The 144,179-nt window shown below is 43.7% G+C and overlaps 4 protein-coding genes, 1 long non-coding RNA gene and 3 pseudogenes across 10 annotated transcripts; 2 read left to right on the top strand and 6 right to left on the bottom strand.

Moving 5' to 3' along the window:
• Positions 1-9,750: 9,750 nt before the first annotated feature.
• LOC136509900 (protein TOPLESS-RELATED PROTEIN 2-like) lies at positions 9,751-16,261 on the bottom strand. The gene is made up of 9 exons (XM_066504490.1): positions 15,998-16,261; positions 13,645-13,767; positions 13,329-13,439; positions 13,061-13,243; positions 12,774-12,902; positions 12,165-12,260; positions 10,459-10,644; positions 10,091-10,263; positions 9,751-9,995 (listed from the first exon to the last, which is right to left on the bottom strand). The coding sequence occupies exons 1-9, from the start codon at positions 16,037-16,039 to the stop codon at positions 9,806-9,808; spliced, it is 1,233 nt and encodes a 410-aa protein (XP_066360587.1). The 5' UTR covers positions 16,040-16,261; the 3' UTR covers positions 9,751-9,805.
• A 5,371-nt stretch (positions 16,262-21,632) lies between these two features.
• Positions 21,633-30,001, bottom strand: LOC136509899 (putative disease resistance protein At1g50180; annotated as a pseudogene).
• A 2,598-nt stretch (positions 30,002-32,599) lies between these two features.
• On the bottom strand, positions 32,600-34,164 carry LOC136510108 (uncharacterized). 4 transcript variants are annotated; one of them, XR_010772611.1, is made up of 3 exons: positions 33,963-34,164; positions 33,498-33,588; positions 32,600-32,793 (listed from the first exon to the last, which is right to left on the bottom strand). It is a non-coding gene; the product is annotated as an uncharacterized lncRNA (long non-coding RNA). The 4 variants fall into 4 exon arrangements; XR_010772612.1 differs by lacking the exon at positions 33,963-34,164 and adding an exon at positions 33,724-33,769 and having other exon boundaries at positions 33,498-33,617; XR_010772613.1 differs by lacking the exon at positions 33,963-34,164 and adding an exon at positions 33,724-33,761.
• Positions 34,165-35,826: 1,662 nt separating this feature from the next.
• Positions 35,827-36,908, top strand: LOC136511534 (4-coumarate--CoA ligase-like 7). The gene is made up of 3 exons (XM_066505574.1): positions 35,827-36,037; positions 36,412-36,557; positions 36,649-36,908. The coding sequence occupies exons 1-3, from the start codon at positions 36,031-36,033 to the stop codon at positions 36,718-36,720; spliced, it is 225 nt and encodes a 74-aa protein (XP_066361671.1). The 5' UTR covers positions 35,827-36,030; the 3' UTR covers positions 36,721-36,908.
• A 20,370-nt stretch (positions 36,909-57,278) lies between these two features.
• On the top strand, positions 57,279-59,301 carry LOC136510159 (kinesin-like protein KIN-13A; annotated as a pseudogene).
• A 188-nt stretch (positions 59,302-59,489) lies between these two features.
• On the bottom strand, positions 59,490-62,125 carry LOC136510158 (secreted RxLR effector protein 161-like). The gene is made up of 2 exons (XM_066504713.1): positions 61,673-62,125; positions 59,490-59,627 (listed from the first exon to the last, which is right to left on the bottom strand). The coding sequence occupies exons 1-2, from the start codon at positions 62,123-62,125 to the stop codon at positions 59,490-59,492; spliced, it is 591 nt and encodes a 196-aa protein (XP_066360810.1).
• Positions 62,126-66,479: 4,354 nt separating this feature from the next.
• LOC136510157 (protein TOPLESS-RELATED PROTEIN 2-like) lies at positions 66,480-95,567 on the bottom strand (annotated as a pseudogene).
• A 3,122-nt stretch (positions 95,568-98,689) lies between these two features.
• LOC136513701 (uncharacterized) lies at positions 98,690-126,812 on the bottom strand. Of its 3 annotated transcripts, none has more exons than XM_066507658.1 (21): positions 126,658-126,812; positions 126,345-126,574; positions 125,383-126,257; positions 122,953-124,990; positions 121,748-121,870; positions 121,432-121,542; positions 121,163-121,345; positions 120,876-121,004; positions 120,267-120,362; positions 111,896-111,946; positions 104,369-104,554; positions 104,001-104,173; positions 103,665-103,908; positions 102,852-102,974; positions 102,536-102,646; positions 102,267-102,449; positions 101,980-102,108; positions 101,370-101,465; positions 99,655-99,840; positions 99,287-99,459; positions 98,690-99,195 (listed from the first exon to the last, which is right to left on the bottom strand). In XM_066507658.1, the coding sequence occupies exons 3-21, from the start codon at positions 126,225-126,227 to the stop codon at positions 98,985-98,987; spliced, it is 5,391 nt and encodes a 1,796-aa protein (XP_066363755.1). In that variant the 5' UTR covers positions 126,228-126,257; positions 126,345-126,574; positions 126,658-126,812; the 3' UTR covers positions 98,690-98,984. The 3 variants fall into 3 exon arrangements, with proteins under 3 accessions (XP_066363755.1, XP_066363756.1, XP_066363757.1); XM_066507659.1 differs by having other exon boundaries at positions 126,345-126,465; positions 126,658-126,810; XM_066507660.1 differs by lacking the exon at positions 111,896-111,946.
• Positions 126,813-144,179: the final 17,367 nt, after the last annotated feature.

Raw genomic sequence — 144,179 nt, 5'->3', positions numbered from 1 at the left:
GGGCCAAAATTTTATATTATTTTTTTAAGCATCTTAACGTCCTCAAGTGAAAAAACTCAAAACTACAAAGTTGTAGATCTCATTGAGAGCTACAACTTTGGTATAAAAAGTATTTTCATTTAACTCCATACAAATAATATATTAGTGCTCTAATGCGGCAAGCACTAGTAGGCGATTATTATGGTGCTGAAATTTTATATTATTTTTTCGAGCATCTTACTGTCCTCAAATGAAAAAAAATTAAAACTATAAAGTTGTAGATCTCATCGAGCTCTACAATTTACATATAAAAATTATCTTCATCTGACATCGTATTGAAGGGTTTTCTATTTTTTGAAATTTGAGTCTCGTCACGCGACAAAACAATATTGTGGCGGAAACCAGTCGAGGACCAAATTTGTCAAGTTTTGATAGTTGGAGGGTGTTTCTTAACCGGTTTCATAGTTGAAGGTTAAAAATCGAACTTCGGCGTGAGTTGAGGGTTGGAAAGTGTACTTTACCCTAATTTTAGCTATTTTTTTTAGATAATGGATTCAATAACCTAGCCTCTATATGCATGAAGGATATACACAACCAAAAGGATACAAGAGCACCTAGTCTCATGTCTCAACAAAGAGGAGAACACACAACACAAAAGGAAAAAAGAAACTATGACCTCGACGCATCCCTGCTCCACGATATCCTATCCTGAAACGGCCATATTCGGCGAGTGGAAGTTGTCAAATCGCCGCCGCCCCTAGTGTGTCATCGCTGCGAACCTCCACTAGTGCCATCTTTATACGCTTCAAGTGAGGTGACACCACAAGTCGCCCACCTAGGGACGCGACGCGCGAAGCCTAGAGGACGCCCGCGCCGTCTAGGACTCTCGGTCCGCACAACAGGTCACCGGTAGCCTAACCCTAGCCCCCCAAGATCCCCGGTTGTCTTCTCATGGGGTGATCTAACAGCGGCGCGTCGCCTGAGGCCCGCTCGCTCGCCCGCCTAGAGGCCGTCCACGCCGTCTGGGACTCTTGGTCCCCACAGCAAGTCGCACGGTGGCCTAACCCTAGCACCCAGAGCCCCCGCTTCTCATGGGTGATCTCCTGGCTGCGCACCGCATGAGGCCTGCTCGAACGCCTGCCTAAGACGCCCGCGGCCCCGGTCACCCGGCCGCCTGAGTAATTACCTCTTGTATCAAACAGGTTCTAACTTGTTAACTTGTACGTTAGCAATCAGTTACATCTAGTATTTTATTTGGTCGTTAGAGCAATCAATCAATTTACTTGTGGTCCAGTGATGATAAACATGTCACCTGTGTTAGGTATGATGAATCTCGTTTTTATTAGTACTCATCAATCAAATGCTACTCCCTAAATACTATCTGATTGCAGCGTGCCGTTCACGGAGCTCCAGTGGCCCTCTCTCCCCTCCCGGGGGCCCACACTCTGGTTTTTGTCATCGAGGAGCCTGTGCGTCGTACTCTCTCCGTCCCTACATGTCTGTCATTTTCGTTTCCCGAGAAACAACTTTGACTAAATATATATTAAAAAATATTAATATTTATGATATATAATTAGTATCATTGATAGATATTTGAATCTTGTTTTTTAATAAATTTATTTAGAGATAGAAATGTTGCACGTATTTTCTATAAATCGAGTTAAAGTTATTGACACGCAAATCGTGGCGACTAATATTTAGGGACCGGGAGAGTAGTACTGGGATACAAAGTGGCTTTGGGCCATGTTTAGTTGCCCCAAATTTCAGAATTTGGCACTATGCAAAAAGAAGATTCCCCGTCACATCAAACTTACGGTACATGCATGGAGTACTATATGTTAACGAAATAAAAAACTAATTGCACAGTTTGGTTATACTTTACGAGACGAAGGTTTTGAGCCTAATTAGTCAACGATTGGACAATTATTACCAAATAAAAACAAAATGCTACAGTAGCTACAGTGCCGACCCGAATCCGGCGGCGCCGATTCGGTGGCCGAACTAAACGCGGCCTTGAAGAAAGCTGTCATGATAAAAGCACACCTACTAGGCATGCACATGGCGTGTGCAGCACCACCTCGCACGCTTCACCTCCGATCCATGACCAGGCAAAAACCCACCCACTGTCCCAGCAAGGAAGCGACCCCCTCATTTCCCCTAAATTACCTCCTACTAGTCCATCAACCCATGCTCCCGCACTGGTTAACTTTAGATAAGCAATAGAAAACCCTATTTAATATATGTTAACTAATAAAAAATTCTTCATATAACTAACTTTTATTTGAATTCGGAGTTAGAGTTGACATTCGTAGGGATCATCGTGGCATAACTAATGATGTAACATTAATTTGATTCCAATGCTTGGCGTTTCCTTTTCCCTTTTTTTGTCCCAGTATAGCTGACTCCGTGCAGTATATGGACATGTTGGATGTCCCTCTTTAGGAATGAATAAAAATATTACAATGTTAGTTTATCTGTGGACCTGCAAATAAAAGTTAATAACATAACTGAGACTTGAATATTGAGATCGGTACCTTCAATTGTTTTCATAAATTGTAGTCTTTGTTTGATTTGTCTGATGAAATTTTTGAGGTTAATGTGGAAGTCCATATCATAGATGTTTGGTTTGTCATTTGTTGGTTTTTGATCTTTTACTCGTGAATAGATGTATCGACATAATTAAGTCATTGCTCTGATCTCCTTGACATATCGCCGTTACATCTTTCAAATTATTTGATATGTATTTATTGCGCTGTTGCAAAAGAGATGGTAATATAATTATGTTTCCATCCTGATCAGAGGTTGTGCCACTTCTTTTGTAATCTTCAGAGGAGGAGCATTGGTAGATTACCTTGTTGATCTTGGCAGCATCATTGTAGTTTCTTCTTTTCAAGGTCATGTGTGACAGCGTTGTGCGTTGATACATCGTTCAAGCCTTGATGGTGTTTGCTTGTAGACCATATATATAAGAGACTTTGTGGATCCAATGTTCTAAACTTTAGTTGGCTAAAGTTAATGACTAAAACTTTTTACCACTTAGCTCACTTGTGTAGTTTAATGTTTTTTCAGATCGGCTAAGCTTTAGACAACACTTTAGACCTCCTATTTGGAGTCTCAAGTTTATTTGCTAAACTTTGGACCATAGGATCCAAAGTTCCACACAGGGCCTTATTCTGATTTGATTCCACCATCGTCAGATAGATTTGTTGCCAGATTGTTTGGCCAATGTGCCACCCTATAATGAATAATAATTATAGGGTATGCACTGCTCTGTGGAGAAACTGCAAGTACCACCCTATAATAATGAATAATAATTATGTATAGAGCACCATTCAAGTGTAGTGTTTTTTTTGGAAAAGTAAGTGTAGTGTTGTTGAGTCTTCATCATTCAACACTACTACAGGAATGAATTTGCGCAGCGTGGCCAAAACACGCTCCGTGGCGGGCACCTTTTTTGCCCGCCACGGTTAACCGGTGGCCGGCCAGCGAGGCCGGCCACCGGGGCGCCCGCTGCGGGAAATTGGTTTACCGCGGCGGGCCACCTTACTTGCCCGCCGCAGAAAATCGTTATTTACCGCGGCGGGCGGTATGAATAGCCCGCCGCGGTTAATACGGTTTACCATAGCGGGCGCTTTAAACTGCCCGCCGCGGTAAAGACTTGATTTACCGAGGCGGGCGTTTTATGTTGCCCGCCGCGGTAAAGCCTGTACATATACAGCCCTCGGACCCTCCTTCTTCTCCACGGGTCTTCCTCTCTCAAAACTCATGGGGGGAGGCTTTGCCCTAAAATTTGAGGAAACTTTTGATTTGAGTTGAAGGGCTTGGATTTGAGGGAGGAGGACATCATAAGAGGTTCATAAAGGCTCTCCCTCTCTCCTTCCATCCTCTCTCTTTATTTCCATCACCTAGAGTTCTATTTAGATCTAGATCTAGATCTAGATCAATTTTAATGGAAAAAATGATGTTATGTATTTCTTTAACTTTAGATTCATCATAGATGCATGCTTCATCTTTCACATCGTCATTTCCTCTCTTTTTCATGATTTTGGACGTAAAAATCATCAATTTCTCCTAATTCTTCTTTATTTAATGTTGATTGTGATGGATAATGTTCGCAGATACGATGGATAGATCGGAATGGATGTACCGGATCGATAGAGTGAATGATCCGCGGTACCTCTTTGAATTAAGGAAGTTTATTGCGGCTGGTAAAGCTCACCGTGAGAGACTGAAGCGGATGACAACCATATGTCCATGTTCTCGTTGCAAGAACCTGAAAGCCCACCGAGACAGCGAGGTGCAAACTCATTTGATCATGTATGGTTTCATCGAGGGCTACACAGTCTGGACATTTCACGGCGAAAGAGTTGGTGCGAGTGGCGCTGCATCTGGAGTTACCTCTTCGACGCCGATGACGACAGCACCACCGGTGAATAAAGATCCTTCCGCAGCAGCTGCGCCAGCCGACAGTGACAACAGTTGTCGTGATTACATCACGGTGGATGATGTAATGCAAGACATGGCCGACGAAGCCGGCGACGGTGTTGATGGTCAGGATACTGTGAGCCAACCCGAGGATGTGCAGCTTGTTGAAGATCTAGTCAAACACTTCGATGAAGACGACGTTGTGTTGGGTTGCCCAAAGTGGTTGGAGAATTTCAGAGAGTTGAAACAGGCAGCAGTTGATCCTCTCTATAAGGACGGCGGCGATTGTCCAGTTTTTTTTTACGACAAGGTGTAGTTTGTTGATTGTTCACCATTCAAGTGACGTTTGCAACGAGTATTTTATTTGGTCATTGGGTGTTGATTTTTTTTTGGTCGGATGGTGATAAACGCGCGGTAGATATAACCATTGTTTTCATAACTCGTCAAATGATACTAGTATGTACTAAACATGATCTGATTGCAATCAGCCATAAGGCTGCCCCCTTCCCACTTTCGGTGGGCCGTGGGGCTCACACTCTAATTTTTTTTATCAGTAACGCCCAAAACCCACACACTCTACACTCACACCACACGCACACACGTGTGTGCGTCCGTACACACACAGAGAGAAGAGAACACCTCCAGTGTGCGGAAAACGCGTACGCGTGCGTGGAAATTCTGAAAAATTTATAGAAAAAGATGCAATCACTAGGTTTTGAGTAGCGTTTCACTGGACAACCCTACCACTGAACTACGGGCCATTTGGGCCACGCTCTGATTTTTTGCTGCTATTAGACTGGTGCGTTCAGTAGGCGTAGGAGCACCAGGATAGATAGTGACTCGTGATAAAGCAGTCCTCACTGGACTCGCCACGCTAGGCCGTACCACAGAGCACATGGGGCCATGGCCCATGGTCCATGGTGGACAGCCTTTTTTTTGGACGAATTGATGATGTGCCGCAAATGTGGTGGTGGATTGGGTTCTCATGGAGAGCTCGTAGCAGCGGCGGCATTGAGCTGTGTTGTGCAGCCAGCGTGCACCACCTTAGACTCCAATCTTCTTGTTTGGACCTTGGCTATGGTTAGTTATAACATTCAGTTAAAGACTTAAAAAAATACAAAATTCTAGCTTTCTTTTATTTTTGTGCGTGTTTTTTGGCTAAAAGGTTAGCCTAACTATTAACTCTTCTGCTTTTCTTTTTTGAATTAAACGGTATAACACAAACACTCACAACGCATGCACGCACATCCACAACGCACGCACAGTAGCCTGGAGCACCCTCAGTTCCCTCAGCAGACGCAGCTCCTTCACAAACTGCATTGTACCATCTTGACCTAAACAACGTATCCGCAACTCTTGCAATGGTGTCAGCTTACCGATCAAACCAGCCGGCACTCTTCTTACAAAATCAGCTCGTAGGCAAACAAGTTGCGTCAGAAGTCCCACCTCCTCTGGCAGCTCCTTTATTTCGCTGTACTGCAAATCCAGTGTTTGCAGAAACCTCAGGTATCTTACCTCCCCAGGCAGCTCAGTGATAAGGATACCCACTACTCTGAGGTACCTCAAGTGAAGTAAACTCCCAAGATGATTCTCCGACACATCTTTGATGCAGTCTTTGTTGAAAACAGAACATCCTACCATTTCTACTACACGTAAAAATGGTAGGCGTGGACATAATGCACAAAAATCACACTCACTGGCAAAGACGGATCTCACTTTCTCCACAGCGATATTAGCCAGCTGACCAACGTTGTGTTCTTCAAAACAATAATATAGGGCTAACCTACGAGAAATGCCCCCCTGAAGTTTCTGTCGCTCACCACCATTCAATACAGTGACAAAATTTTCTTCACTGGACAATTGATGTATCAAATCAATCTCCATATCATGAACCGAGTAGGCTGCGCCTCCTCCAAATATCGGCCGACGCCGCCTCCAACTATCGGCTGCGCCTCGCCCATCGCCGTGGCGCCGCCTCCTCCTCAGTGATTTCCTGAGGACGTGGGCCTCGAGGGCGTCCACCGCACTAGAGCTTGCCTCCCTCCCTCTCCGCCGATTGGATCAAGCTGCGATGACTCTCCCTTCACGCTGCCGCCTCCCTCCTCTGCCCCGGACCAGGCGGAGATGTGACTGGGATCTGCGATGGAGGACAAGGCCATCACGAACCAACCTCATCTCATCCTCGTGATGATCCCCCTCCGCTTCTGCAGATGACTTCATGGAGTACATCAATGCCGGAGATCTCTACTCCCTCCTCAGGAACCTCGGCTGCCTCGACGAGGACATGGCTAGGACATACATTGCTGAGCTTTGTTGCCGATGGGATTTAACTTTATCCTGTTCATAGTGACATCATTTTGCTGCAATGACTGAAAACATCAAGGATCCATTGCTTTCTTTCTGAATTGTGATGGCCATATAAAAGTAATCGGTACCCATTGCTTTCTTACAGCTTTCTCTATTCACACTAAGGATTTGTACCGCTGAACTCATGCCTCTCCTAGACTGCTCTTGTTCCCCAATGTTATACATTTTCTTAGGCTAGGCTTATCACTTACTTTCCTACATATAAAAATGTTTATTCATGGATCACTAGCCTGTTCAATTTGATTGGAATAGAACAATTGAGTTTTTTTTCTTCTATACAACATTGGGCAGCTCAATCTAGAATAGAACTATTTCATAGGCAAGTATCAGGTCAGTGCACATAATCTGTAACTTGCAAGCATTACAGATCAGTAGGCCACCAACTTTTACAGTGGTATTTAGCTTCTAAAATATTTATCCTTTCATTCATTAGTCGATATATACTTGTTGCGCGTTCCTTGAAATTTTTTCATCCTGTTAGTGATTGAAGATATAGTCTGAGTCCTATATTTGAGGTAGTTATCTTTTAGCATATCCTTCACCTAATTCTTCCCATATGATGTTGAAGGATCTGAGTCATGTTTGGAAGACAACCCTCCTTCGCAAAATTCAATCACTGTAATGCAATGTTCTTTTTCTGGAAAAAAACATGTCTGACAACAAATCTACAATACTGGAATATGCCTGAACTATGACATGCTGGTTTTAGGGGTTGCCTCTGGTTAACAACAATCCTCCAGTAGTATGATGGCAGCTCCCATTGGGTGCAGTGCATTTAGAGATATAACCAGCACCGGCAAGTTTTTTTTTCTACTTTTTTATTAACCAGAAGTAGTTTCTTTTGGTTGCTATTTCCTTTAATTAATGCTGAGCCTTGGATTATATTCAGTATGATGCTACAACGTCTCATACCATGCGGGTCTTTTTCCTTCTAAACTATAATTTTTAGTTTACAGTCAACAACATGTAGAGATCAAGAATGCTTACCTGGGTGAGTTGAAATCATCCTAGGTGCCTGCTGAATGTTTGGATGCAGAGTTTCAGAACTCTGAACTTTCTTAGCTACTCTCGGACACCTTCCCCTTCAAGTTAAATAAACCATTTTATATTGAGCATTGACAAATGAGTACCATTAGAGTAGGTAGTAGGTAGGTAGACTGCATCGAAGATGATCGCAAAGTCTCTTTTGCTGAGGTTCAGCGGTGTCTGCAGACATTATTCTTTATTGGCAAAGTCTGTTTGAAAGAGAGTTGGGTGGACTTAATCTTTCTTAGAGAGACTTTGAATTTGTTACATGTCTGATCGACAAATGAGGTGACATCTATATTTTGCACAATTGTAGTTATGAAGTCTATTACCAAAGTTGAATCACAATTTCTCTGAGAAAATGACTGATCCTTCAGTTTAGTGTATGTAACTGTTTAGGAAATCTGGGCTTTAAGCATAACTAGACATTTTCCTTTGTCTCATTCTTGTATCCCTGGGCTTGAATTGATGCGCTTGACCTTTGCAGGTAAGCCGGTCAAAGGAATGCCCTGAAGCTAAAGATACTCACAAATGGGCATCCATCATGTTGCTCAGCGTGCTGGATCTGGATGGCCATGGGCAACGGGGATAGTGACCACCAGCCGTTCGTGTGTACTGCTTGGTGTGCTGAATGGCCATGGGCATGGGAGTGGCGAGGCAATGGCGCCTTTGGATGCTAGGCCACAAGGGTGCCATGCTGAACTGCATGCATATATAGATGTGTGACGAGGACAGGGCATGCCCTGGATGTGTGCAATGATGAGGAGGCATTGAGGCAAGTCGATGTGCTATCATGACTTGGTGAACTTATCTGAAAATTGTCTTGAAGTAGAAGACAGCTTTGACTTTTGATGCAGTAGACACAATAACACTGCTAGAAGCCTAGAATGGTTTTTCAAATATTGTAATTTATTGATCATCATACTTTAGTAGCCGTAGCACTTGCATGTGTTGTGTTTCGTTTCACCATATTTACATGAAGTCTACATTTGGAAAAATAATAATAGGCAGCGCTTGATTCACCCTTTTTTGCAGAAGCAGTTTTATGTGTTTTGTTTCTTTCACTCGAGGTCTGCGCGCAGTTGGCTTTGTAAAAAATTTGAATAGCGTGCATGTTCTGGTGCAGACAAGCTATGCATAGTCTTCTTACACCCCATGGAGTCTGATGTCCCTGCCAAGCGTGAAAATGGCTATGCAACACAATTGACATGTTGATTAATATACAAGAGATTTTTTCGAGGACATCTTATCTGCATATGTTATGTTTATTTTCCTTTGCAAATGGATCTAGGTCAAATAAAAAATTTGATGGGATGGATTAATTAGAAATTAAATATAAACAGTTTCTTTTTATTGATGATGATTTGACTTCTGCGTTAGACAGTGTATGCCATTATCGCGGTTTGTTTTGCCCATAGCAACGCACGGGCATGATCCTAGTAACAAAAAATATTTTGTCACTCTCATTTCCCTCTGTATTTTTTCTTTACCTGAATGCTTTTCTCATAATTATTTTAGTAAGTCATGATATGCAAACTAACTCGTTACAAGTGGAGTTAGTCTGCATATCGTCACGATATCCAAGGACAATTTTCTCCACTAGCAACGAGTTTTTACAATGCATGTCGAAATCTCACATCATTCACAAAACGAGAGTATTGCAATTGCAATTCAACCTAAGCCAACTTGACTGGAGAATTGGGTAGGCTGATACTCAGCATTGTCCCAAGGTTGTTGTATATAATAAGATAAGAAAATACAATGCCCACTATCTAATTATGTTTTTTGAAAAAAAGAAGAAGAGAGATGGGGAGGGAAATGTCTCACCCACTAGCAACATGCATATTTATTACAAAATAAGGAAGTCCTCAACGACATGAAAACACTAGTCTTACATATATAGATCTTGAGGAGATCTGACGATGGATGGTGTACACATAACTGGATGGGTGCATAAAAACTCAGTTCCACTTGACTGAATACGTATCTAGCGGCCAAGCCAAAATATTTAACTGAGTCTACTACTGCTGACATCACGGGATGGACGTTGTTCTGAGGTGACGTCGCTCCCCACTTGTACGTCGTGTGTATCCAACGGCTCCAGCACAAGAACTGCACCATCGCTCATGCCCACTGCAATCTGGTTTGGCTTCCACGGATGCGTAGCGACAACTGTGGGATAGACAGTTTCACCATCCCTGAGAACAAGAGAGGTAACAGAAACAAGACTTTGGTTACCAGAATTGAAACTACCACTCACAAAAAAAAAGGAACTGCTTGAAACTCCACATACCTGGATATTGAAGATGGTATGTAGGCAGAGGGTGCTATCCTGCACTTTAACGTAAGAGATTCTGCATCGAGTATTCCAATTGCACCATCACGAAATCCAGCATAGACCAACAAACAACCAAGTGAGTATATCGCACTTGAAATTGGGGAAGGGGGTGCATCTCTTGGGAACCACTGCATTGTCAAGTTATGGAAGGTTAAATATCAGTGTGTAATGTGCTTATTATAATGCATCAATACGATTAGGAGCATTCTACAAGCATGATGTAAATCATGTAATATGTTAGTACTCCGACTCAATAGACAAGACTGCATATGATTACTAAGAGATGCAAATATATTGTTATGAAAATGCTGTGAATGACTTACCGAGCACAAGCATTCCAATTGCCAATCATAGATCGCCAACTGACTCTCATGAACTACTAAAAGATGCGTTCCATCATAGTGAAACTGCACCACTGTATCATCGACTAAAGCACCGGAACCATTAGATGGATGTTTGATGTATCTTGATTTCTTCTTCTCCCAACCATCAATGCTCCAAACACATAGCTGCAAATTTCATTTCATTGCAAAAAACAAGAAAAGAATGATTCAGAAAGAAACAATACTGTATTTTTAGATATTTATACCTTTTAGAAAGTGGAGTGTATTTATAGATCTTTATATATTTTAGAAAATGGACTAATGGATGGTATGAAATCTGACTAACATAATGTCGGGGGAGCATACCCCGGTTACCCCACAACGTGGCTTACACTGGAGGAAAGCGCACTTCGTGGCCCACTAGGCCACGGCCCATCATCCGCGTAGCACCTCGACCACTCGCTCCACCCGATCACGCACTCGGGTCGGGATACGAGGCACGACCTCGACCACCCCGGGCCTAGGCTGACCGTGAACGGATAAGACCAGGGGAGGTTGGCGCATTCAATGCGCCTGCCACAACGAGATGTGCACGGACAGCACACCCACTTAGACCAAAAGGACGACGACCACCCAACGGACCGTGGGGCCTTAGGATGCATCGACCACCCTTCGGACCTCAGGGTCTTGGGGTGAGGCATCACCCCTCGGACTGCTCCCCCACCAATTCAAAAGGCCACTCCGTGGCCAGGCAATGTCAGGATATGGCACGGGACCGCTCAAACACTATATGACTCGACCGGCAGGTGTACGACCACGCTCGCCACATAGCACGGGTCTCACGTCCAGGGACTTGACTCCTCGGAACCGGACAAACAAGTTGACCCCCGACCACCCGTGTGTGGGATGAAGCCTCGCCGCCCCCTTCATGATCAGGAGGGTGGCCGGTCAGCAGAGGACGACAGCCATAGACTCAAACAAGCGCACGACGCCCTCCAGGGGCAGTAGGCGCAAGGACGAAGGCCACAACTCGCACTATGCGCCCATGTCCCATAGGACTACAAGAGGACAGCCACGACCCGCACTATGCCGCTATGGCGCACCGTACCAACCATGACCCGCACTGTGCCGCTATGGCGCACCATACCTCGACGTGGAGAACAGGAACCCGTGACGACATCCGAGCATGCAACAGAAGCTGGGACAAGATGCAGAGGGCCCACTGACCGGGCTTGCCGACCGTCGCCCTCCCCTCGAGCTCTCGACCACTAGGGTCGTGGGAACCCTTTCCTTTCAATTGTCACTCGGCCCCCGGAAGCATAAGAGAACCAGGCCGCCTTCATTCTAGCGGACGGAAAAAAGGAAACACTCTCTATGGCTCTGGAGGGATCGATCTATTCTCTCGAGTCCTCTCACTTCTGAACCCACGCTTACGAGCACCCCCATTGTAAGCCAACTGAGCACTTGAACCGAGAAACACGAACTCGAACCCCTCTGAGACTGTAGGGCTCCGGCCTGAAACAGTATAATCTCCCCATGTCTTGAGTGCTTCCATCGATTCCTAGAGCCGCGCGGCACTAAATTTACTGGTCGGTTCACAAAACACCGACACATAACATTTGACTGTATTTAATTCAGCATCCCTTAAATTTATAAGCAAAAACATTATCGCTAGTCCTAATTTTGATAGATATTAGAATTCACACCTGAGCATCAGCACCTGAAGATACAAGCACCTCCATTGATTGCGAAAATGCTAGTCCGGTTATCTTTTTGTGATGACCCGTGAGCACAATTTTAACCTGTGCAATTCGATTAAGATAAGTTGATATTTTGGCATGTCGATGTTAAATATAAGCTAAACGGTAATTAATACACTAAGCATAATGTTCCACATAGGAAGAATCCATTATCATTAAAAATTCTCAAATTTTTAAATGTCGAGCTAACAACATATGTATGGTTTATGAAGGTTTTTTGGGTCATATACCACGAGGTACTTACTACTCTTCATATTGTTGACGGGAGCTACCACAAAGTTGCTATGTAATATGTGTACCTTGTGGTATCTGCTCAAAGCCCGCAAAAAGTACATAATTTGTTATGTCAAAAAGATCATATGTAAAACAACATTTATAATCTCATGATCCTAATACATAAGTAAAACATGAGGGGATATATAGTCTGAAACGAGAGCACATTATTTTACAATGGGTACATTACTGCATTTCCAGTGAGAACCATATATAATGAGTTTTGCCAATACTCTGAGATTCATGGAAACAGGGGATGATAGATTCATGTTTAATACTCACTTTGTCTATACTGACATTGTAGATTTGGATTGAAGAGTCCTCCCTTCCAATAGCTATGATGTTATTGTCTAACGGGTTGAATGCAAGGAAAGTTGCAGCAGGTGGAGGTGCCATGAAAGTAGTCATGACCTATATATGAGAGATTGCACAAGATCAGTGAAGCCAAAGAAAGGCCATGGTGGAACTACAAAATAAAAATTATTTTACGGAAGTTGTCATGCATGATTTGTAAGAGATCAATCATGGAATTAACTACTTATTGTTATAGACAACTGAAGAAGACATACCTTGAATGTCATCATGTTGAACAATGAGACTTTGCCACCAGAAGCAGAAATTAGATAGCTATCATTTTTGGATAGTGCAGTGCAGGCTGTTGCTTCTTTAGGGTCATTGCCATCAATGGTGTCGTTTGTCATTGGAATGCCATTTTCCGGTTGCCATAGTACAGGTGGAACAGATTTGGATGACTAACGAAAAGTAATGATGGATGGTTTTTAGAAAACAACAACACAACTATAGTGTTGAAATCTTAAGCTAGTGGTCCTATCTAACCTTGCCACGTGGATTCTTGTCCCTGTGCCCCCATTTCCACAGCTTATGAACAGCATTGGAGCTGAGAGCCAAAAGTGCCAGCCCATTATCTGTGTACAACAAGCGCATAACCTACAAAGAAAACAAATAAAACACAATGCTTATATATCATAATTATATACTGCTCTGAATATGACCATAACAGTCTTAAATTCTACCGAATTGTTCGGTGTGTGCTATGTCATGAAAATCATAAGCACACGAACAGATACTGATGTGTGATATTCCTTGCATTAATTTAAATGGAAAATGTACATGCAAACGTTGCTGAACATACTTTGCTTGAAGATGCGGTCGGATCTGGCATACGCTGTATTTGAATTTGTCCTGAGCCAACGATGTCCGCCAACTTCCAGGCCTTAATTATTAACTCAGGAGCTCTTCTAATTTCCATTAAAGCCTACATTTGTTCGATACAGTTTGGAAATAAATATATTGAATTGCAACAAAAATGGAAAAAAGTTGTTACACACTCAGCTGGCCACTCATGAGTTCCCTGTCGTCATACGAACACAATATAGACATGGGCCCTATACACATTCCAAAACTGGCTCCTTTTCCTTACATTTTTACGGTCCTTCGGTTTCAGTAATTAGGCATCACACTTCATATTGTTAATTTGTGGCTCAAGCCACGAAACGCGACTGACCAGTGTGTGTAATTGATAATCTAGACTATCTTTTTTTTTGTCTTTTCGGCATTTTGTTAAACATTTCGGGCTATTTTTTTATGAAATGTAACTGTTCATATTTGGTTAGAGCTCTTGCTTACTGGGGGTAATGGCGTCCACAAAGCGGAGGAAAATCAATAAAGAAGGAAGCTTATTACCTACTTTACCACACTACGTAAAACATGGTTTGTACGGGCGGCTTAAGACCATTTGTAGGGGCGGTTTGGCCAGCCGTCCCTACGCAAGGGTCTCTACAAATCATGTATTTGTAGGGGCGGTTCACAGACCGCCCCTACAAATCGATTTGCAGGGGCGGTTGGATACTGAGCCGCCCCTACAAATCAATTTCCAGAAATCACGAAAAAAAGAGCAAAAAAAATAGCAATTTTTTTTAATCCGAGGAGGTCCCCACCGGCAGCCACACACCCAATCTATGGTTGCAGCATTTTTTTACAATTTTTTTCACGATTTTTGCACACTTTGCGTTGGCCGGGATTCGAACCCGCGACATCTCCCTCGCACGCCATCTCCTCTACCACTACACCTCACGTTCACTTGTGTCTACAATCTATTTTGGTTCCTCACATATTATACAAAATAGAGCATAAATTGATTGTTAGGCCCTAAACTAATTCAAATGAAAAAGTTGTCAACTACAAAGTTTTATAACTTTTCGAGATCTACAACTTTTATTTTGATAGTTTCTCCGTCCAAGGTCACTTAAAAAATTTGAATTTCAAATTTGAGAAATTCGAACGTAGTTTTCTATGACAAGATGATTTCAAATGAGAAAGTTATCAACTACAAAGTTTCATAACTTTTTAAGATCTATAACTTTCATTTTTACTGTTTATCCATCCGATGTCGTTTAAAAAATTAAAATTTCAAATTTTTGGAAATTCAAACGTAGTTTTCCTTGACAAGATGATTTCAAATCAAAAAGTTATCAACTACAAAGTTTTATAGCTTTTCGAGATCTACAACTTTTATTTTGGTTGTTTCTCCATCCAAGATCGTTTACAAAATTTGAATTTTAGTGCTTAATTTTTAATACTCGGCGTCTATTTGTAGGGGCATTTCAATATTGAGCCGCCCCTACAAATCCATTTGTAAGGACGGCTCATTTGGCAACCATTGAGCCGCCCCTACAAAGAAAGGGAGGCGTTGCCACAAATTGTTTTCGTAGTTGTGCCACTGTGGATGTAGAAAGAATGGTGGGTAGTAGTAACACCCATTACGGTTAAGTTCCATTATCTAAACAGTAGTAGTAGCTTAAGACCTTGCAATAGCCATTAGAAAATTATATCTGTGGGCCATGGCGACAGGCATGCACAGCCACACTACAATACATGCATAAAGCGAGAATAAGATAAACGGAATTTTTTTATTTTTTTCATGGACCTGCCCTTGTTACATGCTTTTGGTATATATATACACATTGTGAGATTTATGGTAAATTGGTAACTATTTCAGTCCACCCTTACTTACTACTCCATCTATTCTAGATTATAAGACGTTTTACCTTTTCCAGATATATTGATTTTGCCGTGCACTTAGATATACACTATATCTAGATACATATCTAAAATAATGTATTAGAAAAAGATAAAACATGTTATAATTTGGAGACCAAGGGAGTAGTACTTATTATTTAGATAATATACATGTCCATAATACTGTGCAGGAGAACCCGATTGAGCTAGGACTAATAATAATTAAAAGAAGAGAAACTAGCAGCTAGCTAGATTGAGTTCCTAGTTCGTGAGGTACTGTAGTAGTAGGGGGTCGTACCTACCTTTAGTCCTCTACTACTACTTGAACCTGAGATAAACATTTTGTTGTGACCATTATACAGATAGAAAGACAGGATAGATAGGAAGCTAGCAATAGTAAATCAGAGCCAGTAGCATTTGAATTTTGAAAGCAAGTTCAGTGTGCATGCATGATCAGTTCATCATACCTCTTGGTAGCGTGACTTCATATATTCTTCCATTACCCTCATGATTCGAAGGGTGGGATGTTTTGGATAGACTGCGGCCGCGTGCTCCAACGCAGCCTCCGCTTCATCCACATCCTCCCAAGTACGGGCACCTTCACAGTTCACTTCGGCTTTGACTCGCTGCAGCGAACTTGTTCCGAGGTTCTGGAAGCCAAGCAGCTTGTCAAAACCAAGATGCAGGTTCTCGTCTTTTAGGGACCGCACATGGACACCAAACTCAAGGGATTCAAGTACTTGCTGCCGCGCAGATCAAACCAGATAGATGCACCATCTATCTTTAAGAATCTCAACCTGCGAAAGTAGCCAACACCTTCATCAGTACGAATCTTTATGCTAACTACTGACTTGGACTTTTTGAACACAGTATGAGGCAACTGAGCTCTGGCAACTTGGCAAGGGTTTCCTTGTCCTAGCGCATGTTTAGTTGAAGTTTGGAATTTGGGCTACTGTAGCACTTTTGTTTTTATTTGGCAATTAGTGTTCAATCATGGACTAATTAGGCTCAAAACGTTCGTCTCGCAATTTCCAACCAAACTGTGTAATTAGTTTTTTTTCGTCTACATTTAATGCTCCATGCATATATCGCAAGATTCGATGTGATGCGTACTGTAGCATTTTTTAGGAATTTGGATGGGAACTGAACACGGGCCTAGTCTTCCACAACTACCACTTGCACATCCAGATAGCATAGGTTTGGAGCAAGCGACGAGTTAATCCACGCCGGCAGTGCAGAAAACACAAAGCTGTGCATCGCTGCTCACCCAGCCCTTATTTGGAGAGTAGTATACCAAAATTTCACCTCGCTGATCCTAACATGATGAATAGAAGCCTGGAGCACCCTCAGTTCCCTCAGCAGACCCAGCTCCTTCACAAACTGCATTGTAGCATCTTCACCTCGAGAACACCGTATACACAGTTCTTGCAATGACGTCAGCTTACCGATCAAACCTGCCGGCACTCTTGTTTCCCGAGTGGCTCGTAGTCATAGGCAAACAAGTTGCGTCAGAAGTCCCACCTCCTCTGGTAGCTCCTTTACCCCACTCTTCCGTAAATCCAGTGTTTGCAGAAACCTCAGCTCAGTGATAAGGATACTCCCTACTCTGAGGTACCTCAAGTGAAGTAAACTCCCAAGATGATCCAACACATCTTTGCCGCAGTCTATGGAAACAGAACATCCTACCATCTCTACTACACGTAAAAATGGGATTTAACTTTATCCTGTTCATAGTGACATCATTTTGCTGCAATGACTGAAAACATCAAGGATCCATTGCTTTCTTTCTGAATTGTGATGGCCATATAAAGGTAATCGGTACCCATTGCTTTCTTACAGCTTTCTCTATTCACACTAAGGATTTGTACCGCTGAACTCATGCCTCTCCTAGACTGGTCTTGTTCCCCAATGTTATACATTTTCTTAGGCTAGGCTTATCACTTACTTTCCTACATATAAAAATGTTTATTCATGGATCACTAGCCTGTTCAATTTGATTGGAATAGAATAATTAAGTTTTTTTTTCTATAGAACATTGGGAGCTCAATCTAGAATAGAACTATTTCATAGGCAAGTATCAGGTCAGTGCACATAATCTGTAACTTGCAAGCATTATAGATCAGTAGGCCACCAACTTTTACAGTGGTATTTAGCTTCTAAAATATTTATCCTTTCGTTCATTAGTCGATATATACTTGTTGTGCGTTTTTATTTTGTCGTGCCTTTATGTTTATACGATTCTCATTTGGTCATTTGGAACTTTCCTTGAAATTTTTTTCATCTGTTAGTGATTGAAGATATAGTCTGAGTCCTATATTTGAGGTAGTTATCTTTTAGCATATCCTTCACCTAATTCTTCCCATATGATGTTGAAGGTTCTGAGTCATGTTTGGAAGACAACCCTCCTTCGCAATATTCAATCACTGTAATGCAATGTTCTTTTTCTGGAAAAAACATGTCTGACCACAAATCTACAATAGTGGAATATGCCTGAACTATGACATGTTGGTTTTAGGGGTTGCCTCTGGTTAACAACAATCCTCCAGTAGTATGATGGCAGCTCCCATTGGGTGCACTGCATTTAGAGATATAACCAGCACCGGCAAGTTTCTTTTTTCTACTTTTTTATTAACCAGAAGTAGTTTCTTTTGGTTGCTATTTCCTTTAATTAATGCTGAGCCTTGGATTATATTCAGTATGATGCTACAACGTCTCATACCATGCGGGTCTTTTTCCTTCTAAACTATAATTTTTAGTTTACAGTCAACAACAAGTAGAGATCAAGAATGCTTACCTGGGTGAGTTCAAATCATCCTAGGTGCAGTGCCTGCAGAATGTTTGGATGCAGAGTTTCAGAACTCTGAACTTTCTTAGCTACTGTCGGACACCTTCCCCTTCAAGTTAAATAAACCATTTTATATTGAGCATTGACAAATGAGTACCATTAGTGTAGGTAGTAGGTAGGTAGACTGCATTGAAGATGATCGCAAAGTCTCTTTTGCTGATGTTCAGCGGTGTGTGCAGACATTATTCTTTATTGGCAAAGTCTGTTTGAAAGAGAGTTGGGTGGACTTAATCTTTCTTAGAGAGACTTTGAATTTGTTACATGTCTGATCGACAAATGAGGTGACATCTATATTTTGGACAATTGTAGTTATGAAGTCTATTACCAAAGCTGAATCACAGTTTCTCTGAGAAAATGACTGATCCTTCAGTTTAGTGTATGTAATTGTTTAGGAAATCTAAGCTTTAAGCATAACTAGACATTTTCCTTTGTCTCATTCTTGTATCCCTGGGCTTGAATTGATGCGCTTGACCTTTGCAGGTAAGCCGGTCAAAGGAATGCCCTGAAGCTAAAGATACGCACAAATGGGCATCCATCATGTTGCTCAGCGTGCTGGATCTGGATGGCCATGGGCAACGGGGATAGTGACCACCAGCCGGTGGTGTGTACTGCTTGGTGTGCTAGATGGCCATGGGCATGGGAGTGGCGAGGCAATGGCGCCTTTGGATGCTAGGCCACAAGGGTGCCATGCTGAACTGCATGCATATATAGATGTGTGACGAGGACAGGGCATGCCCTGGATGTGTGCAATGATGAGGAGGCATTGAGGCAAGTCGATGTGCTATCACGACTTGGTGAACTTCTCTGAAAATTGTCTTGAAGCAGAAGACAGCTTTGACTTTTGATGTAGTAGACACAATAACACTGCTAGAAGCCTAGAATGGTTTTTCAGATATTGTAATTTATTGATCATCATACTTTAGTAGCAGTAGCACTTACATGTGTTGTGTTTCATTTCACCATATTTACATGAAGTCTACATTTGGAAAAATAATAATAGGCAGCGCTTGATTCACCCTTTTTTGCAGAAGCACTTTTATGTGTTTTGTTTCTTTCACTCGAGGTCTGGGCATTAGGAGTCTGATGTTCCTGCGCATTTGGAGTCTAATGTCCCTGCCAAGCGTGAAAATGGCTATGCAAGACAATTGACATGTTGATTAATATACAAGAGATTTTTTCGAGGACGTCTTATCCGCATATGTTATGTTTATTTTCCTTTGCAAATGGATCTAGGTCAAAAAAAAATTGATGGGATGGATTAATCAGAAATGAAATATAAACAGTTTCCTTTTATTGATGATGATTTGACTTCTGCGTTAGATAGTGCATGCCATTATCGCTGTTTGTTTTGCCCGTAGCAACGCACGGGCACGATCCTAGTAACAAAAAATATTTTGTCACTCTCATTTCCCTCTGTATTTTTTTTCTTTACCTGAATGCTTTTCTTATAATTATTTTAGTAAGTCATGATATGCAAACTAACTCATTATAAGTGGATTTAGTCTGCATATCGTCACGATATCCAAGGACAATTTTCTCCACTAGTAACGAGTTTTTACAATGCTTGTCGAAATCTCACATCATTCACAAAACGAGAGTATTGCAGTTGCAATTCAACCTAAGCCAACTTGACTGGAGAATTGGATAGGCTGATACTCAGCATTGTCCCAAGGTCGTTGTATATAACAAGATAAGAAAATACAATGCCCGCTATCCAATTATGTTTTTTTGAAAAAAAGAAGAAGAGAGTTGGGGAGGGAAATGTCTCACCCACTAGCAACGTGCATATTTATTAAAAAATAAGGAAGTCCTCAACGACATGAAAACACTAGTCTTAGATATATAAATCTTGAGGAGATCTGACGATGGATGGTGTACACATAACTGGATGGGTGCATAAAAAATCAGCTCCACTTGACTGAATATGTATCTAGCGGCCAAGCCAAAATATTTAACTGAGTCTGCTACTGCTGACATCACGGGATGGACGTTGTTCTGAGGCAACGTCGCTCCCCACTTGTACATCGTCTGTATCCAACGGCTCCAGCACAAGAACTGCACCATCGCTCATGCCCACTGCAATCTGGTTTGGCTTCCACGGATGCGTAGCGACAACTGTGGGATAGACAGTTTCACCATACCTGGGAACAAGAGAGGTAACACAAATAAGACGTTGGTTACCAGAATTGAAACTACCACTCACAAAAAAAAGGAACTGCTTGAAACTCCACATACCTGGATCACTACTGAATTCAGGTTCTTTGCCGAGTGCCTGAGGCACTCGGCAAAGGCCAAATTGCACTCGGCAAAGCCTTTGTCGAGTGCGGCACTCGGCAAAGAACACACGGCAAAAATTTGATCGGCAAAGCCCTCTTTGCCGAGTGCCCCGGGGACACTCGGCAAAGAAAAGCGACCGTCATGGCGCCGGTCCCGTTGACGGTCACTTTGCCGAGTGCCAACCCTGCAGGCACTCGGCAAAGATTTTTTTAATTTTTTTTTTAAATTTCTTTGCCGAGTACCAACCCGTGAGGCGCTCGACAAAGATTTTTTATTTTTTTTAAAAAATTTCTTTGCCGAGTGCCAACCCGTGAGGCACTCGGCAAAGAGCTTTTATTTTTTTTTTTTGAAAATTTTCTTTGCCGAGTGCCAACCCGCCAGGCACTCGGCAAAGATTTTTTATTTTTTTTAAAAAAAATTCTTTGCCGAGCGCCAACCCGGAAGGCACTTGGCAAAGAGCTTTTTTTTTGAAAATTTTCTTTGCCGAGTACCAACCCGCCAGGCACTCGGCAAAGATTTTTTATTTTTTTTTAAATTCTTTGCCGAGTGCCAACCCGGAAGGCACTCGGCAAAGAGCTTTTTTTTTTTGAAAATTTTCTTTGCCGAGTGCCAACCCGCCAGTCACTCTGCAAAGTTTAAATTTTTTTTTATTTCTTTGCCGAGTGTTATAGTCACAACACTCGGCAAAGCTGGAAAATCTGTTTTCTGGTCGCCCATTTTGCTAGCTTTGCCGAGTGATGTGACCATTGCACTCGGCAAAGGGGTCCTTTGCCGAGTGCAACACTCGGCAAAGTGATCCAAAACGGCAATTTTTTTTTTTTTTTTGCATTCCATCATGACAAATACATTCATACAAACATATATCACATATATATCTCATCCATCACATATATATCTCATCCATCGCATATATATCTCATCCATCACATATATATCTCATCCATCCACACATCCATCCGCCCATATCACAGCCATCACAATATATAATAATAAGTGCTCAAGTCCATCCAAATAAGTCCACAAGTCCATCAAAGTCCACAAGTGCATCACAAGTATATCACAAGTCCATCACCAAGTGAACAACAAATGTAAAAAATACAACATGCACTCATCTCGGCCACTGCGACTGTGGTGAAGGCCCAGATGCATCATTCGTAGGTGCATGAGGTGGATTATTCGAACCACCGTCATATGGAGACTACACAAAGGAGAAAAGATTGCATGTGAGACAAGATTATTTTGATAGCTAATCTAGGACGATAGAGGCCATACAAGCAAAGCACAAGCGAAAGTAAAAAACTTTGATACTCACAGGAGTAGCTGCAGCTGCAGGACGCGGAGGCGGAGGTGGAACCAACAGCCTAGTGTACACATAACTAGATGGGTGCATAAAAAATCAGTTCCACTTGACTGAATATGTATCTAGCGGCCAGGCCAAAATATTTAACTGAGTCTGCTACTGCTGACATCACGGGATGGATGTTGTTCTTAGGTGACGTCGCTCCCCACTTGTACGTCCTCTGTATCCAATGGCTCCAGCACAAGAACTGCACCATCGCTCATGCCCACTGCAATCTGGTTTGGCTTCCACGGATGTGTAGCGACAGCTGTGGGATAGACAGTTTCACCATCCCTGGGAACAAGAGAGGTAACAGAAACAAGACGTTGGTTACCAGAATTAAAACTACCACTCACAAAAAAAAATAGGAACCGCTTGAAACTCCACATACCTGGATATTGAAGATGGTATGTAGGCAGAGGGTGCTATCCTGCACTTTAACGTAAGAGATTCTGCATCGAATATTCCAATTGCACCATCACGAAATCCAGCATAGACCAACAAACAACCAAGTGAGTATACCGCACTTGAAATTGGGGAAGGGGGTGCATCTCTTGGGAACCACTGTATTGTCAAGTTATGGAAGGTTAAATATCAGTGTGTAACGTGCTTATTATAATGCATCGATACGATTAGGAGCATTCTACAAGCATGATGTAAATCATGTAATATGTTAGTACTCCGACTCAATAGACAAGACTGCATATGATTACTAAGAGATGCAAATATATTGTTATGAAAATGTTGTGAATGACTTACCGAGCACAAGCATTTCAATTTCCAATCATAGATCGCCAACTGACTCTCATGAACTACTAAAAGATGCGTTCCATCATAGTGAAACTGCACCACTGTATCACCAACTAAAGCACCGGAACCATTAGATGGATGTTTGATGTACCTTGATTTCTTCTTCTCCCAACCATAAATGCTCCAAACACATAGCTGCAAATTTCATTTCATTGCAAAAAAAAAAAGAAAATAATGATTCTGAATGAAACAATACTGTATTTTTAGATGTTTATACCTTTTAGAAAGTGGAGTGTATTTATAGATCTTTATATATTTTAGAAAATGGACTAATGGATGGTATGAAATGCGACTAACATAATGTCGGGGAGCATACCCCGGTTACCCCACAACGCGGCTTACGCCGGAGGAAAGCGCACTTCGTGGCCCAGTAGACCACGGCCCATCATCCGCGTAGCGCCTCGACCACTCGTTCCACCCGACCACGCAGTCGTGTCGGGATACGAGGCATGACCTTGACCACCCCGGGCCTAGGCTGACCGTCAACGGATAGGACCAGGGGAGGTTGGCGCATTCAATGCGCCTGCCAAAACAAGACATGCACGCATCGCACACCCAATCAGACCAAAAGGACGACGACCACCCAACGGACCATGGGCCTTAGGATGCATCGACCACCCTTTAGACCGGAGGGTCTTGGGGTAAGGCATCGCCCCTCGGACGGCTCCCCCCACTAATTCAAAAGGCCACTCCGTGGCCAGGCACTCTCAGGATATGGCACGGGACCGCTCAAACACTATATGACTCGATGGGCAGGTGTATGGCCACGCTCGCCATAGAGCACGGGTCTCACGTCCAGGGACTTGACTCATCGGAACCGGACAAACAAGTTGACCCCGGACCCCCCGTGTGTGGGATGAAGCCTCGCCACCCCCTTCATGATCAGGAGGGCGGCCGGTCTGTAGAGGACGACAGCCATAGACTCAAACTAGCGCACGACGCCCCCCCAGGGGTAGTAGGCGCAAGGATGAAGGCCACTACTCGCACTATGCGCCAATGTCCCATAGGACTACAAGAGGAAACCCACGACCCGCACTATGCTGCTATGGCACACCATGCCAGCCACGACCCACACTGTGCCGCTATGGCGCACCATACCTCGACATGGAGAACAGGAACCCGTGACGACATCCGAGCATGCAACAGAAGTTGGGACAAGATGCAGAGGGCCCATGGATCGGGCTCGCCAACCGCCACCCTCCCCTCGAGCTCTCGACCACTCGGGTCGTGGGAACCCGTTCCTTTCAATTGTCACTTGGCTCCCAGAGGCATAAGGGAACCGGGCCTTCATTCTAGCGGACAGAAAAAAGGAAACACTCTCTATGGCTCCGGAGGGATCGATCTATTCTCTCGAGTCCTCTCACTTCTGAACCCAGGCTTACGAGCACCCCATTGTAAGCCAACTGAGCACTTGAACCGAGAAACACGAACTCGAACCCCTCTGAGACCATAGTGCTCCGGCCTGAAACAGTATAATCTCCACATGTCTTGAGTGCTTCCATCGATTCCTAGAGCTGCGCGGCACTAAATTTTCTGGTCGGTTCACAAAACACCGACATATAACATTTGACTGTATTTAATTCAGCATCCCTTAATTTTATAAGCAAAAACATAATCGCTAGTCCTAATTTTGATATATATTATAATTCACACCTAAGCATCAGCACCTGAAGATACAAGCACCTTCATTGATTGCGAAAATGCTAGTCCAGTTATCTTTTTGTGATGACCCGTGAGCAGAATTTTATCCTGTGCAATTTGATTAAGATAAGTTGATATTTTGGCACATCGATGTTAAATATAAACTAAATGGTAATTAGTACACTAAGCATAATGTTCCACATAGGAAGAATCCATTATCGTTAAAAATTCTCAAATTTTTAAATGTCGAGCTAACAACATATGTATGGTTTATGAAGTTTTTTTGGGTCATATACGACGAGGTACTTACTACGCTTCATATTGTTGACGGGAGCTACCACAAAGTTGCTATGTAATATGTGTACCTTGTAGCATCTGCTGAAAGCCGGCAAAAAGTACATAATTTGAATTGAAGAGTCCTCCCTTCCAATAGCTATGATTTTACTGTCTAACGGGGAGAATGCAAGGAAAGTTGCAGCAGGTGGAGGTGCCATGAAAGTAGTGATGACCTATATATGAGAGATTGCACAAGATCAGTGAAGCCAAAGAAAGGCCATGGTGCAACTACGAAATAAAAATTATTTTACGGAAGTTGTCATGCATGATTTGTAAGAGATAAATCATGGAATTAACTACTTATTGTTATAGACAACTGAAGAAGACATACCTTGAATGTCATCATGTTGAACAATGAGACTTTGCCACCAGAAGCAGAAATTAGATACTTTCTGCATAGTGCAGTGCAGGCTGTTGCTTGTTTAGGGTCATTGCCATCAATGGTGTCGTTTGTCATTGGAATGCCATTTTCCGGTTGCCATAGTACAGGTGGAACAGATTTGGATGACTAACGAAAAGTAATGATGGATGGTTTTTATAAAACAACAAACAGAACTACAGTGTTGAAATCTTAAGCTGGTGGTCCTATCTAACCTTGCCACGTGGATTCTTGTCCCTGTGCTCCCATTTCCACAGCTTATGAACAGCATTGGAGCTGAGAGCCAAAAGTGCCAGCCCATTATCTGTGTACAACAAGTGCATAACCTACAAAGAAAACAAATAAAACACAATGCTTATATATCAGAATTATATACTGCTCTGAATACGACCATAATAGTCTTAAATTCTACCGAATTGTTCGGTGTGTGCTATGTCATGAAAATCATAAGCACACGAACAGATACTGATGTGTGATATTCCTTGCATTAATTTAAATGGAAGATGTACATGCAGATGTTGCTGAACATACTTTGCTTGAAGATGCGGTCGGATCTGGCATACGCAGTATTTGAATTTGTCCAGAGCCAACGATGTCCGACAACTTCCAGGCCTTGGTTACTAACTCAGGGGCTTTGCTCATTTCCTTACATGCCTACCATTTGTTCGATACGGTTAGCAAATAAATACAAATATATTGAACTGCGAGGAAAAAGAAAAAAAAAAGCACGTGTACACTCGGCTGGCCACTCATGAATTCCCTGTCATCATCATAGAAACATGTACAACATACACATTCCAAAACTGAGTGTTTTTCCTTGCATTTCTAATTACGTTCCTTCAGTAGTTAGACACCACAATTCATAATGTTATGAATGAATCTGCCTTGAGCCACGCAAACACGGCCAACCGGTTGGCAGACTATGGCATTTGTGAGACAACACGGCCAACTCGGTGACATGCATGCATGGCCACTGCAATGCTGCGTGTTTGAATCGGAATCTGAGCTATGGGCAGCAGATCCAGCCGCTGGTGTTCAGAATGAATCTGAGCCAAAAACAAACAGGCCCTACATGCATGCAAGCGAGAACAAGGCAATCGGGATATTTTTTACGTTAACTATCACAGCCCACCCACCCTTACGTTAACTATCACAGCCCTTGCCCGGAATACTGTGTAGGAGAACCCGATTGAGCTAGGACTAATAATAATTCAAAGGAGAGGATGTATGAGATGAACATTTTATTGTGACAATTATACAGATAGAAAGCCAGGATAGATAGGAAGCTAGCAATAGTAAATCAGAGCCAGTAGCATTTGAATTTTGAAAGCAAGTTCAAATGTGCATGCATGATCAGTTCATCATACCTCTTGGTAGCGTGAGATCATACATTGTGGGTCTACCCTGTTGGTTAGAAGGGTGGGATGTTTTGGATGGACTGTGGCCGCATGCTCCAACGCAGCCTCCGCTTCCTCCACATCCTGAGTACGGGCACCTTGACAGTTCACTTTGGCTTTGACTCGCTGGAGCGAACTTGTTCCGAGGTTCTGGAAGCCAAGCATCTTGTCAAAACCAAGTTGCACCTTCTCGTCTTTTAGGGACCGCACATGGACATCAAACTCAAGGGATTCAAGACGTGGCATGATAGTATTAGATGATGCTATCCTGCTGCTGTTGCAGTACTTGCTGCTGCGCAGAACAAACCAGATAGATGCACCATCAATCTTTAAGAATCTCAACTTGCGGAAGTAGCCAACACCTTCAGCACAAAGCTTTATGCTAACTAATTTGGTGCCAGGCAAATGCAGTATGAGGCAACTAAGCTCTGGCAAATTGGCAAGGGTTTCCATGTCCTGGTCTTCCACAGCTTCCACTAGCAGATCCAGATAGCATAGGTTTGGAGCAAGCGACGAGTTAATCCACGCCGGCAGTGCAGAGAACCACCAGTGATCGAAACGCAGGAAACGGAGATGCCGACAGGAGACCCGTCCTCCATCGCTGATCACCGGCCAGCCCATCGTTATAGGGAAGTAAAACAAAATTTCAAGTTCCTGGATATTGTGCAGACAACCAAGGGACTCCAGCAAAGCACTCTCGATGCTGTTACTGATCCAAGCATAAATCCTAGTCTTGAGCACCCTCAGTTCCTTCAGCAGGCCCAGCTCCTTCACAAACTGCATTATTATAGCATCTTCACCTCCACACGGTATACGTAGCTCTTGCAGTGACGTGAGCTTACCGATCAAACCAGCCGGCACTGTTGTCTTGTAACTACATCGTAGGCAAACAAGTTGCATCAGAAGTCCCACCTCCTCGGGCAGCTCCATGTAGTCCGTCCATAATTCCAGTGTTTGCAGAAACCTCAAATATCCTACCTCGGGCAGCTTTTTGATATTCTCTACTCTGAGGTACCTCAAGTGAAGTAAACTCCCAAGATGATTCTCCGACACATCTTTGATGCAGTCTTTGTTGAAAACGGAACATCCTACCATTTCTACTACACGTAAATATGGGAGGCGTGGGCATAATGCACAAAAATCACACTCACTGGCAAAAATGGATCTCACTTTCTCCACAGCGATGTTAGCCAGCTGGCCAACGTTGTGCTCTTCAACACACTGTAGGGCTAACCTGCGAGAAATGCTCCCCTGAAGTTTCTGTCGCTCACCACCATTCAATACAGTGACAAAATTTTCTTCACTCGATAATTGATGTATCAAATCAAGAACCATATCATGAACTGAGCATGCATCAACGTACCCTTCATATTGTGTCTCCTGTGCCTAGATCAAGTTTCTATTTATCAATTCATTAAAGTACCTCTCCCCGAGCTCAAATAATCCTACCCCTGCTGCTGCTGCTTGTTCCTCAGAGATGAAACCTTCAGCTATCCACTTCCATATCAAACTATTTTTCTCTATGATACGATCTTCTGGAAATACGCTTAGATACAATAAGCAAGCTTTTAGATGTGAAGGCAGATCATAGTAGCTGAAAGATAATATCCTTCGGGTATTATCTACATCATCATTGATTTTATGCCCAAAACCAATTGAGTTGTAGACCTCAGACCAGTCCTCTCCTGGTTTACTGGCCAACAAACTGGCTATTGTAATGATAGCAAGTGGCACGCCGCCACATTTCTTCAAAATTCTTTCACATGTCTCAGCCGAAAGACTATCGAAACACTTCCCTTCACCGTCATCTATTCTTGCGTACAATAATTTTTTAGAGTTATCATGAGAAAGTGGTTGTATTTTGTAAGCTTCATCAGCATATGTGGCAACTTCAGAAATGCGTGTAGTGATCACAAGTCTACTTCCACAATTACTTTCTTGCAGAGCACATCTGACTAATTTCCAGGTCTTCTTGTCCCACATATCATCAATAACAATGAAACACCTACACATTTACATGACAGCGTAATTGCCTTCATGAGTTGGTAATTAAAATGAGAAAGCATATAAGGAACAGAGCAGTGGCATTATCGACCATAAAAAAGAACAGGTGGTTGTAGATTTGTATTTCATACAACTAGTTATGCTTACCGCTGAAAATACAAATTTACTTCTTTATGACTCTTTTAAATCAATTGTGTATGGATCCAAGATTACTGTAGTAATTTATAGACTTGAAGTGGAACATGCTGGCTCCTTCCAGCCTTAATGTAATATATAAAATAAATAAGATATAAGGAAAGAATTGTACGGCTACGTACTTACTGAAATATAATTAAGTCTCTATATATACATGTGTTGAGTGATTAAACTCGTACCTCTTTTCCTGGACGAATTCCTTGAGTTCGTCCATGAGTTGCTTTTCATCCAACATGGTCATATTCAAATTCATGAACTTCTCCTTATCAAGGCCAACAAGAATGTCTCTAAGGACTTTCTTGATGTCAGGGTTTTGACCCACTAGAATAAAAGCCCCCCACTTGAACCGCGGTTTAAGCTGGTCATAGACAGCTTTTGCAAGAGTAGTCTTGCCCAGTCCTCCAAATCCAACAACAGAGACTATCTTCATCTTCTTAGGACCAGACGCATCACCGCCGTCATCCCCTAGGGACAGCATATCTATGAGCTCATCCTTTGGTCCCTCAATGCCAACAAGCTCTGTTGCACTCTTGAACAGATTCAAGATGCGAGGGTCGATGGTCGCTACTGGCTTGGTGACAACGCTGTCGGGTGTTTTGTACCGGTCACGCCTTGCTGCCAACTCCGCAAGCTTCTTGTAGATTTCTTGGATCTGGCTAGAGATGTTGCGGCGAGCCTTGATCTTCTTGAACAGGCTGCTCACCTTTTTCCTGAGGCTGCGGAGCTTGTGTGTCTCAGTAGCAGGCTCAGGGGCATCGACGTGCACCAGAAATGCATCGATGATGTCCTCCATGTCGTAGGATGCCTCCCTGACATCACGCGCCCAGAGCCTGACCAGCGCGTTGAGCATGTCCGGTGGCATGTCGCTGATCTCGCGGAGGACGGCGTGCGCAGCCTCGAGCTCCCGTGAGAGAATCTGGGCCTTCTTCTTCACGCCCTTCTGCAGGCCGTACTCCTCCTTGAGCAGCTCGCACAGCTTGGGGAGCAGGCTCCCCATCGCCCTCACCGCCAGCTCCATGCTTGCAATATCGATTGGTGGCTCCTGCACGCAGCAGCTTGCATTAAAAAGACTAGTAGTAAGCGGGGCTGATTTTTGTGTTGAAATTGAAAGCAAGGTAAAGGTGGGCTCACCTAGATTCACCGCCTGTTCTTGGTCTGAGCCCTGTAGCTGTAGCAGAAGAAAGCCAGACTGGTCGAGGAAGCCGCGCAGCAGCTGGATCTTCGGTTCACGCCCCTGGCAATGGTGGCTCCAAATGAAAAGAGAAATGTATAGAACTACTGTTCCATGTTCTTGAGATTGGAGCAAGCTGAAAAGCCCGGGGGCCAAGACAATTTAAAATAGTAACCAGAGAGACACAGAGAGAGCAGGCAGACGACTTTTCCAGTTGACGACAAGAGAAAAGGTGAGCTTTTCATTTTTCAATTGTTTGATTAACGTGTGCGTGTGTGTCACGCAGAGCTAGGAAGTTGCACGGAAAAACAGCTCTGCTGCTTCGTGTTTGATGTGTCGGTAAACTACTCTGGCCCGGCTCCCGATAGATGTCGTATTTTTTCTCGGGCTGGAGGTGACCACAGTTTTTTTCCGCCGGTTTAATTTATATACAAACCAGCTCATCAGTACCGCCGTCCAAACCAGATGCAGTTGTGATGACCGAAAACACTAGGCGCCACCATTGACCAGCTGCGCTGCGAAGGACCCAGCCGAGCGTCCATCAGGTTGCATCAACGGCAGTGATGATGTGCTACATGGCAGCTCATCTACATCACGCGTGCATAAAATTTATTTCCTGTGTCATCGAGAAGCTGAAAAAAAGTATGATCGTAGATTATAAGCTGAAACAGTATTTTTTTCTCACACCAAACCAGCCAGCAGTAAATAATCCACGATCGTTTACGGCGTACCGAACAGGCTGAGGCACCACTACCGTCTGGACGCTAAGTGCGAGGACAGAAGAGGGTAAGAAGAATATCGTAACAAAATCTTGTAAGTATCGTAATCCTGTCCTCGCCCGAATCCTCTCATGTACTACCTGAGGGTTTCGCGGAAATCAGCTCCATGCTCGCAAGGCTTCGTTCGGCTCGCTGAGCCGTCTGGTTCCTCCTCAGAAAACACTGTTCATATTCCAGCTGGTATAGTATTTTTCTCTCACAACAAATCAGCAAAAAAATGACTAATTGGTTTTAATCCAGCTCAGCCGAAAAGAGCCCTAGATGGGGATGGTGGCGCCTGCACGCAGCAGCTTGCATTAGTAGTAAGCGGGGCAGATATTTTTGTGTTGGAAGCAAGGTGGGCTCACCCAGATTCACCGCCTGTTCTTGGTCTGAGCTCAGGAGAAACCCAGACAGGGCGCCGAGGATCTTCACGCCCCTCGCAATGGTTGAAGAGCCCGTGGGTAAGACTAGGTATGAAAACGGATCGGATACTGACGTATATCACCGATATTATATTTGTTTTCATATTTCTGTTCAGATTCGGATTCGAATACAGATAGTGTTAACTATGTCGGATATGATACGATTGAATATCGATATCATAAATATGCGATTTGAGTATTTGGATACGGATACGGTATCAGATGTTGGATATCCGGACTCGAATACGGACAGATCTCAACCCTTTAAACGGATTCGGTTTCGAATACGGTCGGAAAATATCCGTACCGTTTTCATCCTAGTCAAGACAATTAAAAATAACCAGAGAGCTGGCAGACAACTTTTCCAATTGACGACAAGAGAAAAGGTGAGCTTTCCATTAATTGCTTGATTAACGTGTCACGCAGAGTCCAGGAAGTTGCACACAAGAGAAAAAAAAACAACTCTGCTCCCTCTGTGATGTGTCGGTAGTAAGGCCTTGCTTAGTTTCAAAAAAAAATTCCTAAAAAGTGCTACAGTAGCCATTATATCGAATCTTGCGATACATACATGGAGCATTAAATGTAGACAAAAAAAAAATTTAATTGCACAGTTTAGTTAGAAATCACAAGACGAACGTTTTGAGCCTAATTAGTCCATGATTGAATACTAATTGCCAAATAAAAACGAAAGTGCTACAGTAGCCAAATTCTTAAATTTCACCCAACTAAAGACACCCTAAACTAATTTAGATGCGGACCAGCTCATTGGACTTAACGGGAATATGATTCTGCTGATCATAAGTACAGTGGTGGAGTTTAATTAGGACTAAAAAGAGTCGTACCCTAGAAAGATTCTAAATGTACTTCCTCCTTTCTAAATTATTAGATATTTTGAATTTTCTATATACGTTACTTTCGCTATTTATCTATGTACGGTATATATCTAAGTGCATATTAAAAACTGTGTATCTAAAAAAGCCGAGAGGTCTTATAATTTTGAACAGAGAGAGCGGTACTTAATTTCATCGCTTCAAACTAACTCTATGCCTATACAAATGTATACCTAACTAGGACGTCAGGCGCGCTACGCTGCGCCCGCATAAGCATTGCTTTTAGTTCTGCATACCTAAGCAAGCACGTGAAACGGTAGACGGCAATCATTTTAAGCAAGCAGCCTGAACCCGGGCAATGCATTGTCCATGATTAGCTTTTGCCTGGGTTTGTGGGTTGTCTATTATCGTGTTGACTTTTGCCATGAATATCATTGCAAGATAAACAGATTGCTCGTGCACCATGATCATGACAATTTTACCGAGCAATCGTGACAACTCTGAACGTTCGAAATAATGGGATGATATAAGAGAGACCATATAACAGATAGATATCATAATCTGGCATACCCTCGTACAGAGACAATGCTATCCCGAAGGCAAGGCACCAATAAGGTGCAATACCCAAATTAGTCATACAATCCACACCTACAGATGAAACAATTGATTGGAAATAATAAGCTAACAATACAATACAGTATGGGTCTTGTGCTTGTTAGAAGACAGACATAACGGTATGCTGCTGGTCATACTCTAGTGCTGTTATCTAACTCTAATTTCTGCATTGCAAAATGAAAAACGTATAGAAATACATGCCAATAGCATTGGTTGCACATTCCTTGCAGCTACAGGTGCTCTGTAAAAGATAAATTCTGATGTAATCATGATGGAGACCATTTTTTAGTTAAAAATAGATAGAGAATGGAACTGAAACCATGAATAGAGGAGCAAGGATATAGTACCATTCAACAACCATAACCGAAGCCTTATGGTGTGTTTTTGCTGCTGTCAGTGGACAACATACATCCGGCAAGAGGTCATAAGAAATAGGTAGAAATAAAAGCGGAACAACCTAAAGTTGATATTAACATACTGAGTCGCTAAGAATTAGTAAAGCTCAGCAGTACAAAATTAACCTAGATAGTTATGCCAAACTATTGATAAAGAAAAATAAACACTAATTAAAGGCTCACTGGATTCAACCTGTACTAACTGTTATCGAACTACAGACACTTGGACACTATCATGATTCAGCTCACAAGGTTAACAATCATGGTATGGAATTATTCGTAGATAGTGTGAGGTAACACAGGAAGTGTGATGGAGAAGTGAGATAAAATCTATACACATTAATTCGACTGATATTGTGTAATCAGAGAGGACATGGTAGGTAAGCATACCAATTATTACGATAGAGAAACACATGAAGAAAATTAATTTTACAATGAGCCTAGTTAGATTCCATATGCTCAAGATTACTTAGGGCAAAAAGAAATTGTGTAATTTGTTAGTTACCTATAAATAGTAACAGAGAAAAGGCAGGTGGCGCTATTAACTCACTTGATTTTTGCAGGTGTATGAGTGTGGAAACGCACATTGTACACCAGCATTGTGGCAGGCAGACAGCGAACATAACACAATCTCACAACATCTGAAAATAAGAGTGGGAAAAAAACAAACCTGAAGAAACGTAAGTTGGATGTACATATCAGACAGTGAGCAGAGCACAACCTCACAATATCACAAAGCAATTCTGACCGGAGAAAAAAGTAAGATTAAAACACACATCGGTTATGCTCTCCTTGATGGAAAACGGTCTCTGTGGTAAATTAGCAGCAGGTACTACAGCTAGTACCATATTTATTTGTTCCTCTCTGTCAAATTTTGGGAAAAAAAACAAATTTAGCTGAGGCCAATAATTAGAATATATGATGACATGGCTTAGGCCAATAATTAGAATTCTATGGCAATCTGAATAAGTACAATACAGTGAACAAAATAAGGATTGCAATTAGTTAGGCTTACATCTGAGAAAAATCCTGGGACCGCTACTGTCTATCTTCCTGGCTTGGCAGCTGTAGATGAGGAAGGTGAAGGAACACCTGAAGACGTTGGCTGACAGGCTGGGAGCTGCATCAGTGGCCTCTCGTTGGTGTTGGACATAGCAAAGGTAACCCAGCAGCATCCAGACGTGCAGAAGCCAAATCCAAGGTCGGTGTGCCGTTGCCTGAAGACGGGAACCGGAGAAGGTGAGGGGGAAAAAGAAAGAAAGAAAACATCAAAATCGATTCTGAAGGCCCCGTCAGCATGAGACTGAATCGAGGCAGAGGACCTCCACCGTAACGCGCCTGCGCATGTCTGGCCGCTATAGCGGCGCCCCGCAACCGTGTTTACGGCGAGGCCGCGGCATCGGCGAGGGAAAGCGGAGGGGAGCAATGGAGAGGACGCACCTTCACCTGGAGCCCGCCGCCCTGTAGGCGACGGAGAGACGAATCCCTAGGCGGGCGCCGCCACCGCGCCAGGGGCCGGTCGCGCAGGCGGGAGCGGCGACGCTGGGAGGGGAGGAGGCGTTTAGGAGGCGGCGTATAGTGGAGGAGACTCCGAGGACGCGGCGGCAGCGATGGGAGGTTCGGGAGCGACGACGCCGAGGGAGGAACGGGGGCGCACGGTTGGGGGAGGTGCGCGGTTAAAAGGAGTGTGCACCCACCCGAGGCGATGGCTGGGGGAGGGGAAGAGGATGAAGCGGAGGCGTCGAGGCACTGCGAGGTTGTTGTTTTTTTTCCAGAGGCCCTAGGCGGCGGCATTGAATGAACCGGGAGAGCGCAAAAGGACGCGGACACACGCACGAGGCACGTGGAGGCGTCCGATTCGTGAACAGTATCCGCACAATAGCTGCAGCGCTCTCGTCGCGCGGATGCTAGAGCTCTATGGAGTTACATATTAATAATAAAAAGATAAAATCCTTTTTTGTTTGGTCCTTGCATGCATGGTCTCCTGATTAGTACTCTCTGCGTTGCAAATTGATCCGGTGAAATAACTTTGATCACCTCTATGCCCTGTATGTATGGCTCTATCTATCCACGTTGGTAGCATATATATGTACAACGCGTGTGACTTTTTGTAACAAACAGTATTATATTTGGATTGCTGAATCTTGGCTGAAAAATATTGTTCCGGCTTGCTGAATCTTGACTAAAATTGGCTGAAAAATACTGTTCTGGTTGAAATGCTGTAAGAGAAAAACACTATTTCGGCTGAAAAAAGAAGCCGAACAAACCGGATATGGGATAAGCCGAACAGGGCTGACTAGTATTTTATTTGGTCTGGAGCACACTTGTGATCGAATTTATTTTTGGTCGAATGGTGATAAATTTACTTTCATTACTCGTCAAATGATAGTAGTGTATATAAATACCATCTGATTTCAATCAGCCGTGAGACCCATGTATAAATGCGCTCCACTTTCTGTCGGCCGTGAGACTGGTGCGTTGCAGGATCACATTGACTCATGATAAAAGCAGCGGGCCTGTTCGCCGGATTGAAAAATACTATTTCAGTTGATTACTGTGAAAAAAAAATACTATTTTGACAGAATATGAACAGTAATTTCATATCAGCCGAACACTGCCGCAGTCGTCGCTGGACACGCCACGCTAGGCCGTACCACGGGGCACATGGGGCTATGGCCCATGGCCCATGGGGGGCAGCTTTGGTATCTGAGTTTGGTTATTTTCTGATTCATAATTGGTTCAAAGTACATTGCATGTTAGTGTTCAGACATATCTATATGTGAAACGACAACAGAAAAGTAATATGTAATTCCAAGTTTTTGTATTTGTGAGATGTTTGTCTCACAAACCAATCAAACTGTTGTTTTCCTCAGCATCAATGGCAAAACTAGACGAGTAGTCTGAGGAGTTGCACCAGAAGTTTCTGGAGAAAATTTGTCAAAGAATTCATCAATGGCAAAGCTGCGTGCATCAATGGTTCAGCATCAAAGAATCTTGCACCTCTCTTGTTACAAAGAAAATTTGTCACAGTCCAAAAGGCATTGGTCCAGGAAGGCGAGCTCCTCGTGAGAGGGCCTGCCGTCATGACTGGTAACTAGCCAGGATCCCTATGAGATCCAAAGATGCATGATAAGCCGATGCTGCTCTGCAGCTGGATTCAGATTTTTTTTTTCTTTCTTTCTCTTCCTTTTTCAACTCAGGGTCTGTTTAGTTCCCCTCCAAAACGCCAATTTTTTCAAGATTTCCCATCACATCGAATCTTTGGACGCATGTATGAAGCATTAAATATAAATAAAAAATAAAACTAATTACACAGTTTAGACGAAATCCACGAGACGAATCTTTTAAGCCTAATTAGACTATGATTGGACACTAATTGTCAAATAACAACGAAACGCTACAGTAGCATTTTGCCAAAAAAATTGGCATCTAAACTGGCCCTAAAAAAATGTTGTGAAATGCAGGATATGTTGGCGACGAGGAGGCCAACGCTACTAGTTTTGATGCTGAAGGCTGGCTTAGGACTGGGGACCTTTGCTACATCGACCAGGACGGCTTCCTGTTCATGGTGGACAGGCTGAAAGAGCTCATCAAGTACAAGGGTTATCAGGTTAGTTACCAGTTTAATTTGGTCTTGTTTTCAAAGCACATGTCACCCTTGCACTTTCAGACTGATCTGGGTGATGTATTCATCGTTGTAGGTTCCACCTGCAGAGCTGGAGCTTGTCCTGCAGTCGTTGCCAGAAGTTATCGATGCCGCAGTCATGCTGTGAGTCCACTACAACACACACGTTGGCACAGTTGCAAAACATGCTCAGTTATATATCAGAAAGACATCGACCTTCCAACCCTTGTGTAGAAGCACAAGAAACTCCGCACGGCTTACCACAAGCAGGCGTTGCTCCATCTCGCCGGACAGACATCACTCCGCTGACATCTAGCCTGGTGTGCGTGCGCGCGTGTGTGTTCAGGCGCTGACATCTTTGATGCTGAACCATTGATGCACGCAGCTTTGTCATTGATGAATTCTTTGACAAATTTTCTCCAGAAACTTCTGGTGCAACTCCTCAGACTACTCGTCCAGTTTTGTCATTGATGCTGAGGAAAACAACAGTATGATTGGTTTGTGAGACAAACATCTCACAAATACAAAAAACTTGGAATTACATATTACTTTTCTGTTGTCGTTTCACATACAGATATGTCTGAACACTAACATGCAATGTACTTTGAACCAATTATGAATCAGAAAATAACCAAACTCAGATTTGACGAGGTGCCGCACCAATGCAAGGCGATCCGTCTGGGGCAGTGACGTGGTGGTGGATTGGTTATTCATGGAGAGTTCCTAGCAAGTAGCCACATTGAGCTCTGTTGTGTAGTCAGACTCCGCTTTGGAGATTGATTATAATTGGTTAATAACTAGTCCAAACTTAGCTAAAATATTTCGCATGTCCTTAAACCCGGCTTGATCCGCTTCTTTTTTCATCCGGAACAGTGTTTTTTCTCTCACAAATTCCTCCAGCATTCCTCCAAACCATCCAAATTTCTCCAGAATTCCTCCAAGCGAACAGGCCCTAACATTCCTATTAGCTCTTCTATTTATATATGTAGATATAATTTTAGCTATTTTTTAGATAATGGATTCAATAACCTGGCCTCTATATGCACGAAGGATATACACAACCAAAATGATACAAGAGCACTTAGTCTCACGTCTCAACAAAGAGGAGAACACACAACACAAAAGGAAAAAAAGAAACTATGACCTCGACGCATCCCTGCTCCCCGACATCCCATCCTGAAACGGCCAGATTCGGCGAGTGGAAGTCGTCAAGTCGCCGCAGCCCCTAGTGTGCCATCGCTGCGAACCTCCACTGGTGTCATCTTTATATGGTTCAAGTGAGGTGACACCACAAGTCGCCGCCTAAGGCCCACCCGCGCGCCCGCCTAGAGACGCGACGCGCGAAGCCTAGAGGACGTCCGCGCCGTCTAGGACTCTTGGTCCGCACAACAGGTCACCGGTAGCCTAACCCTAGCCCCCCACAGATCCCCGGTTGTCTTCTCATGGGGTGATCTGCCAGTGGCACGCCGCCTGAGGCCCGCTCGCTCGCCCGCCTGGAGGCCGCCCACGCCGTCTGGGACTCTATGTCCCCACAGCAAGTCACCGGCAGCCTAACCCTAGCACCCCAGAGCCCCCGCTTCTCATGGGTGATCTCCTGGCTGCGCACCGCCTGAGGCCCGCTCGCACACCTGCCTAAGACGCCCGCGGCCCCGGTCACCCGGCCACCTGAGTAATTACCTCTTGTATCAAACAGGTTCTAAATTATTAACTTGTACGTTAGCAATCAGTTAAATCTAGTATTTTATTTGGTCGTTAGAGCAATCAATCAATTTACTTTTGGTCCAGTGATGATAAACATGTCACCTGTGTTGGGTATGATGAATCTCGTTTTTATTAGTACTCATCAATCAAATGCTACTCCCTAAATACTACTCCCTCCGTTCTTTAATATAAGCCATATAGATTTCTAAAGAAAATTTTAAAATATAGGTATGTATCAGCTTCCACGCCGATTAGTTTTGAAACCTTCCCACCGTACATAGCACATGCCCCAACCAATCTCTTAAATTTAGGAAGCAATCTGATTGGGAGAGAGAAGATGGCCTGATTTTTTTTTCCTTGGTCTTACATCCTTTCTCAAGCCATGTGTTAATATTGGTGCTAAAAACTATATGGCTTATATTAAGTAACGAAGGAGTATCTGATTGCAGCGTGCCGTTCACGGAGCTCCAGTGGCCCTCTCTCCCCTCCCGGGGGCCCACACTCTGGTTTTTGTCATCGAGGAGCCTGTGCGTAGTACTGGGATACACAGTGGCTTTGAAGAAACCTGTCGTGATAAAAGCACTCCTACTAGGAATGCACATGGCGTGTGCAGCACCACCTCGCACGCTTCACCTCCGATCCATGACCTCTCCAGGAGTGAACAAAGGCAAAAACCCACCCACTGTCCCAGCAAGGAAGCGCCCCCCTCATTTCCATCCATGGACCATACCAGCTGGACTGTGCCCATCCGTGTTCTCTCGACTCGAGTCATGGCCAGTTGCCAGTTTCGTCCTGCATTCTCACTCTAGAGAGGTGCTGGGGTGGACATTGTCACTTTGGTACAACATCTCTAGCACTAGCATCAAAATTATGGTCTCTATGTTTGATTGAGAGTTTTTTCTTTTACTTTTTAGTATCCTATTTTTTTTCTAGTTTTCATGGCTCAAGTCCAACAAGAGCCCCTAAATTAGCTCCTACTAGTCCATCAACCCGTGCTCCCGCACGGGTTAACTTTAGATAAGCAATAGAAAACCCTATTTAATATATATTAACTAATAAAAATTTCTTCATATAACTAACTTTTATTTGAATTCAGAGTTACACATAGAGTTGACATTGGTAGGGATCATCGTGGCATAACTAATGATGTAACATTAATTTGATTCCAATGCTTGCCGTTTCCTTTTCCCTTTTTTGTGTCCCAGAATAGCTGACTCCGTGCAGTATATGGACATGTTGGATGTCCCTCTTTAGGAATGGATAAAAATATTACAATGTTAGTTTATCTGTGGACCTACAAATAAAAGTTAATAACATAACCGAGACTTGAATATTGAGATCCGTACCTTCAATTGTTTTCATAAGTTGTAGTCTTTGTTTGATTTGTCTGATGAAAATTTTTAGGTTAATGTGGAAGTCCATATCATAGATGTTTGGTTTGTCATTTGTTGGTTTCTGATCTTTTACTCATGAATAGATGTATCGACATAATTAAGTCATTGCTCTGACCTCCTTCACATATCACCGTTACATCTTTCAAATTATTTGATATGTATTTATTGCGCTGTTGCAAAGGAGATGGTAATATGATTATGTTTCCATCCTGATCAGAGGTTGTGCCACTTCTTTTGTAATCATCAGAGGAGGAGCATTGGTAGATTACCTTGTTGATCTTGGCAGCATCATTGTAGTTTCTTCTTTTCAAGGTCACGTGTGACAGCGTTGTGCGTTGATACGTCGTTCAAGCCTTGATGGTGTTTGCTTGTAGACCATATATATAAGGGACTTTGTGGATCCAATGTTCTAAACTTTAGTTGGCTAAAGTTAATGACTAAAACTTTTTACCACTTAGCTCACTTGTGTAGTTTAACGTTTTTTAGATCGGTTAAGTTTTAGACAACACTTTAGACCTCCTATTTGGAGTCTCAAGTTTATTTGCTAAACTTTGGACCATAGGATCCAAAGTTCCACACAGGGCCTTATTCTGATTTGATTCCACCATCGTCATATAGATTTGTTGCCAGATTGTTTGGCCAATGTGCCACCATATAATGAATAATAATTATAGGGTATGCACTGCTCTGTGGAGAAACTGCAAGTACCACCCTATAATAATGAATAATAATTATGTGTAGAGCACCATTCAAGTGTAGTGTTTTTTTTTTGGAAAAGTAAGTGTAGTGTTGTTGAGTCCTCACCATTCAAGTGTAGTTTTTTTTACGACAAAGGTGTAGTTTGTTGATTGTTCACCATTCAAGTGACGTTTGCGACGAGTATTGTATTTGGTCATTGGGTGCTGATTTTTTTTGGTCGGATGGTGATAAACATGCGGTAGATATAACCATTGTTTTCATAACTCGTCAAATTATACTAGTATGTACTACTAAACATGGTCTGATTGCAATCAGCCATAAGGCTGCCCCCTTCCCACTTTCGGTGGGCCGTGGGGCTCACACTCTAATTTTTTTTTTATCGGTATAACTTGAACGCACACACTCCGCACTCACACCACAGGCACACATGCGTGCCCGTCCGTACACACACAAAGAAGAGAACGCCTCCCATGCGCGGAAAACTCGTACACGTGCGTGTACCTTGAAAATTCTAAAAAATTTATAAAAAAAGATGCAATCACTAGGTTTTGAGCAGCGTTTCACTTGACAAACCACGGGCCCTTCGGGCCACACTCTGATTTTTTTGCTGCTATTAGACTGATGCGTTCAGTAGGGGTAGGAGCACCAGGATAGACAGTGACTTGTGATAAAGCAGTCCTCATGGGACTCGCCACGTTAGGCCATACCACATAGCACATGGGGCCATGGCCCATGGCCCATGGTGGACAGCCTTTTTTTTGGACGAATTGATGATGTGCCGCAAATGTGGTGGTGGATTGGGTTCTCATGGAGAGCTCGTAGCAGCGGTGGCATTGAGTTGTGTTGTACAGCGAGCGTGCACCACCTTAGACTCCGATCTTCTTGTTTGGAGCTTGGCTACGGTTAGTTATAACAATCAGTTAAAGACTTTTAAAAGAAAAAAAATTACAAAATTACAAAATTCTAGCTTTCTTTTATTTTTGTGCGTGTTTTTCGGCTAAAAGATTAGCCTAACTATTAGCTCTTCTGCTTTTCTTTTTCGAATTTAACAGTACAACACAGACACTCACAACGCACGCACATCCACCCCTATGAACATATGCATGTAAACCCTACCCTTAGGATCATCTTCAAGGACTGAGCCAGAAAATCCTCGAGATTGATGAAGTCACCATAGGCGTCTCGCTGTCGATGGAAACGTCGTCTACTATCGAAAGCACAACGCCGTTAAATCCTGAAAAATTCGCTCTCACGCAGAACCTGAGGTGCTATTGAGGGTCTTGTAAACACTAGTTTATACACTAGAGGTGATTTTAGCTATTTTTTAGGTAGCTAGCAATTAGCTCTAGTATCAAATAGCAGACCCTAACTTGTACGTTATGAATGAATTACAACTAATATTTTATCTGGTCGTTAGAGCAAAAAAAAAATCAATCAATTTACTTTGGGTCCAATGATGATAAACGTGTTACGTGTGGATGATTCTCGTGTTTATTAGTACTTATTATCAATCAATCTGATTGCAGCGTGCCGTTCACGGGGAGCTCCAGTGGTCCGCTCTCCCCTCCCGGAAGGGGGCACACTGATTTTTGTCATCGAGGTGCCTGTACGTTGTAGTACTAGGATCCACAGTAACTTTGAAGAAGCCTCGTCTCGTGATAAATAAAAGCAGTGGTCAGTGGTCACTGCACACTCCAGGATCCACGGGCACATGGGTGCGCAGCCTTTTGGTTTGGTTTGGGCCTTGTTTAGCGGCTAAATTTTTGGATACCGTAGCACTTTCGTTGTTATTTGATAATTAGTGTCTAATCATAGTTTAATTAGGCTTAAAAGATTCGTCTCGTGAATTTCGTCTAAACTGTGTAATTAGTTTTATTTTTTATTTATATTTAATGCTTTATGCATACGTCCAAAGATTCGATGTGACAGAGAATCTTGAAAAATTTTGTAAAATTTTGGGAACTAAACGCTACCTTGGTCTTTGGTGGATGAATTTGATTTGATGACGACGTGCACAGTGCCCATCCGTTCTTTCTCGAGTCATGCCAGTTTCATCCTGCGTTCTCACTCCAGGGAGGTGCTGGGGTGAGCATTGTCACTTTGTTACAGCATCTATACCAGTGGCATCTAAATTATGGTGTCTATGCTTGATTGAGTGTCTTTCCTTTACTTTTGAGAGTCCTATTTTTCTAGTTTTCATGGCTCAATTCTAATAGGAGCCCCTAAATCAGCTCCTATTCTTCTCTCTTTTCTTATTTTCATTCTATGTCCTATCTATTTGCCACATTAGAAATAGAAACAAAGTAATTATGACTTCATATAGAAGACTAATTCACATCAACAAATTCTAACATGCCAATTCAAAACTAAATTCGAAACTTTTAAAAGAACGAGAAACACATGGCTTAGTCAGACACCCTCCCTACGGTTAGGCCGGCTTTGAAAGTCGGCAAGGCCAGGTTCTCCTATTTCAGTGTACAAAACATAAACCTGCCTTAAGTCATGTTTCCCCAATCTGAATAAAAAACTATAAAACATGTACATTTTAATATGAATATGTTTCCTAGTGGCTTAAGACAACCACCTCTCTATATATACAATAGACTCATGGGTAATTGAGGTCTCCAATCAATTAAAATAAATCAATTTACCTTACTTTTTACTTCTTCAAACTCTAAACTTTTCCAACCCCAATTACTTGTTGTTCTGCGCTTTTCTCGATGAGCTTCGTAGATGATCTAGGAGGTTTTACTAGCAAATATGTTTCCAAATATGGTTTCTCGATGTTTTCTACTGGCCAATATATCCGAATATTCCAAACTGAGAAGACCAAACATCCGGTTCAACCTTTGATGGTCGAGAAGGGTTCCCAAACGCTGTGCACCTCCGCAGTGGTCATGTCTCGAGCTATCTCTGACGTGGTCTGCTGCACCAGATTCGCCACCCTCTTCACGCCCAACTTTCGTCTCTTGGCCTTCGACGGTACCCTCTCCCACCGCTCCTTCAGTTCAATATCTGGGCACTTTAAGCCCTTATCCTTGTACTTCTCCTCTAACACTGTGAACCACTCCTGGCCAGCTCGCAGTGGACCCACCTCTGCGCACACGAACTCCTCGAGCAAGTCCTGTGCGCATTGGTGCTTCGACAGTGCTCATAGAGCATCCTCCACCTCGCGTAGTTTGGACTTGGGGCTTATAAATATGACCCCAACCGAACAAACAAGTGTGAAAGAGCTGACGGAAGATACTAGGGGTGTTGATACACCACTTTGGTGCTCTCCATATGCATAGTGCTTAGTGATACACTTTATGATTAGCGTAGGTGTTTTACGAAGTGGTTAGGTTAGTTAGACCACTGCTCATATGTGCTTGCTCTAGGTTTAGGCCTGGTGTTTAGTGAGGTTTGCATATACCTCTTGCCTTTACGTGCTTGCGCGCATCATGTTTGTACTCGGCAGGGCTTGTAGTCTTGCAAGACCACACCAGGCGTGTTTATGGTATGTCCGACACCGTGTACCGGAGGGAACAAGGTCAGCGGTGTTTCGGTCAGAAGCTTGATAGTGGAGACGGCGGGGGAGCGGTCCGGGAGAGACTTGCCGGAAGGCACATCGGAGACTCACTTGTGTGTGGGGAGGGCCCGAGGCTATCCACAGAGTTACCCGACTGGGAACTTGGCCCTTGCGAGGGCTTCCTTGCAAGGGCCTCCAACGAGGACTAGAGGAAAGCTTGTGCGCTTCTTGATACCTCGATAAAAATATCGGAGTGATTGCCGGGTGTTTGCATCTCTACCTCATCTTTATCTTTCGCATTTACATGCTACCTTGGTTGTGTGTTTTACCTTTTATAGCTTAGTTGATAGACCAGTTGATAGAATTGGAACCTAGTTTGCATAACTTTTTTTGCGATAGAGATAACAACACACCTAGCAAAACTATAGTTGCACATTTAAATAGTTTACTTAATTGCATAGGTTTTGCTAAGGTTGGAAATTAGAGGCATAGTTAGAAATAGAGTTTTAAGTTGCCTGATTCACTCGCCCTCTTAGGTGTCACGGTACTTACAATCATAAAATAAATTATAGTTTTTAATTTTTATAAAAAGGTAAAACATAAATAGATATGTACCATTTCTGTCATTGTTTTTCATTAATATTTTATAGTATTTTTCTTGTGTTGTGACACACGGACATATTTGCTAGTCTTGTGAAAATATTGAATCAGCTCTGACAAAAATATTCGATCAATGAAAACTAATAATAAAAGAATGCAGCATCAATTTTCTTGTAAAACGTTGAATCAACAAAATAAATAAAGGAATGTTGCATAAACTTTTCTATCAAAATGGTGATTCCAAAATCAATGTCCAAAATAAAACCAGTCGGTGAACATGTCGTGAAAATGCTGAACCAACACCTAAATTTATTTTATACATGTGACGTCTCGCATGCAAAAGAAAAAATAGTATTGTATATACGGCATCAACTTTTCGAACAATCTATTCTGGTCTCTCCATAACAAATTACAGGTTACTTTAAATTTTTGGTACATATTTTGGTATATATATATATATATATATATATATATATATATATATATATATATATATATATATATATATATATATATATATATATATATAGGCATACGTTCTGTCTAAACACATAACAAAATAATGTACAAAAAAGTTAACACGACGGGGAGTAATTGAAATTTAGAAACGTGTCACGTGTGGTAAATATGATTCTAGCTTTTTAGTTAGGCCCTGTTTAGATCCCACCCAAAAACCAAAAATTTTCAAGATTCCTCGTCACATCAAATCTTGCGGCACATGCATGGAGCATTAAATGTAGGTAAAAAGAATAACTAATTGCACAGTTTGTCTGTAATTGACGAGACGAATCTTTTAAGCCTAAATAGTTTATAATTGGACAATTTTTGCCAAATACAAACGAAAATGCTACAGTAGTCAAAAGCTAAAAATTTTTGGAACTAAACGCGCCCTTATTACTACTCGTCATGAAAATGTGGTCTTATTGCACCCCGTGTATACGTGCCAAAGAGCGAGGTCCGGTGGCCCGTGCTCCACCACCGGAGGCCTCCCTCGGTGGCTTCGCGTTTCGGCTCGTGACCACTAGCGCCGCCCTGGGTCAGTCGCTGGGCGGTCATGTGACTGGGTCCGGCATGGGCATGCAGCATCTCCGGTCCGCTTCTCCACAAGCACCTTACAGCATTTACTGGAGTACGTACAGGTAGCTCCGACCAATCTTGCAGCACAAGGCAAAGCCCACTCACGACCCACGGCCCACACGCCGATGTTCCATACGATGGAGAGTACGTCAAGCCCTTTCTTGCTATGTCGAAACGTTAATCCATCTCTTACCAAAAGCCATTGAATTACGACGTATACCAAGGTCCAGGGGAAGGAGCAAAAATGCTTTGCCCAGATGCCAGATGCCAAAATGCCTTGCTCAGTAGGATGTAGACCCTCTGTCCAGCGGCGCTGCAGCACTTTCACCGTAACCTGATAAGCTTGTAAGTCAGAAAGCACAAGAGGTGAAACCTATTGATTGCCGACCGACTGCTTCAGCTGGGACACATGAAAAACAGGGTGGATGGCCGCCTGAGGGGGAAGCTCCAGTTTGTAGGCCACTTGCCCCTTGCCCGATCTTCTGCAAAACTTTAAATGGGCCAAAGAAGTTGAACGACAACTTGTTGTTTGCATGACGAGCCAGTGAAGTTTGGAAGTATTGCTGCAGCTTGAGAAATACCAGATCACCCACTGCAAAGGAACGCTCAGAGCGGCCCTTGTCTGCCTGACGCTTCATCCGGGTTTGAGGAGCAAGTGTTGTTTGACCAAAGGATGCATAAGTTCCCGGTCTTCTAGCCACTGATGCGATTCAGGCACAGGAGCAGCTTCGGCAAGATCATAACCCAGATGGCGGGGAGGAAATCCATACAACACTTCAAAAGGAGAGCGGCCGAGAGCTGAGTGGGTGGACGTGTTGTACCAGAACTAAGCGACAGCTATCCAGTTGCTCCAGGATGATGGGCAAGCATGAACAAAGCAGCGCAAGAATGTCTCGATGCACTGGTTAACCCAGATAGCGTTGAAGGAACCCGATGGAGGGAGACCCTCAATAAAATCCATGGTGAATTGGTGATCACCTCAAACGAAGCAGCGGGAATGGGAGAAGGATGGAGCAAACCTGGGTAGCGATCGAGTCCTGTCCGGCTTAGCCTGAAGGCAGGTAGCACAACTCTGAACAATTCCCACACTACAGATTTCATTCCTGGCCAGAAGAACAACTGTTTGATTCTGGCATAAGTAACAGGCGCCCCTGGGTGACCTCCAATAGAGCTAGCGTGGAGAGCCTGGAGAACTTAAGCTTGCACCGGTTTTTTTCGAACCCAATCAAATGCGACCCTTGTAGCGTATGACACCCTGCACTAGATTATACGGTGGGCGAGCATCAGGCTGTGCGGCCAGTTGAGACAGGAGGTCGATAGCATCAGGATCGGATTCATAGCCGACAACCACATCTGAAAGCCAGTGGTGCTGTATAGTGGAAACTGCTGCAAGCACATCAGAGTGACTGCGCCTAGAGAGAGCATCAGCGGCCACATTATCGGAGCCCTTGTGGTAAACCACTTTGTACTGCAAACCGAGAAGTCGTGAGAACACTTTCTGCTGCCAAGCTGTGTGCAGCCGCTGCTCGTTAAGATGAACCAAACTGTGGTGGTATGTATGAATCACGAACTCAGCCTGCAACAAGTAATGCCGCCAATGATCGACTGCCATGAGAATCGCCAAATACTCTTTCTCATGTACTGAAAGGCCTTGGTTCCGAGGGCTCAGAGCTTTACTCAGAAACGCGATAGGGTGCACGTTCTGTTGGAGGACAGCTCCCACGCCGGTTCCGGAGGCATCTGTTTCAGTATGGAACGGCAATGAGAAGTCAGGCAGAGCCAGCACATGTGCAGAGCAGAGCGCCTGTTTGAGCAGATCGAAGGCATGTTGGTGTTCAGTGGTCCAGACGAAGCATTGGTCCTTGTTGAGCAAGTCAGTTAAGGGCTTAGCAATAATGCCCAAGTGCTGCACGAACTTCCTGTAGTACACAGCAAGCCCCAAGAAACCACGAAGTGCTTTGACAGAGGAGGGAACTGGCCAGTCACGGACGTCTTGAATCTTTGTTGGGTCGGTAGACAGGCCCTTGCCACTGATCACATGCCCCAAGGAGTCCAGGCCGCTCTTGTCTGTGAGCATGACTGTTATAATAGTTTTTAACACTCTGCAGATGTTGTACATCTTTACCCATGAGCCGTGATTTACCCTTTCGTCCGAGGTGATCAGCCTCTTGACCCACTTTCAAGGAAGTAGGTCGGCAGGGTTCACTCTAAAGTCTTTCAAAGGTTCGTCTAACAACTCATGGCCTCTAGGTTTCTGTGGCCTACAGATGTAGGGCTCCCCTTTCGAAAGACACAATAACACGCAGCATGTACACTGATGGATAGAGACCGCACTACCTAACCCGGAACACACCCCATTTGCGCCATAAAGGTAACCTCTAACAAGCTAGAAAATATCCTCATACTTAACTAAAGCCAGAGCCATGTAGCGCTAATGGTTGGACTATAAATACTGGATGATCTCTTACAGATAAGTCCTTAGGGAGAGGAATCTAAAGCACCATAAAAACAGTCCAATGCTCTAGCCCCTGATTCCACGTTGCTAAAAAGCATATTTTAACGTTTATTGCATATACCATTAGTCACGTTACAAGAGCATGGTTATTTATTTTGAGCACTAGCATAATACTACCCAATGCAAATCACCCATGGTGTCCATGTACAAGATATCAAATAGCTAGGATATCCTTACACGTAACAAGGTAGACACATGCATCATGAATTAATAGTAATTAAAAAGTGAATAGGTAATAAGGATGACCCCATGCTATACTTGCCTTAAACACTTGCTCAACTCTCACACCATCAGCTTTCGGTCATCACCTTCTCATCATCGACGCCCACAAACGATTCTCGTCTACTCGTAGCATGCACCACCGATAGACAAACATACAAGCAAACAAATAAAAGCAACTAAGAACATTACACCACATGAGACAAAACAACGTACTAAAGAGAGCTCGTTACTACAGTCGAGAGAACGCAAGAAACGCACCAAACTATCGTTAAAAAGAAACGGTTCAGATTAGATAAATCATAATTTAGTTTAGAAATGGAGTTTAAGCTAGTCATATTTTATTTACAAATATCTCGATATCATTTATGCTAATTAAACTTTAACTTGCAAAAGCAAAGTAACATATGAGAGCATCTATACGAGTCTATTATATGTAGCGTGTCTAAACAAAGTAAATTATAATTTAAAAGCATATTAATGTTAGTAACTAGTCACATTAATATTTATGTATAAAATTCCAAAAATAAAACCTATATTGATTTTAATTATAAAACTAGTTTAATTGAACATTAATAAAATTAATATCTAATTATGAACATATAGACATGTGATATGATAAGCGCTGCTGATAGGTCGTAGATCACAGTGATTTGGAACTAACGCGATAGGGTGCCCGTTCTGTTGGAGGACAGCTCCCACGCCGGTTCCGGAGGCATCAGTTTCAATATGGAACGGCAATGAGAAGTCAGGCAGAGCCAGCACATGTGCAGAGCAGAGCGCCTGTTTGAGCAGATCGAAGGCATGTTGGTGTTCAGTGGTCCAGACGAAGCATTGGTCCTTCTTGAGCAAGTCAGTTAAGGGCTTAGCAATAATGCCAAAGTGCTGCACGAACTTCCTGCAGTACCCAGCAAGCCCCAAGAAACCACGAAGTGCTTCGACAGAGGAGGGAACTGGCCAGTCACGGACGGCTTGAATCTTTGTTGGGTCGGTAGACAGTCCCTTGCCACTAATCACATGCCCCAAGTAGTGAATGCACTGAAGAACCTGACTGAGGTGAGCGATATGCTCCTCGAAGGTAGCGCTGTACACTAGAATGTCGTCAAAGAACACAATGACGAATTTCCGCAGACCGTGATGTTCATGGCCCCCTGAAATGTGCCTGGCGTGCCGGTGAGGCCAAACGCCATCATTGTGAACTCGTACTAGCCCAGGTGAGTCTGGAATGCTGTTTTCTGCTCTTCGCCCGGCTTCAACAGAATTTGATGAAATCCAGCCCGCAGATCAAGAGTGGAGAACCACTTGGCATTGGTGAGTTTATCCATAAGCTGATCGAAGACAGGTACAGGGAACTTGGACTTCCTTGTCAATGCATTGAGGTGACGGGAGTCGATGCAGAAACGGTATGTGCCGTCTTTCTTCTGAACCAACAACACAGGGGAAGAAAAGGAGCTGGAACTGGGACGAATCAGACCCTGGGACAGCATCTCTTGTACTTGCCTTTCGATTTCGTCCTTCAACTTAGGCGGGTAACGATACGGCCTGATGAACACGGGTTGTGCTCCTGGAATGAGAGGAATCTCATGGTTACATGCCCGGGACGGAGGCAGGGCTGTAGGTAGTTTGAACACGTCCTCGAACTCATGGAGCAGACCCTGAATTTCAGGTGGCAAGGGCAGACTGTCAGCAGGTTATGCGTCCGATGATGCAGCCGTGTCAACATGAAGCAAAATATGTTCAGGAGCGTCTTCAGTAAGACCCTGCAAGTACTTGAGTCTGTCCTTCATACGGAATGGACAACCACTTCTGTCCCCAGTGTACATGCATGGGGCTGGAAGGCTCGAGCCAGTCCATGCCACCACATCAAATACTTCGAGTGGCAGCACCTTGAAATCCGACTGAAAAGAGCACGGTCCTACAGACCAACTGACATGACGAAGCAATTGGGAGCACTGAAGGATACCACCCCCGGCAATCTGAACCGACGCAGACAATGGAACAGTAGAAACTGACGGCAGCCTTTTTAGAAAAGGAAATATATTAATATCCCAGCTTCTGCATCGACCAATGCATATGGTTGTTCCTTATTACAAACAAGAGTAAACAGTTTAGGGAATCTAAAAAATAAAGCTTTGAGCCATAGTGAAAACAAATAACGTTTCCAAAAACCACAACTAAAAAGCAAGTCTATTTCTAAATCGGCAGCCGTGTCTTGCAAACACCTCCATCACGATTATCTCAATAGTCCTGCATCCCATCGTCATCATATGGCGATCCTCCTCCTTCTGTAGCAGGATCAGGACGTGGTCCAGTAAGCCCCCTGAAGATAACCTGCAAATAAGATGGTGCTAGGACCTTGTCAAACACGATGTCATTCCGAGTTAGTCATATCGCCCAACAAATTGCACTTACACCCACAAGAATATGAGATTTTAGTTTCCTATTTATCCCTTCTAAACAGCCTGTAAACAAAATATGTACACTAGTTGGAGGTATTAGATTAAAAGAAACATGAATAGTTCTCCACATAAATTTAGCAAAATGACAGTCAAGGAGTAAATGTTGTATAGACTCGTTTGAAGAACAGAAACAACACTTCCTATCTCCTTGCCATTGCAGTCGTACTAAATTATCCTTTGTTAAGATTACTCCCTTGTATAAATACCACATAAAGACTTCGATTTTGAGATGTAGTTTAAGTTTCTAGATTAATGTGTTATATGGTATAGCTTCTGCTCCTAATAAGGCTTTGTATATGGATTTGACTGAAAACAGCCCATTCTGATGTAGCCCCCACACAAAGCGGTATCAGTAGTTTGTTAGTTGTACATCTGCAACCATAGCCACCACATCGTGCCACGCTTGCAAGTTAACATCCATCAGAGATCTCCTGAAAGCTACATTATTTAACGGTGTCATAGACAACACTGATCTTACAGACGCATTTTTTCTCCTCACGATATTATATAGTGCAGGAAAGAGCGATTTTAGTGGGCACGGTCTTATCCACGAATCCTCCCAAAATTGCACTTGAGACCCATTACCTAGATCAGTCCCCGGGCATATATTGAACCTATGTCAAAGTTTTGTCCCTTAGATATTTATTCCTAAGCAATTGTTTCCAAACTCCGTCTCCATTCATCAATTTAAAAAGCCATTTGCTTAAGAGACACTTATTGTGAACATCTAAATTTAGGACTCCCAACCCTCCTTGGTCTTTGGTGTACATACTACCTCCCACTTAGTCAATCTATATTTTTTCTTGTGTCCATCACTCTACCAAAAAATCATAATCTAAAATAATCCAACTTCTTCAAAACGTCTCTAGGTATTTCAAAAAAGGACATCATGAACATGGGAGGACTACTCAAAACAGACTTAATTAGAACAAGCCTCCCTCCTACCGACAACATCTTACTCCTCCAATGGTTCAGTCTCTTTTGAAATCATTCTTCAACATGTTTCCAGTCCTTATTCATGAGTTTTCTATGGTGCATAGGAATTCCTAGGTATCTAAACGGAACGACCCTACATTACACCCAAAAATTTGTGCATACTCGTTTTGATTGGCTTTGGCTGCTCAGTAGCAAAACATTTCGCTCTTATGGAAATTGATCTTGAGTCCTGATAACTGTTCAAAAGCACAAAGCAAGAGCTTCATGTTTTTGGCCCTCTCTAGATCATTGTCCATAAAGATAACAGTGTCATCCGCTTACTGACGGACCGAAAGTGTCATTCCCAGTTTTCCAAAGAAAACCAAGCTCGCCATATGTGTGCCCAGGAAGTCCACACATACAACGACAGAATAGAAAATATCGGAAACAATGTTATATATAGCTATATTAACACTTATATCAAAGTATCATAGAACGGTAACTAATATTCAGGCTCCATTCTTCTCAGGGACGGCTAACTGGGGGTTCCATATGACAAGCGCTTCTATCAGCCTTCTAGGAAGTCCTGTGTGTCGTCATCAATCTTCTAAGCAACTTTACTACAGTCTAGGGGTGTGGGGAAATAGCAAGGATGAGCACATGTCGTACTCAGCAAATATAACAAGGGGTTCAGGAGGCTCAAAAGGTTTGACACGGTTTACTGCAATTAGATTTTAGTGAGTCAAGTTTTAGCAATTGAGTAGCAACAATTTTAGCATAAGCCTCAAATAACCGCATGATCATGTAAACATAAATAATGTATAGCATAAAAGGCAATCATTAGTGAACATCTTTATCATCAGTATCATCAGTGTTCATCATCTATTCAGTAAGGAGTCCAGGCCGCTCTTGTCCATGAGCACGACTGTTATAACAGTTTTTAATACTATGCAGATGTTGTACATCTTTACCCATGAGCCGTGATTTATCCTTTCGCCCGAGGTGATCAGCCTCTTGACCCACTTCCAAGGAAGGTCAGCAGGGTTCACTATGAAGTCTTTCAAATGTTTGTCTAACAAGTTAGGGCCGCTAGATTTCTGTGGCCTGCAGATGTAGGGCTCCCCTTCCGAAAGGCACAATAACGCACAGACTATACACTGACAGACAGAGGCCGCACTATACCCAACCCGGAACACACCCCATTTGCGCCATAAAGGTAACCTCTAACAAGCTAGAAAAGGTCCTCATACTTGACTAAAGCCAGAGCCATGTAGCGCTCATGGTTGCACTATAAGTCCCGGATGATCTCTTACAAATAAGTCCCTAGGGAGTGGAATCTAGAGCACCATAAAAACAGCCCAATGCTCTAGCCCCCTGATTCTATGTTACTAAAAAGCATATTTTAACGTTTATTGCATATACCATTAGTCATGTTACAAGATCATGGTTATTTATCTTGAGCACTAGCATAATACTACCCAATGCAAATCACCCATGGTGTCAAGGTACAAGATATCAAATAGCTAGGATATCCTTACAGGTAACAAGGTAGACACATGCATCATGAATTAATAGTCATTAAAAAGTGAATAGGTAACAAGGATGACCCCATGCTATACTTGCCTTAAACACTTGCTCAACTCTCACACCATCAGCTTTCGGTCATCACCTTCTCATCATCGACGCCCACAAACGATTCTCGTCTACTCGTAGCACGCACCACAGATAGACAAACATACAAGCAAATAAATAAAATCAACTAAGAACATTACACCACATGAGACAAAACAACGTACTAAAGAGAGCTCGTTACTACGGTCGAGAGAACGCAAGAAACGCCGATAACGAAACTATCGTTAAAAAGAAACGACTACTAGGAATTTTACTATATTATAAAAGAGACAACTACGAGCTTGATTTATTTTAATTAAACAAAGTCATGCAGAAGTTATTAGTTCAGATGAGACAAATCATAATTTAGTTTAGAAACGGAGTTTAAGCTTGTCATATTTTATTTACAAATATCCTGATATCATTTATGCCGATTAAACTTTAACTTGCAAAAGCAAAGTAACATATGAGAGCATCTATACAAGTCTATTATATGTAGCGTGTTTAAACAAAGTAAATTATAATTTAAAAGCATATTAATGTTAGTAACTAGTCACATTAATATTTATGTATAAAATTCCAAAAATAAAACCTATATTGATTTTAATTATAAAACTAGTTTAATTGAACATTAATAAAATTAATATCTAATTATGAACATATAGACATGTGACATGATAAGCGCCGCTGATAGGTCGTAGATCACAGTGATTTGAAACTAACGCGGCAAAGGAACTGAAACTGATCTAAAACAGATAAGATGTGAAGGACAAGTGCACGTAGGGTTGCCTTGCTTTGCCCTTCTGCATTGCATGGCGAGCTGTGTTCTCTAGACGATGAATGTGCAAAAACTACAGGTGGGCAGGAGCATACGTACAGATGCATGCATATGCACTTGGTGCATTTACTGCACATACCTTGCACGTTGTACAGAAGGCGTGTCTTGATTACCTGCCTGGCAGTGAAGAAATGGGCTTTGAGGGTTGGTTGAAAAATGAGATATATTATTTATTTTCGAAATTAATTAATTTTATAAATAAAATAATTCTGAAAAAGTCCAGAATTGATATTTAAGCCACGAAAAATACTCCGAGACCTCGGAACATTTAGGGAAAATTCCCAGAGATACTTTGGAACATGATGAACCCAAATAAAGTATTTGAAGCTCATGAAAAGATATTTTGGAGCATCTAAAAATTAGATTATGCTTACAGAAAAATGAAAAAAGATACTAGAAAAAGCCAAAAAAATTCCCGAGAAATTTTTAGAGATAGGCCGATGGATTATGAACTCAAAGAAGTGATTTGGAGCACAAGAAAAAGGATCTTGAGAAACTCCAAACGAGAGGATGGAGTTGAGAAACAATGAATTTGATTTCAGAAAAAGATGGGGACAGACCGGATTAAAGATAAATCTTACTAAACGCGTCTTGAAAATTTTACTCACTCACCACAGAAAGTCATGCAACAAGAAACATCACATCAAGCAAAAACCATCAAATTAATTTAAAAAAGATTGAAAATTCACATTTTCTATAACTAAATTTGCACTACCATAAACTAAACTTGGGAAATTTTATATCAACATTGAAATCATTTATTTTATTTAGTGTTTTCTATGCACAACCCAAAATCAGAAATTTTGAGGTGTGACGGAAAGTCCCTCATCTACCAAATGCGGAATAACCCCTTGGATTTGTTCAGCCTCTTTAGCTCGTTAAATAAGGATAGCCAACATGTCAACCACTATATTAAACATGATTGGAGATAATGAATTCCCCTAACGCACTCCTTTCCTCGTTTGGAAATAATGGCCTATATTATCATTGACCTTTACTGCAACACTCCCTCTAGACATGACTTTTGAAATCCATTCACACCAAGTTGGTGAGAATCATGCAGAGTTGATGAAAGAGGATGAGCTGCCCGAATCAACCCGGATTTGAACTGGAATGTCCGCAACTGTTCCCACCAATTTGACTGTGCGAGAAGCAGGAATACCAGAGATAGCTGCCTTGGAGATAGCCAAACAGAGTTGCTCCGTGGCTTCAGTCGGTTCTGACTCCTCGACGGATTCCTCTTCTTCATCGGTACAAAATTCCCAGAATGCTTACGCTGCATGAAGAACTTCGGGAGCGCACTGATGATCCTTGCTCCACTTGGTATTACATTTGAAACAAAGACCCAAGGCTTGACGATAAGACTTAATTGCATCCAACTTGGAGTCAGTCGGCGTAGCCACAGGTGGAGAGGTCTTGTCCGCACTCGCCACAGCTGGAGTGGAAGGAGTCACACGAACAGTGGACGATGACTTGGGCGATGGAGACCAATCACCACTACGGTGTACCCGGGGATGGGGCACCAGGTTCGCCTCTTCCTATAACATAGCAAGAGTGCAAGCAGTATCCAAATCGAGAGGCCGTAATACAAGCACAATAGCTTTGATGTCATGACGAAGACCATCGCTAAACCTCATAGTGAAGTACATGGGATCGGTATTAGAAGAATAAGCTGCCAGCTGGTCGACTAATTCGGTGAATTGGGCAATATATTCGGTGACAAAGGAAGTTTGCTTGACATGGCATAATTGGCGAAGGAGGAGCTCTTTTTGATCGCGGTCGAAACAATCGTGGAGAAGGTGGCAGAAACCGGCCAATCAGAGAAATCAAGGGTGGACTCGATGGATTGGAACCAACATGCTAGAGCTTTGTCGAGATGTTGCTTAGCGATGCGGATCTACATGGTACTAGGGAGACTATACATGTCAAAATAGTCCTCACACAAGGAGCGCCATAGGCGAGGGTTGTCCCTATTGAAGCGAGGGAAGGAAAGCTTAGGAAGGCGACCTGTATGCTGTGGAGCGGTGGGTTGAGCGGCAACGAACGGGTCAGGGGGACGCTGATGCTGTGGAGGCACGAGACGCGGTGGAGGGTGAGCGGGAGGGTGGGCTGGCTGTTTGAAGGCTGGAAGGGGAGGTGGAGGCGGCTTTGGGTTAACAAACATCGGCGGAGTAGTATGAAGAGGCGTGGGAGGACACGTACCCTTGGCCGGGACGTGTGTCCAGGTCGTGATGACCCCGGAACCCACATCCCGTGTAGTCGATTCGGCACAGTGCCCATCAGGCGGTTTGGCAACGAGTCCCGCCGAGGATGGCGCGGCCGCCGTGGGTGATGCCGCGAAAATCTCAGGGTGGTGCGCCATTGCGTCGAAAACACCTGGCGGTCGTGCGGTTTGGTGAACTTCTGGACCTGCAACTTGATGTCGTCTAGCACACCCTCAATGTCGGGGCGCCACGCGATGAAGTCCGCGGTCGTCACGGCCGTCCTTGGCGTCGGTGACATAGATGGCCTCCAGATCCCAGATGCGCTGGGCGTAGTCGGCGTCGTGGTCAACATAGTTTGCCTCTAGGGACGCGAGGCGCTGCTTGACGGTCGCGGCGATGGGGTCGACGTGGATCGACTCCAGCCTAACAACGCGTTCCTCTAGCGCCGTGGTGGTGGCCGCCATCTCGGTGAAGCATGACTCGATGGTGGCGGCATGGGTGGCAATCTCGCGGTCCCGATCGGTGTAGCGGGTGTGGAGCTCGTCAAAGCGCTGATTCATGGTTTCGAGGACGAGCTGCAGAGCCGGATCCATGGCGCCTCGAGCTCGTTGTAGCCGGGTAAAGTGGTGGTGGTCCAGATCGACGAGTCTCTGATACCAATCGTAAGAACCAGCAATAGATTGGAGGGATTGGGGAAGCAAGGAATCAGGGTAGGTAGCACGAAGGAGTTCAGGGTAGCCAGCAGCCGGAAGAACGAGGACAGCTCTTGGCCGAGTTCAGAGTTTGTTCAGGTTTTGGTTCTTACATGATGATTCCCTCGTCTCACAGACTAAGCCTATATATTCATTACATTACTTGGACCATTCTGGACCGGAAGCGCGCACACTGGGCTTGTGGGCTCTCTTGCTTCTGGGCGCGGACAACTCGGCTCGGGAGGACCCGCCCTGGGCTTCAGTCTTCTCCTGGATGCTTTCATCAGGCAGCGAGTCGCTGACACTGTTCTCTCTTCTGCAACCTCACGCTCATCTATCACCTATTCTGGGTGAATCAAATCATACAATTCAACATAAGCTCCAGTGAACTAGTAGTTCACCATCAGGCCGAAAGCCAATCTCAACAGGGCTAACAATTTCACCACAGGACCGACTACAGCTTCTACCTGGGAGTCCTCGTCAGCTCCATCATATCCACTGCCGGCTGAAGCTGAAGAAATTCCTAATCACATTCAAGAGAAGACCCCAGTTGATACTTACCGGAAGGGCACTGAAAATTTGATATCCAACCCTTCCGCGGAGCCTGACTGAAATTCCTTTAGTATGATTCGAAGCTATTCTAATAGATGGAGAGAAGAAAATGGTGCAGTATCTGGTAATGACAGGGAGAGGTATGATTTGAAGTCCACCCAAACTGCTTACACTAAGGCACAGTTGGTTTAGAATTCAGCGAACACACAGGAGGAGGAGAAAGTCACAAAAGTCTCACCTCCTCATAGAAAGGCTTGTAGAGAAGACAAATCTGATAGGCAAAGCAACTACATGAAAAAGGATAATGGTCCTGAGACCAAGGTTTTTTTTATCGGCCGAAATTCACGGAAATTTCCGAAATTTCCTTTCTATCCACAGGGTCCGATAAAATTTGACATCGGCCAAATTTTTCCCTTCTTTCCTGCTTCTACACAGACAACCCAAATTCAGCCGTGCGACAATCCCACACTATAATGTTTTATTTTTGTTTTTATCTGTGAACAAGCGACGTTTAATAGCTTAGGAATAGTTTCAAGTCAAATTCTACGGAATTTTTTCAAAACAATTTGATTTTTTTTTTGAATTTGGTCCGATATTTCCGATATATCTTGCTTATCCTCTTTATCCATGACATCCGATAAATTTTTATTTCCGATAATGAAAACCTTGCCTGAGACAGGTCGGGCTGGGTATAAGGTGCAGCAGGCAAAGCAGCTGCAACAGCAGCAAAGGCCAGCATCTGCTTCAGCTTCATCAAGGCGATCTGAAAAGGAAAGTTCTTGTGATGATGTAGAAATTGATGCAATTCTTGAGGTAAAGAACAATTCATGAAACTGCTGTTTCATTTTATCCTGCATCGAGCTGTGGTGATAAACTCTCTTTTGTATGTTAGGAAGAGGAGGCCCTCATTGCTGCTCACAGGAAGGAGATCGAGAATACTATGGAGATCCTACGGGAAGTAAGTCTTAATCTACTGAATTACATCCATGATAATGTTCTTAGATTGACTGCTGTATAGAATAAGTCATCTTACTGTATGCTACTCCCTCAATTTCAGACTGTAGGGCGGATTAGAATTCGAAAAAGCCAGACACTGTAACCTTTGACCATCAATTAGTTAAAAATATATCTATTTATTGATAATATTTTCTATAAACTCTGTCGAACTTAAGATAGTTTCACTTTGACCAGACATAGAATTGTGTCCTTTTTGGGACAAAGGTAGTAGTATTTTACATGCCTTTTATTAACATAGTTTTGTAGTAATTGATATTATATTGTAAGAGAATCAATGGTCAAATCATACCTTGATAGATTCTTCTAATCATAACGCGCCTTATTATAATGATGATGAAATTAGTGTGTTCCTAAGAAGAAATGTGATTAGCTAGTACAAATACACATATGTCCTCTTATCATAAAGAGGGGACCGTATATTTTGCGAATCAACTTTAAGCTGTCTATTTGCTTTAACTTGTTTGTTCTTTTGTTGTAAGGTCACTGGTTGACTGTTGATAATACTGCTACTCCATAATATTATTCATTTTGCCATGCTGCTTAAACATATGCTTTATTTGTCTCAGGAAATGAACCTTTTGGCAGAAGTTGATCAACCAGGTAGCCTAATTGACAACTACGTGACCCAACTGAGCTTTCTGCTGTCATGAAAGGCTGCAGGCTTGGCACGGTTCCAGCACCGCCTCAAAGAGCAAGAGATATTTAGCCGTAAGAAACCTTCCAGATAGTATGATCAGCAATGGCTCTGGCCTTTTGCCTGGTAATCTGATTGCTTGGAGCTCAACTGTGGTCTATTAGTTGTTTTCTCCTGTGCCCTCCAGTAAATGCTAGGCCCAAGCAAGGTAGTGATAGAAGACACATGGGAGTGGCTCAGGGCGGTCTTGATGTTGAGGGTGTGGTCCTGGTTGATATCACCTCACGTGGACACATTGGGTTTGTCAGGGTTGATAACCAGTTTGGTAATAGTCCTTTTTACAGTGGGGCTGCTTGGGTGTGTATTTCTTTGGCAGATGTATGGCTTGCCCACTTTGCCTTTCTTTCTTTTCCCTATTTTCTATGAGAAGAAATTGGAAATGTTGTTTGCAGATATCAGTGGGTCTGATTTTCGCCGTGGGGTCTGTGGAAATAGATACATTGTTGTTGTATATTCATTACTGATATTATTTGCATTGAGGAAGGAAAGGACGTGTGAATGCTGAAGCACTTGAAATGGTCTTTTCCCCATTTCTTTTTGAGCGAAAACAGGGAACACCTACTGTCGTATACAAGGAACTTCTTCCCCATTTGAAACACGTGACAGTCAGCATTTTCTGAGACTGACCTTTTCTCAGTGTTCTTTTTTTTTCTAGATAAATTCCAAATATTTAGAAGGCACAGTATTGTCTCCAACATAAGGTATAAATCAAGTTGAAATTCATGGTTTTTTGGTGGCCCTAAGCATCAATTGGTTTATGGGTCTTTTGGTTGGCTGTGGTTATAGAGGTCCTAAGCATCAATAGTTTTAGCTTGAATTTAAATATTTTGATTTTAGCTTGACGATATACTCCCTCTGTTCTAAATTATAAGTCATTCCAAGAATCTTGGAGAGTCAGAGTATCTCAAATTTGACCAAATTTATATGATAAGATAATAACATTTATAATGCCAACAAAATATCATTAGATTCTTCGTTAATTATAGTCATAATATATCTATTTGATGTCATAAATCTTTATTAATTCTTTCTATTATTTTGGTCAAACTTAAGATGTTTTGACTCTCCAAGATTCTTGGAATTACTTATAATTTGGGATGGAGGGAGTAGCATCTAATTATTTAAAGATCAACAAGATGGTTTTTACAAATTATGAAGATGGATAACTACTCAGGAACGATAATAGTGCGTCTAGAAGACTAAATAACAAAAAAGTTTTTGCCATTCTCATTTCCCTTTGTATTCTTTTTACCCGAATGCTTTTCTCATAATTATTTTAGTAAGTGACGATATGCAACCTAACTCGCATATATATGTTCTATATACTTTTATCCAGGACAATTTTCCCCACTTGGAATGAGTTGTTACAGTGCATTTTGACATCTCACATCATTCACCAAGCGAGAGTATTGGGATTCAACCTAAGCCAACATGACACTTAAGAATTGGGTATTGCGATTCAACCTAAGCCAACTTGACTTATGAGATTGTCCCCAAGGTCAGAATATATTTGTCTGATATCCAATTATGTTTTTTGAACAAAGAAGAGAGATGAAGAGGACAATGTCTCACCCACCACTAGCAACGTGCATATTGTTGGCCCTGAGATCTCCCGCACATGTGAGCCAACCGCTCATCGGCGTTCTCGCACACAGACTACAGCTGGAGGTATAAGAAGAAGGAAGAACAGAGCGCGCACACACAGTACAAGCACCAGCGTTGGCCGGAGCTCCTATAGAGGAGATGGCAAAACTGAATTCTCTCCCTTCACTAAGTTGCAGTGGAAAGCTATATATACAACTCTACCTATCTAATCCTAGTATACAGACATGCCAGGCTGCCATGCTACTATAGACTAGATGTGACAGCAGGGCTGACTTTGGCGCCTGCGTCTACTATGGCTACAGAGCGATAGGGGAGCCTTTCGGCGCCTACCCCTGCTGCGGCTACAGTGCAGTAGCAGGGGAGCCCTTTCGGCGTCTGCCCCTGCCACGCGTACAGAGGGAGAGTAGCAGATTACTTTACAATTCTTCCCCTAATCCAGCTGCTAACCCTAGAACCTCCCCCATGCCGATAATCTTCTTCAGCTCCGTGAACCGAAGACGACCGAGCGGCTTGGTGAGGACATCCGTGAGTTGCCGACCAGTTTTGATGAACTCGATGATGATTTGCCCTCCATCGACACAGTCCCTAAGGAAGTGAAACTTGACGTCGATGTGCTTGCTCTGGTCGTGGAGAACCGGATTCTTCACGAGGGTGACGGCGAGCTGGTTGTCCACCATCAGTGCTGGTGGGTGAGCTTCTACACCAGTCAGCTCGCCCAGCAGCCGACACAGCCACACAGCTTGGCACGCCGCTGTGGCCACCGCTACGTACTCTGCCTCGCACGTGGACAACACCACCACCTTCTGTTTCAGCGACAACCATGAGATTGGAGCCGATCGGAGGAAGACGAGCACGTCAGAGGTTCTCCGCCGTCCGTCGATGTCCCCCGCCATGTCTGCATCGCTAAACACAGTGAACTGCAGCCCACTTCTGCCGGTCTTGGGGAAGATGATCAACTGATCCACCATCCCCTTGACGTAGCGCAGTAGCCGCTTCACCGTGGCCCAGCGATCCTCTCGGGGATCCTCCATGAAGCGGCTGACGTAGCCCATGGCAAACGCAACGTCCGGCCTTGTGTGGACTAGGTAGCGTAGACCACCGATGATGCTCCGGTAGAGTGTTGCATCTACCTTTACCGCGGTACTAGCCTTCGTCAGCTTCAGCCGCTCCTCCATCGGAGTCATGCATGGCTTGCACTCAGCCATGCTGCTCCACTCCAATAGCTTCAAGGCGTACGCGCTCTGACCAAGCATGAGCGCCTCCTTCCACTGTCTCACCTCGATGCTGAGGTAGTAGGAGAGCGCGCCGAGATTGCTCATTTGAAAATGAGCCACAATCTCGCGCTTGAAGCTATCGATGTCCTCCGCACGCGCGCCAGTGACGATCAAGTCATCCACATTCACGCTGATGAGGAGCTACTCCTTCCCCCATCACCGCGTGTAGAGCGCGTGCTCGGTTGCGCACCGCATGAACCCAAGCTCACCCAGTGTGGCATCAAGCTTGGCGTTCCATGCTCGCGGGGCCTGTCGTAGCTCGTAGAGCGCCTTGCACAGTCGGAGCACCCCGTGCTTCGCTCCCTTGATGGCGAAACCCAGAGGTTGCTTGACAAAGACTGTCTTCGCTAGCTCACCATTGAGGAAGGCTGATTTTATGTCCAGGTGATGGACGCGCCAGTCCTTCGCTGCTGCGAAAGCCAGCAGCCGTCAGATAGACTCCATATGCGCTATCGGCGCAAAGACTTCCTCAAAGTCGATGCCCTCATGCTGGACAAAGCCTCGGGTGATGAGGCACGCCTTGTGCTTGACAATGGCACCGTGCTTGTCCCGCTTGACCTTGTACACCCACTTCAGGCCGATCGGATGGCATCCTGGAGGTGGATCGATGAGCTCCCAAGTCTCGTTGTCCTTGATCGCCTTCATCTCCTCCAGCATCGCTCGTCGCCAATTTGCATCACGCTTGGCCAGCGCGAAGGTGGGTGGTTCCTTTGCACTGATGAGAAGTAGCTCTGGGTCATTGAGCAGCCGACCCACTAGACCTGAGAATCCTATGCCACCGACGATGTCGTCCAGCCTATGGAACCGCACCTCCTCACCGTCGTGGAAGGCATCCACGAACTCAATGATGTCGCTTGGAGGTGAGGCAAACTCGATCGACGTCGATGGAGTCTCCTGTTCTACCAGAGTGGTCGGCACAGCACCTGGAGTGCTCGGCACCACTCTTGGAGTGCTCGGCACCACTCGTGGAGTGCTTGGCACCCCTCTCGGAGTGCTCAGCACCACCCCAGGAGTGCTCGGCACCAGTCTTGGAGTGGTCAGCACCACTACATGACCTCTCGGCTCCGCTATGGGAGCATTCAACACCCGTCCTAGAGTGGTCAGCACCACTGCAGGACCGCTTAGCACCACTCCTAGAGTGCTCGGCACCCCTCCTAGACCACTCGGCACCTATCTTGGAGTGCTCGGCACCACCGTAGGAGTGCTCGACTCTATTGCTAGAGTGGTCGGTAGCTCCTCTCCAGCGTCTCCACCATCATGGATGACCAAATGCTCGACGACGAAGGTGCTGGTGAAGCCGCTAGCTTCCCCCGTGCCCAGACTGTCCTAGTCCCAGGCCGCCTTCTCATCGAACATGACATCGCGCGAGACAATCACCTTGCCTCCACGTGGGTCGTAGAGACAGTATGCCTTGGTACCTTCCTCGTAGCCCAGGACCACCATCTGTGTGCTCATGTCCGCTAGCTTGGTGAGGACCGGCTTCGTCTTCCTGATGTGGCCGATGCAGCCGAATGTCCAGAGGAAAGACACGCTCGCCTTGCGCCTATACCAAGCTTCGAACGGCGTGCCGCCCTTCAGGGCCTTGGTGGGTGCACGGTTGAGGATGAACACCGCCGTGGTCACTGCCTCTCCCAAGAACTTTGTCGGGATGCTTTTGGCCTTCATCATGGATCGAGCCGTGCCGACCATCGTCTGGTTCCGCCGATCCACCATGCCATTTTGCTGTGGCGAGTATGGCGCAGTGTGGTGTCGCACCACACCCTGATCCGCGTAGTACGCAGCGAGCTCCACTGAAGTGAATTTGCCGCCATGATCAGCCTGTAGCACGCGCAACTTCTTGCCACTCTCCGCCTCCACGCGTGCCTTGAACTTCTTGATCGCCTCCACCGCCTCATCCTTGCTCATTAGGAGTTGCAGCCACATATAGCGACTGCAATCATCCACGAGCAGGAGAAAGTACCGTCGACCAGCGTTTATGGTTGGTGTGATTGGCCCGCAGAGATCGCCATGGACGAGCTCGATAGCGTTCGCCGCACGATACTTGGCCGCCTTTGGGAACGGCAGCCTCCTCTGCTTCTCGGCCAGGCCGCTGTCACACAGCTCGCCTGCGTGCTTGATGTGGGGCAACCCTCGGATCATATTCTCTAGTCGACCGAGCACGTCAAAGCTGAGATGGCCAAACTAAGCATGCCACAGCCATGGCTCCTCGGTGTGCCATGCTGTCAGGCGCACCGGCTGCTCTAGGACCTCTTCACCTTGGCAAGAAGCCGCAGCTCCTGGTCCCTAATCCTGAGGACGCCGTCCTTGATCAGTACCTCGCTGGCGCGCTTATACAACTGGGCAATGTTGATGATGCTTGAACGCAGCTACAGGATGTAATATACATCTGTCAGTGCGTGGTGCTCGTTGTTCTGGCACCTAAAGATGATGGTGTCGCGCCCTCGGATCACCACCCTTGAGCCGTCGCCGAACTTCACCGCACTGATCATGTTGCCGTTGAGCTCGGAGAAGGCTTCCTTGGAGCCTGTCATGTGGTTGTTGGCGCCGAAGTCCAGGTATCACCGCTGCTCCTGCTCGCCGCCCACACGTTCGAGGTGGATTTGGGCACACGGTTCGTCGAGGTTGACAGCCTTTAGATCCTTGCCGTGACCTTCCACTGCCATCACCTCTCCCCTCTCCTTGGCCTCAACGTCGTGCAGTGCACAGAACATCACCATCAGGAGAGTGGCCTCATCATCCTCATCCGCCTACGCTAAATGAGCCTCAGCCTTGTTCTCCTGCTTGCGATTTGGGTACTCCTTTGCCCAATGGCCCGTCTTCCCACAGCGCCGGTAGGCGTTGGGGTCGACCTTCTTCTTCTTCTTCTTCTCCTTCTCCGAAGAAGCCTTACTGTGGCGCTTGCCATCGCCACTGTGGCTGGAGGAGGCTTCCCTGGACTTCTTCTCCTTCATCCAGGCAGCCCACTCCTCCTCTATCAGCAGCAGCTTGCCGCTCTCCGTCGTTGCTGTGGCCTGCTCCATGCGCTCATCCACCGCCTGCAGACGACCTGTCACATCCTCAATGGTGAGGGTGGACAAGTCTAGCATCGTCTCTATGGAGAGAGCGATATGGGTGTACTTCACCAGCACAGAGTGGAGGTACTTGGAGACCACCTCTTCTTTGTCGATGGTGATGTTGTGGCTCCTTAGCTTGCTGATGAGCGACTGCAGGTGGAGGGAGAAGTCCTCCACCGACTCACCATCCTTGAACTTGAGGTTGGCGTACTCCTGCTTCAGCAGCTGGGCCGTCGCCTTCTTTGCACGGTCGGAGCCGACGCGCATCGCTGCAACGGCCTCCCACGCCTCCTTAGCAGAGTTCTTCGCCCCCAACGGCTCCCTGTACTCCGTTAGCACAACAGCAAGGATAGCCTCCAATGCTGACATGTCTTCTTCTTCGTTGTCGGTGCCCTTGTCAATGGCATTCCAGAGCCGTCGGGCTCTGAGCTTGACCTTCATGGTCACCGCCCACTCGCCATAGTTGGTGTGAGTCAGCGTCAGCCAACTGGTGCTGCTGACCTCCCGCATCATGCGCACGACGACCTCCTGTCGTGGCTGGGCAACCACAGCAGCACTGTTGCTGTCGCCCATCTTCAAACCGTCCGTCATCGCCAGCGGTTCGTCCGACGACGGCGCTTATACGGCTTTGATACCACTTGTTGGTCCTGAGATCTCCCGCACGGGAGAGCCGACTGCTCACCGGCGTTCTCGCACACAGACTATGACTGAAGGTAGAAGAGGAAGGGAGAACAGAGCGCACACACACACAACACAAGCACTAGCGTTGGCCACAGCTCTTGAAAGGAGATGACAAAACTGAACTCTCTCCTATTACTGAGTTGCAGTGGAAAGCTATATATACAACTCTACCCATCTAATCCTAGTATACAGACATGCCAGGCTGCCATGCTACTATAGTGACTAGATGTGACAGTAGGGCTGACTTTGTTGCCTGCCCCTGCTATGGCTACAGTGCGGCAGGGGAGCCTTTCGGTGTCTACCCTGCCGCAGCTACAGTGCAGCAGCAGGGGAGCTCTTTCGGCGCCTGCCCCTGCCGCGCGTACAGAGGGAGAGCAGCAGATTACTTTACACATATTACAAGCATGTAATAAGTCCTCAACGACATGAAAACACTAGTCTGGCAATAGATGGTATACATGTAACTGGATGGGTGGATAAAAAGTCAGTTCCATTTGACTGAATATGTATCTAGCAGCCAAGCCAAATATTTAACTGAATCTGGCGTTCTAGGCCAAACAAGCATTGCCGTGTCACCTTGTCATCAGTCAATCAGACGTCTAGAGTTGGCTGTCAGCCCTGCTACTGCTGACATCACTGGAAGGATATTGTTCGGAGGAGACGTCGCTCCCCACTTGTACGTCGTCTGTATCCAACGGCTCTAGCACAAGAACTGCACCATCGCTCATGCCCACTGCAGTCTGGTTTGGCTTCCACGGATGCGTAGCGACAACTGTGGGATAGACAGTTTCACCACTGCTGGAAACAAGAGAGGCAATAGAAACAAGACGTTGGTTACCAGAACTAAAAGTACCACTCACAAACAAAAAATAGAAACTGCTTGAAACTCCACATACGTGGATATTGAAGAAGGTATGTAGGCAGAGGGTGCTATCCTGCACTGTAATGTTAGAGATTCCGCTCTGAATATTCCAATCGCGCCATCACAAAATCCAGCATAGACCAACAAACAACCAAGTGAGTATACCGCACTCGAAATTGGAGCAGGGAGTGCATCTCTTGGGAACCACTGCATTATCAAGATATGGAAGGTTAAATATCAGTGTGTAATACAATGCATGCATTATCAAGTTATGGAAGGTTAAATATCAGTGTGTAACGTGTTTAATACAATGCATCGCTAAGATTAGGGGCATTCTACAGTCATAATATAAATCATGTGATATGTTAGTCAAGACTGCATATGGCAAGTTAGAGAAAAAATATTTTTAATGAAAATGTTGTAAATGACTTACCGAGCACAAGCATTCTAGTTGCAAATCATAGATCGCCAATTGGCTCTCATGAACTACTAAAAGATGTCTTTCATTGTAGTGAAACTGTACCATTGTGTCACCAACTAAAGCACCGGAAAGATTAGATGGAGGTTGGATGTATCTTGATTTCATCTTCTCCCAAGAATGAATTCTCCAAACACATACCTAGAAATTAATTTCATTTCATTGGAAAAAATAAAAATGATTCAGATTAAGAAACAAGCAAATATAAAATAAATAATTATTCATGCCATCAAGACTGTGTTTATAGATCATTATATCTTTTAGAAAATGAACTAAAGGACAATATGAAATGTGATGAATATAACATTGGGGTTAAAGCTGTAAGGAAAATGGACCATCAGCCCATTTAGTTTAGATTTTGGTGTTTGATGATCAACATAACCAAGTTGGACTAATGTGTTTGCAGGTGTATGTGTTGTAGTTCAATAGGATGCACATGCGGACTTGGACCAAGATTGGAACGTGAAGAATTGATCAACACTCAAAGGAAGACACTAGAGTATGAGTGATCAACCTAGAAGTGAAGCTAGGAGTCCAAGAAGCGATGATGAAGAAGCTCGGACAAAGACACGAACATAATTGAAATCACTGAAGCCAAGACAAAGATGTGAATAAATTGGAATTGTCTCATGATTTTGTATCAGCGCAAATTGAAATGGCACCAGTTTGGAGTTGTAGATCTTTTCATTAGCTTTCCAAAAAGTCTAAGATCATCAAAATCGGAGTTCGAAGCTAAGAGTTATGCCCAAAATACGAAAGGGTGTCGGGCTGAAATGTGAGCACCGGCCATAGCACCGGTCACCACACGTGTCAGGTGCAGCAATGGCTGTAAAGGAATAGTGCTGGCTACACCTGTGTGCACCGGATACGGAGCACTGGTCACGGCACTCAGAGAGTTTGCGGCGCGAGGAGAAGCAAGCAAGAAGCACTGGCCACTCCGGGTGTGCACCGGACATGGCACACAAAGAAGGCTGCAACGCAGTTGGAGAAGCCCATAATGCACCAGCCATAGCACCGCCCAAAGCACCGGACACCATGCATGGCTGGTGCACGGGTCACAATTTCAGGGCTCCAACGGTCGGATTTTTCAGTGTCTAACGGCTAGCTGACGTAGCAAGGCACCGGCCATGTCCGATGTGAGCACCTATATAGCCAGTGCTCATGCAGAGGCTGGGTTTTCAGCCTCCAACGGCTAGTTTCGTGTTGGAGGCTATAAATAGCTGCCCCAACCAGCCAAATGAGATAGGAGGGAGCAAGGGAAAGATAGTAGGGTGTTGCTACACCACTTTGGTGCTCTCCACAAGCATAGTGCTTAAAGTTTCACACCTCTTATCACTCGGTGTTTGCGCACTATTGATGTACATCGGAGGGGCATGTAGTCTTGTGGTGTGGCCGCCACCGTGTACTGTAGTGAACAAGGCCCGCGGCGGTTCGACCGGAAGCTTGATAGTGAAGACGGCGGGGAGCGGTCCGGGAGAGGCTTGCCGGAAGGCACATCGGAGATTCACTTGCGCGTGGGGAAGGCCTGAGCCTATCCACGGAGTTACCCGACCAGGAGTTTGGCCCTTGCGAGGGCTTCCTTGCGAGGGGCTAAAACGAGGACTAGGGGGAAGCTTGAGCGCTTCTCGATACCTCGGTAAAAGTACTGGAGTCGTCGATGGGAGGTTGCATCTCTACCTCATCTTTAGCTTTTGCATTTATATTGCTACCTTGGTTGTGTGCTTTACCTTTATTATCTTAGTTGATAGGATTGGAACATAGGTTGCATAACTCTTTTACGGTAGAGATAGCAACACACCTAGTAAAACCGTAGTTGCACATTTAGATAGTTTACTTAATTGCATATGTTTTGCTAAGGTTGAAATTAGAGTAGGTTTTGCTAAGGTTGAAATTAGAGGCCATAGTTAAAAGTAGAGTTTTAAGTTGCCTAATTCATCCCCCTCTTAGGCGTCTCACCACCTTACAGAAGCCTAGCTCACATGCACAGAGCTTACATTTACCTGAGGATCCCTTTAATAAAAAAACAACAAAATTGCTAGTCCAATTTCTTATATATATATATATATATATATATATATATATATATATATTAGAATTCACACCTGAGCATCAGCACTTGAAGATACAAGCACCTTCTTTGAAAATGCCAATCCAGTTATCTTTTTTCCGATGACCCATGAGCTCAGTTTCAACCTGTGCAATTCGATTAAGATAAGCCAATATTTTGGCACCTCAATGTTAAATATAAACTAAATGGTAATTAGTAACATTAAGCATAGTGTTCCACACATAGGAAGAATCCATTATCATTAAGAGTTCTCAGGTCTTTAAATGTCGAGCTAACAACCACTAGTAGAGAATAGACCTTTGATCCTCGGCCAAAATGGGCTCTAGTCCCGGAATTTTGTGCGCCCGGGACTAGAGATACCTTTAGTCCTGGTTGGTGGCTCCAACCGGGACTAAAGGTCCCTGCCCAACGGCTACTGCGCCAGACAGAGGTGGCAGGGACCTTTAGTCCCGGTTGGAGCCACCAACCGGGACTAAAGGTATACTTTTACTCCCGGTTGGTGGCTCCAACTGGGAGTAAATGTCTACTCCCGAGCTGTGGCTGCGCCCGGGGTTGGAAAGTTACCTTTAGTCCCGGTTGGAGCCACCAACCGGGACTAAAGGTCCCTCCTTTATATATCCCGGCCGTCTCCTTCCTCCCCGAGCCCGAGCTCAGCACATTTTGAAGCTCACTGCAATAGTGTTCTTGCTTCCTCCCTCCCTCCATTGTTCCTCCATCCATTCTTCGATTCCTCCGTCGATTTCTTCGATTTCTCCGTCGATTCTGCAGTTGTAAAGGTTACCAATCTCATACTCTCATTTTTCACCATTGTCTTGTCTCATTTTGTTCACTATATATATGGTTCTTTATTGTGGTTTTTTTCATTTGTAATCAATTTGAGCTCAAAATCACTTCAAGCTTGCATATTTACATGAAAGAAGGTTAAAGTAGCTAGTTGAACTTGCGGACCGTGTTCATCTCGGCGACCGTACTTTTTATTTTAACTTTTTATGAAATAAAAAACTTAGAAAATAGTTAGAAAATTATAGAAAATCCGTACTAGTTGAACTTGCGGACCATGTTCAGCTCGGAGAGCATGTTCTCTGTCGAGCGGTAACGGACATCAAGGAGGAGCTTTGATTCTACGAGGGAGAGCGACAATGGTCGTGGAAGACCATGTTCCCTTCCTCGTAGAATCGGAGCTCTTCCTTGACCAAGTACGGTGCAGTCCGGTGGAGAAATGCTCGCCGAGATGATCACGTAAGCAAGTTCAACTAGTACGGATGATTATTTATTCACATGTCCCGATATCGTCGCAGTAGTCTGTCAATCACCGTACTTTTTATTTTAACTTTTTATGAAATGAAAAACTTAGAAAATAGTTAAAAAATTATAGAAAATCCGTACTAGTTGAACTTGCGGACCGTGTTCAGCTAGGCGAGCATGTTCTCTGTCGAGCGGTAACGGACATCAAGGAGGAGCTTTGATTCTACGAGGGAGAGCGACAACGGTCGTGGAAGACCATGTTCCCTTCCTCGTAGAATCGGAGCTCTTCCTTGACCAAGTACGGTGCCGTCCGGTGGAGAAATGCTCGCTGAGATGATCACGTAAGCAAGTTCAACTAGTACGGATGGTTATTTATTCACATGTCCCGATATCGTCGCAGTAGTCTGTCAATCACCGTACTTTTTATTTTAACTTTTTATGAAATGAAAAACTTAGAAAATAGTTAGAAAATTATAGAAAATCAGTACTAGTTGAACTTGCGGATCGTGTTCAGCTCGGCGAGCATGTTCTCTGTCGAGCGGTAACGGACATCAAGGAGGAGCTTTGATTCTACGAGGGAGAGCGACGACGGTCGTGGAAGACCGTGTTCCCTTCCTCGTAGAATCGGAGCTCTTCCTTGACCAAGTACAGTGCCGTCCGGTGGAGAAATGCTCGCCGAGATGATAACGTAAGCAAGTTCAACTAGTACGGATGGTTATTTATTCACATGTCCCGATATCGTCGCAGTAGTCTGTCAATCACCGTACTTTTTATTTTAACTTTTTATGAAATGAAAAACTTAGCAAATAGTTAGAAAATTATAGAAAATCCGTACTAGTTGAACTAGCGGACCGTGTTCATTTCGGCGAGCATGTTCTCTGCCGAGCGGTAACGGACGTCAAGGAGGAGCTTTGATTCTACGAGGGAGAGCGGCAACGGTTGTGGAAGACCGTGTTCCCTTCCTCGTAGAATTGGAGCTCTTCCGTGGCCAAGTACGGTGCCATCCGGTGGAGAAATGCTCGCCGAGATGATCACGTAAGCAAGTTCAACTAGTACGGATGGTTATTTTTTAAAACATGTTTTTGAGCTATAGTGTATTAAAAATGAGTATAGAGAGAAGATGGCAACTGCTTCATTGTTTAGAGATATAGATAATTTTATAGTTTCTTAATTTTATTTATTTATAAAATGAGAAATTTATAGTGTATTAAAAAATGAGTTTAGAGAGTAGATGGCAACTGCTTCCGGGTCCTCGGCCTCTCATGGGTTTCCAAAGCGACTTAGGCCGGGCCTCCCTCTCATTCCATGCGGCAAGTGTCGTGATGAGACGAAGATTGTGATGGAGTACCGAGTGAAGAAGGAGGGTCCCAACAAGGATCGTATCTTCTACAAGTGTCCGGATCACAATGTGAGTTATTTTATCGTATTTAATGATTATGGTTAGTTTATACCTATTTTCATGATGGTTGTGATTAAAGTTCTAATTTTTTGTTTTAATTTCAGTGGGATGGTAGTGGACGATGTTCAGGCTTCTACTGGGAGGAAGAGTATGTTGAACTCGTGCAAAAATATCTTGCACAACAGGCAGATACGGTGGCTAATGAGGCAGTGATCCAGCCGAAGAAGCCCAAAGATGTTGCACAATCAGGGGATCTATCTGTTTTAGTTGAGATTGGTCGTGAAATCCTTGTGCTCCTGAAATGTATTTTAGCTTTAGTTCTTTTAGTTGTAGTTGGGATTGTCTACATTGTAGCGATGCTTTCATAAATTTGTACCTTTTGTGGTGGCACACATGTTGTATAAATAATTAATTATGATCTAGGTTTTAATATGGTATTTATGTCATGTAATGCAGATGAGCCGGCATTGGATGTACAATGCTGATCGCCGCTCCCAAGAGTTCATTGACGGCGTGCATTCTTTGTTACGTGCGGCCGAGGCAAACAAACGTGACGGTTTCATGTGCTGCCCATGTGCCATATGTAAGAATACGGTGGAATATCCTTGCTCAAGGACTCTTCATTAACACTTGTTCAAGTCGGGTTTCATGCCAAACTATATTTATTGGACAAAGCACGGAGAAACCGGTGTTGTAATGGAAGAAGGTGAAGAAGAACAATGGGACGACAATGATATTATTCCCGATGGTGCGTGCTTCAATGATACTGCAATCGAGAAGATACATGCATGTCCTAATGACTGCATGCTGTACCATGGCAAAGAGTACGAGAAATTGGATGCATGCCTGGTATGCCATGCATCGCGGTATAAGATCAGACGAGATGACCCTGGTGATGTTGAGGGCGAACGTCCACGGAAGAAAATCCCTGCCAAGGTTATGTGGTATGCTCCTATAATACCACGCTTGAAACGTCTATTCAGAAACAAAGAACATGCAAAATTGTTGCGATGGCACAAAGAAGACCGTAAGGTAGACAATATGTTGAGACACCCTGCTGATGGGTCCCAGTGGAGAGCAATCGACAGAGAATTCCTAGAGTTTGCAAATGACACAAGAAACTTAAGGTTTGCTTTAAGTACAGATGGTATCAATCCTTTTGGAGAGCAGAGCAATAGTCATAGCACTTGGCCTGTTACTCTAAGTATCTACAACCTTCCTCCTTGGTTATGCATGAAGCGAAAGTTCATTATGATGCCTGTGCTCATCCAAGGCCCGAAGCAACCTGGCAATGACATCGATGTGTACCTGAGACCACTTATTGACGAACTTCTCATTTTGTGGAATAAAGAAGGTGTACGTGTGTGGGATGAGTACAAACAGGAACACTTTGATCTGCGAGCATTGTTGTTCGTAACAATCAATGATTGGCCTGCTCTAAGTAATCTTTCAGGACAGTCAAACAACGGATATAATGCATGCACACACTGCTTCGGTGATATTAGAGGTGTATTCTTAAAAAAATGTCGAAAGGTCGTGTACCTTGGCCATCATCGATTTCTTCCTGCAAATCACCACGTAAGAAAGAAAGGCAAGCATTTTAAAGGGAAGGCAGACCACCTGACCAAGCCTCGCAACCGAACCGGTGAGGATGTACTCGATATGGTCAATGATGTGAAAGTCGTCTTTGGAAAAGGACATGGCAGCCAACCTGTTCCGAACGACGCTAACGGTCATGCACCCATGTGGAAGAAGAAGTCCATATTTTGGGACCTACCCTATTGGCAAGTCCTAGAGGTCCGTAGCTCGATCGATGTGATGCACCTAACAAAGAATCTTTGTGTGAACCTGCTAGGCTTCATGGGTATGTATGGAAAGCCTAAGGACACATTTGAAGCACGATAGGACCTGCGTTGTTTGAGAGAAAGAGACAACCTGCATCCAGAGAAGACAGATGATGGACGCCATTACTTACGTCCTGCCAGCTACACTCTAAGCAAAGAGGAGAAGGAAATCATGTTTGAATGCTTAAACAACATCAAGGTACCATCTGGATTCTCCTCGAATATAAAGGGTATTATAAATGTGCCAGAGAAGAAATTCTGTAACTTAAAGTCCCATGACTATCACGTTCTCATGACGCAATTACTTCCAGTTGCATTAAGAGGAATTCTACCTCCAAATGTACGTCTAGCCACCGTGAAGCTATGTGCATTCCTCAATGCAATTTCTCAGAAGGCAATTGATCCAACTGATCTAGCTAAACTACAGAATGATGTGGTTCAATATCTCGTCAGCTTTGAGTTGGTGTTCCCTCCTTCCTTCTTTGATATCATGACACACCTCCTAGTTCACCTAGTCAAGGAGATTTTCATTCTTGGTCCTATGTTCCTACACAACATGTTCCCCTTAGAGAGATTCATGGGAGTCCTGAAGAAATATGTTCACAACCGTGCTCGCCCAGAAGGAAGCATCGCCAAGGGCTATGGAATAGAAGAGGTCATTGAGTTCTGTGTTGACTTTATTCCCGACCTTGACTCGATTGGTGTTCCTGAATCGAGACACGAGGGGAGACTAATCGGAAAGGGGACACTAGGGAGGAAAACATATATTGGTACGGAGGATGATTATTTCAATAAAGCGCACTACACAGTTCTACAGAACTCCTCTTTGGTAGATCCGTATATTGAAACACACAAGGATCTCTTATGATCCGAGTTTCCAGGGAAGACTGAAGCTTGGATTACGCGTAAGCACATGGAAACTTTCGGCGGTTGGTTGCGAAAAAAATGTCAAGGTGATGAGAGCATCCATGAGTAACTGTATTTATTGGCTATGCAACCATCATGGCATATCGTAACATACAAAGGGTACGAGATAAATGGGAACATATTCTACACAGTAGCCCAAGATAAAAGGAGTACCAACCAAAACAGTGGTGTCCGCATAGATGCCACAGACCCGAATGGGAATAAGCAGACATATTATGGCCGCATAGATGAAATATGGGAACTAGAATATGCACCTACTTTGAAGATCCCATTGTTCAAGTGCCAATGGGTCAAGGTGACCGGAGGCGGGGTAACAGTAGACAACGAGTATAGAATGACAACAGTAGACCTTAGTAATATTGGGTACAAAGACGAACCATTCGTCCTTGCCAAGGATGTGAATCAGGTGTTCTATGTCAATGATATGTCTACCAAACCAAAAAGAGGGAAAAACGATAATGACTCAACCAAAGAGTCAAAGCGCCACATAGTTCTTTCAGGGAAAAGAGTCATCGTGGGAATCGAGGACAAGTCGGACATGTCAGAAGATTATGAAAAGTATGACCGAATTCTGCCCTTCAAAGTGAACAAAGACCCTAGCATCTTGGTAAATGATGAGGACACTCCTTGGTTATGACGCGATCATAACCAAGGGACATACATAAAGAAGAAGTTCACTGTTGTGCCCACTTGATGATATAGTGATTTAATGTAGTGTGTGTTTGAGATATTATGTAATAATTGTGAATTCAGATGTTTATTATGTCGTGTTTCAAATTAAATCAATGTTTGATTTGGTGGAATTTCTCTCTCGAAAAGTAAAATTAGGATATTGAGTGATGAAAAATTAAAATATTAACGTTAAAATGATGTGAAAAGAAATTTCCTGTCCAAAACCAATAGTTTTAATAATTTTAATTAAACACTACATTTTTGCATTAACGAAATAATAAATATTAGTTACATTATGTTTTACAATTATAACAAAAAATAAAAAAGTTAGGTTATAGATTTTTCCTATGTGCAATAAAGAAAAAGAAAATCCATATTTTTAACAAAATAATTTTATGCCTTTTATTTAATTTACTATGTATTTAACAAGAAAATCCATATTTCTATTAAAAAAGTCTGCTCAAAACAGGCGGAAAACGAAACTGCAGGCCACCTTTACTCCCGGGTGGGAAGCCCACCCGTGAGTAAAGGTGGGCTGCTGTTTCGTGGCCCGCCAAAAAAAACCCCTTTACTCCCGATACGTGTTACCAACCGGGAGTAATGGTATACCTTTACTCCTGGTTGGTAACACGCACCGGGAGTAAAGGGACCTTTACTCCCGGTTGGTAACTCGCACCGGGAGTAAAGACCCTTTACTCCCGGCTGGTGGCTGGCACCGGGAGTAAATCTCCCTGGTATATAACCGCCAGCGCCTAGCGCAGATCGATCCGCTCCTCTTCTTCCTCGTTGAACACCGCCGCCCTCTTCTTCCTCGCGCCGCCGTCCGTTCGCCTTCCATGACACCGCCGCCCTCTTCTTCCTCGTGCGGCCTCCACTGAGCGCCCGTGGCCCTCCTCCGCGCGCGCCCGTGGCCCTCCACCGCGCCCTCCTCCGCGCGCGTCCGAGGCCCTCCACTACCGAGCTCGAGGTGATCAGTTTGTCTCTCTATACATTCTCAGACGGTGGCCGGAAAACTTCAAAAAATGTTATATTTTGCTGTGATACCGAATATAGATGTTCTAAAGTAAATTACAAATGTCCTAGATTTTATATACGCAAATATCATATAAAAATGAAGGAAAACTTCAACGTTTCTTCATTTGTGAACTTTGAATATATAGATATAATATATTAATGTTGCTAAAGTAATATGAGCATTACATATTTTTTCCGGGAAGACTATCTTCAAACTACTTTATATCATAGCATCAGAGACGAAGTACTGTGCCTGTAGAAGAAGAAAATAAATTCTTATCATTTCGGAAATAGTAATGGTTATATTAGCAATAAGACACATATACTTACATTTCATAATGACTTATACTTACATTATCAGCATAGAATTTTCTCATATGATGAATGACTACATGGTTCACATGGTACATAGGATCACAACACGCACCGACATCGCCCCGGCCTGCCTCACATCGTCGTCGTCAGCATGCCGGCCCGCCTCACGTCGTCGTCGTCAGCACACCGGCCCCCGCGCCGACACGTATATATATGTCATTTGTATTCATATGCATGTATATATACGTCGCGGAGCATCGCCGCCCTCGTTCGCCCATGCGTTTCTATGTATACGGCGGAGTGGAGCACCGCCACTCTTGTCACACCGCCCTCTCTCGCGGCCTAGTCAATCAACATTCGTATTATCGTTATCGTTAACGCTAAACAATCACACCAGGGCGAACCGCGCTGTTGATGTCACCGACGTGGTTTGCCCTAGTCACCGACGCAATTCGCCCTCGGCCGTTTATGTATAGCCCTAATTCGCCCTAGTGTGGCGAATTGCGTCCATGACTGAGGGGCAAGATTTAATAATGCATATTGTTCGTAGATTTTACGCATGTAAGCAAAGATATGACGTACTATATATTGGTTTTGTTTTTTGAAGCTAGATGGCCGACCCGAGAAACATGGATGAGGAGGAGTTGATGATGAATTTGATCAACACTGGCACTCAAGTTGCCGGCGATGATGGTGCTAACAATAACGTGCAAGAGGATGCAGATGACGGGAGTCAGTACTTAGCTCTTGAACAAAATGAGCAACAACATATTGGCCAAGTATATATTTTTTATTATTAGCTATATATATTATCATATGTCTTATGTGTGCTCATGACATTAAAAATAATGTTTATGTTTTGTAGCCCTCTGGATCGACATCAACACAACTACAACGAAGAGTAAAAATGTTCGAGGTCCCAAAAAGCCATTAGAGGGCCGCTTCATCATCACGGAGTTCAATGTGGATACAGGCGAACCAGGGGGGCCAAATAAAATGAAATTCGTGCACCACTGTGGTTATCTTGTACGGGACCGGCTCCCGATCAGTACCCGCGAATGGAAGAAGAAGACCAATGCTCCTCATATCAGTTTTGTCTCCGATCGTGACAAGACGTTAATTTGGAATGATGTCTTGGAACATTTCACGCTCCAAACAGATGGTTATGGTGATATAATAGATGGTGATGAATTGAAGGAGCGAGTTAGGGATTGGGCAATGAAGAAGATAGCCACCCAGTTTCAGACTTGGAAGAAACACTTATACACGACGTATGTCAAGAAGAACATAGCACCAGATTTTACTGTCCCAGGCCCGATCTCAAAGCAGAGGCCCTATTGGGATGAGTTTATACAGTACAAGACGTCGGAAGAGGGTGTGAGTCGGGTGATAAAGAACCAACGTAATGCCCAACAGAAGACATACCACCATAACTTGGGATCAGGTGGCTACCCGACTGCCATGAAGAAGTGGAACAAAATGGAAGCAGACCTTCTTGCCAAGGGTATCACACCAGAATCACTCGAGTGGGGAGAGAGTGCAAAGAATTGGTTTTTCGCTCATGGGGGAACACTGGACCAGGAGACAGGGAAGTGCGTTTATGGCGCAAGACTGCAAGAAGTAGCAGAAAGATTGTTTTATGCTCAGAGAGCTACTGCTAGTGGTGCGTTCAGGCCCAACAGAGAGAAGGATGAACTCACATACGCCATCGGGACTATTGAACACGGTGGCCGAACTAGAGGCAAAGGAAGTGTCTCATGGGAGCATGGATTCCCTCAGGACAGACCTTCCTACAGAAGCCGCCAGAGAAAGAAGGAAGAAGAGGCACAGCGGCTCCAGAGGTTGGAGGAAGCGGTGCGTGAAGCACAGGAGCGGGAAAAAAACCTTGAAGCGAGAATGCAGGAGGAAATCAGAAGGCAAGTGCAAATAGCAGTGAGTGCAAGCAAGCAGACATCAGAGCCAGGAATCAATATTAGCCAATCTATTCAGTTGAAAAGCAGCTGCGCTTCCACAGAGATACCAAATCAAGGGGACACAGGACTGCGCTTCCCTGTGGATGACGTCACTGAACCTTTTACATCGTGTGAGCTACACATTCCGAAGGGGAATTCCACAATCAAGGTGGCTATCGGTCTTGTTAATCCTATCGACCAAACCAAGACACCAAGGATTCATGGGAATATAATCCAAGAAGGATATGCTACCATCTCGGTAGATAAAGCTAAAAAAGGTTTTAGTGATTTGCCTCTTGACATTCCTGGAGGTGATGGCGAGAAGACTCTAGGAGAAGCAGAGAAGACCTTCATTCTATGGCGCAAGCGCTACATCATCATTCCTGGGATGTCGCCTCCACCTCCTCCTGAACTACCTCACCATAGGTGCGGATGAAAACACTACATCATTAATTTATATTGGCTTAAATAATTAACAATCTGCTCATAATAATATGTCATTCCTTTTTTTGTAGCAGATCCTCCCCCAACCTAAATCCAATTGTTCAATCGCCAGATCATCATAGTGCTCTGTACAATGACAATGTGTTGGAAGGCAAGGCTGCATCCACACCATCTCCAAGGAGGTCTCCAACGCCGCAGCCGCCACTTCCAAGGAGGTCTCCAACGCCGCTGCCACCACCTCCAAGGAGGTCTCCAACGCCTCCCCCGCCCCTGCCTACCAGGAAGCCAAGTACCAAGAGGCCAGCCCCGCAAACGAAGAACCAGTCCCCGCCGGCAAAGAAAGCCACCGTGAAACCAAGGGCTATTCCCAAAATAATATCTAAACAGAAGGAAGAAGTAACTGATGCATATAAAAAAGATATGTCCAGATTCTGTGACAAACTTAAAAAGAATCAAGAAGCAAGGAGAAACCCGGAGAAACCGTACTTCTTCGTAGCTCTAGATATTCTAAGAAAAAAGGTGGCTTCTTACCAGCAACAACAGCGAGAATCTCGTAAGCCATCCAAATCAACGTTAACGGACTATGACCGCACTCTCACCAAGTCAATTGAGGCGGCACAGAAAAAGAAGCGGGCAGGGAAAGGAGTTGCCCAACTCGGACAACAAGCGCACCAATCAGTCCCCCCGCTAGTTGTTGGTAATGAATATGGTTCGAATTTAGGATTAATGCATCATGCAAACATACCTCCGGATGTCGATTTGGATCACCTTGGTGAATTTATTGATGAGACTGGTCTCGACCTTTACCAGATGTTTGGTGATGGAAACTTTGAGAGTGCGGCGGAGGTTGATATTTGGAAGAAAAAATTTGTACTAGGCCAGAGTCTATACAACCCTCAAGCCTTATCTGATCTGGGGACGCAAATGTACCTGCTAAATAAGTGGTACATGCAGGCGTCTACCGGTGGAGACTTCTGCGTTGGTGTCAGAATTAGAGACGAACATTGGTTCCATGGCGATGATGTTATGTATGTTGACTTTGCAGAATTTCATCAACTATGCCACCTGACCTCTTTGGACAAAGTTATCATTAGCTGCTATTGCCTGTAAGTAATAATTCTTTCGATCTATTATTAAACTCATCATATGTGTGTATATGCATATAAATTATCCTAACAAGTACTATATATATGCAGATTTACAATGACAGAGCTCAGAAAGGAAGGCTGCAATGAAATTGGTTTTGTTGATCCCCATATAGTATTCAAAGACCCAGTTACTCCAAAGACTAATTGGAAGTCTGAGTCAGAGAGTAACATCATGAACTTCTTAGTGAACCAACGCCACAAGAAGGATATACTCTTTCCCTACAACTTTAAGTGAGTGTTAATAATATCGATCATCCTTAATGGCTCATATGTTGATTCTAGTTAATTAATGAGTGTTATTCGTTATATCCTATAAACACATGCAGCAATCACTGGATATTGATGGACATCGATCTGGTGAAAAGTCACTTGATAATCTATGACTCGATGAGAAAACCACAACAAGACTACCAAGATATGATAGATATTATCCAGAGGTAATTTCGGTATCTCTAGCAACTATATATACACACAAACATGATGATTAACTATATCTGATGACGTGGTAAATTTTTTATTGGGCAGTGTTTGGAAAACCTTTATTGAGAAGCAACACATGGAAAAATACAAAGCGCCACTGAATGTAATCCCTTTGAAAGTAAGTCCCCTGAATCGCATCATCTTTATTAATTAAACATATAGCTTTCACCAGATCACCAGATTGGATGACAAATCTTTTTTCTCGTAAAGTGGTGTCTGAGGCAGGAACAGGGGAACAACTACTGTGGTTACTATGTTTGCAAGTTTATCAAGGTGGTCTCCCAAAGAACTCCTACAGAGAGACTCAAAGTACGTTAAAAATAAACTATATATTCATTTAATTATTATTATTGATTGTGTTACTATGTCTTTATATATATATATATATATATATATATATATATATATATATATATATATATCTTTTTTGTACATATATTAATTTATTTTCCTTTAATTCAAACCTGTAGGCTCGATGGTTGGAGGAAAAGGTCATACGGCAAGACCAAATCAAAGCAATTCAAGAGTCTATAGCCGGATTTTTTAATGAGCAGGTCATCGATTCCAAGGGCGAGTTCTACTTCGACCCAACACTGCCATTGAAGCCAAGCTAGAGGATGAGAGGAAACTTGTTATATCACAACAACTGTAATGCAATCTTTTGTAATATATGCACATGAAATAATATAATGTAAAATACACATATGCATGCATGCATGTAAATATATATATATATATATATATATATATATATATATATATATGATGCATGCATGCATATATATATATATATTTCTATGCTTGAATTGTGTAATTTAATACGTTCATTGTGCTTGAACCGAAACATACTATACACGCGTATAAATGTATAATTAGCAGCGTGCAATACGACTTCGAAAACCTATTTTGAAAAGAAAACAAAAAAATGAAAAGAAAAGAAAAAAGAAAAAAAACCTTTAGTCCCGGTTCGTATTACCAACCGGGACTAAAGGGTGCCGGCCATCGTGGCATGTCAGGAGGCACCTTTAGTCCCGGTTGGTGTTACCCACCGGGACTAAAGGTCCCCCTTTAGTCCCGGTTCCTGACCCGGGACTAAAGGACCACCCTTTAGTCCCAGATGCTTGCTCCCGGGTGGGGAACCGGGACTAGAGGGGGTTCCCCACCAGGAGTAAAGCTCTGTTGTCTACCAGTGAACATATGTTTGGGTTTTGAATGTTTTTTGGGTCATACCACAAGGTACTTTTTACAACTGTTCATAGTGTTACCGGGAGATACCACTATCTTGTTAGCTAACGGAAACAGGGGATGACAGATTCAAGTTTAATATATACTCACTTCATCGGTATAAACATTGTAGATTTGAATTGAAGAGTCCTCCCTTCCAATAGCTATGATGTTATTGTCTAGCGGGTAGAATGCAAGGAAAGTTGCAGCAGGTGGAGGTGCCATGAAAGTAGTCTCGACCTATGAGAGATTCCACGAAATCAGTGAAGCCAAAGAAAGGCCATGGTGCAACTACGAAATAAACCTTATTTTACAGACGTAGTCATGCATGATTTGTAAGAGATCAATCATGGAATTAACTACTTATTGTTATAGACAACTGAAGAAGACATACCTCGAATGTATTCATGTTGAACAATGAGACTTTGCCACCAGAAGCAGAAATTAAATAAGCTTCATTTTTTTTATAGTGCAGTGCAGGCTGTTGCTTTCTCAGGGTCGTTGCCATCAGTAGTGTCGTTTGTCATTAGAATGCCATTTTCCGGTTGCCATAATACAGGTGGAACAAATTTGGATCGCAAACAAAAAGTTGTGATGGATGGTTTTCAAAAAACAACTAAACAGAACTGTAGTGTTGAAATAAAAAAAAAGAGAGCTAGTGGTCAGGTCTAACCTTCCCACGTGGATTATTGGCACTGCGCTCCCATTTCCACAGCTTATGAACAGCATTGGAGCTGAGAGCCAAAAGTCCCACCCCAGCATCATCTTTGTAAAGCAAGCGAACAACCTTCGAAGAAAACAAATAAAGCACAATGCTTATCAGAATTGTATCACTGCTCTGAATATAACCATAACTGTCTTAAATTCAACCGAACCGTTCAGTGCGTGCTATGTCACGAAAATCATAAGCACATGAGCAGATATTGCTGTGTGATATTTCTCGCATTAAATAGAAGATGTACATGCAAACGTTGTTGAACATACTTTGCTTGAAGAAGATGCTGCCGGATCTTCTGGCATACGAAAGATTTGAATATGTCCTGAGCCAACTATGTCCGCCAACTTCCATGCCTTAATTATTAACTCAGGAGCTCTTCTAATTTCCATTAAAGCCTACATTTGTTCGATACAGTTTGGAAATAAATATATTGAATTGCAACAAAAACGGAAAAAAGTTGTTACACACTCAGCTGGCCACTCATGAGTTCCCTGTCGTCGTACGAACACAATATAGACATGGGCCCTATAGACATTCCAAAACTGACTCCTTTTCCTTACATTTTTAAGGTCCTTCGGTTTCAGTAATTAGGCATCACACTTCATATTGTTAATTTGTGGCGCAAGCCACCAAACGCGACCGACCAGTCACTACGCCAGATTTGCATATCACTGCCGACCTCATCACTGCCGGATTTGTGAGAACCGGCAGTGATGTACCTTCACTGCCGGTTATGAGCTTGAAAATGAAAAAATGATTGGGGCTGGGCTAAAACCGGAAGTGAAGCACCACATCACAGCCGGTTTGTGGCTTGAACCGGCAGTGTTTTGGCGGCCACTCGTCACTGCCGGTTTAAGCCAAGAGCCGACAGTGATTGGGCTCTATCACTGTCGGTTCGAGCCAAGAACCGACGATGATAAGCCTACAACATAAAAAGGCTGCAGCCGTCCTCTCCTTCCTCCTCTCTTCCATCCCGAGAAAAGAGGCGCGCGTTTGGGCCCTTTCCTCCATTGTTGCGGCTGCTCTTCACCATGAAGCTAGTGCTTGGATTTTGAAGAATGGCTTGATCTTTTTGCTTTAAGGTTAGTAACAAGCATCCACTACTTTGATTTTGTTGCTTAATTAGCTTCGTTTTGATGACTATATTTCTTGATTCTCATTCTAGTTCTTTCTCCATTTTAGAGAGCACTTTTACAATTGGACATTTGTGCAAGGCTCAAATTGTGGTGAATCTATCATCCAAACGGTTGATGTCTATGAACACATTTAAATTCCTAGCTAATTATTCCATGGTGGTCAAGATCATCATTGTTAGTATGTGATGCTATAATTAGTTCTTAGAAGTAGAGTAGAATAGATGTTCTTCATTATTGTGCAATAATTGTTTTTTACTACGATTTTCAATTTACAGGGCCGGGGCTACCAATTTCAATTTTCCAATAATTAGTGTACAATAATATTTTCCAAAAATGGTACTTTCGAGCTACAATTGTTGTTCATGAAACTCGATTTCTTATAAATTATTTGTAATTACTGTCTCAGTATTTTTTTGTGCAGAGATGGATCGAGAGTGGATGCATCTGTCCTGAACGGACAAAGGGCGGTACATGCATGGCGTCAGCCAGTTTATCACCGATGCCAAAGCCCATGCTGGGAATAGGAACCCTGTCTTCTGCCCATGCAAAGATTGTAAGAATCAAAGGAACTTTCGTCAAATTGAGTCTATACGATCGCACTTGATTACCAGGGGATTCATGCCAAACTATACGATATGGACTATGCATGGTGAGGTTGGTGTGAATGTTCTATAGAAAAATGATGATGATGTGGACATGCCTGACGTAGGCATCCACGATGCTGATACGGAACTCAGTGTCAATACGGAACATATGGCCACAGTTAATAATGTGTTTAGGAACACGCTAGCTGATGACACCGAGGATAACGATGGTATTTCTCAGCTGCTACGTAATGTAGAGACCGGATATCTTAGTGAAAGATAGCTGAGAAAGCTAGAGAAAATGAGACAAGATGGCAAAACGCCATTGTATTGGAATTATCCAATGAGCAAACTGGAAGCCGACATCATGCTGTTAGAGTTCAAATCGACAAACGGATTGAGCGATAAAGGCTTCGATAAGTTGTTAGGTATAATAAGGAAAATGCTCCAAAAAAAAACAAGTTGCCAGAAAAGACATACTTGTCCAAGCAAATGATCTGCCCCATCGGCCTCGAGGTTGAAAAAAATCCACGGGTGTTCCAATGATTGCATATTATACCGTGGAGAAAAATACAAAGACTTGGACAAGTGCCCCAAGTGTGAAGCTCCACGATACAAGGAAGGGCCGTCAGATGAGGGTACCAATACCAAAGGAGGTCCCGTAAAGGTCGTTTGGTGTTTCCCTATAGCTCCCTAGGTGCATAGGTTGTTTGCATGTGCAAAGTCAGCCAAGCTGTTGCACTGGCATGGCGAAGAGCGTAAGAAAGATATAATGATGAGGCACCCCGCCGATGGGCATGACTGGAGGACTATCAATACTATGTTCTATAAGGACATCGGTGGAGAGGTAAGGCACCTTTGGTTTGCTTTGAGCACAGATACAATGAATCCTTTCGACCAAGTTAGAAGCAATCATAGCACCTGGCCAGTGACGCTCTGTATATACAACCTTCCACCTTGGGTCTATATGAAGCGGTCGTACATCCAGATGCCACTACTGATCCAAGGGCCAAGACAACCTGGGAATGACATTGATGTGTTTTTGGAACCAGTGATCGATGAACTAGTGGAGATGTTTGAAAAGGGTGTACCAGATGTTTGGGACGAGTACAAAAAGGAACATGTCACGATCAAGGGAGTACTTATCACTACAATCACCGACCTGCTAGGTCGAGGTTCGTTGTCCGGAGAGAAGACAAAATGCTATATTAGATGTGTCGAGTGCTTGGATGACACCAATGCGGTAAATCTGCTAAATAACTCAAAGATAGTTTATATGGGACACCGTAGGTTCCTACCTAAGGATCACCCTTACTGCAGGAACAGAAAAGATTTCAATTGTACTATTGAGAAACGCTTAGCTCCAAAATATCGAGACAGGCCTGCGATACTTTGAGAACTCAACAAACTGGAGGTTGTCCTTGGGAAGGGGACAATGCAGTAGCAGCGCCTGATGGGAGCGTTTGGAAGAAAAATTAGTTTTCTAAAAACTACCTTACTGGCCATTTCTGAGTGTACACCACTGTCTTGATCCCATGCACATCACTAAAAACGTGTGCGCTAACACTCTTAACACCTTGATGGACACTGGGGGACATCGAAGGATTCACTAGCCACACGCCTGGACATTCCGGTGTTGTATTGGTCTCAAACTGTTTCTTAGGCTTGCACGTGCCACGTGTGAAGGAAACACCTAGTTTGGGATTTTTCGGAGATTTTTCTGAGGTTTAATTGAATTTCCGCGCTACGACACCGATTAATTATAGGTTGAACTGAGTCTACCCATGAAAAAATCCGGAATGGTGCCAAACTTTTACATAGGCGCTAATGTGCCCTAGGGATAAGAAATTTGTGGAGGTGGATGAAAAAATCTATTGGGTCCAAGATGAAATTCACCCTCTTTTATCTCATTCAGCACATAGAAAAATATAATAAATAAGAAAACTAATCAGAAAAACCTAAGATCCTGTGTGGGGTCTTAATTTGGATGTACAAGCTTGCCAAAAAATTTCAAGCCATTTCGATGTAGGAATACATATGCTTCTATTTATTCAGTATATAAAAGAAATTTTTTAATATATATAAACATCAATGTCGGTTTCAAAAAACCAGCATTGATGAGAAGAAACTGAAAGTGATGCTGGTTATCACTATTGGTTTATTTTGAAAACCGACAGTGATATATAAAAAATTAAAAAAATTGTGCCAGCCCTCGGGTTCGAGCTGGGGTCTCGGGCTGCAGAGTTCAGAGACTTAACCACTAGGATGTGTGCCAAGGGTTATTTATTTTTTCTTTTTGACCTTTAGGTCGCTTAATAAATTATACAATTAAACCAAAAAAAATTGGGCCACCTGGGATTCGAACACGGGTCTCGGGGGTTAAGTTGCAGGGTTTTAACCATTGAGCTAGTCAGAGGTATTCGAAAGGAATGGAAAAGATAACTTACTTATGCTGTAACCGCTACACCGAAATTACTGCCGGTTTAAAGAATGGCCCGGTAGTGATATTTCTTCATCACTGTCGGTTTATACTTACAACCGGCAGTGATGAGCCATTTCCTGAAGTAATTTAATAATTTATAAAATTGAACAAAAAAATTTGGGCCGCCTGGGACTCGAACACAGGTCTCGGGGGCTAAGTTGAGGGGTCTTAACTATTGTGCCAGTCAGAGGAGTTCGAAAGAAAAAGAAAAGTTATCCTACTTAATACCTAACTGCTACACTACATCACTACCAGTTTGGGGAATGACCTGGTAGTGATGTACCCCCATCACTGTCGGATTATAATCAGAACCGGCAGTGATGATCTATTTCCTGAAGTAATTTAATAATTTATAAAATTGAACAAAAAAATTTGGGCCACCTGGGACTCGAACACGGGTCTCGAGGGCTAAGTTGAGGGATCTTAACCGTTGAGCCAGTCGGAGGAGTTCGAAAGAAAATGAAAAGTTATCCTACTTAACACCTAACTGCTACACCACATCACTACGGTTTGGGGAATGACCCAGCAGTGATGTACCCCCATCACTGTCGGTTTATAATCAGAACCGGCAGTGATGAGCTACTGGTATAAAAGAGGCGTGGGTTGAAATTATCCAAATTCATTTCAACCCCACCCCAACCCCTCCCCCCGCACCACCGGAGCACCGCCCCACGCCGTTCACCGCCCCACACCGAAGCACCGCCCCACGCCATCCACCGCCCCAAGCCGGAGCACCGTGCCGTCCATGCCCTCGTTCCTCGTCCATGATGCCGGCCGTGCCCCTCCTAATCCACGCCTACACTCCCACCACCGAGGCCTTCAGGAGCGCGCGGACTGCTGCTTTCCCACCCCCACGGTGAGTTCGTGGCTCACTGCCTGCTGTGTCTGATGAAATGTCCCACGGTGTTGTTGCTTACTTGAATCAGTAGAGGTGTTGCTATGAATCAGTAGAGGTGTTGCTGCTTACTTGAATCCAGTAATACTTATTTTGGGGGAACATTTGTGTAACACATTTTTACCAATTCACTTCTAAGAAAAAAGTTGACTTATGTCTACATTAAGTGACGGTATGTGATTATGTTTCTTGGCTATTCGTGTACTGCTGGTTATGGACAAAGGTTTGCCTCCCTATTGTTAGAAATCTAAAGAAGTAAATTTTGAAAGGAGGTTGTGTGCTGTGTTTGTCAACACAACAATTCAGACCTAAATAGGGACGCAAGTGAGGTTATAGTTATTCAAATATGTTTCAATTTATCTAGAGGATTTGTTCATGTTGAACACACATTAAATTATCTCGTGCTTGCTGAGGATCTGGTCTAATAGAAGAACATGTGCTTTAGCAACCAACCTAATGTGAAGTTTGTGAATACTAAGGCAAAATCAATGGTTCTAATTTGTAAATAAGGAACAAGAGTAGTGTAGATTCGAATTAAGTGTCACTAGTAGAGATTTGTTCCTTATTACTTTGAGGTGCTTTTACTTTAAGATCTAGAACTCCCTTTTTGATGTATGGAAACAGTTTCCATATCTAGAACTTCCTTGTACCATTCCCAAGAGCACCCCTGTTACAGGCTAGGGTGTCCATGCCTGTCCAAAGTAAAGTATGCTTGCTTACTTGAGAAATTCACATGAGCACCCCTGTTGCTAACTATTAACCAATGACATATGATGTTGCATGCTAGCAAGTATGATTACTAAACCACATTGATCTCCGAATAATAAACAGTCCCATTATTGAGGTAAATTTTTATCATGTCAAGGATAAAGAACATTAAATAGATTTAGTTTGGCCATATAACTTGAATAATAACTCTTGTTCAGTGAGTTACCATTACCACTTACCACATGCCTAATTTACTTAAATGTATAGGCAACCATAGCATGGTATGTAGTGCATGTTGGTCACATGCCTGGGATTTATGGAACCTGGGAAGATTGCTATGCTCAAGTCAATCGCTACCCTGGTAATTTGCACAAAAAGTACAACCTAGAAGCTGAAGCTTTGAGGGCCTACTATAGTCATCCGGCCTACCTTGCAAACCATGGGCAACCGGCCTACTATGGTCCAATGAATACAAACCATGGCCATCCGCTGGCACTGGAGATTGAAGAGAAGCCACCCGCTGGAGATGTGAAGATTAGGAGAATTGCTCCTTGGTCTTGGAAAGATGTCATGCTTTTATTTATGGCTATGGTCATTGCTTTTCTTATTTAGAAGTTGATGTAGGCTTAGTTTCGTAGAATAGTAGGTGGACTTTGTTGTATGTGGTCAATCAAACAATGAATTTGTTCTAGGTGAACATTTGCTATTATTTGACTTTGTTGTATGTGGACTTATTACTAGACTTTGCATTAAACATATTATATATATATGAACATATGCTATTAGTAGTTGTCCGCAGCCAAAACTATCCACGATCGTGTCACAGCCATGACTCATCGTCGCCTGTTACCCCGTCGCTGAAGAATAGATCGGCAACAAGAAGTGTCTGATATCGCTGGGATGGGAGAGCCGCATGATCCGACAAACGGTGATGGTGTCAATCAGGACAGTGAGAACGAGCAGCCATGGACCCCGTCCGGCCTACTCGATCTGGGTCAAAATGACCAAGATGGCCAGGTAACTTTGGTATCATGTGACTATGTAGCCACACAGGCTAATCAATTGAGAGAGTCATAGCTTACTTGGTGTCTCTAGCAGGAGCCTCCACCGGCCGAGGAGCCAGAGGGTTCGGGTAGCAGGAAGGCCAGATCCAAGCAAGGCGTGTCAAAGATTCCTGTTGGTAGGAATGCACACTGGCACATTACTGAGTTCGATGAATTCAGGGATCCACTCTCACCGCCTATAGCTTTGACCAAATACAAGACTATCCTCGGGTTACTTGTTTGGGACTTCATCCCGATTAGGTACAGGAAGTGGATTAGGAAAGATGATGACCCATGGAGGGTTCCCAAAAGTGAGAAGGATTACATATGGGATATCAAGATCCCAGAGTATTTCGTTTTCCCAACGGAGTATGACAAGGAGTTAGTCAAGAAAAAAGCAAAAGAAATCATGGGGACATGCTTCAAGAATTTCAAGGGGACATTGTACAAGAATTTTATCCTCCAAAATAATGAGCCAGATTTTGATGGTGGACAGTTTAGCAAGCAGAAGGACTTCTGGCAGGATTTCAAGGAATACAGGTTATCCGAGGAGTACTTAGAACTGAGCAGGAAGAATAAGGAGAACTCGCAGAAAGCGACGAATCCTCATCATCTCGGCTCTCGTGGCTACGCCAAAAAGATGCTAGAATTTGAAGCAGAACTTGAAAAGATGGGCCGCCTTGCTGAGGAAGGTGTTCAGGTTGAGACCGCCGATTGGGAGCCAAGATCGATAATATACTATATGGGGAGGAATGTACGCCATGCAGAGGACGGGAGCTTTAGCTCCACAAATCAACCCATGAGCGAACTCATCCAGAGGATCTCCCAGGTAACTTGGAGGTGAGGCAAGGGACTCGCACTTCTAATAGGGAGAAAGACGTGCTCACCCAAGCACTCGGAACCAACGAGCACCCTGGTCGCACTAGAGGAACCGGTGTTGTTCCTTAGAAACTAGCATTCCCCCAAGAATCTAACACTTACCGGAGCCGCTCGAGGGGTAGAGCGGATCAGGAGGCAGAGTATTTGAGGCGACTAAAAGAGATGGAAGAAAGAATGGACGCATGGATTGAGGCAACTGTTGAAGCACGAGTCCAATAAATTTTGTTGTCCAAGGGGTTAGGAGTACCACAAAACCCTACTCCTACTGCCTTTAGCCCACAGTTTAGGGATCACAGCTGCTGCAGATCGACCCCGCTCGATGAAGAAGATGAGAATGTGCCTCATCCAGTGGACGGCATCACTGAACCCGTCAATGTCAAGTTGTACATCCGTTAGGAATGGACAAAGGACAAGGTGGCGCTCGGCCAGGCCTGGCCTACGAGAGACGGGACCATTAATGGCCACCCAATTCCACAGGTGTATGCTTGCGTCACCATTGACATAATACTTGATCAGAAGTATAACAAGATACACATTGAGTACCCCATAGCGGAAGACAGGCCGAAACTTGGTCATAACAAGGGCTCTCAAGTGGCATGGTGCAAGCGCTTCATTAAGATTGACCACCAATTGTCCTCTGATGATGAGGACAACTGCGAGTCTTCGCCCACCCATGATGATCACTCACCATCTCCCAATAGATATCACTCCCCTCCTCATCCCTTGCCATCACCCCTGAGAAAACAGAGGTCTCCTTCTATTCTCCTCGTCCGACTCCATCTTCATTAGCCTCGAGAAAAGAGAAGACTCCTCTTCCTCCTCCTCCATCTCCATCAGCCCCGGGAAAACAGAAATCTCGTCATCATCCTCCTCCTCCACCTCAGCCCAAAACAAGATCAAAGGCATCCTCGCAGTCGTAGAAAAGGTCCTTGGATTCGGTCGCTAATGCTCTCAAAGTGGACCAACAAAAAAGAAAAAGGTCGTTCAGTGGCAGCGTTACAAACTTGATGGAAGGAAAATTTATAGCACACATCTCGAAGGAAGATTGTATTAGTTTCTTCAATCTCTGTGCCTCACTCCCTCCGTTTTTGTTGAAGTCTGAATTTGAAAGGCAAACACAGAATCAGTATGCTACAACAAGAGCCGATGAAATACACAACAAAGATTTAAGGAAGATTCAGAAGTTCGTCGAAGACAACCCCGAATTAACCATGGAAGAGGCCGTGAACATCTATTATGATATACAAGGGACAGGAACACCGGCAATGAAGTATGAAAGGGGCAATCTTTTGGTTCCCGATCACGAGTATAAAAATTTGACAACATATATGCGCCAGTTGCATGAATATTACATGGCTCAAACAACAGAGACGGAGGACTTTGGTTTTGAGGTTATTATCCGTTCGCCACATGTTTTTCATTATCCTGAAGAAGAGAAGTTCGATGTCGAGTGGGAGTGCTTGTTCTAGCTATACTAGAAACGCTCTCTTGATACACAAATGTTGACGCTGTGGACTATGTAAGTACCCTACATGCACGATATTACAATTAACTACTCTCTCGGGACACAAATTGTTAACTTTTGAGCACTTCCCATGATTTTATGTAGGTGTATAGCAAAATTTTGCATTCTAAAAAGCAAATGGGATAACATAGGCTTCTTGGACCCCTTGCGAGTCAATGAGAAGACATGTCTAGACCTCCATGGATGTGACGCGAAAGACCTAAAACAGAGATTGATTGTTGTTTACGATGAATTCAAGATGAAGAACAAAACCCACATACTTCTAGCCTACAACTGCGAGTATGTGTTCTCGGCTTTTAATTTTATGCTTCTTTTTTCGTTAAGATAATTCGATAATTAGGATTCTGTGATTGCAACCACCATTTTGTCTTCATTTGTGTTAATCTTACCAAATATCTGATCGAGGTGTGGGACTCGAAGAAAAAACCATTTTATCATTTGGATGCACTGGTGGCAGTGTAGAATTAGTAAGCGATCCTAATAACATATTATTTTCTAATCACACATACCGCTTTCTAACGTTTCTCCTTTTAATGTTGCTCAGTGTCCGAAGAAGACATATTGGTGGGACGCAGGTCCCATTCAAGATTGTCGAAATAGAGGGGAAGTACCTAAAACAGCCGGCGAGAAACAATGAATGCGGGTTTTATGTAATGTGGGCAATGCTTCACTACATCGGCGGAAAATCGGAAGAAATCGATAAGTTGGTGTGTATAATCCCCATTTCATTTGTGTCTGTTAATCATTCAACAAAATGATTTACTGATTCCTCTTTGGATATCATCTTTTTTTAACGACAGCGCAAGAAATATAACCACGAAAGGCTGTTAGACATGGAGATCGTCGCGCTGCAATCGGAGCTGGCAAAATTCATCTTAGCCGAGGTATTGGAAAAAGATAGATTATTTTTCATTGCACAATCTGTTAAGTTCAAGGAACAGTATGGCCCAGAGCGGCTCGCCAGATTATTGTAAGAAGTCCGAGAAGCATTGCACAATCTGTGAAGTCCGAGAACATTTTTTTTTTATTTTGAGGGATCGAGATCTTGATAAGAACATTTGAACTGTAACCGTAACATTTGTAATGTTTAATATTGATGGACCTGTCGTCTACGTAGCGTATATAAAGCGAAGCCCGATTCCACGAAAAAATATAAATTAAAATAAATTATAAAACAATAAAATACGAACGTGACATCACTGCCGGTTAGCAGAAAACCGGCAGTGTTGTCGTAAACATCACTGCCGGTTAGCAACAAACCGGCAGTGATGGCACTGCCGGCTGGAGCCACAAACCGGCAGCGTTGTCTTAGCCATCACTGTCGGTTCTTGTCACAAACCGGCAGTGATTCTTTCAACAACATTGCCGGTTGAAACACAAACCGACAGTGTTGGTGGAACTGAACTCTACTGGGTGGTCTTATGAACCGGCAGTGTTGGTGGAACTGAACTATGCCGGTTGTGTAAAGAACCAGCAGTGAAGTTGAAGAACACTGCCGGTTTGTAGGAACCGATAGTGATAGCTTACCCTCATCACTGCCGGTATGGTTATGCTGGTTCAAAATCCGGCAGTAATGGGGTATTTTGAACCGGCAGTGAAGTGCTATTCTGACGTAGTGAGTGTGTGTAATTCATAATCTAGACTATCTTTTTTTTGTTTTTTCGGCATTTTGTGAAACTTTTTGGGCTATTTTTTTTATGAAATGTAACTGTTCATATTTGGTTAGAGCTCTTGCTTACTAGGGGTAATGGCGTCCACAAAGCGGAGGAAAATCAATAAAGAAGGAAGCTTATTACCTACTTTACCACTGTGGAAGTAGAAAGAATGGTGGGTAGTAGTAACACCCATTACCCTTAAGTTCCATTATCTAAAAAGTAGTAGTAGCTTAAGACCTTGCAATAGCCATTAGAAAATTATATCTGTGGGCCATGGCGACAGGCATGCACAGCCACACTACAATACATGCATAAAGCGAGAATAAGATAAACGGATTTTTTTTTTCATGGACTTACATGCTTTTGGTATATATATATACACATTGTGAGATTTATGGTAAATTGGTAACTATTACAGTCCACCCTTACTTACTACTCCATCTATTCTAGATTATAAGATGTTTTACCTTTTCCAGATATATTGATTTTGCCGTGCACTTAGATATACACTATATCTAGATACATATCTAAAATAATGTATTAGAAAAAGATAAAACATGTTATAATTTGGAGACCGAGGGAGTAGTACTTATTATTTAGATAATATACATGTCCATAATACTGTGCAGGAGAACCCGATTGAGCTAGGACTAATAATAATTAAAAGAAGAGAAACTAGCAGCTAGCTAGTTCGTGAGGTACTGTAGTAGTAGGGGGTCGTACCTACCTTTAGTCCTCTACTACTACTTGAACCTGAGATAAACATTTTGTTGTGACCATTATACAGATAGAAAGACAGGATAGATAGGAAGCTAGCAATAGTAAATCAGAGCCAGTAGCATTTGAATTTTGAAAGCAAGTTCAATGTGCATGCATGATCAGTTCATCATACCTCTTGGTAGCGTGACTTCATATATTCTTCACCTACCCTGATGATTCGAAGGGTGGGATGTTTTGGATGGACTGCGGCCGCATGTTCCAATGCGGCCTCCACTTCCTCCACCTCGGAGATAAAGGCATAATCACAATTCACGTGGACTTTGACTCTCTGGAGCGAACAAGTTCCGAGGTTCTGGAAGCCAAGCAGCTTGTCAAAACCAAGATGCAGGTTCTCGTCATGTTTTAAGGACCACATAAGGACACGAAACTGAAGGGATTCAAGACTTGGCGTGATAGTATTAGATGGCACGCTGCTGCTGTTGCACTCGCTGCCATGCAGATCAAACCTGATAAATGAACCGAATACCTTTAAGAATCTCAACTTGCGAAAGTAGGCAACACCTTCATCAGTACAAATCTTTATGCTAATAACTAATTTGGGGGGGCTAGTCGACGAACGCAGTATGAGGCAACTTGGCAAGGGTTTCCATGTCCTGGTCATTCACAGCTACCACACTGTCACATCCAGATAGGTGAGGTTTGGAGTAAGCGACGACTTAATCCATGCAGTCAGTCCAGAGAACGCCAAGAAACGGAGATGCCCACATGAGGAGAATAACAGACTAATGTCCCAGTCTATACTTGGAGAATAAATGCCCAAAATTTGAAGTTCCTGGATATTGTGCAGATGGCCCAGGGAGTCCAGCAAAGCACTCCCGATGCTCTCACTGATCCTAGCACGAATATTAGCCTGGAGCACCCTCAGTTCCCTCAGCAGACCTAGCTCATTCACAAACTGCATTGTATCATATTTTTCACACCATACACACAGCTCTTGCAATGATGTCAGCTTACCAATCAAACCAGCCGGCACTCTTGTCGGGTAACTACATCGTAGGCAAACAAGTTGCATCAGAAGTCCCACCTCCTCGGGCAGCTCCTTCATGTAGTTCTTCCGTAAATCCAGTGTTTTCAGAAACCTCAAATATCCTACCTCGGGCAGCTTTTTGATATTCTCTAGTCTGAGGTACCTCAAGTGAAGTAAACTCCCAAGATGATCCTCCGACACATCTTTGATGCAGTCTTTGTTGAAAACAGAACATCCTACCATTTCTACTACACGTAAAAATGGGAGGCGTGGACATAATGCACAAAAATCACACTCACTGGCAAAGACGGATCTCACTTTCTCCACAGCGATATTAGCCAGCTGACCAACGTTGTGTTCTTCAAAACAATAATGTAGGGCTAACCTGCGAGAAATGCTCCCCTGAAGTTTCTGTCGCTCACCACCACCATTCAATATAGTGACAAAAGTTTCTTCACTGGACAATTGATGTATCAAATCAAGCACCATATCATGAACCGAGCAGGCTGCGCCTCCTCCAACTATTGGCCGACGCCGCCTCCAACTATCGGCTGCGCCTCGCCCATCGCCATGACGCCGCCTCCTCCGTAGTGATTTCCTGAGGACGTGGGCCTCGAGGGCGTCCACCGCACCAGCGCTTGCCTCCCTCCCTCTCCGCCGATTGGATCAAGCTGCGGCGACTCTCCCTTCGTGCTACCGCCTCCCTCCTATGCCCCGGACCAGGCAGAGATGTGACTGGGATCTGCGATGAAGGACAAGGCCATCGCGAACCAACCTCATCTCATCCTCGTGATGATCCCCCTCCGCTTTTGCAGACGACTTCATGGAGTACATCAATGGCGGAGATCTCTACTCCCTCCTCAGAAACCTCGGTTGCCTCGACGAGGACATGGCTAGGACATACATTGCTGAGCTTTGTTGCCGATGGGATTTAACTTTATCCTGTTCATAGTGACATCATTTTGCTGCAATGACTGAAAACATCAAGGATCCATTGCTTTCTTTCTGAATTGTGATGGCCATATAAAGGTAATGGGTACCCATTGCTTTCTTACAGCTTTCTCTATTCACACTAAGGATTTGTACCGCTGAACTCATGCCTCTCATAGACTGCACTTGTTCCCCAATGTTATACATTTTCTTAGGCTAGGCTTATCACTTACTTTCCTACATATAAAAACGTTTATTCATGGATCACTAGCCTGTTCAATTTGATTGGAATAGAATAATTAAGTTTTTTTTTCTATAGAACATTGGGCAGCTCAATCTAGAATAGAACTATTTCATAGGCAAGTATCAGGTCAGTGCACATAATCTGTAACTTGCAAGCATTACAGATCAGTAGGCCACCAACTTTTACAGTGGTATTTAGCTTCTAAAATATTTATCCTTTCATTCATTAGTCAATATATACTTGTTGCGCGTTTTTATTTTGTCGTGCCTTTATGTTTATACGATTCTCATTTGGTCATTTGGAACTTTCCTTGAAATTTTTTCATCTGTTAGCGATTGAAGATATAGTCTGAGTCCTATATTTGAGGTAGTTATCTTTTAGCATATCCTTCACCTAATTCTTCCCATATGATGTTGAAGGATCTGAGTCATGTTTGGAAGACAACCCTCCTTCGCAAAATTCAATCACTGTAATGCAATGTTCTTTTTCTGGAAAAAAAAACATGTCTGACCACAAATCTTCAATACTGGAATATGCCTGAACTATGACATGCTGGTTTTAGGGGTTGCCTCTGGTTAACAACAATCCTCCAGTAGTATGGTGGAAGCTCCCATTGGGTGCAGTGCATTTAGAGATATAACCAGCACTGGCAAGTTTCTTTTTTCTACTTTTTTATTAACCAGAAGTAGTTTCTTTTGGTTGCTATTTCCTTTAATTAATGCTGAGCCTTGGATTATATTCAGTATGATGCTACAACGTCTCATACCATGCGGGTCTTTTTCCTTCTAAACTATAATTTTTAGTTTACAGTCAACAACAAGTAGAGATCAAGAATGCTTACCTGGGTGAGTTCAAATCATCCTAGGTGCAGTGCCTGCAGAATGTTTGGATGCAGAGTTTCAGAACTCTGAACTTTCTTAGCTACTCTCGGACACCTTCCCCTTCAAGTTAAATAAACCATTTTATATTGAGCATTGACAAATGAGTACCATTAGAGTAGGTAGTAGGTAGGTAGACTGCATCGAAGATGATCGCAAAGTCTCTTTTGCTGAGGTTCAGCGGTGTCTGCAGACATTATTCTTTATTGGCAAAGTCTGTTTGAAAGAGAGTTGGGTGGACTTAATCTTTCATAGAGAGACTTTGAATTTGTTACACGTCTGATCGACAAATGAGGTGACATCTATATTTTGCACAATTGTAGTTATGAAGTCTATTACCAAAGCTGAATCACAATTTCTCTGAGAAAATGACTGATCCTTCAGTTTAGTGTATGTAACTGTTTAGGAAATCTGGGCTTTAAGCATAACTAGACATTTTCCTTTGTCTCATTCTTGTATCCTTGGGCTTGAATTGATGCGCTTGACCTTTGTAGGTAAGCCGGTCAAAGGAATGCCCTGAAGCTAAAGATACGCACAAATGGGCATCCATCATGTTGCTCAGCGTGCTGGGTCTGGATGGCCATGGACAACGGGGATAGTAACCACCAGCCGGTGGTGTGTACTGCTTGGTGTGCTGGATGGCCATGGGCATGGGAGTGGCGAGGCAATGGCGCCTTTGGATGCTAGGCCACAAGGGTGCCATGCTGAACTGCATGCATATATAGATGTGTGACGAGGACAGGGCATGCCCTGGATGTGTGCAATGATGAGACAGGTTTGACTTTTGATGCAGTAGACACAATAACACTGCTAGAAGCCTAGAATGGTTTTTCAGATATTGTAATTTATTGATCATCATACTTTATTGATGATGAAATATAAACAGTTTCTTTTCCTTTGCAAATGGATCTAGGTCAAATAAAAAAAATTGATGGGATGGATTAATTAGAAATGAAATATAAACAATTTCTTTTTACTATGATAATTTGACTTCCACGTTAGACAGTGTATGCCATTATCACTGTTTGTTTTGCCCGTAGCAACGCACGGCCACGATCCTAGTAACAAAAAATATTTGTCACTCTCATTTCCCTCTGTATTTTTTCTTTACCTGAATGCTTTTCTCATAATTATTTTAGTAAGTCATGATATGCAAACTAACTCGTTACAAGTGGAGTTAGTCAGCATATCGTCACGATATCCAAGGACAATTTTCTCCACTAGTAACGAGTTTTTACAATGCATGTCAAAATCTCACATCATTCACAAAACGAGAGTATTGCAATTGCAATTCAACCTAAGCCAACTTGACCGGAGAATTGGGTAGGCTGATACTCAGCATTGTCCCAAGGTCGTTGTATATAATAAGATAAGAAAATACAATGCCCACTATCCAATTATGTTTTTTGAAAAAAAGAAGAAGAGAGATGGGGAGGGAAATGTCTCACCCACTAGCAACGTGCATATTTATTACAAAATAAGGAAGTCCTCAACGACATGAAAACACTAGTCTTAGATATATAGATCTTGAGGAGATCTGACGATGGATGGTGTACACATAATTGGATGGGTGCATAAAAAATCAGTTCCACTTGACTGAATATGTATCTAGCGGCCAAGCCAAAATATTGAACTGAGTCTGCTACTGCTGACATCACGGGATGGACGTTTTTCTGAGGTGACGGCGCTCCCCACTTGTACGTCGTCTGTATCCAACGGCTCCAGCACAACAACTGCACCATCGCTCATGCCCACTGCAATCTGGTTTGGCTTCCACGGATGCGTAGCGACAACTGTGGGATAGACAGTTTCACCATCCCTGGGAGCAAGAGAGGTAACAGAAACAAGATGTTGGTTACCAGAATTGAAACTACCACTAAAAAAAAGGAACTGCTTGAAACTCCACATACCTGGATATTGAAGATGGTATGTATGCAGAGGGTGCTATCCTGCACTTTAACGTAAGAGATTCTACATCGAATATTCCAATTGCACCATCACGAAATCCAGCATAGACCAACAAACAACCAAGTGAGTATACCGCACTTGAAATTGGCGAAGGGGGTGCATCTCTTGGGAACCACTGCATTGTCAAGTTATGGAAGGTTAAATATTAATGTGTAATGTGCTTATTATAATGCATCGATACGATTAGGAGCATTCTACAAGCATGATGTAAATCATGTAATATGTTAGTACTCTGACTCAATAGACAAGACAGCATATGATTACTAAGAGATGCAAATATATTGTTATGAAAATGTTGTGAATGACTTACCGAGCACAAGCATTCCAATTGCCAATCATAGATCGCCAACTGACTCTCATGAACTACTAAAAGATGCATTCCATCATAGTGAAACTGCACCACTGTATCACCAACTAAAGCACCGGAACCATTAGATGGATGTTTGATGTATCTTGATTTCTTCTTCTCCCAACCATCAATGCTCCAAACACATAACTGCAAATTTCATTTCATTGCAAAAAAAACAAGAAAAGAATGATTCAGAAAGAAACAATACTGTATTTTTAGATATTTATACCTTTAGAAAGTGGAGTGTATTTATAGATCTTTGTATATTTTAGAAAATGGATTAATGGTTGGTATGAAATGCGACTAACATAATGTCGGGGGAGCATACCCCGGTTACCCCACAACGCGGCTTACGCTGGAGGAAAGTGCACTTCGTGGCCCAGTAGGCCACGGCCCATCATCCGTGTAGCGCCTCGACCACTCGCTCCACCCGACCACATAGTCGCGTCGGGATACGAGGCACGACCACGACCACCCCGGGCCTAGGCTGACGGTCAACAGATAAGACCAGGGGAGGTTGGCGCATTCAATGAGCCTGCCACAACGAGACGTGCACGCACCGCACACCCACTCAAACCAAAAGGACAACGACCACCCAATGTACCGTGGGGCCTTAGGATGCATCAACCACCCTTCAAAGTGCAGGGTCTTGGGGTGAGGCATCACCCCTCGGACTGCTCCCCCACCAATTCAAAAGGCCACTCCGTGGCCAGGCAATGTCAGGATATGGCATGGGACCGCTCAAACACTGTATGACTCGACGGGCAGGTGTACGACCACGCTCGCCACAAAGCACGGGTCTCACGTCCAGGGACTTGACTTCTCGGAACCGAACAAACAAGTTGACCCCCGACCACCCGTGTGTGGGATGAAGACTCGCTGCCCCCTTCATGATCAGGAGGGCGGCCGGTCGGCAGAGGACGACAGCCATAGACTCAAACTAGCGCACGACGCCCCCCCCCCCCCCCCGTGGGTAGTTGGCGCAAGGACAAAGGCCACGACTCGACCTATGCGCCCACGTCCCATAAGGACTACAAGAGGACAGCCTTGACCCGCACTATGCCGCTATGGTGCACCATACCAACCATGACCCGCACTGTGCCGCTATGGCGCAAGATACCTCGACGTGGAGAACAGGAACCTGTGACGACATCCGAGCATGCAACAAAAGCTGGGACAAGATGCAGAGGGCCCACGGACCAGGCTCGTCTTCCATCGCCCTCCCCTCGAGCTCTCGACCACTCGGGTCGTGGGAACCCTTTCCTTTCAATTGTCACTCGGCCCCCAGAAGCATAAGGGAATCGGGCCTTCATTCTAGTGGACGGAAAAAAGGAAACACTCTCTATGGCTCTGGAGGGATCGATCTATTCTCTCGAGTCCTCTCACTTCTGAACCCACGCTTATGAGCACCCCCATTGTAAGCCAACTGAGCACTTGAACCGAGAAACACGAACTCGAACCCCTCAGAGACTGTAGGGCTCCAACCCGATACAATATAATCTCCCCATGTCTTGAGTGCTTCCATCGATTCCTAGAGCTGCGCGGCACTAAATTTACTGGTCGGTTCACAAAACACCGACACATAACATTTTACTGTATTTAATTCCGCATCCCTTAAATTTATAAGCAAAAACATAATCGCTAGTCCTAATTTTGATATATATTAGAATTCACACCTGAGCATCAGCACCTGAAGATACAAGCACCTCCATTGATTGCGAAAATGCTAGTCCAGTTATCTTTTTGTGATGACCCATGAGCACAATTTTAACCTGTGCAATTCGATTAAGATAAGTTGATATTTTGGCACGTCGATGTTAAATATAAGCTAAACAGTAATTAGTACACTAAGCATAATGTTCCACATAGGAAGAATCCATTATCGTTAAAAATTCTTAAATTTTTAAATGTCGAGCTAACAACATATGTATGGTTTATGAAGGTTTTTTGGGTCATATACCACGAGGTACTTACTACTCTTCATATTGTTGATGGGAGCTACCACAAAGTTGCTATGTAATATGTGTACCTTGTGGTATCTGCTCAAAGCCCGCAAAAAGTACATAATTTGTTATGTCAAAAAGATCATATGTAAAACAACATTTCCAATCTCATGATCCTAATACATAAGTAAAACATGAGGGGATATATAGTCTGAAACTGAGAGCACATTATTTTACAATGGGTACATTACTGCATTTCCAGTGAGAACCATATATAATGAGTTTTGCCAATACTCTGAGATTCTTGGAAACAGGGGATGATAGATTCACGTTTAATACTCACTTCGTCTATACGGACATTGTAGATTTGAATTGAAGAGTCCTCCCTTCCAATAGCTATGATGTTATTGTCTAAAGGGTAGAATGCAAGGAAAGTTCCAGCAGGTGGAGGTGCCATGAAAGTAGCCATGACCTATATATGAGAGATTGCACAAGATCAGTGAAGCCAAAGAAAGGCCATGGTGCAACTACGAAATAAAAATTATTTTACGAAAGTTGTCATGCATGATTTGTAAGAGATCAATCATGGAATTAACTACTTATTGTTATACACAACTGAAGAAGACATACCTTGAATGTCATCAAGTTGAACAATGAGACTTTGCCACCAGAAGCAGAAATTAGATAGCGGTCATTTTCGGATAGTGCAGTGCAGGCTGTTGCTTCTTTAGGGTCATTGCCATCAATGGTGTCGTTTGTCATTGGAATGCCATTTTCCGGTTGCCATAGTACAGGTGGAACAGATTTGGATGACTAACAAAAAGTAATGATGGATGGTTTTTAGAAAACAACAAACAGAACTACAGTGTTGAAATCTTAAGCTAGTGGTCCTATCTAACCTTGCCACGTGGATTCTTGTCCATGTGCTCCCATTTCCACAGCTTATGAACAGCATTGGAGCTGAGAGCCAAAAGTGCCAGCCCATTATCTGTGTACAACAAGCGCATAACCTACAAAGAAAACAAATAAAACACAATGCTTATATATCAGAATTATATACTGCTTTGAATATGACCATAACAGTCTTAAATTCTAACGAATTGTTCGGTGTGTGCTATGTCATGAAAATCATAAGCACACGAACAGATACTGATGTGTGATATTCCTTGCATTAATTTAAATGGAAAATGTACATGCAAACGTTGCTGAACATACTTTGCTTGAAGATGTGGTCGGATCTGGCATACGCAGTATTTGAATTTGTCCTGAGCCAACAATGTCCGCCAACTTCCAGGCCTTGGTTACTAACTCAGGGGCTTTGCTCATTTCCATACATGCCTACCATTTGTTCGATACGGTTAGCAAATAAATACAAATACATTGAACTGCAAGGAAAAAGAAAAAAAAACACGTGCACACTCGGCTGGCCACTCATGAATTTCCTGTCATCATCATAGAAACATGTACAACATACACATTCCAGAACTGAGTGCTTTTCCTTGCATTTCTAATTACGTTCCTTCAGTAGTTAGACACCACAATTCAAAATGTTATGAATGAATCTACCTTGAGCCACGCAAGCACGGCCAACCGGTTGGCAGACTATGGCATTTGTGAGACAACACGGCCAACTCGGTGACATGCATGCATGGCCACTGCAATCTGCTGGTGTTCAGAATGAATCTGAGCCAAAAACAAACAGGCCCTACATGCATGCAAGCGAGAACAAGGCAATTGGGATATTTTTACGTTAACTATCACGGCCCGCCCACCCTTACTTAATACGGAGTAACTATTTATTGAGATAATCTATGTTGCCCTTGCCTAGAATACTGTGTAGGAGAACCCGATTGAGCTAGGACTAATAATAATTCAAAGGAGAGGATGTATGAGATCAACATTTTATTGTGACCATTATACAGATAGAAAGACAGGATAGATAGGAAGCTAGCAATAGTAAATTAGAGCCAGTAGCATTTGAATTTTGAAAGCAAGTTCAAATGTGCATGCATGATCAGTTCATCATACCTCTTGGTAGCGTGAGATCTCGATCATATATTGTGTTTCTACCCTCTTGGTTAGAAGGGTGGGATGTTTTGGATGGACTGCGGCTACGTGTTCCAATGCAGCCTCTGCTTCCTCCACAACCTCTGCGGCCGCGTGTTCCAACGGCTCCAGCACATGAACTGCACCATCGCTCATGCCCACTGCAATCTGGTTTGGCTTCCACGGATGCGTAGCGACAACTGTGGGATAGACAGTTTCACCATCCCTGGGAACAAGAGAGGTAACAGAAACAAGACATTGGTTACAAGAATTGAAACTACCACTCACCAAAAAAAAACTGCTTGAAACTCCACATACCTGGATATTGAAGATGGTATGTAGGCAGAGGGTGCTATCCTGCACTTTAACATAAGAGATTCTGCATCGAATATTCCAATTGCACCATCACGAAATCCAGCATAGACCAACAAACAACCAAGTGAGTATACCGCACTTGAAATTGGGGATGGGGGTGCATCTCTTGGGAACCACTGCATTGTCAAGTTATGGAAGGTTAAATATCAGTGTGTAATGTGCTTATTATAATGCATCGATACGATTAGGAGCATTCTACAAGCATGATGTAAATCATGTAATATGTTAGTATTCCGACTCAATAGACAAGACTGCATATGATTACTAAGAGATGCAAATATATTGTTATGAAAATGTTGTGAATGACTTACCGAGCACAAGCATTCCAATTGCCAATCATAGATTGCCAACTGACTCTCATGAACTACTAAAAGATGCGTTCCATCATAGTGAAACTGCACCACTGTATCACCAACTAAAGCACCGGAACCATTAGATGGATGTTTGATGTATCTTGATTTCTTCTTCTCCCAACCATCAATGCTCCAAACACATAGCTGCAAATTTCATTTCATTGCAACAAAAAACATGAAAAGAATGATTCAGATAGAAACAATACTGTATTTTTAGATATTTATACCTTTTAGAAAGTGGAGTGTATTTATAGATCTTTGTATATTTTAGAAAATGGACTAATGGATGGTATGAATTGCGACTAACATAATGTCGGGGGAGCATACCCCGGTTACCCCACAACGCGGCTTACGCCGGAGGAAAGCGCACTTCGTGGCCCAGTAGGCCACGGCCCATCATCCGTGTAGCGCCTCGACCACTCGCTCCACCCGACCACGCAGTCGGGTCAGGATACGAGGCACGACCTCAACCACCACGGGCCTAGGCTGACCGTCAACGGATAAGACCAGGGGAGGTTGGCGCATTCAATGCGCCTGCCACAATGCGACGTGCACGCACCGCACACCCACTCGAACAAAAAGGACGACGACCACCCAACGGACCGTAGGGCCTTAGGATGCATCGACCACCCTACGGACCGTAGGTTCTTGGGGTGAGGCATCACCCCTCGGACTGCTCTCCGCACCAATTCAAAAGGCCACTCTGTGGCTAGGCAATGTCAAGATATGGCACGGGACCGCTCAAACACTGTATGACTCGACGGGCAGGTGTACGACCACGCTCGCCATAGAGCATGGGTTTCACGTCCAGGGACTTGACTCCTCGAAACCGGACAAACAAGTTGACCCCCGACCACCCGTGTGTGGGATGAAGCCTCGGCGCCCCCTTCATGATCAGGAGGGCGGCCGGTCAGCAGAGGACGACTGCCATAGACTCAAACTAGCGCACGACGCTCCCCGGGCCGAGGCCACGACTCACACTATGCGCCCACGTCCCATAGGACTACAAGATGACAGCCTCGACCCACACTATGCTGCTATGGTGCACCATACCAACCACGACCCGCACTATGCCGCTATGGCGCACCATACCTCGACGTGGAGAACAATAACCCGTGACAACATCCGAGCATGCAATAGAAGCTGGGACAAGATGCAGAGGGCCCATGGACCGGGCTCGCCTACCGCCGCCCTCCCCTCGAGCTCTCGACCACTCTGCCGCCCTCCCCTCGAGCTCTCGACCACTCGGGTTAAGGGAACCCTTTCCTTTCAATTGTCACTCGGCCCAAGGAAGCATAAGGGAACCGGGCCATCATTCTAGCGGACAGAAAAAAGGAAACACTCTCTATGGCTCTGGAGGGATCGATCTATTATCTCGAGTCCTCTCACTTCTGAACCCACGCTTACGAGCACCCCCATTGTAAGCCAACTGAGCACTTGAACCGAGAAACACGAACTTGAACCCCTCTGAGACCGTAGGGCTCTGGCCTAAAACAATGTAATCTCCCCATGTCTTGAGTGCTTCCATCGATTCCTAGAGCTGTGCGGCAGTAAATTTACTGGTCGGTTCACAAAACACCGACACATAACATTTGACTGTATTTAATTCAGCATCCCTTAAATTTATAAGAAAAAACATAATCGCTAGTCCTAATTTTGATATATATTAGAACACTACTAGAGAACAGATTTTAGAACGATGTCCCAATTTGGTATTAGCCTCGGCATTTTTTGCCCCCAGAACTAAAGGACCCTTTAGTCCCGGTTGGTAATACCAACCGGGTCTAAAGGTCCCTGCCCAACGGTCATCCGCGGGGCAGGGATCTTTAGTCCCGGCTGGTATTACCAACCGGTACCTTTAGTCCCGGTTGGTAATACCAGCCAGGACTAAAGCTTTTAGTCCCGGTTTGGGTGATGCCCCGGGAATAAAGATTAATCTTTAGTTCTGGTTTGGCCCCCTAACCGGGACTAATTATCCCGGTCTATAATCCAGCTCATTTCTTCCTCCCCGAGCCCGAGCCATTCCATTCAAACTCACTGCCTCTGTTCTTCAGCTTGCTATTGTTCTTGCTCTCTCCCCCTCCATTGGTGTTGCTCTTCGATTTTGGAGGTAACAAACTTAATCCTCTTATGTTTTATCAGTAGCTTATCTCATTTTGCGATGTAGATGCATGTGTAACTTTATATGTTGGACTTTATTATGATTTTATATGTCATTTTTAGCTCAAAATCACATGATGATTTGCATATATGTTTGGATAAACAAAAGTTAAATTAGTTCATCAAAATCACGCCTCGCTCGTCCTCGCTGGAGCACGCGCCATCCTCGTCCCCGGCGGCTTACGTGATCTTAGAATTAATTTTTCCATGAAATGAAAAACTTAGAAAATAGTTAGAAAATTGTAGAAAATCCGTACTAGTTGAACTTGCGGACCGTGTTCAGCTCGGCGAGCATGTTCTCTGCCGAGCGGTAACGGACGTCAAGGATGAGCTTTGATTCTACGAGGGAGAGCGGCAACGGTCGTGGAAGACCGTGTTCCCTTTCTCGTAGAATCGGAGCTCTTCCTTGGCCAAGTACGGTGCCGTCCGGTGGAGAAATGCTCACCGAGATGATCACGTAAGCAAGGTCAACTAGTACGGATGGTTATTTATTGAAACATGTTTTTGAGCTATAATTTGATGGATATTTGATAACTTCAGACCTACAAATGTCATCTACAAATGTTACTATCCTCGGCAACCTAAACGCCCGCGAGCTCGCCGATATCGAGCAGGTCACTTAGAATTATTTTTTCCATGAAATGAAATACTTAGAAATCATGCCTTTTATTTTTTAGAATTAAATTTTCTATGAAATGAAAAACTTATAAAATAGTTAGAAAATTATAGAAAATCTGTACTAGTTGAACTTGCGGACCGTGTTCATCTCGGCGAGCATGTTCTCTGCCGAGCGGTAACGGACGTCAAGGAGGAGCTTTGATTCTACGAGGGAGAGCGGCAACGGTCGTGGAAGACCGTGCTCCCTTTCTTGTAGAATCGGAGCTCTTTCTTGGCCAAATACGGTGCCGTCCGGTAGAGAAATGCTCGCCGAGATGATCACGTAAGCAAGGTCCACTAGTATGGATGGTTATTTATTGAAACATGTTTTTGAGCAATAATTTGATGGATATTTGATAACTTCAGACCTACAAATGTCATCTACAAATGTTACTATCCTCGGCAACCTAAACGCCAGCGAGCTCGCCGATATCGAGCAGGTCACTTAGAATTATTTTTTCCATAAAATGATCTACTTAGAAATCATGCCTTTTATTTTTTAGAATTAAATTTTCCATGAAATGAAAAACATAGAAAATAGTTAGAAAATTATAGAAAATCTGTACTAGTTGAACTTGCAGACCGTGTTCATTTCGCCGAGCATGTTCTTTGCCGAGCGGTAACGGACGTCAAGGAGGAGCTTTGATTCTACGAGGGAGAGCGGCAACGGTCATGGAAGACCGTGTTGCCTTCCTCGTAGAATCGGAGCTCTTCCTTGGCCAAGTACACTGTCGTCCGGTGGAGAAATGCTCGCCGAGATGATCACGTAAGCAAGGTCAACTAGTACGGATGGTTATTTATTGAAACATGTTTTTGAGCTTTGTGATTTCTATGTCATTTTTAGCTCAAAATCACATGATGATTTACAATAGTAAAATCACTTGATAGTTTGGTATTTTACTATTATACATAGTACATATTTCATGGTTTAGTTAGATAAATAAATAATTTTAGTTTTGTTTAAATATATCATTTTAGAAAATATGAAATTTACACTAGTTTGCAAAAATAAGTATAGAAAGTAGATGACAACTGGTACCGGATCCTCAGCCTCTCGTTCGGTTGCGAAACGACTAAGGCCAGAACTCCCTCTCATTATCTGCGGCAAGTGTAAGCAGAAGATTGTGATGAAGTACCGAGTCAAGAGACAGGGACCCAACAAGGGTCGTGTTTTCTACAAGTGCCCGGATCGCGATGTGAGTTTCTTACGCATTTGATTATTATGGCTAATTGACCTGCTTTTCTTGAATATTTTTGACTAAATATTTTTTGGCTTTAATTTCAGTGGGAGGGCAATGGATGCGATGGTTGGTACTGGGAGGAAGATTATGCTACATACGTGCAGAATTCGGGTGCGCTTGAGGTAGCGGCTGCTGATGATGAGGCAGTGAGCCAGCAGGAGAAACTTATTGATATTCAACAGAAGAATGATTTATCTGTTTTAGTTGCGTACGATCACGAAATAATTATGTTACTGAAGTGCATTGTAGTTTTAGTTTGTTTAGTGATAGTTGGGATTGTTTACGTTGTAGCCAGGCTTAGTTAATTAATCAACCGTGTGTGTATCATCTATGTTGTGTAATAAAATACTTAATTATGTTCAAGGTTTTCATAATTTGTCGTGTAATGCAGATTATGTCACGCCATTGGATGTACAATGCCGATCGCCGCTCCCAAGACTTTATTGAGGGCGTGCACTATTTCTTAGGTGTGGCCGAGGCAAATAAGCGGGATGGTTTCATGTGCTGTCTATGTGCCATATGTAAGAATTTAAAGAAATATTCAAGGTCAATGAGTCTTCATTCACATTTGCTTAAGTCAGGTTTCATGTCAAACTATATATGTTGGACTAAGCATGGAGAAAGCGGGGTCATGATGAAAGAAGGTGAAGGAGAAGATTTAGACATTGATGACATTATTGCTCAGTATGGTGCCTTTGATGATACTACAATGGGGAGAGATGAAGAGGTAGCGGCAGAAGATGATCTCGGTGATGCTCTTGGCGATGCCATTCGTGATGCACAACAAGAATGCGAAAGTGAAAAAGGGAAAGTTAAGTTCGAGCGCATGCTTGAGGATCATAGGAAGTTGCTATACCCGACGGCCGAAGAGGGGCAAAAAAAGCTAGGTACAACACTGGAATTGCTACAGTGGAAGGCAAAGAATGGTGTATCCGACAAGGCATTTAGGAATTTATTGAACCTCATAAAGAAGATGCTTCCGAAGCCAAATGAATTGCCCACCACTATGTACAAAGCAAAAAAGGTTATCTGCCCTTTGGATTAAAAATCCAGAAGATACATGCATGTCCTAATGACTGCATCCTCTACCATGGCAATGAATACGAGAATTTGGATGAATGTCCGGTATGTAAAGTAGCACGGTATAAGATCAGGCGCGATGATCCTAGTGACGTCAACGGTGAACAACGTCCTAGAAAGAAAATCCCTGCCAAGGTTATGTGGTATGCTCCTATAATACCACGCTTAAAACGTTTGTTCAGAAATAAAGACCATACAAAGTTGTTGCGGTGGCATAAAGAAGACCGTAAGGTAGACAATATGCTGAGACACCCAGCTGATGGGTCCCAGTGGAGAGCGATAGACAGGGAATTCCCAGAGTTTGCAAATGAGGCTAGAAACTTAAGGTTCACCTTAAGTACAGATGGTATGAATCCTTTTGGGGAGCAGAGCACTAGTCATAGCACTTGGCCAGTTACTCTATGTATCTACAACCTTCCTCCATGGTTATGCATGAAGCGGAAGTTCATTATGATGCCGATCCTCATCCAAGGTCCGAGGCAACCTGACAACGACATTGATGTCTATCTGAAGCCATTAGTTGAGGAACTTCTAGTTTTATGGAACAAACCAGGTGTACGTGTCTGGGATGAGTACAAACAAGAACACTTTGACCTACGAGCAATGTTGTTCGTAACAATCAAAGATTGGCCTGCTTTAAGTAATCTTTCAGGTCAGACAAACAAAGGATATAATGCATGCACACATTGTTTTGATGACCTTGACAGTATATATTTGAAAAGATATCGAAAGGTCGTGTACCTTGGCTATCGTCGATTCCTTCCTTTGAATCACCAAGTAAGAAAGAAAGGTAAGCATTTTAAAGGTAAGCCAGACCACCGGAAGAAGCCTCATAACTGAACCGGAGAAGATGTACTCGCAATGATCAAGGATGTGAAAGTAGTATTTGGAAAGGGACAAAGCAGTGAATCTGTTCCCAAAGATGCTAAGGGACACGTACCCATGTGGAAGAAGAAGTCCATCTTTTGGGAGCTACCCTATTGGCAAGTCCTAGAGGTCCGCAACGCAATCGACGTGATGCACCTGACAAAGAATCTTTATGTGAACCTGTTAGGATTCATGGGTGTGTACGGGAAGCCAAAGGATTCACTTGAAGCACGCCAGGACTTGCAGGGCATGAAAGAACGAGACAACCTTCATCCAGAGAAGACAGATGATGGACGTCATTACTTAAGTCCTGCTAGCTACACGCTTAGCAAAGAAGAGAGGGACAACATGTTCGAATGTCTAAGCAGCATCAAGGTCCCATCGGTATTCTCCTCTAATATAAAGGGTATAATAAATGTGCCAGAGAAGAAATTCATAAACTTAAAGTCCCACGACTGCCACGTGCTTATGACGCAATTGGTACCAGTTGCTTTAAGAGGAATTCTACCTCGACATGTACGTCTAGCCACCGTGAACCTATGTGCATTCCTCAATGCAATTTCTCAGAAGGCAATCAATCCAGTGGAACTAGCTACTCTACAGAATGATGTGGTTCAATGTCTTGTTAGCTTTGAGTTGGTGTTCCCTCCATCCTTCTTTAATATCATGACACACCTCCTAGTTCATTTGGTGAAGGAGATTAGTATTCTTGGACCTGTGTTCTTACCTAACATGTTCCCCTTCGAGAGGTTTATGGGAGTCTTGAAGAAATATGTGAAAGTCCGTTCTAAGCCTAAAGGAAGCATCGCCCAGGGCTATGGAATAGAGGAGGTCATTGAGTTCTGTGTTGACTTTATTCCTGACCTTGCCCCGATTGGCGTTCCCGAATCGCGACACGAGGGGAGACTCAGTGATAAAGGAACTTTAGGGAAGAAAACATATATTGGCATGAAAGACGATTATTTCAATAAAGCACACTACATAGTTCTTCAGAACTCGTCATTGGTGCATCCGTACATCGAGATACATAAGGAGTTCTTACGATCCAAGTTTCCAGGGAAGACTAAAGCTTGGATTAGGCGTCAGCACATGGAAAATTTCAGTGGTTAGTTGCAAAAAGAATGTCAAGGCGATGACAATATTGATGAACAACTGTATTTATTGGTTAGGCAACCATCATGGCATATCCTCACGTATCAAGGATATGAGATAAATGGGAATACATTTTATACAGTTGCCCAAGATAAAAGGAGCACCAATCAAAATAGTGGTGTTCGCATAGATGGCACAGATCTAAATGGGAATATACAAACATATTATGGCCGCATAGAAGATATATGGGAACTAGACTACGCACCTAATTTTAAAGTCCCTTTGTTCCGGTGCCAATGGGTGAAGCTGACCGGATGAGGGGTAACAGTCGACAAAGAGTATGGAATGACAACAGTGGACCTCAACAATATTGGGTACAAAGACGAACCATTTGTCCTTGCTGCCGATGTGAGTCAGATGTTCTATGTGAAAGACATGTCTACAAAATCAAAGAGAGGAAAAAATGAAGACATCAACTCAATGATCAATGAGCCAAAGCGCCACATAGTTCTTTCTGGGAAAATAAATATAGTGGGAATTGAAGACAAGTCAGACATGTCAGAAGATTATGAAAGAAATGTCTGAATTCCACCCTTCATAGTGAAGAAAGATCCAAGCATCATGTTAAATGATGAAGACACTCCATGGTTACGACAAGATCATAACCAAGGGTTATACGTCAAGAAAAAATTCACTGTTGTGCCCGCATGATACAACGATGCACTGTTGTGACATAGTTTTAGAAAGTCTATATGAGATTCAAGAATTTATTACTAGTGTTTGATAAAATTTTCTCAAATGGGAAAATGAGCTATGTAACAATTGTAGATCTTGCTGAGATGATCAAACTTGGTATTCAGAGATTTTTTATCTGAGGTCATTTAGTGTCTCATTTGAGCAAGTTTGACCAAGTCAAATTTGGTCAAATGAAAAAACAACACTTTGACTCTAGTATTATGAACTCTAAATGACTTCAAATTGAAAAGTTTTGAATACCAAGTTTGTTAAAATCATCAAGATCTACAATTGTTGTTTTGGTCAACTTTCCATTTGAGATAGTTTGGACGGTTCAAATTTGTGATTTTTAAATTTCGACGCCTACAAACTAGTTTTCGAAACCCTAGATTGTCTCCAATTGAAAAGTTTTGAATACCAAGTTTGTTCAGCTCATCAAGATATACAATCATTATATAGGCTATTTTTTCATTTAAGAAAGTTTGAACAAAATATAGATCAAATTTTACAAGTGTGTGAGATAGTTTTAGAATGTCTATATGAGATTCAAGAATTTGTGGCTAGTGTTTGATAAAACTTTCTCAAATGAGAAAATGAGCTATGTAACAATTGTAGATCTTGCTGAGATTATCAAACTTGGTATTCAGAGATTTTTCATCTGAGGTCATTTAGTGTCTCATTTGAGCAAGTTTGACCAAATCAAATTTGGTCAAATGAAAAAACAACACTTTGACTCTAATATTATGAACTCTAAATGACTTCAAATTGAAAAGTTTTGAATACCAAGTTTGTTAAAATCATCAAGATCTACAATTGTTGTTTTGGTCAACTTTCCATTTGAGATAGTTTGTACGGTTCAAATTTGTGATTTTTAAATTTCGACGCCTACAAACTAGTTTTCGGAACCCTAGATTGTCTCCAATTGAAAAGTTTTGAATACCAAGTTTGTTCAGCTCATCAAGATATACAATCATTATATAGGCCATTTTTTCATTTGAGAAAGTTTGAACAAAATGTAGTTCAAATTTCACAAGTGTGTGACATAGTTTTAGAAAGTCTATATGAGATTCAAGAATTTGTGACTAGTGTTTGATAAAACTTTCTCAAATGAGAAAATGAGCTATGTAACAATTGTAGATCTTGCTGAGATTATCAAACTTGGTATTCAGAGATTTTTCATCTGAGGTCATTTAGTGTCTCATTTGAGCAAGTTTGACCAAGTCAAATTTGGTCAAATGAAAAAACAACACTTTGACTCTAGTATTATGAACTCTAAATGACTTCAAATTGAAAAGTTTTGAATACCAAGTTTGTTAAAATCATCAAGGTCTACAATTGTTGTTTTGGTCAACTTTCCATTTGAGATAGTTTGGACGGTTCAAATTTGTGATTTTTAAATTTCGACGCCTACAAACTAGTTTTCGGAATCCTAGATTGTCTCCAATTGAAAAGTTTTGAATACCAAGTTTGTTCAGCTCATCAAGATATACAATCATTATATAGGCTATTTTTTCATTTGAGAAAGTTTGAACAAAATATAGTTCAAATTTCACAAGTGTGTGAGATAGTTTTAGAATGTCTATATGAGATTCAAGAATTTGTGACTAGTGTTTGATAAAACTTTCTCAAATGAGAAAATGAGCTATGTAACAATTGTAGATCTTGCTGAGATTATCAAACTTGGTATTCAGAGATTTTTCATCTGAGGTCATTTAGTGTCTCATTTGAGCAAGTTTGACCAAGTCAAATTTGGTCAAATGAAAAAACAACACTTTGACTCTAGTATTATGAACTCTAAATGACTTCAAATTGAAAAGTTTTGAATACCAAGTTTGTTAAAATCATCAAGATCTACAATTGTTGTTTTGGTCAACTTTCCATTTGAGATAGTTTGGACGGTTCAAATTTGTGATTTTTAAATTTCGACGCCTACAAACTAGTTTTCGGAACCCTAGATTGTCTCCAATTTAAAAGTTTTGAATACCAAGTTTGTTCAGCTCATCAAGATATACAATCCTTATATAGGCCATTTTTTCATTTGAGAAAGTTTGAACAAAATGTAGTTCAAATTTCACAAGTGTGTGACATAGTTTTAGAAAGTCTATATGAGATTCAAGAATTTGTGACTAGTGTTTGATAAAACTTTCTCAAATGGAAAAATGAGCTATGTAACAATTGTAGATCTTGCTGAGATGATCAAACTTGGTATTCAGAGATTTTTCATCTGAGATCATTTAGTGTCTCATTTGAGCAGCTCATCAAGATCTACAATCCTTAATGAAAAAACAACACTTTAGCGGGCTGCAAAAATTTCAGGCCTTCAGTCCCGGCCCAGACCAAGAACCGGGACTAAAGGATGGGCGAAATTGCCCGCCCAAAAATACCTTTAGTCCCGGCTGGTAACACCAACCGAGACTAAAGATCCTTTAGTCCCGGCTGGTAAGCCGAACCGGGACTAAAGGGGGACCTTTAGTCCCGGTTCGGCTTACCAGCCGGGACTAAAGGATCTTTAGTCCCGGTTGGTGTTACCAGCCGGGACTAAAGGGTCCCGGCCTATATATATCAAACGGTTCCTCTGTTCATCTTCTACTTTTCGATCTACAACGTCGATCTCGTCGTCTCTGCCGTGCCCGCGCCGCCGTCGTCGTCTACCTCCGCCCAGCCTCGTCGTCAAGCCTCGCCCGGTGGCCGTCGAGTCTCCGCCGTACGTCGTCCTCGCGCAGTTTTGCTCAGCCCCATGGCCGGCCAGCACGCCCGGCCGCCATGGCCATCCATAGCCTGTTGCTAGCTATATAGCCCTTGGCCAAATTTTTTTAGACACTTTTTTAGATAGTTTTTTTAGATAGTTTTTTTAGGTAGTGTTTGATAAATATGTTAGATTAAAATGTATTAAAATTTAATTAATAGTTTATTCTTAGTTTTTTAGATAGTTTTTGATATATGTTAATTAGATTTAAATGTATTAAAATTTAATTAGTACTTTATTTAGATAGTTTTTAGATAGTTTTTATTATAGTTTTTGATATATTTAGTAATTATTATTCTATCTCTCTCTCTATATGTGTTAGATTTAATTTTGATTTAGTAATTCTATCTATGTATATATGTTAGGTTTAATTAGATTTAGTAATTAATTCTATATAGAGATTCTATATGTATACATATATATGTACTTAATTATTTCTATGTGTATATATACATGTACTTAATTATTTCATGTGTTGAGAGAGAGAGAGAAAATTGTATCTAGAGAGACATTCTATGTGTTATCACATGCATATCTAGAGATATATACATATGCACTTATTCTATGTGTTGAGAGAGAGAGAGAAAATTGTATCATTCTATGTGTATATATACATGTACTTATTTCCATGTTTTTGGATCGAAAGTGTTTTTTATTCGATTCCAAAGCCTATACCTTATTATTGTTTATCCTTATGAAATATTATGTGTTATTATATTTAATTGGATTTAGTAATTCTATATGTGTTATCACATGTACTTATGTTATGTGCCATAGTAATTCTATCTATGTGTTATCTTGAAGATACAAATGGCTGCATCCGGATAATAACTTGAATGATGACATAATGGAGAATATTATCAACGCCGGCACCAATGTGGATGTAGATGACACGAGTCAGTACTTTGCTGATTATGAGGATATCCTGAATATGCCGGTGGTTGAAGATCAACAAATTGTCGCGCAAGAAAATACTGGCGAGGTATATTCGATTATCTATCATCTCTTATAGATGCATGCGTACGTATATTTGTTGTTAATCGTTGTGTTTCTACTCATGTAGCCGGTCTCTGGATCTACATCAACCACCGGCAAGAGTAGGAAAGTCCGAGGGCCAAAAAAGCCATTAGAGGGCCGTTTCATAATATCAGAATTCGACACCGACACTGGCAAACCATTGGGACCACATGCTCAGACATATGTCAATCAATGTGGGTTCATTGTAAGGGATAGGATCCCAGTTAGTGCTCGTGAATGGAAGCAGAAGATATCCGCTCATAATGTTAGTTTTGTATCTGATCGTGACTAAGAACCTAGCTTGGAGAGATATCACTCAGCATTTCACATTACAAGCAGATGATGCTTTGAAGGAGCTAGTGAGGGATTGGACAATGAAGAAGATGGCAACATTGTTCCAGAGTTGGAAGAAGACATTGTATAAAAAGTTTATCTTGAAGAATGAAACGCCGAATTTCAATGCTAAGGCGTTTGTCAAGTTGGAGTCCCATTGGGATGACTTCGTACAATACAAGACATCTCAAGAGAGTGAGGAACATGTGATGAGGAATCAGCAGAATGCCCGACAGAAGCAATACCATCATCGCATGGGATCAGGTGGTTATAGGAGTGATATTCCCAAGTGGCAGAACCTAGAAGCAGAGATTACTGTCAAGAGGAATCATACCTGAAACAATAGAGAAGAACTGGCCTCAACACGCGAAGAATTGGTTCTACGCTCATGGGGGAAGCCTAGACCCAGACACTGGCAAGCTAATTTTTGGCCAAAAAATTGAGAGAGCAACACAGAGACTAGCTCGTGCTAGGGAAGAAGCTGATAGTGGTGTTTTCAAGCCCAATAGAGAAAAGGATGAATTGACATATGCCCTAGAGAATCCCGAACACGGTGGTCGAATAAGAGGCTATGGAGGCGGTTCTGTGGCTACAAGCATTACCAGCAGACAGGGATACCTACAGAAGCCGCCAGAGAAAGAAGGATGAGGAGGCAGACCGAATTCGTGTATTGGAGCAATTTGTTAATGAGTCACGACAAGCATTACTTGAATCACGTGAACGAGAAAAATCTCTTGAGGCAAGAATGCAGGAGGAGATCAAGAGGCAAGTGCAGCTAGCAATGAGTCAAATGCAATCGCAATCAACGCCGGGAGTCACCATTAGCCCCGTTGGTTAGATGAAAAGCAGTTGTGCTTCTACGGAGCTGCCAGTTATTCAAGGTGATGCTGGGTTGCGCTTCCCTGTTGATGACATTACCGAGCCTCTAACAACATGTGAGCTGCACATTCCAGATGGTAATAATGCATCAATCATGGTGGCTGTCGGGGTTGTATCTCCAATAGACCGAACGAAGACACCAAGAATCCATGGGTCAGTTATTCAACCTGGATATGCTAGCATCTCGATCGATAGAGTGCTCAAAGGTTACATCAATGTTCCTCTTGACATTGAAGGCGGTGATGGGGAGAAGACACTAGGAGAAGCAGAGAAGACATTTATTCAATGGCGCAAACGCTTCATCATCATTCCTGGGGCGCCACCGCTTCCCCTACCTCACCCTAGGTACGAATGAAAGTGAATGAAATATTATTTTTCCATTAATTTTATATTGGCTTCAAAAATAATTGACCCACAACTTATTTTTGTAGCAGGGTCTCCCCCAGCCTAGCTCAATCATTCATTCCCCATCTCATCACAGCGTCGCGGGGGGCGAGACGACTTCATCCCCACGGCGATCTCCAACTCCTACACCGGCCCCATCGCCTCCACAACGATCTCCAACTCCTACACCGGCCCCATCGCCTCCACAACGATCTCCAACGCCTCCACGCCGGACTCCAACACCGGCCTCATCGCCTCCACGCCGGTCTCCAACACCGCCCCCACCCCCTCCACAGCGACGCACTACAAAGACGTCTAAGGTCCCAGCGGCAAAGAAGACCCAAAAAAAGAGTTATTTCTCAAGAAATACTTCCTGAAAAGACTGATGAGCAAATAGCAGCTGAAGAAGACAAAAAAGTGAAAGATTTTTTTATAGATATCCAAAAGCAGAGACAAGCGAAGCTTAAGGAGAAGTCGTACTTTTACATACCACAAGATCAGCTGAGGCAGAAGGTCGAAGCTCACAAGAAAAAGATGCTTGAAGTTCGTAAGCCTCCGCCACTATCAGACTATGACCGCTCCCTCGTGAAGTCACATGATGCACATAAGAAAAGGAAAAGAGCATTAGAGAAGGATGTCCCACAGCTCGGACAACAGAAGCAACCAATGCAAAATCTTGTTGTTGCTAATCAATATGGTTCCAACATAGAAGTCTATCGACCAGACAACTCTGGAGAAGTGTCGGTTCAAGACCTTAATGATTTTTTTGAACAAACTGGTTTAACCTTGGATCAAGTGACGGGCAAAGCTCCAATCCAGAACCTGAAAGTTGATACCTGGAAGACTTATAAATTTGGCAAAAGTCTGTACAACCCTGCGGCTCTGAATGAATTCGGTACGCAAATGTACTTGCTCAACAAGTGGTACATGCAGGCGTGTGGCAGGGGTGAGCAGTGGATCTTTGTCAGATTTAGAGACCATCATTACTTCCGTGGCGATGACATCTTACATATTAATTTCGAAGAATTGCATCAACTATACCACTTGGACGCTCTGGACAAATCAATCATTAGCTCCTTTTGTTTGTAAGTGATTCTTACTTTTATTTAATAAACTCACTTCCATGCGTACGTGTATATAATTATCCTCACATGTAACTTATATTTATATACAGATTCTAGATGTCAGAGCTCCAAAGAATACAAGACACCAGTGTTGGCTTCATTGATCCTTATATCGTATTCAAAACCGATATTATTGTCAAGGAGCACTGGGTATCTGAAGCACAGACGAATATCATGAAGTTCTTCGTGAAGCAGCACGACAAGACAACAATACTTTTCCCGTACAACTTTGAGTAAGTGTTAATAATAATGTAGTCTACACATTTTATGTAATATCAATACAACTTATATGCATGTACGTGTGTGTATAAACCAATGCAGGTTTCACTGGATACTCATTGTCATTGAGTTAAACTCAAGTCAGTTAGTAATCTTGGACTCATTGAGAAAAGAGCGAGCACTATACCAAGATATGATAGACATTATCCAGGGGTAATTTCGATCTCTCGCGCACAACTATTATTGAATAGACTTTGCCATAATTTATTAACGATCGTACATTATTGGTCGCACAGGGTTTGGAAAGAGTTTATTCGGCAACACCGCAAGGATTGCAAGGCACCACTTAATGTAGTTGAAATACCAGTAAGTTGTACTATATATACTTCCCCACGTGTTTAATTACTATATCGTACTTCAATTTACGTGTGAGATGATGAGAATAATCTTCTTCTCGTACAGTGGTGTTTGCAGCAGGAACCAAGTAATAACTTGTGTGGATACTACGTTTGTGAATTTATCACTGCATACATAAGAACTCCTGAAGATGTCCTCAGAGTACGTATATATCATTTTTTATTTATTTTTAAATGAATATATATATATATATATATATATATATATATATATATATGTGTGTGTATTAATACTTTTCCTTTTATTTCAAATGTAAGACTGAATGGTTGAAACGAAGGATCATGCAAAAAGACCATCTGAAAGCAGTTCAAGAGTCAATAGCAGGATATCTTCTAGAAAAAGTGCTAAATCCCAACAGCGAGTTCTACTTTGATCCTAAGGAACTAATGATGTAAATTAAATGTTTATTGATATCGTTATTTTCGAGAACAAGATTATGAAAGTGTTGTATATATACATATATATCTATAATATATATAGTTTTATACTTTATTCGAATATAATAATGCTCGAGATGAGAATTAAATATAATTATATGCGTGCGTGTATTTATATTAGCAGCGTAGAATACGTACATAAAAACATATTATATATTAAACAAATACGTGTAACTGAACTGAAAACAAATTAAATAAAAAAAAAGAAAAAGAAAAGGAACCTTTAGTCCCGGTTGGGGTTACCAACTGGAACTAAAGGGTGCGGCCACGTTTGCTCGGCTGGAGGGCCTTTAGTCCCGGTTGGTAACACCAACCGGGACTAAAGGTCCCTCTTTAGTCCCGGCTCGATGACCCGGGACTGAAGGTTCCACCTTTAGTCCCGGGATGGTTGTCCCGGCGCGGTAACCGGGACTAAAGGCCGTTACCGCCCGGGACAACAAGTCCATTCTGTAATAGTGGAATTCACACCTGAGCATCAGCACCTGAAGATACAAGCACCTCCATTGATTGCGAAAATGCTAGTCCAGTTATCTTTTTGTGATGACCCGTGAGCACAATTTTAACCTGTGCAATTCGATTAAGATAAGTTGATATTTTGGCACGTCGATGTTAAATATAAGCTAAACGGTAATTAGTACACTAAGCATAATGTTCCACATAGGAAGAATCCATTAACGTTAAAAATTCTCAAATTTTTAAATGTCGAGCTAACAGCATATGTACGGTTTATGATGGTTTTTTGGGTCATATACCACAAGGTACTTACTACTCTTCATATTGTTGACGGGAGCTACCACAAAGTTGCTATGTAATATGTGTACCTTGTGGTATCTGCTCAAAGCCCGCAAAAAGTACATATTTTGTTATGTCAAAAGGATCATATGTAAAACAACATTTCCAATCTCATGATCCTAATACATAAGTAAAACATGAGGGCATATATAGTCTGAAACGAGAGCACATTATTTTACAATGGGTACATTACTGCATTTCCAGTGAGAACCATATATAATGAGTTTTGCCAATACTCTGAGATTCATGGAAACAGGGGATGATAGATTCACGTTTAATACTCACTTCGCCTATACCGACATTGTAGATTTGAATTGAAGAGTCCTCCCTTCCAATAGCTATGATGTTACTGTTTAACGGGTAGAATGCAAGGAAAGTTGCAGCAGGTGGAGGTGCCATGAAAGTAGTCATGACCTATATATGAGAGATTGCACAAGATCAGTGAAGCCAAAGAAAGGCCACGGTGCAACTACGAAATAAAAATTATTTTACGGAAGTTGTCATGCATGATTTGTAAGAGATCAATCATGGAATTAACTACTTATTGTTATAGACAACTGAAGAAGACATACCTTGAATGTCATCATGTTGAACAATGAGACTTTGCCACCAGAAGCAGAAATTAGATACTGGTCATTTTTGGATAGTGCAGTGCAGGCTGTTGCTTGTTTAGGGTCATTGCCATCAATGGTGTCGTTTGTCATTGGAATGCCATTTTCCGGTTGCCATAGTACAGGTGGAACAGATTTGGATGACTAATGAAAAGTAATGATGGATGGTTTTTAGAAAACAACAAACAGAACTACAGTGTTGAAATGTTAAGCTAGTGGTCCTATCTAACCTTGCCACGTGGATTCTTGTCCCTGTGCTCCCATTTCCACAGCTTATGAACAGCATTGGAGCTGAGAGCCAAAAGTGCCAGCCCATTATCTGTGTACAACAAGCGCATAACCTACAAAGAAAACAAATAAAACACAATGCTTATATATCAGAATTATATACTGCTCTGAATATGACCATAACAGTCTTAAATTCTACCGAATTGTTCGGTGTGTGCTATGTCATGAAAATCATAAGCACACGAACAGATACTGATGTGTGATATTCCTTGCATTAATTTAAATGGAAGATGTACATGCAAACGTTGCGGAACATACTTTGCTTGAAGATGCGGTCGGATCTGGCATACGCAGTATTTGAATTTGTCCTGAGCCAATGATGTCCGCCAACTTCCAGGCCTTGGTTACTAACTCAGGGGCTTTGCTCATTTCCATACATGCCTACCATTTGTTCGATACGGTTAGCAAATAAATACAAATATATTGAACTGGGAGGAAAAAGAAAAAAAAGCACGTGCACACTCGGCTGGCCACTCATGAATTCCCTGTCATCATCATAGAAACATGTACAATATACACATTCCAAAACTGAGTGCTTTTCCTTGCATTTCTAATTACGTTCCTTCAGTCGTTAGACACCACAATTCATAATGTTATGAATGAATCTGCCTTGAGCCACGCAAACACAGCCAACCGGTTGGCAGACTATGGCATTTGTGAGACAACATGGCCAACTCGGTGACATGCATGCATGGCCACTGCAATCCTGCGCGTTTGGATCGGAATCTGAGCTATAGGCAGCAGATCCAGCCGCTGGTGTTCAGAATGAATCTGAGCCAAAAACAAACAGGCCCTACATGCATGCGAGCGAGAACAAGGCAATCGGGATATATTTTCGTTAACTATCACGGCCCACCCATCCTTACTTAATACGGAGTAAGTATTTATTTGGATAATCTAGGTTGCCCTTGCCCGGAATACTGTGTAGGAGAACCCGATTGAGCTAGCACTAATAATAATTCAAAGGAGAGGATGTATGAGATCAACATTTTATTGTGACCATTATACAGATAGAAAGACAGGATAGATAGGAAGCTAGCAATAGTAAGGGGGTGTTTGGTTCCACGGACTAAATTTTAGTCCTTGTCACATCGGACATTCGGATCCTATTTAGGAAAATTAAATATGAGTTAATTATAAAACTAATTACATAGATGAAGACTAATTTACGAGACGAATTTATTAAGCCTAATTAATCCATCATTAGCACATATTTACTGTAGCACCACCTTGTCAAATCATGGCTAATTAGGTTTAAAAAATTCGTCTCGCAAATTAGTCACAATCTGTGCAATTAGTTATTTTTTTCGTCTATATTTAATACTCCATGCATGTGTCCAAACATCCGATGGGACGGAGACTAAAATTTTCCTGTAGGAACCAAACACTCCCTAAATCAGAGCCAGTAGCATTTGAGTTTTGAAAGCAAGTTCAAATGTGCATGCATGATCAGTTCATCATACCTCTTGGTAGCGTGAGATTATATATTCTTCCCCTACCCATTTGGCTAGAAGGGTGGGATGTTTTGGATGGACTGTGGCCGCGTGCTCCAACGCAGCCTCCGCTTCCTTCACATCCAAAATACTGGCACCTTCACACTTCACGTGAACTTTGACTCTCTGGAGCGAACATGTTCCGAGGTTCTGGAAGCCAAGCAGCTTGTCAAAACCAAGCTGCAGGTTCTTGTCTTTTAGGGACCGCACATGGACACCAAACTCAAGGGATTCAAGACGTGGCATGATAGTATTAGATGATGCTACCCTGCTGCTGTTGCAGTACTTGCTGCCGCGCAGATCAAACCAGATAGATGCACCATCTACCTTTAAGAATCTCAACTTGCGGAAGTGGCCAACACCTTCATCAGTACGAATCTTTATGCTAACTACTGACTTGGTATCACTTTTTGAACACAGTATGAGGCAACTGAGCTCTGGCAACTTGGCAAGGGTTTCCATGTCCTGGTCTTCCATAGCTACCACTAGCAGATCCAGATAGCATAGGTTTGGAGCAAGCGACGAGTTAATCCACTCTGGCAGTCCAGAAAACACAAAGCAGTGCAAACGCAGGACACGGAGATGCCGACAGGAGACCCGTCCTGCATCGCTGCTCACCCAGCCCTTATTTGGAGAGAAGTATTCCAAAATTTCAAGTTCCTGGATATTGTGCAGACAACCAAGGGACTCCAGCAAAGCACTCTCGATGCTCTCACTCCTAACACAAATACTAGTCTTGAGCACCCTCAGTTCCTTCAGCAGGCCCAGCTCCTTCACAAACTGCATTATTATAGCATCTTCACCTCCACACGATATACGTAGCTCTTGCAGTGACGTGAGCTTACCGATCAAACCAGCCGGCACTCTTGTCTGGTAACTACATCGTAGGCAAACAAGTTGCGTCAGAAGTCCCACCTCCTCGGGCAGCTCCTTCATCCAGCTGTTCCGTAAATCCAGTGTTTGCAGAAACCTCAAATATGCTACCTCGGGCAGCTTGTTGATATTCTCTACTCTGAGGTACCTCAAGTGAAGTAAACTCCCAAGATGATCCAACACATGTTTGCCGCAGTCTACGGAAACAGAACATCCTACCATTTCTACTACACGTAAAAATGGGAGGCGCGGGCATAATGCACAAAAATCACACTCACTGGCAAAAATGGATCTCACTTTCTCCACAGCGATGTTAGCCAGCTGGCCAACGTTGTGCTCTTCAACACACTGTAGGGCTAACCTGCGAGAAATGCTCCCCTGAAGTTTCTGTCGCTCACCACCATTCAATACAGTGACAAAATTTTCTTCACTCGATAATTGATGTATCAAATCAAGAACCATATCATGAACTGAGCATGCATCAACGTACCCTTTATATTGTGTCTCCTGTGCCTGGATCATGTTTCTATTTATCAATTCATTAAAGTACCTCTCCCCGAGCTCAAATAATGATCTTACCCCTGCATCTGCTCCTTGTTCCTCAGAGATGAAACCTTCAGCCATCCACATCCATATCAGTTTATTTTTCTCTATGATACTATCTTCCGGAAATATGCTTAGATACAATAAGCAAGCCTTCAGGTGTGAAGGCAGATCATAGTAGCTAAAAGACAATATCCTTCTGGTATTATCTACGTGATCATTGCCTTTATGCCCAAAACCAATTGAGTTGTAGACCTCAGACCAGTCCTCCCCTGGTTTACTGGCCAACAAACTAGCAATTGTAATAATAGCTAGTGGCACACCGCCACATTTCTTCAAAACTTTTTCACATGCGTCAGCTGAAGGCCTATCAAAATACTTCCCTTCACCGTCAACTATTCTTGTGTATAATAACTTTTTAGAGTTATCATGAGAAAGTGGCTGTATTTTGTAAGCTTCATCAGCATATGCGGCTACTTCAGAAATGCGTGTAGTGATCACAAGTCTACTTCCACAATTACTTTCTTGCAGAGCACATCTGACAAATGTCCAGGTTTTTGTGTCCCATATATCATCAATAACAATCAAACACCTACACATTTACATGACAGCGTAATTGCCTTCATGAGTTGGTAATTAAAATGAGAAAGCATATAAAGAACAGAGCAGTGGCATTATCGACCATAAAAAAGAACAGGTGGTTGTAGATTCGTATTTCATACAACTAGTTATGCTTACTGCTGAAAATACAAATTTACTTCTTTATGACTCTTTTAAATCAATTGTGTATGGATCCAAGATTACTGTAGTAATTTATAGACTTGAAGTGGAACATGCTAGCTCCTTCCAGCCTTAATGTAATATATAAAATAAATAAGATATAAGGAAAGAATTGTACGGCTACGTACTTACTGAAATATAATTAAGTCTCTATATATGCATGTATGCAGTGACCAGCATTGTGTTGAGTGATTAAACTCGTACCTCTTTTCCTTGACGAATTTCTTGAGTTGGTCCATGAGTTGCTTTTCATCCAACATGGTCATATTCAAATTCATGAACTTCTCCTTATCAAGGCCAAATTCATGAATTAAGTCTCTAAGGACTTTCTTGATGTCAGGGTTTCGACCCACTGGAATAAAAGCCCCCCACTTGAACCGCGGTTTAAGCTGGTCATAGACAGCTTTTGCAAGAGTAGTCTTGCCCAGTCCTCCAAATCCAACAACAGAGACTATCTTCATCTTCTTAGGACCAGACGCATCACCGCCGTCATCCCCTAGGGACAACATATCTATGAGCTCATCCTTTGGTCCCTCAATGCCAACAAGCTCTGTTGCACTCTTGTACAGATTCAAGATGCGAGGGTCGATGGTCGTTGCTGGCTTGGTGACAACGCTGTCGGGTGTATTGTACCAGTCACGCCTTGCTGCCAACTCCGCAAGCTTCTTGTAGATTTCTTGGATCTGGCTAGAGATGTTGCGGCGAGCCTTGCTCTTCTCGAACAGCCTGCGCACCCTTTTGAGGAGGCGCAGGAGCATGTGTGGCTCAGTAGCCTCATTAGGCTCTTCAACGCGCACCAGGAATGTGTCGACCATGTCTTCCATATCGTAGGATGCCTCCCTGACTTCACTCGCCCAGAGCCTGACCAGCTCGTCGAGCTGGTCCGGTGGAACATCGCCGATCTTGCGGAGGACGGCGTGCACCACCGTGAGCTCCCGTGAGAGAGACTCGATCTTCTTCTTCACGCCCTTTTGCAGGCCGTACTCCTCCTTGAGCAGCTCGCCCAGCTTGGGGAGCAGGCTCCCCATCGCCTCCGCCACCAGCTCCATGCCTGCAATCTCGATGGGTGTGGGTGGCGCCTGCACGCAGCAGCTTGGTAAGTGAGGACGATTGTGTTGGTGACAAGGTGAGCAGCATGTCGTGGACAGAGAGGGACGAAGGCCTACCCAGATCGAGAATGGCCGCCTGGTGCTCTTGGCCTCAAGCAGATCGTCGTCGGGGAAGCATCAGAACAGTGGGAGCTTCACGCCTTCTCCCGCCGTCCAGATCCAGCCCCTGCTCTTGACTCTGGATGTGGAATGACAGCCACATGACAAGGGCATCCGCAGTGGTTGGCACCCAAAGAAAAATATAGTTGTTAGCAGTGTGGAATGACAGCCACATGATGGGTGTGGGCCTGCGGACAGCAGCTTGCATTAGTGGTAACACAGTAGTAAGCGGGGCAGATATTTTTGTGTTGGAAGCAAGGAGAAAGCTCACCCAAATTCACCGCCTGTTCTTGGTCTGAGCTCTGTAGCAGGAGAAACCCAGATCAACAGGGCGCCGAGGAAGCTGCGCGCGCAGCAGCTGGATCTTCACGCCCCTCGCAATGGTGATTTCAATCAGCCGTGAGACCCATGTATAAATGCGCTCCACTTTCTGTGATGTGTCGCTAGTAAACTAATTTAGATGCGGACCAGCTCATTGGACTTTCTGTGGGCCTTGGGGGCTCACACTCAGATTTCTGTCAGCCATGAGACTGGTGCGTTGCAGGATCACATTGACTCATGATAAAAGCAGTCGTCGCTGGACACGCCACGCTAGGCCGTACCACGGGGCACATGGGGCTATGGCCCATGGCCCATGGGGGGCAGCCTTTGGTTTGTCGGACGATTTGACGAGGTGCCGCACCAATGCAAGGCGATCCGTATGGGGCAACGACGTGGTGGTGGAGATTTTTTTTAACATTTTTTTTAAACTATTTTCAAATATGATAATGTTTTTTTTTAACTAACATTTTTTGCCGCGCCTATTCCAATGGCGCAGAGAAATCACATTACCACGCCATACAGGGGGCGCGGTAGGATCGATGACGTGGCAGCGACTAGGACCGCTGAACGCTAACGTGGCCGGGGCTGTCGCGCCATGAAGAATGGCGCGGCAATGCTCCCGCCGGCCACAACACTTCACTATTCACATGTGCTGTCCGCGCTGATTGTTCCGACTACTGTTCTGTCATTGTTCATAGACACTGTTCGCATGGACTTCACGCGCCCTGACCGCTCCGATTAAATACGCGTGGAATTCATGCGTCCTGAGCATTCCCATTACTGTTCCTTCACTGTTCATAGTTACTCGTGTTGATAAACTTACTATACATGCAACAGTATTAATTAATTATTCTAATTCCAGAAGCGTAACAAGCATAAATTGATAAGGGTAAAATATTTCGTTCAAACAATTAAGGCAAAAGTACATTCTACAACCTTAAACTATAAAACCAGGCAAATGATACTCTTGAAGTGTCAAAAGCATACACATTTGGTCTCCTCTTTCCTAAAATTTAAAAATATGGTTTGATCTCTAAAAGTTCATAATAATTTATTTTAAATTAGAAAGATAGCTTTTGCTCTAGTACAAAACTGAAAGCATCTCTAATACAAAACTTTTGCTCAAGTACTTTCAGTTTTATACTAGAGCAAAAGCTATCTTTGAACAAAAACAGGTGTAGCTTTTAGGTCCTTTAATTGGTTTTTAGTTTTAGCAAAAGTAAAAGCAAGTTCAAAAACTCAACCAAATCAGGGCCATAATAGATGTAGAGCGCAGCCCAGTTATGCCACACCCACAGCAAACATGACGAACAGGGTCCATTGGGAACGGGAGCCGTGGCTCAACTCCATGGAGACGGCCACCGGGCTAGCTCTGATCCTATCCTAGCCAAACCAAGCATCATGAGTATGGATTGCCCTCTGTATATTGTTCCTCTGTTATGTTCTGTTCCAGTCATTCAGTGTCTAGCCAGGAGAACAGATTCTATTCTAGATAACATACCTGACCATGAGCATGGGTCGGCAGACGAGAGACCACTTATATAACTCAACAGTGTCACAGCGCGTCTTGGAAAAACGTCCGCATTAATATGTACTCCTATATACTTCATTCGTCGTCCCTAAATAACTGTCGTTTTTTATTTCCGTACCGTAAGTTTGACTAGATTTATAGAAAATACGTACAACATTTATATTTTCAAATAAATTTATTATGAAAATAGATTTAACCATCTATCTAATGATATTAATTTTGTACCATAAAATAAATATTAATATTTTTATATATATTTAGTCAAAGTTGTTTCTCGGAAAACGAAATTATTTAGGGACAGAGGGAGTAATAATAATATATATACCGTTAGTGGTATTGAGTATTGGCCCTATTCGCTTTGCTGAAAAGGTAAGCTGAAAAGTACTGTTTGGCTGATTTGTCGTGAGAGAAAAACACTGTACTTTTCCCTTAATTTTTTGAACGAAATATTTTACCCTTATCAATTTATGCTTGTTACGCTTCTGGAATTAGAATAATTAATTAATACTGTTGCATGTATAGTAAGTTTCTCAACGCGAGTAATCGGAGCGATCGCTGTGAACAGTTAAGGAACAGTAATGGAAATGTTCAGGACGCATGAATTGCACGCGCATTTAATCAGAGCGGTCAGGGCACGCGAAGTCTATGTGAACAGTGTCTATGAACAATGATAGAACAGTAGTCGGAACAATCAGCGCGGACAGTACATGTGAACAGTGAAGTGTTGTGCCCGGCAGGAGCATTGCCGCTCCATTCTCCATGGCGCGTCAGTGCCGTGCCCATATCCGTGGCGCGACAGCCCCGACCACGTCAGCGGTCAGCGGTCCTAGTCGCTGCCACGTCATCGATCCTACCGTGCCCCCCTGTATGGCGCGGCAACATGATTTCGCCGCGCCATGTGAATAGGCGCGGCCAAAAGTGTTAGTTTTGAAAGAAAATAAACAGTGTCATATTTGAAAATAGTTTCAAAAAAGTGTTAAAAATAAAAAAAATCGTGGTGGATTGGTTTCTCATGGAGAGTTCCTAGTAGTGGCGACATTGGGCTCTGTTGTATAGTCAGACTCCGCTTTGAAGATTGGTTATAATTGGTTAATAACTAGTGAAAGACTTAGCTAAAATATTAACATTCCTATTAGCTCTTCTATTTAGATATGTAGATATAATTTTAGCTATTTTTTTAGATAATGGATTCAATAACCTGGCCTCTATATGCATGAAGGCTATACACAACCAAAAGGATACAAGAGCACTTAGTCTCACGTCTCAACAAAGAGGAGAACACACAACACAAAAGGAAAAAAGAAACTATGACCTCGACGCATCCCTGCTCCCAGACATCCTATCCTGAAATGGCCAGATTCGGCGAGTGGAAGTCATCAAGCCGCTACCGCCCCTAGTGTGCCATCGCTACGAACCACCACTGGCGCCATCTTTATATGCTTCAAGTGAGGTGGCACCACAAGTCGCCTCCTAAGGCCTACTCGCACGCCCGCCTAGGGACGCGACGCGCGAAGCCTAGAGGACGCCCGCGCCGTCTAAGACTCTCGGTCCGCACAACAGGTCACCGGTAGCCTAACCCTAGCCTCCCCCGCCCAGATCCCCGACAGTCTTCTCATGGGGTGATCCGCCAGCGGCGCGTCGCCTGAGGCCCGCTCGCTCGCCCACCTGGAGGCTGCCCACACCGTCTGGGACTCTGGGTCCCCACAGCAAGTCACCGGTGGCCTAACCCTAGCACCCCAGAGCCCCCGCTTCTCATGGGTGATCTCCTGGCTGCGCACCGCCTAAGGCCCGCTCGCACGCCTGCCTGAGACGCCCGCGGCCCTGGTCACCCGGCCGCCTGAGTAATTACCTCTTGTATCAAACAGGTTCTAAGTTATTAACTTGTACGTTAGCAATCAGTTACATCTAGTATTTTATTTGGTCGTTAGAGCAATCAATAAATTTACTTTTGGTCCAGTGATGATAAACATGTCACCTGTGTTAGGTATGATGAATCTCGTTTTTATTAGTACTCATCAATCAAATGCTACTCCCTAAATACTATCTGATTGCAGCGTGCCGTTCACGGAGCTCCAGTGGCCCTCTCTCCCCTCCCGGGGGCCGACACTCTGGTTTTTGTCATCGAGGAGCCTGTGCGTCCCTCGGTCCCTAAATGTCTGTCATTTTCGTTTTGCCAAGAAACAACTTTGACTAAATATATATTAAAAAATATTAATATTTAGGATACATAATTAGTATGATTGGATAGATATTTGAATCTAGTTTTTTAATAAATTTATTTAAGATAGAAATATTACACGTATTTTGTATAAATCGAGTCAAAGTTATCGACACGTAAATTATGACGACTAACATTTAGGGACAGATGGAGTAGTAGTGGGATACACAGTGGCTTTGAAGAAACCTATCGTGATAAAAGCACTCCTACTAGGCATGCACATGGCGTGTGCAGCACCACCTCGCACGCTTCACCTCCGATCCATGACCTCTCCAGGAGTGGACAAAGGCAAAAACCCACCCACTGTCCCAGCAAGGAAGCGACCCCCCTCATTTCCATCCATGGACCATACCAGCTGGACTGTGCCCATCCGTGTTCTCTCGACTCAAGTCATGGCCAGTTGCCAGTTTCGTCTCGCGTTCTCACTCTAGGGAGGTGCTGGGGTGGGCATTGTCACTTTGGTACAACATCACTAGCACTAGCATCAAAATTATGGTCTCTATGTTTGATTGAGAGTTTTTCTTTTACTTTTAAGTATCCTATTTTTTTTCTAGTTTTCATGGCTCAAGTCCAACAAGAGCCCCTAAATTAGCTCCTACTAGTCCATCAACCCGTGCTCCCGCACGGGTTAACTTTAGATAAGCAATAGAAAACCCTATTTAATATATATTAACTAATAAAAATTTCTTCATATAACTAACTTTTATTTGAATTCGGAGTTACGTATAGAGTTGACATTGGTAGGGATCATCGTGGCATAACTAATGATGCAACATTAATTTGACTCCAATGCTTGGCGTTTCCTTTCCCTTTTTTGTGTCCCAGTATATAGCTGACTCCGTGCAGTATATGGACATGTTGGATGTCCCTCTTTAGGAATGGATAAAAATATTACAATGTTAGTTTATCTGTGGACCTGCAAATAAAAGTTAATAACATAACCGAGACTTGAATATTGAGATCCGTACCTTCAATTGTTTTCATAAGTTGTAGTCTTTGTTTGATTTGTCTGATGAATTTTTTAGGTTAATGTGGAAGTCCATATCATAGATGTTTGGTTTGTCATTTGTTGGTTTCTGATCTTTTACTCGTGAATAGATGTATCGACATAATTAAGTCATTGCTCTGACCTCCTTCACATATCGCCGTTACATCTTTCAAATTATTTGATATGTATTTATTGCGCTGTTGCAAAGGAGATGGTAATATGATTATGTTTCCATCCTGATCAGAGGTTGTGCCACTTCTTTTGTAATCATCAGAGGAGGAGCATTGGTAGATTACCTTGTTGATCTTGGCAGCATCATTGTAGTTTCTTCTTTTCAAGGTCACGTGTGACGGCGTTGTGTGACGGCGTTGTGCGTTGATACGTCGTTCAAGCCTTGATGGTGTTTGCTTGTAGACCATATATATAAGGGACTTTGTGGATCCAATGTTCTAAACTTTAGTTGGCTAAAGTTAATGACTAAAACTTTTTACCACTTAGCTCACTTGTGTAGTTTAACGTTTTTTTAGATCGGCTAAGTTTTAGACAACACTTTAGACCTCCTATTTGGAGTCTCAAGTTTATTTGCTAAACTTTGGACCATAGGATCCAAAGTTCCACACAGGGCCTTATTCTGATTTGATTCCACCATCGTCATATAGATTTGTTGCCAGATTGTTTGGCCAATGTGCCACCCTATAATGAATAATAATTATAGGGTATGCACTGCTCTGTGGAGAAACTGCAAGTACCACCCTATAATAATGAATAATAATTATGTGTAGAGCACCATTCAAGTGTAGTGTTTTTTTTTTTGGAAAAGTAAGTGTAGTGTTGTTGAGTCCTCACCATTCAAGTGTAGTTTTTTTTACGACAAGGTGTAGTTTGTTGATTGTTCACCATTCAAGTGACGTTTGCGACGAGTATTGTATTTGGTCATTGGGTGCTGATTTTTTTTGGTCGGATGGTGATAAACGTGCGGTAGATATAACCATTGTTTTCATAACTCGTCAAATGATACTAGTATGTACTACTAAACATGGTCTGATTGCAATCAGCCATAAGGCTGCCCCCTTCCCACTTTCGGTGGGCCGTGGGGCTCACACTCTAATTTTTTTTTATCGGTATAACTTGAACGCACACACTCCGCACTCACACCACAGGCACACATGCGTGCCCGTCCGTACACACACAAAGAAGAGAACGCCTCCCGTGCGTGGAAAACTCGTACACGTGCGTGTACCTTGAAAATTCTAAAAAATTTATAAAAAAAGATGCAATCACTAGGTTTTGAGCAGCGTTTCACTTGACAAACCACGGGCCCTTCGGGCCACACTCTGATTTTTTTGCTGCTATTAGACTGATGCGTTCAATAGGGGTAGGAGCACCAGGATAGACAGTGACTTGTGATAAAGCAGTCCTCATGGGACTCGCCACGCTAGGCTATACCACATAGCACATGGGGCCACGGCCCATAGCCCATGGTGGACAGCCTTTTTTTTGGACGAATTGATGATGTGCCGCAAATGTGGTGGTGGATTGGGTTATCATGGAGAGCTCGTAGCAGCGGCGGCATTGAGCTGTGTTGTGCAGCGAGGGTGCACCACCTTAGACTCCGATCTTCTTGTTTGGAGCTTGGCTACGGTTAGTTATAACAATCGGTTAAAGACTTTTAAAAGATAAAAATAAAAAATTACAAAATTCTAGCTTTCTTTTATTTTTTTGCGTGTTTTTCGGCTAAAAGATTAGCCTAACTATTAGCTCTTCTGTTTTTCTTTTTCGAATTAAACCGTACAACATAGACACTCACAACGCACGCACATCCACCCCTATGAACGTACACACGTAAACCCTACCCTTATGATCATCTTCAAGACTGAGCCAGAAATCCTGGAGATTGATGAAGTCACCACATGCGTCTCGCTATCAACGGAAACGTCGTCTACCACCGAAAGCACGACGCCGTTAAATCGTGAAAAATTCGCTCTCACGCAGAACCTGAGGTGCTATTAAGGGTCTTGTAAACACTTGTTTATACACTAGAGGTGATTTTAGCTAATTTTTAGGTAGCCAGCAATTAGCTCTAGTATCAAGTAGCAGACCCTAACTTGTACGTTATGAATGAATTACAACTAATATTTTATCTGGTCGTTAGAGCAAAAAAAAAATCAATCAATTTACTTTTGGTCCAATGATGATAAACGTGTTACGTGTGGATGATTCTCGTGTTTATTAGTACTTAGGGCGCGTTTAGTTCCGAAAATTTTTGGCTTTTGGCTACTGTAGCACTTTCATTTGTATTTGGTAAAAATTGTCCAATTATGGACTATTTAGGCTTAAAAGATTCGTCTCGTCAATTACAGGCAAACTGTGCAATTAGTTATTCTTTTTACCTACATTTAATGCTCCATACATGTGCCGCAAGATTTGATGTGACAAGAAATCTTAAAATTTTTTGGTTTTTGGGTGGGATCTAAACAGGGCCTTATTATCAATCAATCTGATTGCAGCGTGCCGTTCACGGGGAGCTCCAGTGGTCCGCTCTCCCCTCCCGGAATGGGGCACACTCTGATTTTTGTCATCGAGGAGCCTGTACGTCTCGTGATAAATAAAAGCAGTGGTCAGCCTTTTGGTTTGGTCTTTGGTGGATGAATTTGATTTGATGATGACGTGCACAGTGCTTGATATCACTGTACCAGCAAGGAAGCAACCTCCTCATTTCCATCCATGCATGGACCTGGACTGTGCTGTGCCCATCCGTTCTCTCTCGAGTCATGGCCAGTTTCGTCCTGCGTTCTCACTCTAGGGAGGTACTGGGGTGGGCATTGTCACTTTGTTACAGCATCTCTACCATTAGCATCTAAATTATGGTGTCTATGCTTGATTGAGTGTCTTTCCTTTACTTTTGAGAGTCCTATTTTTCTAGTTTTCATGGCTCAATTCTAATAGGTGCCCCTAAATCAGCTCCTATTCTTCTCTCTTTTCTTATTTTCATTCTATGTCCTATCTATTTGGCCACATTAGAAATAGAAACAAAGTAATTATGACTTCATATAGAAGACTAATTCACATCAACAAATTCTAACATGACAATTCAAAACTAAATTCGAAACTTTTAAAAGAACTGAGAAACACATGGCTTAGTCAGACACCCTCCCTACGGTTAGGCCGGCTTTGAAAGTCGGCAAGGCCAGGTTCTCCTATTTCATTGTACAAAACATAAACCTGCCTTAAGTCATGTTTCCCCAATCTGAATAAAAAACTATAAAACATGTACATTTTAATATGAATATGTTTCCTAGTGGCTTAAGACAACCACCTCTCTATATATACAATAGACTCATGGGTAATTGAGGTCTCCAATCAATTAAAATAAATCAATTTACCTTACTTTTTACTTCTTCAAACTCTAAACTTTTCCAACCCCAATTACTTGTTGTTCTGCGCTTTTCTCGATGAGCTTCGTAGATGATCTAGGAGGCTTTACTAGCAAATATGTTTCCAAATATGGTTTCTCGATGTTTTCTACTGGCCAATATATCCGAATATTCCAACGCTGAGAAGACCAAACATCCAGGTTCAACCTTTGACTGGTCGAGAAGGGTTCCCAAACGCTGTGCACCTCTGCAGTGGTCATGTCTCGAGCTATCTCCTGACGTGGTCTGCTGCACCAGATTCACCACCCTCTTCACGCCCAACTTTCGTCTCTTGGCCTTCGACAGTACCCTCTCCCACCGCTCCTTCAGTTCAATATCCTGGGCACTTTAAGCCCTTATCCTTGTACTTCTCCTCTAACACTGTGAACCACTCCTGGCCAGCTCGTAGCGTACCCACCTCTGCGCACACGAACTCCTCGAGCAAGTCCTGCGCGCATTGGTGCTTCGACAGTGCTCGCTAGAGCATCCCTCCACCTCGCGTAGTTTGGACTTGGGGCTTATAAATATGACCCCAACCGAACAAAACAAGTGTGAAAGAGCTGACGGAAGATACTAGGGGTGTTGATACACCACTTTGGTGCTCTCCATATGCATAGTGCTTAGTGATACACTTTATGATTAGCGTAGGTGTTTTGCGAAGTGCTTAGGTTAGTTAGACCACCGCTCATATGTGCTTGCTTCTAGGTTTAGGCCTGGTGTTTAGTGAGGTTTGCATATACCTCTTGCCTTTACGTGCTTGCGCGCATCATGTTTGTACTCGGCAGGGCTTGTAGTCTTGCAAGACCACATCAGCCGTGTTTGTGGCGTGGCCGACACCGTGTACCTGAGGGAACAAGGCCCGCGACAGTTTCGGTCAGAAGCTTGATAGTGGAGACGGCGGGGGAGCGGTCCGGGAGAGACTTACCGGAAGGCACATCGGAGACTCACTTGCGTGTGGGGAAGGGCCCTGAGGCTATCCACAGAGTTACCCGACTGGGAGCTTGGACCTTGCGAGGGCTTCCTTGCAAGGGCCTCCAACGAGGACTAGAGGAAAGCTTGTGCGCTTCTCGATACCTCGGTAAAAATATCGGAGTGCATTGCCGGGTGTTTGCATCTCTACCTCATCTTTATCTTTCGCATTTACATGCTACCTTGGTTGTGTGTTTTACCTTTTATAGCTTAGTTGATAGACCAGTTGATAGATTGGAACCTAGTTTGCATAACTCTTTTTGTGATAGAGATAGCAACACACCTAGCAAAACTATAGTTGCACATTTAATAGTTTACTTAATTGCATAGGTTTTGCTAAGGTTGGAAATTAGAGGCATAGTTAGAAATAGAGTTTTAAGTTGCCTGATTCACTCGCCCTCTTAGGCGTCACGGTACTTACAATCATAAAATAAATTATAGTTTTTAATTTTTATAAAAAGGTAAAACATAAATAGATATGTACCATTTCTGTCATTGTTTTTCATTAATATTTTATAGTATTTTTCTTGTGTTGTGCAACACACGGACATATTTGCTAGTCTTGTGAAAATGTTGAATCAGCTCTGACAAAAATATTCGATCAACGAAAACTAATAATAAAAGAATGCAGCATCAATTTCTTGTAAAACGTTGAATCAACAAAATAAATAAAGGAATGTTGCATAAACTTTTCTATCAAAATGGTGATTCAAAATCAATGTCCAAAAAAAAACCCAGTCGGTGAACATGTCGTGAAAATGCTGAACCAACACCTAAATTTATTTTATACATGTGACGTCTCGCATGCAAAAGAAAAAATAGTATTGTATATACGGCATCAACTTTTCTAACAATCTATTCTAGTCTCTCCATTACAAATTACAGGTTACTTTAAATTTTTGGTACATATTTTGGTGTATATATATATATATATATATATATATATATATATATATATATATATATATATATATATATATACATATATACATATATACATATATAGCATACGTTCTGTCTAAACACATAACAAAATAATGTACAAAAAAGTTAACACGACGGGGAGTAATTGAAATTTAGAAACGTGTCACGTGTGGTAAATATGGATTCTAGCTAAAAATTTTGGAACTAAACGCGCCCTTATTACTACTCGTCATGAAAATGTGGTCTTATTGCACCCCGTGTATACGTGCCAAAGAGCGAGGTCCGGTGGCCCGTGCTCCACCACCGGAGGCCTCCCTCGGTGGCTTCGCGTTTCGGCTCGTGACCACTAGCGCCGCCCTGGGTCAGTCGCTGGGCGGTCATGTGACTGGGTCCGGCATGGGCATGCAGCATCTCCGGTCCGCTTCTCCACAAGCACCTTACAGCATTTACTGGAGTACGTACAGGTAGCTCCGACCAATCTTGCAGCACAAGGCAAAGCCCACTCACGACCCACGGCCCACACGCCGATGTTCCATACGATGGAGAGTACGTCAAGCCCTTTCTTGCTATGTCGAAACGTTAATCCATCTCTTACCAAAAGCCATTGAATTACGACGTATACCAAGGTCCAGGGGAAGGAGCAAAAATGCTTTGCCCAGATGCCAGATGCCAAAATGCCTTGCTCAGTAGGATGTAGACCCTCTGTCCAGCGGCGCTGCAGCACTTTCACCGTAACCTGATAAGCTTGTAAGTCAGAAAGCACAAGAGGTGAAACCTATTGATTGCCGACCGACTGCTTCAGCTGGGACACATGAAAAACAGGGTGGATGGCCGCCTGAGGGGGAAGCTCCAGTTTGTAGGCCACTTGCCCGATCTTCTGCAAAACTTTAAATGGGCCAAAGAACTTGAACTGACAACTTGTTGTTTGCATGACGAGCCAGTGAAGTTTGGACGTATTGCTGCAGCTTGAGAAATACCAGATCACCCACTGCAAAGGAACGCTCAGAGCGGCCCTTGTCTGCCTGACGCTTCATCCAGGGTTTGAGGAGCCAAGTGTTGTTTGACCAAAGGATGCATAAGTTCCCGGTCTTCTAGCTACTGATGCGATTCAGGCACAGGAGCAGCTTCGGCAAGATCATAACCCAGATGGCGGGGAGGAAATCCATACAACACTTCAAAAGGAGAGCGGCAGAGAGCTGAGTGGGTGGACGTGTTGTACCAGAACTAAGCGACAGCTATGTCAGCAGCCGAGTCTTCAGAGTTCCGTTAACTAGCATAAGACTAGGACTGTCAGTTGTAACTAGAACGACTACTGTAATCGCCCTGGTCTTCAGCTGATCCAAGCATCTAGGAGTCTGTTAGTATTGCTTGGACAGCAGTGATCGGCACCCTGTATATGTACCTGTACACCGCACACATGAATGAATTGAGCGTTCATCTAACTTACATGGTATCAGCCTTCTATCGATCCCAACCCTCTGCTTCCGCATCTCCCACCCATGGCGAGCCCGTCTGCTTCTTCAGCCGTCACCAACCCCTTTGCTGATCCCGCTCCACCCTCTGCCTCCACCTTGGTAATGCTCAACATCCGCAGCCATGTCCCGGTCGTCCTCTTCGCTGACGAGGGAAATTTCCGGCAGTGGCGTTCCTTCATTGAGCTCACCATCAAAAAGTTCCGCCTCCTCGATCATATTGACGGCACCATGGATGCCGCCGCCATGTTCGACGACGCCGAATGGCTCCAGGTGGATGCTTGCATCGTCTCCTGGTTATATACCACTGTCTCCAAGGAGATTTGGAACGATGTCAATCGCCCCAACGCCACTGCCCTCTCCGTCTGGAACGCGATCACCGGACAGTTTCTTGACAACAGTCTGCAACGCGCCGTGTACGCCCAATAGGAGTTTCACAGCCTGTTCCAGGGTGACACGGGCGTCGCCGAGTACTGTGGCAAACTCAAGCGCCTCGCCGATACCCTCTACGACTGCGGCGCCGCCGTCTCCGACACTGCCCTCGTCATCAACACGTTGCGCGGCCTGAACAACAAATTCAGCCAAGCAATTGCTGTTCTCTCCACCATGTCTCCCCCACCCACCTTTCTGTACACCAAATCCTATCATCTGCAGGAAGAAAATTGCATCCGCCACTCTATGCAGATGGAGGCGCAGACTGCTCTCATTGCGGCGGCCACGACTGCTCCTGCGTCCAGGCCTGTCGCGCCCTCTCCACCAGCATCTCAGGCACCTGCCACCGGGCACAACGACCGCTGCAAGAAGCGCAAGGCCTCTGACGGCCGCAATCGCCAGAACACCAATGGCGGCCACGCTCCTCCAGCCGGCGGCCCTCATCACATCGGCGCCCAAACGCCGCAGTGGGCGTCTGCCCACAATCCGTGGCAGGGCGTCGTCCAGGCCTGGCCCATGAATGCGTGGCGGCCCAGCGTCCTTGGCTCACGCCCCGGCATCGCTCCTCCCCAAGCCATAGCGGCGTTCTCGGCGTCGCCACCATTGCCCGATGCCGCCCTGTACGCCGAGAATTCCGGGTCGCTTCCTACGGGCCTCTACTCCGCCTTCAACAACATGGCTGACAACACTCCAGGCGGCGGTGGCACCGACTGGTTCCTCGACACGGGGGCTACGGTGCATATGGCGTCAAATGCTGGTATCCTTACATCTCCTCCCATCACCACTGTTCCCTGTCACATTGTTGTCGGTAACGGGCAACATCTCTCAGCGCACTGCACCGGCACCACCTCCATCCCCACCTCCTCTTCCTCCTTACAGCTTCGCAATGTGCTTATTGCTCCTCAAATTGTTAAGAATCTCATTTCTGTGCGCTCACTAACTCGTGACAATTCTGTCTCTGTGGAATTTGATCCCTGGGGTTTCACCATAAAGGACCTTCGCACCAGGATGGCTCTGCTCCGATGTGACTCTTCTGGTGAACTCTATCCCCTTCGCCAGTCCTCCACCACAGTGGCGCCACCTCCATCTGCACTTCTTGCTACTCACACTATGTCTAGACATTCCCCTTGCGCCACAAATCTGATGTTCTACCCACGCTCATCTCGTTCCACGCATTTGTTCGCACACAATTTTAGGCACCCATAATGTGCTTCCAAACAGACAACGGTAGAGAATTCGACAACTCGGCGTCCCGGGCCTTCTTTGCCACACGCGGCATTGCCCTTCCCCTGACCTGTCCATACACGTCACAGCAGAATGGCCGAGCTACACGCATCCTGCGAACACTCAATGAGTGTCTAGGCATACGCTCTGTCTAAACACATAGCAAAATAATGTAAAAAAAAGTTAACACGACGGGGAGTAATTGAAATTTACAAACGTGTCACGTGTAGTAAATATGATTCTAGCTTTTTAGTTATTACTACTCGTCATGAAAATGTGGTCTTATTGCACCCCGTGTATACGTGCCAAAGAGCGAGGTCCGGTGGCCCGTGCTCCACCACCGGAGGCCTCCGTCGGTGGCTTCGCGTTTCGGCTCGTAACGTAACGGGTGGGGCAGGGGCATCTTGTTCTTCTAAATCCTGACGATCTATGAGCATATTCAGTGGCACTTCTTCTACGATGAGATTTTCATGTGGGGCATAATCATTAGTCTGAGGCCTGCATTCATCAGTCCAAGCACCACCACTTCGACCTCAGTTTCCTGATTCAGACCAATGCAACATCAGTCCAAGCACCACACCACTTCCTACGCATCACGGCCGGCGTGCTGTTTGTAAGAACCAGCAATAAATCGGAGGGATTGGGGAAGCAAGGAATCAGCATAGGATGAGGCCTTGCTCAGTTGGATGTAGACCCTCTGTCCAGCGGCGCTGCAGCACTTTCACCGGAACCTGATAAGCTTGTAAGTCAGAAAGCACAAGAGGTGAAACCTATTGATTGCCGACCGACTGCTTCAGCTGGGACACATGAAAAACAGGGTGGATGGCCGCCTGAGGGGGAAGCTCCAGTTTGTAGGCCACTTGCCCGATCTTCTGCAAAACTTTAAATGGCCAAAGAACTTGAATGACAACTTGTTGTTTGCATGACGAGCCAGTGAAGTTTGGACGTATTGCTGCAGCTTGAGAAATACCAGATCACCCACTGCAAAGGAACGCTCAGAGCGGCCCTTGTCTGCCTGACGCTTCATCCAGGTTTGAGGAGCCAAGTGTTGTTTGACCAAAGGATGCATAAGTTCCCGGTCTTCTAGCTACTGATGCGATTCAGGCACAGGAGCAGCTTCGGCAAGATCATAACCCAGATGGCGGGGAGGAAATCCATACAACACTTCAAAAGGAGAGCGGCAGAGAGCTGAGTGGGTGGACGTGTTGTACCAGAACTAAGCGACAGCTATGTCAGCAGCCGAGTCTTCAGAGTTCCGTTAACTAGCATAAGACTAGGACTGTCAGTTGTAACTAGAACGACTACTGTAATCGCCCTGGTCTTCAGCTGATCCAAGCATCTAGGAGTCTGTTAGTATTGCTTGGACAGCAGTGATCGGCACCCTGTATATGTACCTGTACACCGCACACATGAATGAATTGAGCGTTCATCTAACTTACATGGTATCAGCCTTCTATCGATCCCAACCCTCTGCTTCCGCATCTCCCACCCATGGCGAGCCCGTCTGCTTCTTCAGCCGTCACCAACCCCTTTGCTGATCCCGCTCCACCCTCTGCCTCCACCTTGGTAATGCTCAACATCCGCAGCCATGTCCCGGTCGTCCTCTTCGCTGACGAGGGAAATTTCCGGCAGTGGCGTTCCTTCATTGAGCTCACCATCAAAAAGTTCCGCCTCCTCGATCATATTGACGGCACCATGGATGCCGCCGCCATGTTCGACGACGCCGAATGGCTCCAGGTGGATGCTTGCATCGTCTCCTGGTTATATACCACTGTCTCCAAGGAGATTTGGAACGATGTCAATCGCCCCAACGCCACTGCCCTCTCCGTCTGGAACGCGATCACCGGACAGTTTCTTGACAACAGTCTGCAACGCGCCGTGTACGCCCAATAGGAGTTTCACAGCCTGTTCCAGGGTGACACGGGCGTCGCCGAGTACTGTGGCAAACTCAAGCGCCTCGCCGATACCCTCTACGACTGCGGCGCCGCCGTCTCCGACACTGCCCTCGTCATCAACACGTTGCGCGGCCTGAACAACAAATTCAGCCAAGCAATTGCTGTTCTCTCCACCATGTCTCCCCCACCCACCTTTCTGTACACCAAATCCTATCATCTGCAGGAAGAAAATTGCATCCGCCACTCTATGCAGATGGAGGCGCAGACTGCTCTCATTGCGGCGGCCACGACTGCTCCTGCGTCCAGGCCTGTCGCGCCCTCTCCACCAGCATCTCAGGCACCTGCCACCGGGCACAACGACCGCTGCAAGAAGCGCAAGGCCTCTGACGGCCGCAATCGCCAGAACACCAATGGCGGCCACGCTCCTCCAGCCGGCGGCCCTCATCACATCGGCGCCCAAACGCCGCAGTGGGCGTCTGCCCACAATCCGTGGCAGGGCGTCGTCCAGGCCTGGCCCATGAATGCGTGGCGGCCCAGCGTCCTTGGCTCACGCCCCGGCATCGCTCCTCCCCAAGCCATAGCGGCGTTCTCGGCGTCGCCACCATTGCCCGATGCCGCCCTGTACGCCGAGAATTCCGGGTCGCTTCCTACGGGCCTCTACTCCGCCTTCAACAACATGGCTGACAACACTCCAGGCGGCGGTGGCACCGACTGGTTCCTCGACACGGGGGCTACGGTGCATATGGCGTCAAATGCTGGTATCCTTACATCTCCTCCCATCACCACTGTTCCCTGTCACATTGTTGTCGGTAACGGGCAACATCTCTCAGCGCACTGCACCGGCACCACCTCCATCCCCACCTCCTCTTCCTCCTTACAGCTTCGCAATGTGCTTATTGCTCCTCAAATTGTTAAGAATCTCATTTCTGTGCGCTCACTAACTCGTGACAATTCTGTCTCTGTGGAATTTGATCCCTGGGGTTTCACCATAAAGGACCTTCGCACCAGGATGGCTCTGCTCCGATGTGACTCTTCTGGTGAACTCTATCCCCTTCGCCAGTCCTCCACCACAGTGGCGCCACCTCCATCTGCACTTCTTGCTACTCACACTATGTCTAGACATTCCCCTTGCGCCACAAATCTGATGTTCTACCCACGCTCATCTCGTTCCACGCATTTGTTCGCACACAATTTTAGGCACCCATAATGTGCTTCCAAACAGACAACGGTAGAGAATTCGACAACTCGGCGTCCCGGGCCTTCTTTGCCACACGCGGCATTGCCCTTCCCCTGACCTGTCCATACACGTCACAGCAGAATGGCCGAGCTACACGCATCCTGCGAACACTCAATGATGGAGTCCGCGCCTTGCTGTTTCAGGCATCAATCCCCCCAAGCTTCTGGCCTGATGCTCTCACGGCATCAACATACCTGCTTAATCGCCGTCCATGCCGGCCGCGTGCCAATTCCACCCCCTTCGAACTTCTCTTCGGTGCACCACCAGAGTACAACCACCTCCGAGTCTTTGGGTCCCTCTGCTACCAAAATCTCGCCGCCACCGCGCCGCACAAACTGGCACCGCGATCTGAGCGCTGCGTCTTCCTCGGATATCCCCTTGATCAAAAGGGCTACAAGTGCTATAACCCCATAACCAAACGTGTAATCATATCACGTCACGTCTATTTCGACGAGACTTGCTTCCTATTTGCGCAGGTTGACACAGCAGCACAGCCGCCGAGCTGTTTGTGCGCGCCGTGCGAACCGTTGGAGGTGATCATTCCTACCGGTGCGCACTGCCCTCGACATCGTGCACCAGCAGCCGCATCGACACGAGCTGCAAGGACGGGGCCTCAACCACCTAAGGCATCGCTGCCCGCATCTGGGGGCTCGACCACGACTTCGCCCCCTCGTGCGCAGCCGACGGATGCCGATGCTGAGCCAGTCACCGCGTCGCCGTCACCCACTGCAGCTACGGTGACCACGACGGCCTCGCCTGCTCCAGCGTCATCATCTGCTGCACTGGCATCTTCCCCGACTGTGCCACCTCTACGCCACCCCGATGGTTACTCGTGCACGTGACGTCATTCATATGCCCAATCCAAAATACGCGCACGTGGTGACCACGCCCGGACCGTCGCCGCCTCCAACATCCGTTCGTGCCGCACTATGGGACCCAGAGTGGAAAGCTACGATGCAAGAAGAGTTCGACGCGCTGCAGCACAATGGCACTTGGACACTTGTGCCCAGACCCGATCGAGCTAACATAATCACCGGCAAATGGATCTTCAAGAACAAATTGCACCCAGATGGCAACCTGGAACGTCGTAAGGCGCGGTGGGTCGTGCGTGGGTTCTCCCAATGCTCGGGCATCGACTTTCACCAGACCTTCTCTCCGGTGGTCAAGCC

This window comes from Miscanthus floridulus, chromosome 16, assembly GCF_019320115.1.
Source record: "Miscanthus floridulus cultivar M001 chromosome 16, ASM1932011v1, whole genome shotgun sequence".
NCBI classification, from domain to species: domain Eukaryota; kingdom Viridiplantae; phylum Streptophyta; class Magnoliopsida; order Poales; family Poaceae; genus Miscanthus; species Miscanthus floridulus.
Note: the sequence above shows the minus strand (reverse complement) of the source record. Positions and strands in the feature narration are given on the sequence as shown.

Bases quoted from the DNA above. Each gene is read 5' to 3' on its own strand.
- LOC136509900 (XM_066504490.1), bottom strand. From the start codon at position 16,039: ATGAGGGTAATGGAAGAATATATGAAGTCACGCTACCAAGAG. The intron at 13,768-15,997 runs GTATGATGAACT...GAACAAATGTAG, and splicing joins TGAAGTCACGCTACCAAGAG to GCTTTAATGGAAATTAGAAG. The intron at 10,264-10,458 runs GTAAGTCATTCA...TTGACAATGCAG, and splicing joins AATTGGAATGCTTGTGCTCG to TGGTTCCCAAGAGATGCACC.
- LOC136511534 (XM_066505574.1), top strand. The intron at 36,558-36,648 runs GTTAGTTACCAG...TCATCGTTGTAG, and splicing joins TCAAGTACAAGGGTTATCAG to GTTCCACCTGCAGAGCTGGA.
- LOC136510158 (XM_066504713.1), bottom strand. From the start codon at position 62,125: ATGCTTGGTCAGAGCGCGTACGCCTTGAAGCTATTGGAGTGGAGCAGC. The intron at 59,628-61,672 runs GTGGTGGTGTTG...TTCTTCTCATAG, and splicing joins GGTTGTCGCTGAAACAGAAG to AAAATAGGGAAAAGAAAGAA.
- LOC136513701 (XM_066507658.1), bottom strand. From the start codon at position 126,227: ATGGAGCTGGTGGCGGAGGCGATGGGGAGCCTGCTCCCCAAGCTGGGC. The intron at 111,947-120,266 runs GTGTGAATTCCA...TTGATTTTGTAG, and splicing joins CTTCAGGTGCTGATGCTCAG to ACATGTCTTTCACATAGAAC. The intron at 99,841-101,369 runs GTGTGAATTCTA...TGAAATTTGCAG, and splicing joins CTTCAGGTGCTGATGCTCAG to TTATGTGTTTGGAGCATTGA.